The sequence below is a fragment of the Telmatherina bonti genome (genome assembly GCF_933228915.1).
Source record: "Telmatherina bonti genome assembly, chromosome: 2".
NCBI classification, from domain to species: Eukaryota; Metazoa; Chordata; class Actinopteri; order Atheriniformes; family Telmatherinidae; genus Telmatherina; species Telmatherina bonti.
Window position 1 is genome coordinate 34,155,415 of NC_136620.1, and position 121,896 is coordinate 34,277,310.

The window sequence follows — 121,896 nt, forward strand, 5'->3', positions numbered from 1 at the left end:
ATGTGGGTCAAACTTAAAAAAAAAAAAAAAAAAATCATTATTACAGATGAGACTACATCAAATAGTTCTGTAACCTGGTGGAAGAAGTGTTAAATTAATATTAGTATGGAAAATAAATCTCAAATTTGTAGATATTATGTTTGCATAAAACACGCAAGAAATGCTCTTAAATATATAATTTATGTCCACTTTAAATCTGTATTAGTTTTGTTCCACTTATTTGATTCTGGCGTTGTAAAAACAAATGAAAGAAAAAAAAAAAAAAAAAAAAACAAGGTTAGATGCTATATCTAACAATGCAAGAAAAACTCCAGAAAACAAAATTATGTAAATAGGTTACATATATATATTTTTCTTAGAATAATGCTATATGTGTGTTTTCTCTAAGAAGCAATAGGTGAAATCACAGTCCACTGCTAAATTCAGTGCATTTCTGTTCTGCAGCAACTTAAGTCTTGTAGACTGCTTATCATATGTAAACATAGAAAGTTTCCTCTTCTGTTAAGTGTGGAAACTGCCTTTCCAAATTGTTGTAGTACAAATAAACCTTGTTTTCATTATTGCAAATAAAACTGGACTGAAAACAGCAATTGCAGGGGTAGCTGAGATAAACAAACAAACAAACAAACAAGCAAACAAAGCAGTTTAGCTGAGAACTTCTACTGAAAAAATTCAATTCTGCAGTTATTTGGCAGACACTTTAATCCAAAGTGACTTATAAGTGATATGTGATCGATTAAGCATAGCAATTAACCTAATGTCTTGTTAGGTGGGAGGAAGCCAGAGTGCCCAGAGAAATGCCACATATGTACTAGGTGAGCATGCAAACTCCACACGGAGTTATATATATATATATATATATATATATATATATATATATATATATATATATATATATATATATATATATATATATATATACATATATATATATATATATATATATATATATATATATATACATATATATATATATATATATATATATATATATATATATATATACATATATATATATATATATATATATATATATATATATATATAATTTTTTTTTTTTATACATATACATATATATATATATATATATATATATATATATATATATATATATATATATATATATATATATATATATATATATATACACATATATATACATATTGCCACCGCAGTTGCTGTCCAGTAAGTGGACAGTGGCGATGATGCAACCAGATTACTGTAGTTTAACTATTTAATTTTGTCCAACTGCTCCACATGTGTAAATATGATATCTGTTCTCTTTTAAAGAAACCTTTCTGAACCCATACTTTACCTGCATTGGTTTATTTTTAAACTGGATTTCATTATTAAAATTAGATAAACCTACTAACTGCAATGAGAAAAACATCAAACACAACAGAGTGACATTAATGCACATTTATTGACTCAACACTTACATCACAAACACATATCTAATGCATGAACTGTCAGATTTTAAGTTATTTAGTTCTAATGTAGCTGAACCAAGAGATGGTTGTAAAGCAAATTTCACTTTGCAACATCTTTGTGCAGCTGTTAAAGGAAATCTGTTCTCTTCTTGGCAACAGCTTCAAGTGTTGCGTGACCAGGTGAACATCAAGACATCTGACAGGAAGTGTACTGGAAGCCTTAGGTTTATAGTGCGATGTCCCCCGTGGTGCTGACCTCCTTCTCACACACAATCCATCAGTCTCACAAATAGAATAGCATAATTAATTTAAAAAAACCTTTATTACTCCCTCAGTGGGGAAATTGCTTTGTTGCAACAGTACAGATGCAATAAGCAGAAGCACGAAGGTGACATAAAAATAACATGCACACACACATAAATAATAAATAATGCTGCAAATACCTTTCTTGGCCTAAGAAATCAAATGAGGAGCTCAAACATCTGGTGGGACTTTGGTGACCAGAAGCCTCTGTAGCAAAAGGAACGGTGATGTGGGCATTAAATTAGGATTCTTTGATGTCACCTCCTATTGTGACTGAGAGGAGACGCTAGGGCAGACTCAGTACTCATTAGATACATTATGGATACTTTCTGGCCTGGGAACACTTTATGATCCCTTAAGAAGAGCTGGAGGGTGTTGCTGAGGAAGAGGATGTTTGGATTGCCCTACTGAACCCGTTGCCTTTGCAATCCAAGCTAAATAGCAGAAAAAATGAATAGATGGATGGAAGATAGTGTTGCAGTATTTTTCACAGTCCAATGATTAAGCTGAACATTAAAATGCTCATCAAACAGGAAAATTTTCCAAGTATTACTTAAACATGCAAAAATAATGTACAGTCATTCAGTACTCTTTCAGTCAGACAAAAAGCAATTGCGAGATAACAAATCAATCTTCAAAAACCCTGTGAGAGTCAGAAACCAACAACTACTGTATTTCTAAACACAGCTAATAACCCCTGGAAGGACAAGCTGGAAGATCCATAACCTAACTTAAATTACCAACAGATATGTGTGGCCGCTTGCCAGGTCATCATTGTAAATGAGAAATTGTTCTCAGTTGATTTTATCTGGTTAAATAAAGGTAAAACAAACAAACAAACAAACAAAACAAAAAAACTACAATGTATACTTCATTGTAAGTGTTCTGCAAGGAAATTTCTAAATAAACAATGTTAACTATATATAGGGTTAAATTATTACAGTAGAAGTCCAAATCTTTCTGACTCACATTACTATTAGAAAAGCTCTGAAGGACTAGATGTACAATAATTTGAAAAAGAAAGTGCATCACACATTTCTAATGTAAATATTAGAGAATAAAAACTACATGGACTTAAATTTAGCTCAATATAAATTAAGACCAACTTATCAAACTGTTTAATTGTTTTATAAAAAAGGGAAAATGAAAATAAAATTAAATAAATTAAGAAAATTTTTCATATTGATTATGATGACACGTCATCTATAATTTATTTCCAAATCTGTGTGTCTGTTAATGAAGTGTGTTGAGTTTGAGGACAGTCCAGCTTTGATTGAGTTGAGTTCACTGACTAAAAAGTCTCCAGGTGATCCAACATCCTGCAGTGACGGCTCTAGCAGAAGAGGTCACATTCCTCCTGATTTAGCTTCACTTCCTGTTAAATCCAGAACAGAAGTGAAATCGAATCATTTTACATTAAAAATCTCAATGAATATTAGGATGTTAGACTTCCATAATTTCCCAACAGAGCACGCTCAGACTCCAGATTTACTCAAAATTTTGTCTTTAAAAGTAGAATGGGAGGCAGAAACCTTCATCTTGAATTGACAGCTGAATTGACAGTTTAGGTAATTACAATAGATTTGTGAAATCCTATGTTATAAGCCTGAACATGACAAATGAAGCTAAATCAGTTTTTTTTTTTTTTTTGTGCCAGTGACTTTCACAGCTGGACAGACACCCAGATGTGGCAAATGTGTTAATTTAGAAACATTGCAGACCTTTTTCCCCTCTCAGATCTGAATTAAAACTGGCTAGCAGTTCTTATTTAAGGTTAAATTAACACCATGTTGTCTGCTGAGTTTTACAAAATAAAGAGCAGTGTCCAACGGTATAACTTAAGATCAAGGAAATTATGAGCATAAATGTATTTTTTTTCCACTAAGTCTAAAAAGGACAAAAACAAAAAGCCTTTCTAATATATCCACTTTACATAAAATTGATTTTTAAAGAAAAATCTGCTTTACTTAATTGACGGAAATAATATTAAACACTTTATACTGTAGTAGAACAGCTACACAAGTATATAACCCACTTTTAGTCAGCTAAGGTATGATGCATCCATTCATTTCTGCCAAGTTTTAGTTGAACTGATGTCAGAATCTTAAATTTATTGGTGGCGTTTTTCTCTTGAGAAATGCACGAACATACACGTCAGTTCCTCCATCCAAACACTAGATGGCAGCATGATCAATACAGAGGAAGAGGCTCATATTCCTTACATTCAGATTTCACTTTTTTCCTGCATGTACAGTGATACAGTTATGATTTCTGTGACTTCTTCATGCATGCAGAAAACAGTAACAATTCACAGGGGACATCTAACAGAGAACTGAGGTGAAAACTGAAACTTTATGGCCTTGTCAGCTCCTGCTTCACATCACAGCAGTTCATCTCTCTCCTCCATACAACATGAGAAGTTTAGGCATACTTTGACTCATTTCATCATCTGATTTGATATACAGTACAAAAGATAAAGAGGTGAAGCTGGATTTATGATGATGATGTTGAAGTAAAGGAGCAGCATTCATGTGGGATTAGCATCCTGCCATAACCTGAAACCGAAAGAAAACGTTTTGAAACTTTATAAGTCCGTGTTTGGAAATTGACAACCTGAAATAAAACTTTGCGAGTCAGAAATAAAGTTTTAAACCTTAAAAAGTAGCCTACCTTTTGGAATCTCATTGGTTTTGAATTGCTTGCTTTTTGTGAAAATTTTAATAAAATCATCTACTTTTATATTGAAACTTCTTAGTGGGCTATTGTGACTGCTCCCACCAAACCACAAAGTTGCAATATAAAATCCCAGTTTCATTGGGAGGTGCTCTCAGACATATTATTCATCTGTTTATCCAGTATCTTATGCCAAGTTAAGTTGTCAGGAATTTTTCATGGTGATTCAGAGCCTTTGCTATCTAGTGATTTTTCTGTGTAGTTTGGACTCGTTGACTTGTTTTCATGCCAATGGAAGTGTTGTTTGACAGTGAAATGAACTGATGGAACTCTCCAAAACTAAGAAAAACAGTGAAACGACACTCCAAACACCAAAAGAGTCAAACAAGATGCAAATATGATGCAGGACTGAAACAAGAGAGAGAGGAAAAAATGTGGAAATTCAAATATGAGATCACAAGCCAACAAACTGGACAAGATTGAGGTGTTAACAAGGAGTCAAAAAGAGCACAGGGAATGTAGCATTATGTACTTCTCTTAGGCATGACTGAATCAATACATCTTGGACTTTTGTGTGTCTGTACATTGCTTTAAGACGTGTGTGTGCAGACTGTAATAAGAAAATCAGCGGACAGCTAAAGGGAGGTGGAATTGAAATGCTTTTTAACCACTAATGGTGCTTCTCTGGACATGTCTCTGTAAAGGAGAAGAGCTGCAGAAGGGACATTGAACTGTTTTTGGCTATATTATTATTCACTCACAGAGTTTAGTGTTGTTCTGATAGTGGTTTATATCATGCTGGTCCTGCTGCAGACACAGCCTTGAAGGTCATCAGTTCTGTTGTTGCTAGGCTACAAATACAGCCTCCAAGCACATTCATTGTAATCTCTAGGGGTTTTAATATCTCCCTCTCTCTGACATTTCAACAGTTTGTTAGATGCTTCACAATTGAAAATAAGATGTTGGACTTATTTTACACAAATGCATACAGCTCCTTTGCACTGCCTCCTTTAGGAAGATGACATCTTAATCTGGTTCTTTAAAGAATTTGATTAAGATGTGATTCAAAGAATGAATTATTCTTTTTTTCCTCTGCACAACAGTGGAAAAAACAACAACTGTGTGTTGTGTTAGAGGCTTCAACAAGTCTGACACAAGACAGAAAGACCCCAGAAATCCTTTCTACCAGCAGGCATTCCTCTCAGGAATGAGGCAATGTTGTCTTGTGATTAATTGTTATTGTTTAAAAACAACAACAACAAAAAGGAAAACAAAAATATGGAGCATCAAAATAAACAGTATATCATACCATCTTCAGATTCATTTATAAAGAAGCCTTCATGACTCTCATAAATCATCATATAAGATGATTTATGAATGATTTTAAACTGAGATCGTTTAACGTCTGCCCCAAGATGTTGCATATCTTCTATAAGTCTGTTGCGGAGAGTGCAATCACCTTTGCAGCATCTGCTGGGGTAGTAGCATCAGAACCAGAGACTTGAAGAGATTCAACAAACTGATCAAGAAAGCTGGTTCTGTGCTCGGAGTAACTCTGGAGCTGCTGGAGCTGATTGTACAAAGAAGAAAGCTGCACAAGCTGATGAAGGAGGGTTCTTCACATCCTCTCCACAACACAGTGAAGAAACAACAAAGTGTGTTCAGTGAGAGGCTTCTTCAGGTCTGCTGTAAGACTGAAAGATACAGAAAATCATTCCTGCCAGCAGCCATCAGCCTCCGGAACAAGACCTCCTCAAATTAATTATATATTACAATGTTGAATTTTCCTTTGGGGATTAATAATGTGTTTTTCATTCATTTCATTTAATTCATTCAAATAGAATAGAATAGAATAGAATAGAATACAAGTACTTTATTAATCCCAATTTGGGAAATTTAGTGGTTGCAACCTCCATGTACAATTGTGTTTATCACACAAAAAGAGAACAGTGTAAAATTAAAAGTATTTGCAAAACGGTTGAGAGTTACTGAAACGTCAAGCCAACATAACACAGATAGACAAGAACAACAGAGACAGCTGGACAAGCATGAGTGCAGAAATTAATAACGTCGACTTTGTAAATAAACTATTATCTAAAATTCACACAGGGGTAATTTAGCATCCAGGAATATTTAAGTCACGTGCTCACAAACGAACAGATTTCGTGCTTCCTTGTTTACCAATTCTGTTGCTAGGCAACGCTCCACTCATGCTAGCGCAGTGACGCAATAAAATGCGAACCGTCGAATGTGACGTCGTACAAAGGATAAAAGGTACGACCATAAAGAAGGAGGTCACTTTGCTTACAGTCGTTTAAGTAGTTTTGTTTTACTAACACGCTTAGAGATATAACTGCCATTTGAGCTTTTTTTTTTTTTTTTTTTAAGACAAGAAGACAAATCCAACAGGTAGAAAACAACTTATTAACATTACAGTTGACTTGAGAAAAGTTTTTTTTATATCGTAATACAATCAATATAAAAAGAACCACCATGCCTAAAAGTGCCTTTAACACATCTCGGACTGCAATGGCAAAACAACAGGAATCTCGGAGGCTGAATGTGCCAGAGAAAAAGATACTTGGAGCAGGTAATTTTGACCAGAATAGCAGTGATCTTGTTTTTGACGAAAAACCATTAGTGGAAAAAGTCACAACAGAAGATTTGATGAGTAACAACACTGATGTGTGTCTCCGCAGAGGAAGTTACAGTTTTAATGTCACTATGAATGATGTTAAGATTCAAGATGAAGATATTAAGAACACGAATTCCCCCCTAAACGCCTCTTTTAAACAATACTCACCTATTCCCAAAAAGGTCTTAACTACTGAGGCAACAAAACACGAGGAACTACATTTTATGTTTGTGGATAGTAAATCTGAGGACTGTGTGTTGTGTGAGGAGCAGATCAGCAGTGTTTCATGTGAAGTTAAGGAAGAAGCACGTAGGCTGAGTTTGCCAGAGACGCAAATACTTGAGCCAGATAATCTTGACCAGAGATGGCGTGATGTTGTGCCTGAAGAAAAAACATTTATGGGACAAAATACAGCAAACCACATGATAAAAAATGACATTGGTGTATGCCTCCGGAGGGAAATTCAAATTTCAAGGGTCATTATGGATGATGTTATGGTTCAAATTAAAGAGATGAAGAAAATTAGTTGCCCACCAAGCGCCACTCCAAAAAACGACACAGCTGATCCCAAAGAGATCTTATCTACTGAGGATGTACAACAGGAGGACAGACATTTTATGCTTTTGGATAGTAAATCTGAGGACGGTGTCTTGTCTGGGCAGCAGATCAGCAGTGCTTCATGCGAAATTAGGGAGGAATCACATAGGCTGAATTTGCCAGAGAAACAAATACTTGAGCCAGTTCATCCTGATCAGAGAAGCAGCGATCTTGTGCCTGAAGAAATACAATTTGTGGGAAATAGTACAGCAGATAATTTCTGGACAGAAATTCAAAGTATAAAAGTGGCCCTGGGTCATTTTGGGACTCAAATTGAAGAAATTAAGAAAATTGCCTCCAAACTAAGCACTCCTGAAAAAGACACCGTTATTCCTCAAACCATCTTAACTACTGAGGCTGTGCAACAAGAAGACAGACATTTTATGTTCCTGGATAGTAAATCTGAAGACTGTGTCTTTTCTGAGCAGCAGATCAGCAGCACTTCTTTTGAAATTAATGAAGAAGCACAAAGGCTGAGTTTGCCAGAGATGCAAATACTTGAACCAGTTCATCCTAACCAGAGAAACAGTGATCTTGAGTATGAAGAGAAATCATGTCAAGAAAGATATACAATTGAACATTTAGAATCAAATCACAATGATGTTTCCACCCAGAGAGAAGCTGAACAAATAAACAAACACTGGGACATGATGACACAAAACAAGCAGAAAGCTGAATCACATTTTGAATCAATAACTATGGAGGAGCAGGAGATGGTCTTGGACGATGAAGACGATCTCTTAGATACTAAATCTGAGGACTTTGTTGCGTCTGAAGAACAGGGAAGTCCACTTCGAATCCAGTCCTTGTGTTCAAAGGATGAGAAGAGCCATCAAGATGCTGTAGAATCTGTGCATAAGGAGCAGAGCGGTGAAGAAGATTCAGAGCATGAGGAAGACTCTGCTAGTAAGACTATGCCATATAAGCGAGGACCTGAACTGTCATTGGATCCAGCATCTGACGACCTGGTTGCATCTGGAGAGCAGAGAACTACGTCCCATTTGGAATATGAAACCACAGAGTCAGGACAAGATGAGACCTTTGTCACTGAGGAAAAGCAACATGAGGACAGACATTTTATGTTCGTGGATAGTACATCTGAAGACTGTGTCTTTTCTCAGCAGCAGATCAGCAGTGCTCCTTTTGAAAATAAGGAAGACGCACGAAGGCTGAGTTTGCCAGAGATGCAAATACTTGAGCCAGATAATCTTGACCAGAGAAGCAGTGATCTTGAGTATGAAGAGAAATCATGTCAAGAAAGATATACAATTGAACATTTAGAATCAAATCACAATGATGTTTCCACCCAGAGAGAAGCTGAACAAATAAACAAACACTGGGACATGATGACACAAAACAAGCAGAAAGCTGAATCACATTTTGAATCAATAACTATGGAGGAGCAGGAGATGGTCTTGGACGATGAAGACGATCTCTTAGATACTAAATCTGAGGACTTTGTTGCGTCTGAAGAACAGGGAAGTCCACTTCGAATCCAGTCCTTGTGTTCAAAGGATGAGAAGAGCCATCAAGATGCTGTAGAATCTGTGCTTAAGGAGCAGAATGATGGAGAAGATTCAGAGCATGACGAAGACTCTGCTAGTAAGACTATGCCATATAAGCGAGGACCTGAACTGTCATTGGATCCAACATCTGACGACCTGGTTGCATCTGGAGAGCAGAGAACTATGTCCCATTTGGAATTGGAAACCACAGAGTCAGGACAAGATGAGACCTTTGTCACTGAGGAAAAGCAACACGAGGACAGTCATTTTATGTTCGTGGATAGTACATCTGAAGACTGTGTCTTTTCTCAGCAGCAGATCAGCAGTGCTCCTTTTGAAAATAAGGAGGAAGCACGAAGGCTGAGTTTGCCAGAGATGCAAATACTTGAGCCAGATAATCTTGACCAGAGAAGCAGTGATCTTGAGTATGAAGAGAAATCATGTCAAGAAAGATATACAATTGAACATTTAGAATCAAATCACAATGATGTTTCCACCCAGAGAGAAGCTGAACAAATAAACAAACACTGGGACATGATGACACAAAACAAGCAGAAAGCTGAATCACATTTTGAATCAATAACTATGGAGGAGCAGGAGATGGTCTTGGACGATGAAGACGATCTCTTAGATACTAAATCTGAGGACTTTGTTGCGTCTGAAGAACAGGGAAGTCCACTTCGAATCCAGTCCTTGTGTTCAAAGGATGAGAAGAGCCATCAAGATGCTGTAGAATCTGTGCTTAAGGAGCAGAATGATGGAGAAGATTCAGAGCATGAGGAAGACTCTGCTAGTAAGACTATGCCATATAAGCGAGGACCTGAGCTGTCATTGGATCCAGCATCTGACGACCTGGTTGCATCTGGAGAGCAGAGAACTACGTCCCATTTGGAATTGGAAACCACAGAGTCAGGACAAGATGAGACCTTTGTCACTGAGGAAAAGCAACATGAGGACAGTCATTTTATGTTCGTGGATAGTAAATCTGCAGACTGTGTCTTTTCTCAGCAGCAGATCAGCAATGCTCCTTTTGAAAATAAGGAAGAAGCACAAAGGCTGAGTTTGCCAGAGATGCAAATACTTGAGCCAGATAATCTTGACCAGAGAAGCAGTGATCTTGTGCCTGAAGAAATACTATTTGTGGGAAATAATACAGCAGATAATTTGACAAGTAATGACACTGATCTTCAGAGAGAAATTCAAAATGTACAGATTGTCATAGATAATGTTATAGTTCAATTTAAAGTTATTAAGAAAATGAACGACAAACTGAACATTACTTCTAAACACGAGACGGCTCTTAGCCAAAAGACCTTAAATACTGAGGCTGTGCAACATGAGGACAGAAATAATATTTTCTTGGATAATAAATCTAGTTACTGTGTGATGTGTAAGCAACAGATTAGCAGTGCTCCATATGAAAGTAAGGAGGAATCCCACAGACTGAATTTACCAGAGAAACAAATCTTTGAAAGTGTTCATCTTGATCAGAGAAGCAGTGATCTTGTGTCAGAAAAAACCCCATTAATGGTAAAATATAATGTGATAAGAAATGATCTCCAGAGAGAAATTCAAAATGTAAAGATTGCCATGGGTGATGTTATGGTTGAGGTTAATATTGAGAAAATTAATGACAAACTAAATACCACTTCCAAGAACGATACAGCTCTTTGTCAAAAGACCTCGAATACTGAGCCTGTGCAGCACGACAATAGTAAATCCGAGGACTGTGTCTTTTCTGAGCAGCATATCAGCAGTGCTTCATGCAAAATTAAGGACGAATCACATAAGCTGAATTTTCAAGAGAAACAAATACTTGAGCCAGGTAATCCTGATCAGAAGAGCAGCGATCTTATGTCGGAAGTGCAACATTTGGTGGGAAATTGCGCCGTTTCCATACAAAAAGAACCTGAAAGTATAAATGAATATAAGGAGATAATTCTGCATGAAAAACAGACCGATAGGAACCCTGCTGAGGTGACAGCTGCGGATTCAAAGCAAGAGAAGTTCTTTGATTGTGAGACTGAACTACATCAGCAAGAACCTGACGTATTATTGGATAGCAATGCTGAGGATCGGGTTGTGTCTCATTCGGAAGGTTTAGATACAGACTCTGAAGAAGAGGAGTTTTTTGATTGTGTATCTGATCTAGATCAGCTAGGACCTGACGTATCATTGGGTAGTAATGCTGAGGATTGGGTTGTGTCCCATTTGGAAGAATCAGATACAGAGTCTGAAGAAGAGGAGTTTTTTAGTTGTGTATCTGATCTAGATCAGCTAGGACCTGACGTATCGTTGGGTAGTAATGCTAGGGATCGGGTTGTGTCCCATTTGGAAGAATCAGATACAGAGTCTGAAGAAGAGGAGTTTTTTAGTTGTGTATCTGATCTAGATCAGCTAGGACCTGACATATCGTTGGGTAGTAATGCTAGGGATCGGGTTGTGTCCCATTTGGAAGAATCAGATACAGAGTCTGAAGAAGAGGAGTTTTTTAGTTGTGTATCTGATCTAGATCAGCTAGGACCTGACGTATCGTTGGGTAGTAATGCTAGGGATCGGGTTGTGTCCCATTTGGAAGAATCAGATACAGAGTCTGAAGAAGAGGAGTTTTTTAGTTGTGTAAGTGACCTCGATGAACGAGGACCTGATGTATCATTGGGTAGTAATGCTAGGGATCGGGAGGGAGAAGAGGAGTTTTTTGATTCTGTATCTGAACCAGCAGAGGCCCAAGCGGATCAACACACTGTTCAACAGTGTTCTTCCAGCATTTGGTCTTCATGTGGCAAACTACTATTTAACATAGCGTTAGATTGTACCCTGAGCGCAGTTTTTGGAGCCTGTTGTTCAGCTGTAATGGGTATTGCTGTGACTATTTGCTTTGATGATGATTTCGACATATGGGAGTCTGTATCCGATTTGATGGCATTTTACTGTGGCTGCAACCACCAAACATTGCGGCCCTTCTAAGCCACCACTCATCATCATCACTGTGGTTGCTTTAGTTAGTCTGACTGGGACTATGGAGTCCTGGATTTAACTCAGGGAATCTGGTGATAAAATAACCCAGAATGAAGTCAAACAAAACAAAGCAAAACAAAACAAAACACCATGTAATTGTGTGAATCTGAAAATAAAACAATTGCAGAGGTAGAAAAACAAAAACAAAACTAAAAACAAAGACAGCTGTTATTCACACAAGTTATGCAAAACTGTACAACTGCAAATGAGATGAAAAAGAAAAGGATGAAAAAGGAAATTTGACAGCCACAGTTTAATTTTAATTTACTGTTTGTGGATTTGTAATGGTTGATCGCCACCAGAGGGCACTGTGGCCCAAAGCATGCTTTAATAGGCAGAAAAAGTTAGAAGAAACCACCTCTAAAGGTGAAAGGAAGTCTGGACTCTTAGTTAAAGCCTTAAGATATAAGATAGAATAAGAAGAAATAGCTAATTCTTCACTATGTACTCAGCCAACGAGTTACGTGGTATTTATGGATAAGAAAGCAACTTGTGTCTGGTACCTGGAGGAATTATAGTGAAAACTCACAGTGCGGAGGCGTGAAGGGAGAGTTGAGGGATCAGGAACTTGTCAGTTTGACAAGCAACACTTTAAGATAGGGCTATAAGAAGCTGGGACACACAAGTCGAGAGTTTATCTGCTTACAAAGGTGACAAGATATTGACATGACTGAGCCAGGTGAGCTCCCAGCTGAAACTGAGAGTAGTGAAGACCCTCGGATCCGGCTGAAGGAACAAGTTATTGATCTTAGTGAGCAGCAGGAACTGGTACAACTAAGAGGCAGTCAGAGTGAAAACACTCATAGAAAGGAAGAGAAATGTAGGATGAAAGGATTAAAAGACTCCAGCAAAGATTAAATTACAACTACAAAAAGTGGAGAACACCTGTCAAATAGACAAAGGCTCTTGGAAAGAGAGGCAGAACAAATCAGACTAAGAATGTTCAGAAAAGCAGATGAAGCAAAGTTTACGGCTCAACAAGAAGAAGAGTATGTAGCTCTGCAAAGATCACTTGATGAAAAGAAAGATACAGCACCTGGAAAAGGTCAAAGATCTCAAGGCAGCACAAGCAAGGATGCAGATGTATGACCAAATGAGTGCAACAGAGGAGCACAAAGTTGACGGGAGAAAGATAAATACACAAGTGAAAGATGTTAAAAATGTAAGCTTCCCATCTCCGCTTGACCAGGTTGTACCCAAAGCAGCTACCACCTGGAAAAGTGATGTTACATTAGATCTTGTTAAAGTCTTAGCTAGTGCACTAAGTGCTATCCCTTACCCTGAACCTGTAGTATTTTCTGGAGATCCCTTTAGATAGAGTGACTGGAAACTTTAGTTTAAAACACTGATACATCAAAAAATATCCATGACAATATTTTACTTTCGGAGATATGTAACTGGACAAGCTAAAAGTGCACTTGGAGGATACTTCCTGCTTTGAGCTAAATCTGCATTTGCTGCTGCATGGAAGATTTTGGATTACAGACATGGTAATCCCTTTACAATTGCGAAGGCTATAGAGATAAACTACAAGCGTGACCCAACATCACCTCAAAGGACAGTTTTGGGTTAAGAGACCTTGCAGATTTTTTGTTCAGTTGTGAATATGCCATGTTTCACAACCATTCAAAGAACTGCACCAACCGCAATGTTTGTGGAAAAATGCAGTGAAAAGCATCCTACCCTTCTTCACAAAGATGGAGGTAAAGACAAAGGAGTACTAAACAAACAAGTAATAAAAAATCAAGTCAAAGCGACCAAGCTCAAGAGCAGATCATAGCTAGAACAATGGCTAATAGAGTTGCAAGTAGAGGAAATAATACACAACCTTTGTTTTCAGTAAAATTGCAGATTTAGTAGAGACAAGCTTCTCAAAGACTGACTTTTCAAAGACAGCTGTTATTAACACAGGTTATGACAAACTATAAAACTGCAAATGAGATGAAAAAGTGAATTTGACAGAAGTTTGCTGTGAAAACAACACAAATGCACCACCATGACAAAACCAACATAAAGACCACTTACACAGCACAGATGAAGATCTTAGTTTAGTTTATTAAGATCCCAGTTAGCTGCAGCAAAGCCACAGCGATTACTGGAGGTCTGACAGAATCATATGTACACTAAGAAAAACAAAACATTATTATAACAAACAAAAGATTAGTGTGCTCTATGTTTACACACATCTTACACATGTGTACAGTAAGAAAACATTAAAAACAAAACATTATTAAAACAAACAAAACCAAGTGGGCTCTGTGTTTACACACGTTACACATGTACAGTAAGAAAACAAAACATTATTAAAAGAAACATAACCAAGTGGGCTCTATGTTTACACACGTTACACATGTACAGTAAGAAAACATGAAAACAAAACATTATTAAAACAAACAAAAACCAAGTGGACTCTACGTGTACACACATCTTACACATGTGTACAGTAAGAAAACATTAAAAACAAAACATTATTAAAACAAACAAAAGCCAAGGGGGCTCTACATTTACACACATCTACATACTAGTGATCTTCTCATGGCCTCAGATAAAGGACTTCTGTCTGCACTCATTCTTTTAGATCTCAGGGCTGCATTCGACACCATTGATCACAACATTTTGCTGCAGAGGCTGGAACATGTTATTGGGATTAAAGGGACCGCATTAGGCTGGTTCCAGTAATATTTATCTGATAGATTTCAGTTTGTTAATGTAAATGATGAGTCTTCCTCACACACCATGGTAAGTCATGGAGTTCCTCAGGGTTCTGTACTTGGACCAATACTCTCACATAATACATGCTTCCCTTAGGAAATATCATCAGGCAGCATGGTATAGATTTTCATTGCTATGCGGATGACACTCAGATCTGCCTTTCCATGAAGCCAGATGAAACCAATTAATTTCTTAGATTACAAAGATGTCTTATACAGTGCTTTAAGTGGAGCAAAATAAGTGGTGGTACTCCCTTAATGACTTGCTGTCCGTTTGTCATGCAAATATGGGACAAAAACATGGCTGATACTTACATGTAGATCTATAACTTGATTTGTAGATTAATAGTTTTATAGCACAAAAATGACAAAAAATAAACACAGCAAGTTCTAAATCAAATCCACATTTGCCAAATTCAAAGTGCCATGGAGATACTTCAATGAACTTCAAGGCTCATTACATGGACATTAAAAATAACACTGAAAAGTAGATACATAAACTTAAAGTTCATTAACTCTTTCCTGCATGAATTAATAATAAAAACAATGCAACATTTTTCACATCTTTGTAAAAAAAAAAAAAAACCCACTAAAGTGGTTTATTTACAAAAATACCCTCCTCATACATGAATATGCAAGAAAAAAGCTTGTAAATAGGTGCCCACTACAGGGCCACTATGCATGAAAGGGTTAAAAACATAAAAAGTTCTACATAGAGACTTATTTAGCTTATTACCAGACTAATCTAACAGTATATTACTATTACACTTTTCCTCTGTGAAATATGTTTTTCACAGCATTAGGCCTGGTCGACGCCACTTAGCAGTATTATCTTATCTTTAATCTAGAAATAATCTTCTATAACTCAAAATACTGACCAGCCATTGCAGCATCGGACCTTCAATGTCTGGTGTAGTAAATGACTGTTAAGTAGTAGTACTGTCATCACTCAACTCTGCTCCAGTTTGTAACATTACAGCCGCGATAGTTTTTTTTCTCCGTCTTCCTCTCATTTAAATCACGTCCACTTCAATGTAAACACAGAAGCGAGTGAACAACGTGACCTGCGGCGTGACGTTGTGGGTCACAGCAAGCGTTGTGCGTCTACACCGGTCTTAACAATACTTTTCTTTGGAGGCGACTTCGTTTAAATTTAAAAAAAAAAATAAAAAAATTAACAAATATAAGTTGTAATATGTGGTGAAGTCATAGGAGGGTATACTGATTGCTGAGGAAAGCCAGTAAAAGTCCCGGTATGCTCTATATGCTGTAAAAAATAGTCCTGGTGTGCACTATACCCTGTAAAAAGTAGTACCGGTACGCACTACACTGTAAAAAAACAGTCACGGTATACAAAGGAATAAACTTTAAAGGTGCCGGTACTGCATACCACTGCGTACCAGCCCATTTAAAGCACTGGTCTTATAGACATCCAGATCTGCATGAATCTAAATTTTCTCCTTTTAAACTCAGACAAGACAGAGGTCGTTATCTTCGGGCCTGAAAAGCTTAGGACAAAATTATCCAGTTGTGAGAGCAGTTATGAGATATACAGGCAGCTCGTATACAGGCGGCTGAAATAAGTTTCCTCCGCAGGGTGGCCGGGCTCTCCCTTAGAGATAGGGTGAGGAGCTTGGTCATCCGGGAGAGGTTCAGAGTAGAGCCGCTACTCCTCCGCATCGAGAGGAACCAGTTGAGGTGGCTCGGGCATCTGGTCAGATGCCTCCTGGACGCCTCCCTGGTGAGGTGTTCCAGGTATGTCCCCCTGGGAGGAGACCCCGGGGAAGACCCAGGACATGCTGGAGGGATTCAGCTGGCCTGGGAACGCCTTGAGACACCCCCCCCCCCCCGCAGAGTTGGCAAATGTGGCTGGGGAGAGGGAAGTCTGGGCTTCCCTGCTTAGGCTGCTGCTCCCATGACCTGACCCCGCATAAGCAGCAGAAGATGGATGGATGGATGGTATTGATCTGGCCTCCAGGACCACTGTGAGAAATCTTGGAGTTATTCTCAACCACAATTTGTCCTTTAGTTCACATTCGAAACAGCTTTCTAAAACCACATTCTTCCACCTGCGTAATATTGCAAAAATTAGGGGCATCTTATCTCAGAAAGATGCAGAAAAATTAGTCCATGCCTTTATTACTTCCAGGCTGGATTACTGCAATTCTTTTATGGGTTGTCCAAAATATGCCCTGAAAAGTCTCCAGCTGATCCAAAATGCTGCAGCGGGGGTTCTGATGAGGACTAGCAGGAGAGATCATATTTCACCAGTTTTAGCCTCTCTACACTGGCTCCCTGTTAAATCCAGGATAAAGTTTAAAATTCTTCTCCTCACATATAAAGCTCTCCATGACCAAGCTCCATTGTACATAAAAGATCTCATAGTTCCAAATAGAGCACTTTGCTCTCAGACTGCAGGTTTACTTGTGGTTCCCAGAGCCTCGAAGAGTACGATGGGAGGAAGGGCCTTTAGCTATCAGGCTCCTCTCTTATGGAACCAGCTCCCACCGTGGGTTCGGGAGGCAGACTCCCTCCATACCTTTAAGATCAAGCTGAAAACCTTCCTTTTCCATGATTCTTATAGTTAGGATACGAGCATCTCCTGAGTTGGAGTCTGCATGTACGGGACCCAACTGTCCAGGTTATTCTCATTGCTCTTGTAGTTATGGGTGGTCTAGCCATCCATTACTTATGTAGCAATGGGGATGTTACCTGATGCACTGAGAAGTACCTTGCTCCATTTCTCTTATGTATTAATGTATAAATATATGACAATATTGCCGTCTCTTAACTTATTTCTCCTTTTTTTCCGCAGGTCTTCCTGAATGAGTGCAATTGTACATGTTGTTCTGTCTTTCCTGTCCCCTCCACCCCAACCAGTCGAGGCAGATGGCTGCCCTCTCTGAGCCGGGTTCTGCCGGAGGTTTTCTTCCTGTTACAGGGGAGTTTTTTCCTTCCCATGCTTCGTGCATGCTCAGGATGGGGGATTGGATCGAAGTCATGATTTGATGCAATTGGTTGGTTTCTATTATAGGATATGTCTGAACTGGCTTGAAATGGTGTGTACGTGAAGTGCCCTGTGACAACATTGTTGTGAAGTGGTGTTGTACAAATAAAGCTGAACTGAACTGAATTGAATTGAACATTTTTTACATGTGTATAGTTAGAAAGCATGAAAACAAAACATTATTAAAACAAACAAAAACCAAGTAGGCTCTACGTTTACACACATCTTACACATGTGTACAGTAAGAAAACATGAAAACAAAACATTATTAAAACAAACAAAAGATAGGTGGGCTCTATATTTACACACATCTTACACATTTACAATAAGAAAACATGAAAACAAAACATTAAAGCAAAACAAAAACCAAGTGGGCTCTACGTTTACACACATCTTACACGTGTACAGTAAGAAAACATGAAAACAAAACATTATTAAAAAGAAAAAAAGATAGGTGGGCTCTACGTTTACACACATCTTACACATTTACAATAAGAAAACATGAAAACAAAACATTAAAGCAAAACAAAAACCACATTCTACGTTTACACACACTTAATGTGGTGAGAGAACCTCTCCAGGTGTTGGCACTTGGTGATCAGGCTGTGATTTGCACCTGGCTGACTGGTATAAAGGTATAAGCACACAGCAGCGTCATTCTGAAAATACCTGAGTGCACACCTCTGCTGGCTGACATGCCGCCTGCAGATAAATCCCTGTGTGGGTTTCCTTCACCCCTGCTGATCAGTTCATTGCTGGTAGGATGTAATCAAGTCTTGTGTGTGTGTGTGTGTGTGTGTGTGTGTGTGTGTGTGTGTGTGTGTGTGTGTGTGTGTGTGTGTGTGTGTGTGTGTGTGTGTGTGTGTTTGAGTTTGAACAATTTAGTCATGAATCAATGTCAGTTCCTAAAAGCAAACGCTAGATGGCAGCATGATCCAGACAGGATAAGGGACGACTGCTTCCTCACAAACTTGCCATTCAGACGTAACTTCTGCACACAAGACACATTTTAGCTCAGAGTTGCATCTGAATTTGTAGGTTTTTTGTTTTGTTTTTTTTTTACATTCGTTGCTGCAATTACCAAAGTAAACTCCCTCATGAAACTAATATTTGCTATAATTGAGTTTTTTAGAGCCATCACTTGATTGAATAGAATACTATGAAAAATAATGCAAAATCAGTTTATGCAACTAAAGAAGAACTTGTTTCAGGTATGGGATTCCAATTTTTTATTTTTTATTATTTATTTTTCTGAATGTTTGAGATTCAGATCAGTGTATTTATGCAGGGCAGAAGCAGGCAAGGAGCAAACAAATGTGTATTTTCTGCTACAGCAGACCCCTGGGCTAACAACTCAGATTTTTTTAAAATTTAGTTTTTATTCATATTTCCCAACATGCAATGAGAAAATCCCTACAGACAAAAGAAAAAACAAATTTTAGTTCAGAGAATTATCAAATGGAGTCAAATACACACGCTGCAGTAAAATACAGCTTCATGCCAGTGGTCACTATTTCTTCATAAATGCAGAAAATGGAAAAAGTTCACATGGAAAAGCTGACAAAGCACAAGGGCGTAAACCTGGAACTCAACGGGTCTGTCTTAAGTTCCACCTGTTCCCATTTTACTTTACAGCTGTCCAGTTACTCCTGTCTCTCCTCGACGCTACATGTCAAGCTCATGCATATTTAAACACATTTTGTCTTCTGAGCTGCTATCGAATGAACCCAACTAAAAGAAGGGGTGGAGCTGGGAAGATGATGAAGAGGATGATGTGTAAAAGCGAGAGGTGGGGTTTTTGGAAAGCCTGTTACACCTGCCCCTCCTAAACAGGAATGTACGAGTTATGAGATGGAGAAGAGATCTGAGCGGCTCATTCAGTTCACCAGCAGACAGGAAGTGGATGACAATGCCTCGAGTCTGAAAACCCGGATTCTACACCACCTCCTGCTTTCTTTTTTTCATCAGTCTTGAATGGATTGGTCAGAGATTAAACCAGTTATGATTCATTGGTTGTTTGAACATTGAGGGATACTTTTAACATCACCCTCCTCTCCACTTGTTCACTGATCCAAAAGGTGGTCCTTGTTGATTCAGAGGAACATTTGGCACTGCTAAAAGGTGGAGACAATCCTCAGTGCCACAAACCCAGAAAGGATGAGGAACAGCTTTTAGTGGAATTTTTCTTACTTTTCCCAGTGCAAGGTGTCCTTGTAAGACTGTCTGGATAAAAAGGGAGGAAAAAAAACCCCAAAACAATCTGAAAAAAAATGCCTTTTGGATTAGCAAGCTTCAAAGAACAGGTGCTCAAACCTGGAAAGGAGGAGGTGAAAAACACCGTAGGGGACTCTCTAGGAAAACTGCAAAGGTGAGAGAATTTATGTGATTGGGAAGTTGTTGGAAGAAGACATGAGGACTGTGTGTACTTTTGTTGTTAATGTTGGACTGTAAGAAGAAAGTTTCTTTAAAATCATATCATGGAGATAATTTTTACAGCATCTCTGTGACAATACTCCACTGACAGAGCTGGAACTGCTCAAAGGGATGAGGAGAGCCTGTAAGAGAGCACATTGAGTCCGCTGTGTTCTCCAAGATCCCGACGATAAATATTTGATTCTGGTACTTGCCTTGAAATGCCGGTGATGTAATCATAGATTTTATTTTAAGACGAGAATACATATTTAATATCTGATACATATTTCAAATAAGTTGTGTGTGTGTGTGTGTGTGTGTTGGAGATGTTTCCCCTTGCTGAGAGCTGTATAATTTTGGAGATAAAGCTCAAAGTTGCAATTTCCTGGAAATCAGATTTTGTGTAATATTAATGTACATGTCATACAATTTCTACTTTATGAACAAAAGGAAAATGGGAATTACTCCTTTCCAGCTGTCAAATGCTAATTTAAAAGGTAAATTATAACTTCCTTCTTTTACCTCAAGTATTTAATTCACAAAAAATAACATAAAACTGGATCCTAGTAAATTACTTTAAACAGGAAAATAACTATATTTTTATATAAATAGAGATTGGGTGTCTCATTTCTCTTCTTTGAGATAAAAATGCAAATATGTAACCACTTAGGATTTTCTTTCTATTGAAATCTGTTTGATAAACAGTGGACTAAGCGAAGGAAGTGGATTCTGGGTGCTGGAACAGGGTTGGAAGTTGATGCACCTGAACAAAACCTGATAGGAGCGGTTCAAGTGACCATTTTCCAACTGTTTCCCTGAATGATGACGCTTTGCTTATGCGTGACTTTGTTTCTGTGAACTTTGATTCAATCAAGCACAACAGTGATTAAAAAAACACTTTAAAACACTTAGGAAAATAGATGGTACGAATGTGGAGGATGAAGACAACATTGAGTTGAGTGAAGATGGTCGTCCTGTGGCATCAACACCACGTCCTGCCCCCCTGCTGGACTGCAGCTGTGGTGGCCTGCCTAAACGCTACATCATCGCCATCCTCAGCGGCCTGGGCTTCTGCATCTCTTTCGGCATTCGATGCAATCTTGGTGTCGCCATTGTGGAGATGGTGAACAACAACACTGTCTATATAAACGGGACTCCAGTGCTTCAGGTTGGTCAAACTTTCAGAGAGGAACCTTGATTTCTGACGACAAGAGCATTTAGCTTTTTTCATCAAGTGTTTTAGGTGTGGGCGTAGATCACTGGGGGAGGGGAGGGGCAGGTGTTGTGGTGGATATACCCCCTTATTACCAAGTGCACAAATATTATCCACACAAAAAACATGACTGAATTAGAGGGGTGTTTAAAAGTTAGTCATAGTTGCATCAGCAGTCAATTTTTTTTTTTTTTTTTTTTTTTTTTTTTTTTTTTTTTTTTGCAATAAACATCATGCATCATGACTTTCAATGATATTCATGGTGAAACATTAAGCCTTTTATAGACTGGCGAGTGGAAAACACATTTTTATTAAGATTAAAACCTCTGCTGAGCAGATATTTACTGAAGCTCAGAGATGCTTCCACTGTTAGCCATGTCTGAACCGAATGATTGGGATTAATGAGGAAGAATACTATTTTCTGACAAGCTTGTTACTACTTTTTAAAACTTTTGTGATAAGCATTCATACTTTCAGTGGATATTGTTGAAAGCTGAATAGATGAAGACAAATGAGCTATACACTTTATACCACATGATTTCTGCCTCCATGTGAAATAACAGCTGCAATTGGAAAGAACAAACCTTGTATGTACTGAAATAAACAGTGCATTTGATTGCTAATGTTTTTGGTATTGTATTTTGGTAAATTTAGACTTGTCTGGAAATCTACTCTTCTTTTTTTTTTTTTTTTTTTTTTTTCTGCCTTTCCAGAAAGCTCAGTTTAACTGGGACCCAGAGACAGTGGGGTTGATCCATGGCTCTTTCTTCTGGGGCTACATCGTCACTCAAATCCCTGGTGGATTCATCTCCAACAAGCTGTTTGCCAACAGGTTACAAATGCTTAATAACTTTCGGATTGTGTGTCTGTGTGTTTGGAACGCTGTCATTCAGTCCAAGACAACAGATGGCTGGAAAGTCATTCTCTGTCGGAGTTCTCTCTACCTTTTTTACAGTTTTAAAGGACAATCATGACTGGAAATAACTGCTTGTTGCTGCACAGCAGGCAGTGCTGTTCATAAAATGATGCATTTTAAGTTTTTGCAGTCCTGACTATGTCTGCAAATAAAGCACCATCAGGGAAGCTAAATTACTGAAACCTTTTTTAAAAAAAAACAAAAAAAAACAAAAAAAAAAACAGCAGACCTCGTGTGCAGCCTTTGTGCTTGAAGGGTTAAGGCTGCTCGGTGTGGTGAGCAGCGGCGATGGAGCAGATAGCAGTCCTGTAATAAAAGCTTCACAGGAAAAGAGGACACGCCACTGACAGAGTTAATAATGAAAGATCCTGCCTCTGATTTCTTTCTGAAACACCAGCCACAGGAATATTACAAGTGTCACTTACACACTGTTTTGGAAAAAGAGGAGGAAGGGGTTTTGAGATGTGTGAGAAAAGAGAGGGGTGGGGGCAGCCGCGCTGTGACGTTGAGGCAGAAAGTTGTGGATTCAATGGGATGTGTTTATCTCAGTCAGTGAATGACAGAGGTGGGAGATCTGTCTCATTATAAAGCTGACAGATAGTTTGACTGTCAGATGTTTAGAGATAGTGCCCACCAATATGAGACGTCTGCAGTAGCTTTTAGAAGCTGTAAGCATGTGTTCGTTGCTGTTTTACTCACCGTAGACGGACTTGGACAGTCACTGTATGAGACAGTCATTAAAAGCATTAAATCCAAATTCTTTGGTTGATTTTCCTGAGATAAATAAGTGTGATCCAGAAACTTTTAAAGAAAACAGCAACAACAAAGAATTATGTTCAGATGAACTGATGTATGAATGTTTTTTACCAAATAGTATCTTACTTGGTCCAGAAAATTATGATTTATGTTTAAAGAGACGGATAATTTCCTTTCTAGCCAAGTTTGAGGGGACTGAAAGCAGCTAAAGATTGAATGAATGATTTAATTAAAATGATTTGCCAAAAAATTTACAAAAGCAATTTTTTTATAATGTATTGAATGAATTTTAAGTCAGTAAGGCATGCTTTTTTCTTGCATTGTTTCTTGTCTTTATGCTAAAGTTAACCAAAGCCTTAGTGACTGTCAATAAGTGTTTTTAGCTGAATGTATTAAAGTTTAATACACTAAAACTCAGGATGGACTATACACCTCTACACAGAACGATGACATTCCAGTTTTCCCGCAGGGTGTTTGGAGCTGCCATATTCCTGACATCGGTGTTGAATATGTTCATCCCATCTGCTGCGAGGGTGCACTACGGCTGCGTCATGTTTGTTCGCATCCTACAGGGCTTAGTGGAGGTAAGAAGAGAAAACTGGGAGAGACTGCTAACAGCTTGACATTAAGGCAAATATGCATATTTATTTTTTACCCGTGAAATAGATAAGATGGGCTAAGGCACAATCTACTAACAAGTAACAAGCTGCAGTTTTTGTATAATTCATCATGCTTGGAGATTTTTGGGTGTCACACTTTGATTCTCTGAAGTACTATTACTTTTAATAATATACTCCACTCTAATTCATCCCAAAGGTGTTTTATCTGATTGAGGTCAGGACCCTGTGCAGGTCAGCCAAGATCTTCCACACTAAACTGGTTCATCCATGTTTTTATGGACCTTGCTTTGTGTCCTGACGTGCAGTCATGTTGAAACATGAAGGATCCATCCCCCAAACAGTTTCCATAAAGTTAGGAACATGTATTCTCCTAAATCTCTTAGCATACTGAAGCATTTAGAGTTCCTTTCTCTGGAATTAAGGTGCAAAGTCCAGCTCCTGAAGAACAACCCCACACCATGCATCCAACACTTTGCATTGCACTCGGTGAAGATTGGTTCGTATGCAGCAGCTCAGCCATGGAAAACCCAACCACCAAGCTGTCTAGGTACTGTAGGGGAGCTAATCTGAAGACCACATGAAGTTTGGAGGTCTGTAGCGATTGAAAGTTGGTGACCTCTGTGCACTACACACCCTAGGATCTGCTAACTCTGCTCTGTCATTTTACATGTCGACAACTTTGTAGCTGAGCTGCTGTTTTTCTGAGTTGCCTCAGCTTTGTTATAATACTGCTGAGAGTTGACTGCAGAGTCATTAATAGCAAGGAAATTTCACAACTGGACTTGTTGTGCAGGTAGCATCCTATCACGGTACCGCGGTGGGATCCACTGAGCTCCTCAGAGTGACTCAGTCCTTCACAAATGTTTAAAGAGGCAGTCTGCCTGCTAGGTGCTTGATACACCTGTGGCCTTGGACTTAATCAAAACACTTAATATATGCTCCCTTTAGGCAAAATTATTAGACAGCATGGAATAAACTTTCATTGTTATGCAGATGATACTCAACTATACTTATCCTTTAAACCAGATTAAACAAATCAGCCCAATAGGCTACAAAATTGTCTCATAGACATAAAGACTTAGATGTCTAGAAATTTTCTCCTCTTAAACTCAGATAAGACTGAAGTCATTCTCGTTGGATCTGAAAAACTCAGAGCTAAATTTTCCGGTTTTGTAATGAACCTGGATGGCATTACTTTAGCTTCCAGTGCTACAGTGAGAAACCTTGGAGTAATATTTGACCCTGACCTGTCCTTTGGCCCACATATTAAGCAGGTTACTAAAACAGCCTTCTTTCATTTACGTAATATAGCCAAAATTTGGGACATTCTGTCTCGGAGTGATGCAGAAAAACTGGTTCACGCTTTTGTTACTTCGAGACTAGATTACTGTAACTCTCTATTACTGGGCTGTCCTAAATATGCCCTGAAAAGCCTTCAGCTGATCCAGAATTCTGCAGCCAGAGTCCTGACCAGAACCAGCATGAGAGATCATATTTCTCCAGTTTTAGCCTCTCTTCATTGGCTGCCTGTTGAATCTAGAATAGAATTTAAAATCCTTCTCCTTACATATAAAGCCCTCCACAACCAGGCACCACTATATATCAAAGACCTCATTGTTCCTTATATACCAAGTAGAGTACTTCGTTCGCAGACTGCAGGCTTACTTGTGGTTCCTAGAGTCTCAAAGAGCCGAGCAGGAGGCAGAGCCTTTGGTTATCAGGCCCCTCTCTTATGGAATAAGCTCCCAGTTAGTGTTAGGGAAGCAGACACCCTCCCCACCTTTAAGACTAGGCTGAAGACTTATCTTTTTGATAAGTCCTATAGCTAGGGATGGTTAGCATCCCTTAGTTATGCTGCTATAGGTTTAGACTGCTGAGGGACATTTCCTGATACACTGAGCTTCTTTCTTTTTCTCTTTATCTCTTTCTTTTACCCCCCCCCCCCCCCCCCAATAACAGTGTTGCATCATTAACATGTATGTCTCCTGTCTCAGCAGGTCTCCCTGGCTGGGAGTAGCAGTTCCTGTTGTCTTTCTGTCCTCTTCCCCCCACACAGTAGAGGCAGATGGCTGCCTGTTCTTGAGCCAGGTTCTGCCGGAGGTTTCCTTCCTGTTAAAAGGGAGTTTTTTCCTTCCCACTGTTGCCAGTGTGCTTGTTCAGGATGGGAGATTGAGTTGGACTCAACTCAATCTGTTGGTTTCCTTATATAGGCTGTTATGAATTGGCCTTCATTATGTTTTCCCCTATGTCTGTAAAGCGTCTTGAGATGGCATTGCCGTGATTTGACGCTATATAAATAAAGTTGAATTGAATTGAAACACCTGAATTCATTTATTTGGATGGGTGAGTGAATATATGTAATAACTTTTCTTCAGATGTGAATCTAAGCTGTAAAGACTTTCAGAGGCTTAATCTTCATTTTAATTTAACTGATTATTGTAAAGTATATGGCTACCACTGAGGGTCAGGATTAGTCACATACAGAGTAGGGATGCCTTTATTACACAATCATTTATGGTATGAAATGCCATGATTTTCAAAAAATTCCCCAGCATCATCTCCTTACATAAAAGATCATGTCTGAAACAAAACAGCAGATCAGTGCAAACTTGCACTATCTATATTATCATGTTATTATGTGTTATGTTAATATATTTGATATGTTTTATATGTAAAATGGGTCATCCTGCAGTCTTCCCCTTAAACATAAAGCTTGAAAACCTATCAGGGTTTTTAATGATAAGGAAGATGAAATGCTTTTTGGTGGATCATCTTAACAGCTGTGACAATGCAACACTATGCATTTTGATTGCTGTAATTAAAACTTGATCATTTGTAACTGTGATTTTATTTGTTTAAGTGTTGGAAAATTAATCAACAATTATCCTGATAAGTGTAAAATTATTTCTTTGACAAAAACTGCACCAAGAAAATCTGTAATCATGACATCTAAAGAGTTATCTTTGATATTTAGGTGTAAACTTAGAACAGAATGCATTGAGTCAGTTATAAAAATCCCTGAAATGTAAGTCAAACATAATATTCTAACACTCTAGCCCATATGATCTTCAAAATAGCAAAGAAGCCATGGAAATCCCCAGTCCAATTGATTCATAGAGCACTTTAAACACAACAACGCAGACCAAAGTGCTGAACAATAAAATAAAAAGATCATGTAAAACTAGAAAAGCACTCGGAGAGCGTAAACCTCCACCAAGGACTTTAGAAAGTTCCCGGATCGAAACGATCAGTTCTTCCTTTTCACATTTCCAACAATTCCTGAAAATTCCATGAAAATCCATCCATAACTTTGAGTTATCTTGAACACAAACAAACTCTGGTAAAAACATAACCTCTTTGGCGGAGGTAAACCTCAATATCCATATATACTAAATACATTAATAAGCCAAAGATTACAAATTGATTTCAAAGAGTTTTTACAAACAGAGTTGGATTTTTAAAGTTTGAAGGCAGCTGGATCCACAGTTTCAGTGCTGCCACAATTAAAGCCCCATCTTCTTTAATATTTATTTTAGGAATAACCGGGAGCTGCTGATCAGCAGATCTGAAAAGTCATGGAGTTTCTGAAGCAGGTCAGATAGGCAGGGTGTTGCTAAACTATTCAGAGAAAAAAAAGGTCTAAAAAAGGCAGCGAATTGAAGTCAGAACAAGACGTGTTGCCAGCAGGCAGGAAGTGAGAGTGGTTCATAAAGAGGAGACCTTGCTTCATCAGGATAACTTTGCTACGATGCCTGCGCAACTCACATTATTAGCACGTGTAACATCTGTGGGTTCATGGCACATTCTAACATGAAAAGTGTAGAATGAAGTGTGATGCCTTTACCTTTGTCATCTTCCACCTTGCACCCAACAGGGTGTCACCTATCCAGCGTGTCATGGGATGTGGTCCAAATGGGCGCCACCTCTGGAGCGGAGTCGACTTGCGACTACATCATTCTGTGGTGAGTCGGACCTCTGCTTCCTTTTTTATCTTGACGAAAGAAAAATATGTTGAAGCACTAAGAAGTCTAGAAATTCAATGAGGGAAACAACCAAGCATAATGGTGTGTGTAAAAAAAACAAAACAAAAAAAAAACAAAAAAAAAACTGATAAGTATGTGATTTTGCACTATAGAAGTGAAAACTGGCAGCATAGCTTTATGATAATGGTGATAATTAGCTCTAATCAGGAAAGTGGAAACCAGTAACAGAATCCAGATGTGAAACAAGGACAGGAAACAAAACTGAACAGAAGTAATAAAGATTAAAACAGAATAAAACTAAACCAAAAAATTGGAACCAAAAGGTCAAACTAAACCACAAAACCAAGAAAAAAAACAAAAATTTCAGAATAAGGCTGATAAATAAATGGATGTGGGGGAGCTTATTTTGCTTTGCAGATCCCAATCTCTGCTGCCTGTGCTGAAATTAAAATAACCATGTTGCACGTTAATTGGTACCATGACAACTGATTCATCAAAACCCTCTTGACATTGTCTGTAAATGAACACAGCTCACCTGCGTGAACTGAAGGAGCTTCTCCTTTTATTCATCTAAATGAAGTGTCACATTGCTTACAGTCCAAAAGCACTCGCATGCTGCTGTCCTTTTGAAACCAAAAGCGCTCATAAACAGCAGAAAAGACACTAAAACACCCTCCCTGTAATGGCAGTGCTAATGAACCATTCTGACATTGTTTATTCAATGAAACTGAATTTTTTTTTCTTTTTTTTTTGTACACATTAAGACACATTTTCCCCAACTTAAAGAAAGAACTAATTGCTGCTTATGTTTTTTAAAATTGAGAAAAGGAAAAAAAAAAAAATCAAGATTTTGCGCATATATGTGTGTGTGTGTGTGTGTTAGTTTTTTATTTTCATAAATAAAAAAAAAAAGGACATTTTCATTATATCCTCTGTTTTGTATGTTTTTTGTCAAAATTTCATTCCGTTATTGCCTCTGCTTCTGAAAGTTGTTAAGCACATTGGTCCCCTTTATTTGTCTGAATGTGATTTAGTTTGCGCTCTGATTCCAGGATCGTACGCAGGAGCAGTGATTGCCATGCCTTTGGCTGGTGTGCTCGTCCAGTACGTCGGCTGGTCATCAGTTTTCTACATTTACGGTACGGCTGATGTATGAAATGCCACGGTCAAAAAAACTCAACAAACCTTTCATTTACCTATGAACTTCCTTCAGACACCTGCAAAGATGTAATATTAATATCTGATCATTCAACATGCAGAATAAGTGATTAGCAGAAACCACTTGTTCATTATTTAACAGCTTTTATAATTATAGCACACAACAGGTAATCATAAAAGAAAAAAACATTAACCTATTAATCAGAATGGTAAATGATTAAAAACTCACCTCTGTGTCATTGAAAAGCGGTTTTCATCAAATTTGACTGACGTTTTGATCTCTGGCAGTTGTAATTTGTATGCTTTTGCACTATAAGTGTTATCTGAATTGCTGTTGTGTTAGATTAAAACGATTAACAGTCACATAAAATTCATACCTTGGCAACATGTTTTAATAAAATCCCACTCTGATTTTGCTGCGATATGATCTCATGATTTATTGATGTAAATTAGCATTTTCCTGTCGCGCCTCTGTGACTCATGCTGGTTCCATTTTTTTTAATAATGAAAATTATTGTGGTCCAGAGAAGGTCTGTGCTCAGTTTAATTAATTTGTCCCGCACTCAAGTTACTTTTTAATATTTTACAAAGCCTTCACTTTTAAGATGACACTAAGTTCACAGGTGCAAATGAATCTGTTCTGTTCTTGTTGTCTCATTTAAAGGAGTTTTTGGGATCATATGGTACATAATGTGGCTCCTGCTGGCTTATGGAAGTCCTGCTGAGCATCCTACCATCACAGACGAAGAGAGGACATACATTGAGACTGCTATTGGTGAAACAGTCCACCAGCTAAGCGTGACTGAGGTGTGTAGGTTTACTAAGCTGTAGATCTCAGGAGACCATTGTGTAATTTATGGTTTTCTCAAAACCCCATTATACACGTCTGTCCTCCAATTTCAGAAATTCAAGACTCCATGGCGTCGTTTCTTTACCTCTATGCCTGTCTATGCGATAATTGTGGCAAACTTCTGCCGCAGCTGGACCTTCTACCTGCTTCTCATCAGCCAGCCTGCTTATTTTGAAGAAGTGTTTGGCTTCCCCATCAGCAAGGTTAGTCCCACATTTTCAATTAAGTTATTTAAGTGACAGTCACTAGTATCTTTAAAGACACTCCTCAGGTTTTCAGAGAATAACATTTGCCACTTTGAATATTTTGTGTTTTGAGTTTTTGGACAATTTCCAAGAATAATTAGTTTGAATGAAATGCAAATAACTTGATTCTGTTTGTGTTTACATTTGCACAGAAACCAAAGTTTTTTTGTAAGTTTGTTTTGAGGTTTACACTTACTGGTCGCTGTATTACATGTAGCTGGTTTACTAATACAAGTAGCTAGTCAGCCAATCACATGGCAGCAACTCAAAGAGATGTAGACATGGTCGTGCTGATGGTGAATGTATCAGAATGGGGACAAAGGGAGATTTGAGTGATTTTGAATGTGGGAGGGTCGTCGGTGAGAGACAGGCTGCTCTGTGTGCTTCAGAAACTCCTGGGATTTTTGCTCACAACCATCTCTTTGAGCAGGGATCACAAACTTTCCATCAAACTTGATGTTTCCCTGCTTCAACACGACTGATAGAAGCTCTACATAATGGCCTGTTTGTTTGAACCAGGTGTGTTGGAGCAAGGGAACATATAAACATTGCAGAACAGCTGCCTTCAAGTACCAGAGTTTAAGATTTTTCAAGGAGTTTATGAAGGATGATCTGAAAAATAAATATCCAGTGAGCAGGAGTGGCAGGTGTGGTCTTATGCTGGATGTGTTGTACATACCTTCTGACAGCTGGCATCAACAAGGCCTTTTGGTCCAGGCAACTCCTACTCACTGGATATTTCAGCTTTTATATCCAGTATTTATATAAAACTAATGCAGAAAACAATTTAAAGATGAAGCAGGAAAATTTGACATGTTGTTGCAAAATGTTTTCTGGTATACATGACATCCAGCTGTTCTGGAAACTGGGTGTCATGGATGAAATATAACAAAACCGTATATATGACTTTTGATGCTGATTTCATTATCAGCTCATAAATGTGTCTTAGATATAATTTGAACAATAATACTTTCTGCTCTGTTCATATGACGTTGATTTAGATATGACATCAGCATTGCAGGGTTGTTTAACTTGTACTCAGGATAATAAAGAACCAGGTCAGTGTGCACCAGATAGCACAAGAGTCATTCTAAATTACTGATAACTGATTGCGTGTACACTGAGATCTTCATTTCTCCTTAATACAAGTGATTAAAAAAGATTTTTCCCAAGTAGTCAGATGTCAGAGGAGAAGGGATAGGGTATTTTGACATAAGAAGACAAAAGTAACTAAAATAACTTTTCATTACAACAGTAGTATGCTGAATACCATCTCTAAATGTGCAAAACATTTAATCTTGAGGCTGATGAGCTGCAATAGCAGAACACACCGGGTGCCACTCCTGTCAGCTAAGAACATGAAACTGAAGCTAAAACTCACCAAAACTGAACTATTAAACAATGGAAAAACATGGCCTGCCATTTTTAGATGGTAGGCGAGCATTTGGATCCCTCCCATGTACCAATGGTTCATACTGCTGGTGGTGGCGTAATGGTGTGAGAAATTATGTTACTGGCACACGCTGGACCTCCTTAGTACTGAGAAATGTTTAAACACAACACTTCCTCCAGCGGTTTCCACGGTCACCAGATCTTAGTCCAACAGAGCAGGTTTGGGATGTGGTGAAAAACGAGAAGTTACCCTGATGGATGTGCAGCAGAAAAGCCTGCAGCAGCTGCATGATGCTGTCATCATGCTGTAACTAATGTTCTTAACCTGAATGTGTGACGCTTTTTACATTCAGAATTTGCTTTTATTATGTGAAGCACTTTGAGATGATTTTCATGAAAAGGGTTGTTTAAATACAATTTAATTTGATTTGATCATGTCAGCATGGACCTAAATCTATTTCTAAACCACTGCTTTGAAGAAATATGCCATTACAATGAAAAGAGGATCCAAACTGGTACAGCAAGATGTACCTAATAAAGTGACCAGTATTTGCTGGTTTAGTGACCAGTGACTGTACGTTTTAAAATGTAATTCTTTAACGGAACCGTCCGTATATGATAGATAAAATCCCAGCATACACGTCACTGGTGAGAAGTGAGTCATGTGAATGCAGCCAGTCTCCTCGGACATGCTCCATTCATAACTACTTATACTGGGAGACGCGTCAAACTGGTCTTTAAGGTATTTTGTTGCACCAACCTCCCTCCCATGTGTCTTTATTTGAAACATTCCTGGCATCAAATTCAACAAAACAAAATTTTCAGGTCCATTTTAAAAAATGATTTTATATGTGAAACCTGAATCCAGGGTTTTATATTTATAGAACAAGGGTTAAGGGAAGTGTGGGTTTATGTGTTTGGGTTTGCGTGTGTGGGTGCGTATGTGTGACATTGCACCTGTATAACTAAAGTTTGATACATTTTCAATGAGATCTAAGTTTTTGACAAGTTTTTTTTATTTACAGTAGAAAACAATCTTACTTTTACACAAATCTAATGTGAAATATAATTTTATGCCAGCTTTTTATGTTTTTCTTACAAATTCCTCCTTGGATTAAAAAGTGTGTGAATGTATAACTACATACAGGTGGGGATCCTATCGGCCGTCCCGCACATGGTGATGACGATTATTGTACCTATTGGGGGACAGCTGGCCGACTTCCTTCGCAGTAACAAAATCATGTCTACTACAAATGTGAGGAAACTCATGAACTGTGGAGGTAAGTTTTAATTTTTGTCATTTTAGTATGAGATGTATGATATGTTTTCACATGACCCTGTGATGCTACTTAAAGTTAACAAGACATGAAACTAAACTATGTTTGCATTCTTTATCTAATTATGTAAAAAAAAAAAAAAAAAAAACAACCCAAATTTGTCTATTTAGTTTCTTGTTGCTAACGTTATTGATACATTTCTTCAGTAATTGATGAAAATGTTAGTTATGCACCCTCTTGCACAAGATAAGCACTGTATTTTACCTTTTTTAGGGTTTGGCATGGAGGCTACCCTGCTGTTGGTGGTTGGATTTTCTCATACCCGAGTGGTTGCTATAACCTTCCTCGTGCTAGCTGTGGGCTTCAGCGGATTTGCCATTTCAGGTACAGATAACATGTAAAAAGATTGAATATTTTAAAGTTGGCTTCATACTATTTTACATGGAACTCCATTTGAGTGGAAAGTTGGTCTGTTTGCAGAAAGTTAGCTTCTTTTCAGGTGTTTTGTTGCGCTTTTTAAATATGTTTTCCCCTCAGGTGAAATGCAGAATACATTCGGTCACCTGCCACGCTTTCATTCAGGGACATGAGTAATTTGTAGATTGTTGCCAAGGCAGCCAAAATCATAATGCGCTCATATGGATCAAAATCCTTTTTATATAAAATGTTCAAAGTACCCAGAATTCACAGGCTTGTTATGTGTTTTTTTTTTTTTTTTTAAATAATAATCATATTTCCTTATGTGCACTGTGTTGTCAGGTTTTAATGTCAACCACCTGGATATTGCTCCTTGCTATGCAAGCATCCTAATGGGGATTTCAAATGGAGTGGGAACGCTGTCAGGAATGGTGTGTCCCTTGATTGTTGGAGCTTTGACAAAACACAAGGTATGTCATTGTGGAGGAAATGATTTGTTTATTACCAAATAAATCTTTAATTCTTGAGTCTCTACCTAAAGAAATAGGTGATTAATCAGGGAGTAATTATGATGGAAAGCAGTTGCATTTCTGTTGTGTAGGCTTGTTGTTATCCCATCTAGCATTGAAAAATGAAGGTCTCGCCAAACATAAGAAGTTTTATCATATTTAGATTAATTTTTCTTCAATCTGGTGCACACTGACCTGGTTCTTTATTATTGTGAAAAAGGGCTAAACAACCCTGCAAAGCTGATGTCATATCTAAACATACGTCACATGAACAGAAGAGAAATTATCATTGTTCACATCATATCTAAGTAAAACACATTTATGAACTGATAAAAAGAATAAACCTCAACAATCATATACATGTGCATTTTAAAAATATTTGATAGATTATACGAAATTCCAGAAATGTTTGTCCCAATATATAACAAATTGCAACAAAAACATGGTAAATATTGCTCCTGAATCTTTGAATGGATTTCTGCAGTGGTATATATAATGGTATATATGGTGGTATTAATAATTAGATATAAAAAGTAGTTGTCATCACTTAATGGCTGCGTCTGAATGTCCACACTAGTTCCTAACCCCTCATTTACACTACATAGTGAACTCATTCTGTTGGAGATTTGGACACAAAGCTGGCTATTTTCTCCTTGTCACAGACCACGTGACTACCAGCTGTCACCACGGCAACTACCACACTCCGTTCCAAATCCAGTCCAAACTCATATCACCATTTCTCATTGTATTTCATTCTTTTGTTTTTGCATATTTATTCAACAAATAAGGATATAAAATGAATGATCTATAGTTGTTTTTAACCTTCTTTGACATTTGTGTCACTTGCACCACTTTGAGCTCCTGCCTTCAATGCATTGTGGTCTATATTGATCCATTTAGTGACTATAGATGCTCACTTCAAGATACATTGTGGGTAATATTAAGTGCACTACTTTTTTCTTTCTGGACACCCCTAGAAAATGGCGTGACCTCTGTATGGGGTACTATGTAGGGACAGTGTGAACATTTGGACACGGACAATGTCTCCGAAAGATGAAAAGAATCAAGAGAAACTTGTGTAGCCAAACAGAACAGATTCTGTGGCAGAACTCACTGCCAGGGATGAGGAATGCCTCTGAAAACACAGTCTGCTGATCTACAAATAAAAATAAAAAGAAGGCTTACATAAATAATATCAACAAATGCTGCTGGTGAAGTGAGAAAACTAGCATGTGACCGAAAAGTATACATACAAGACTGCAAAAGTCCTAAAACAGCCTTGATTTCTTCACATATTGACAGGAAAACAGGAAATACTTTATTAAGGAGGATTCATAACTTCATTCGACCAGTTGTTTTTCAGTCCAGTTCTGGTGTCTTATAAACATTTCTGATGAGACTTCTAGGATTATATGTGTCTCTCAGATATGCTTCAACCACAGTAGTTTTTTTTTAAGCCAGTTTCTTCTTCATTTGTTTGTTTTCTTCTTTTTTATCCAATTTCTGCTAATTCTTGTACTAAATGGCCGTAAAGAACCACTTGTCAGTGTAAAATTGCTATTTAAAGCAGGATTTGGTCTTTTTCAGAGATGCAGCCAAAGCAATGAGACTGAACCATTTGCTTTTGTGACAGGTGGCTGAAAACAACACATTCGTCTTAATTCTCAAGTAATTAACATTATATAATTACATCGGCGCTAAGTGAATGCTCTTTGCTTTGGCCTTTTGTTCATCTGATACAATAAAACCATCACAGGAAGTTGTGACAAAGCGTACTCCTCTGAAGTTGTCTAGCACGAGTTATTAAAGTAATGATTTTTTTCATGGAGAGTCGGATTGCTATATGTACCCTTCCAGCTATCACAAGCTGCTGCTTGTAATTTATCACACTGTAAAATTTATCATACTCATTGTAGCTGTAGTTTTCACTAAAACATGGTTCTATCAGGAAATTCACTGACTCTGTTCATCTCCTCACAGACTCGCCTGGAGTGGCAGCATGTCTTTGTTATTGCCTCCATGGTGCATTACTCTGGAGTCATCTTCTACGCCATCTTTGCTTCAGGAGAGCAGCAGGAATGGGCAAACCCCGAGAGCTTGAGCGAGGAAAAATGTGGCATTATCAACGAGGACGAGTTGGCTGAAGAGTCGGAGCTCAACAACGAGAATGCATTAGCTCCCAAAAAGAGTTATGGAACTACAGACAATTCATCTGGTCGAAAACAGGGCTGGAAGAAGAAGAGAGGGGTGACTATGCAAGAAGAAGAGGAACATTATGGGAATGGAGACTACCAGGACCGGTACCAGTGAGACTGTATGAGGGGGCATAAAAGACTTCATGATCAAAGTTGAAGGTCTGATTTCACTTCTGTGAAAAGGTCAGAGAAGTAGGAGGAACTACAGCATTATAAGTAACTCATGACAGCTTTTTTTCCCCCCAAGTTTTGATCAATATGTACAAAAACGTCCATCAAAAACATTTAGATTCTAAAAAAAAAAAAAAAAAAAAAGTCCAATTGTTCAAATTATACATAGTTTTCATAGATCCCATTGAAATAATATAAATCATAATGAAAAATCATCAAAAATAAAGTAGATTTATACTGACACATACTTTATGCTTCATACTCTTGAACCCACTGATCAACATTCAACCAGCACCATGTTAAAAAAAAAAACATCAACTTCCTGCAACATGTGCTGATTGTTGTTTATTCTGACTCATGTGAACGTTTCCGAAACGCTTTGTGTCCGCTATGCAACGTGAAAAGAGGCGTCCTACTGGAATGTATTGAAAGGTCCTACAGCAGGCCGCAGTGTTACTGTACTGAGTCTTTTTTTTTGTTTTTGTTTTTGTTGCTCGTACCGTATGTATTTGCTGTTGCTGAATGATTGCACTCTGCTTTGCTTGCTGTCTATGTCTGAACAGGTCTTAGTTCATCATCTGTTTGTGATGCATTTCTACATTAGCTTTTCACAGAGCTCTAGGTTGAGCTCAGTGTCAGTACATTTACTAAATCTCTCTCTTTGCAGGTGTTTGGCTTCTTTGCATTTTATTAATGAATGATATGCGGCGAGCCAGTTGCTTTCTCAAAAGAAAATATGGTTTTTGTTTTTCAATTTGATCACAAAAGAACCTGGAAAATTTGCACTCGCTGTTCATTATTACTGCTTTAGAAAAGAAAAAAAGGTTTTGTACAGTTAATTTTTTTTTGAGAGAACAGTGATTTGATTTGCACATAAACGCACAAGACATGTAATAAACTACATTTCTACTTAGTCCTTAAACTGTTTAGAAACTGAGATTACATAAATGCCTTTACAGTTCTGGATCACTGAGTGGCGTGCCTGTTTTTGTTCAACACTTCATGGTCCTTGGTGTTGGTTTTCATTTGGCTGACTCACAAAGTTTCAACAGCAATGCTGACATTTCTGGCAGGCTGTAGTTTTTTCTCTGACTGGTTTTACCAAGTCAGAGAATACAGGACCAGAGGAAGACAGATTTACTCTCTGGTGAAATTAGTTTTTGTCGTGTTTTGAAGAAGGACCCGTGCTGCAAAGATTTTAGATCTGGGGGGGGGGGAACCTTGGCCTCCGTCCTGACAGTTTTCAAAGTCTCCCTGTTCCAACACACTGGATTCAAATGAATAAATCACTACGCAGATCTTAAGAAGCTGCTGGATCCATTTGATTTGAATCGGGTGAGCTGGACCAGGAACATATGGAAAACCTGCAAGACTTCTGGTCTGGGGGTGGCCGATTTGGGGCTTGCTGTTCTGCCTGCTAGATGCGTCTCCCTGGGGGGCAAAGGGAGAACGCACTGTAAGGATGTATGTTTTTGAGCACGGGTAAGACTGAATATGGGAGGTGAGGATGGAGAGCATGGGAGTGTGCATGGAGGGAGGAGGTGGGGTATGCATATTGAGTACATGGAGGGGGGCATGAATGTTTTGTGGTTTTCTGGGGCTCGATGCACTGTGACCTGCTCGGGCTGCTCCTTCAGAAGCAGGGACTGGAGGGTGAAGAGGGAAGGGGTTGGGCTGGGGGAGGGTAAGGGTGAGTGCAGGGTTAGGGAAAGGGGGTTGGAGTGGGGGATAGCTCAGGGTGGGTATGGTAGGGGTGTGCTATGGGAGGTTGGGGGGTGGCGTGGGCTAAAGGGGAGCGCACTGGGGGGTTTTGTGGTCTCTGGTGTGACTGGTAGGGGCACTGCGGCGGACAGCTGTCTGGGTTGGCCCTGCTCTCCCTGGTGCTGGGCCGCCCAGCCTTCCCTGGGGGGCTGGGTGGCTCTTGGGCCTGCAGGGTCCTGGGCTCTGTCCCTGACTCATGCATGGGGGGCTGGCTGCTGGCCTGGGTCCCCTGGGGCCTGCGCCTTCTGGCGGGGAGGGGGCTCTGGTGTGGGCTTTCCTCTGCCTCTTCCTGCCTGGGCGGGCATGCGGATGCCCTTGCGGCGGGCGACCTCGGCTCCGTTCCCTGCGGTGGCTTCTGGATTCCTGCAGCTTGGGGCCCTCCTGATCTGTTCCTGACTCTAGGAGGGGGTGGGGATGCATTTGCACGCTCCCCTAACATAACTCATTCCTAACATATAGTAAACACGCACCCATGCACATGGGAGCACAGACACACACCCACACCTCTACACACATACATACCTAGTTACACAACTACTCCCCTACACACATATATACACGGTAACACACCCCCACATTATCCTTTTCTTTCTCTCTGTCTCCATCATTTGTCTCTTTTCCTAATCCTATCTTTCTATTGTCTCTTTTTCCGGTCCGGTCCAGCAGTCATAAGCGGAAATAACAGATTTATGAAATAAAGAATAAAATAAAGAATAAAGCTTTAATGTTTAAGAACCAATGGGAACCTCGTTATCAACAGGCTCCTCTTGGAAGAGTAAATGTGTTCAGCACAACACGGAAACCAGACCATCACTCTGCTGTCAGGATGCTGGACAGGACAAGTAAAAAAAAAAAAAAAAAAAAGATCTGGGTTCCACACCACTGTTTTAGGTGATCATAGATTAATTTGTTCCAAGAGGAGGTCTGGTTCAAATCCAGATCTGGAAATAAGAACTCCAGTTTTGACAACAGACTGGTGATTGGTCGGGTAGATACAGCAGATCAGGCTTTTATTGTGAAGGTGATGAGATACAGGTGTGTTTTAGTCCCACCGGGTGCAGCTGCAGGTGTAGAGGGAGGAAAAGCTGAGCGCAAGATCTGGGAGTGAAAGATTGTAAAATGAGAATTTTAATGTAGGATTTAAAACATAAGGAATTTTCAAAGTTCTTATCTCAAAATGTAGACACAAAAAACTGAATCTCTGTTCGTGGAGTTCATCCAGTAATTGTCAGTTTTCACCACATTGTGATCATGTGAAGGATGAGACAGAAGGGTGGAAATGACCTTCCCAAACAGGAGAGTTTATCCTTCAAAATACACATGTGAGTGTTACCTTGAGCTAGAAAATTCTTGAAATTTGTCATTCTCCTTGAGATTATAATGAGACTTAATTTAATCTTAAAACATTTTCATTCATTCATTATCCTAACCGCTTAGTCCAATAAAAGGTCACGGGAAAGCTGGAGCCTATCCGTTTTTGGATGAGAGGCAGGGTACATCCTGGACAGGTTGCCAGTCCATCGCAGGGTCATGCATGCTGAAATACTTTAAAGATATGTCTGTAGCTGTTAGGTGAATTTCTATGTTAACCATGGAAGATGAAGCGATGTGTGGCTCCTTTGAGAAACAACCAGGAAGAGAGAAAAATACCTTCATGGACAGCAGAATTCCTCCCCTGGCTGTGTTGTGGTGTTTGGTGATGCTCTGTGTTGTGCCCAGAGGTGAGAAGTACCAGAACAGGCAGTGACAACTTTAAATAGCTATTTTTTTTCACAGATAAATTTCCATAGTGGCTGTTTATGTCAGTGTAGTCACATGAGCTTTTTTTCTTTTAAAAAAAAAAAAACATTTGGCGGGTCTGTTTCCCATCACACTATAAACATCCTTTGTGCTATCTGTTTTTGTCCACCCTCTTCATAATTACTGGACAGGATGCTCTTTGCCAATTTCACACTCTTGTACAAGCCAATTCCACTTGAAAAACACTTAAACAAGCTTTGTGTGATTTGGCGAAGAGAAGTCTAACGATTTTTTCCTGTCAGATGGTGATAAGAGATTTCAAGGCTACGGACTTTGCCTAGCTGTCCTCGTAGTACTCTAAAGTTCTGCAGGATAACGTGGTCAGTTGCGTTACTCTTTTTCTTGTGTGTGTGTGTGCCTGTTTATTTCATGAGTTTGTCACGGCCCATCTGGATTTTATAACAGAACACCAAAGAAAGACACATGAACATCTGATATCTGCTGTACAGAATTCCTGCGATTACACGTACGTGTAATATGTAAGCATGTTCACATGGGTTGTGTCACATCATTCCTTACGTGCACTCAAACACAAGCCAGATAGGCCACAAACAGCAACCAATGGCAAAGGTTCTGTTTATTTCAGAGAGACTGTCTGTTGACTCAGAAGGGCCTCTTCAGATGGAGCAACAATCTGTCAATGATTAAACTATTCTTTTTTTTTTTTTTTGTAGGGCAAATTAAGGATTATAATGACAAAGGAATATGTTTCCCAGTATGTATTCCTTTTGGAATACAAAATCACAAAAACACAACAACATGGGAGGTACACCAAGGCCTGGAAGTGCCGATGTAAACAGATCGGATGCTGGCAAGTACCGCACACTGCAGAGGCATGATAATATGGCTCAGCTCAGTTCAAGGACATGTGATTGCCACACAGTCGGCTCTTTAGGGGTTTTCCTTGACAACCTAAATTTCTTCTTGAAAAGATTAGAGCTCAATACGAAAGGAAATAGTGAAAGAAACACACAAAAACCCAGTAAAAGCATCAAATTGCTGTTTTTAATTCAAAGATTAACATGTGAAGTTAACACATGTGCTTAGCATTCTTGCATTCATGACAGATGTTTGTGTTACACTAATGACTGGCGTATGATGTTCCCTGTGTGTGTGTGTGATGTTCATGTGTGTGTGTGGGTGGGAATTCTTCAAGCAGCCTGTTGTCAAGTTGAGATAAAAAAGGGAGGGGGGTAGTTTGGAGGGGTGGGTTGACATGGACAGGAATGGACAGTTTAATTAATAACCACCATCCATTTCTCCCTGACCTCAACTGGTCACACATGCTCACGCTGGAGTCCACACACAAGCAGCCAAACGTTCATCAGCTAATATTAATGGAGCTTTAACTCACACTCTGGATGACAAGAAAAAAGGCCAAAGGAGTTAAAAAGAGGAAAGGAGTTCAATATCAAGTGACCAGGAGAAGGTAAGAGCTCTGGTATCGAGCGGATGGCTTCTTATGAGCCCTCAGTGTGCTGCTGGTTTGGAAAGGTAGGTGCGCTTTTTACGTGGGCTGGAGGTTTATGAATCTTTGTGGGCTACTTTTTGATCTCAGGGGAAATTACACAGAGTTAATTAAAAAATGTGGCGGTGCAGTCGATAAAAGTGATGAGTCACATGTGACCATTTTGTGGCCTTGACAGCCAAATAAATCGAAGAGTTGGTTCGCCGAACGACACTTCTCATCTACAGTTCAGGTTTTAGGGAATATTAAACCATGAGCTCTAAATACCTACTAACTCTGAAGGCTTGCACATGTTTAGTTACATGAAGAACGACAACACAGAGCTTGTTGTACATTTAACAAATGTCCTGACAGGACAAAAAAGGACAATTTCTTTTCCATCCTCTTCTTGTGGCATTGTAGAAATCTGACCTTCATCCTCTTCCTTCTTGCAGACAGTGACTGAACATCTAACTCCTTTGCTCTAGAAGAGACCTCTCAGGTGTGTTGATGTTTTGTAAATCATTACCCAGAATCTGCATTTGGCAGATCTTCATCAAGGTCCCTAAAATCACAGCTTTCTTTTAATACAGAGACCAATTTGCTGGCCGTGCCAAGCTTGTGTTTTCTGAGTCGGTGACAGAAAACCTTCCTGAATGAATGAGTGGGTGGGCCCTGACATCAATGTGGTGGGACCGCTGCAAATCCCACCCAACGATGAATTCTCCATCTCAGAGAGCACCCACTTCTTTGGTAAGTGCTGTTTGCAGAAAAGGAAAGCAAGTTGAATCTTTAACCAAAGCAGTGATGGTGCAAATCCGATAAGTAAGTCACCCTCAGTTAATGTATAACTAATTATAGTTTAATGCAGGAAAATGTCACATTAATACGACGCATAGCTGTTACTCACCATGAGCTGTTGATCAGCTCACTGTGGATTTATGTGATTATTTCAAACTGATCAAATTATGTGTTAATTCACTTTCACTTCATATGTTAATTCATACAAAATCATTTCCCTCAAATAACATATGACCAATGACATATGACATATGAAATTTTAAAGAGAAATAAGTTTAAAATGAGGTAGAGAAGAAAATATGTAATGACGCAGAAAATGTGATCCTAATGTTTTTAATCTGGGCTTTTCGTTGCCTTTAATGGTTTAATTTGTTTACTTCAGATGATCAGTGCATCTGATAGAACAGGGGTGGGGAACCTTGACTTTGAAAGTTTTCAAAGTCTCCTTGTTGAAACACACCAGATTCAAATGAATGAATCACTGTGCAGATATTCATAAGCTTCTGGATCTATCCATCCAAGCAAGGAAGCCCAGACTTCCCTCTTCCCAGCCACATTTGCCAGCTCTGCGGGGGGATCCCAAGGCGTTCCCAGGCCAGCCGAGAGGTATAATCCCTCCAGCATGTCCTGGGTCTTCCCCGGGGTCTCCTCCCTCAGGGACATGCGGGAACACCTCACCATCCATTGGATCCATCTGATGTAAATCATTTGTGTTGGACCAGGGATACATGGAAAACCTGCAGGATTCCAGCTGTCAAGGCCAAGAGTTCCTCACCACTTCTATAGAAACATAAAATCTTTGCTCGATATTAATATGCTGATGCTTTGCAGATATATAGTCAGTAGATACTGTCATTTTCCCTCTGTGTAGCTTATAGAACATTTCCCTTTGCTGACTTGAAAAAGTAAAAAGCTAAACATTGTTTAGTGTTGCTAAACATTAAGTTCTTTTATTTAGATCTATCTAATCAATGTGCAACTAAATGTGTTCTTTATATATTTCTTTAATCCTTTCATGCATGAATAAATAAATGCAAATTTTTTTTAAATACAGTATTTTACCTGTATAGACATATGTAATGATACTTTTGTTTATTAGTAACATTTAGAATATATCATGATTTACAATTTTCTAGAATATTCTAATAAATATTTAAAAATATATATTTATATTATGTACATTTAAAAAAAAAAAAAAAATGGCTGTATCCTTTCCCTTTCCTATTTATCACAAAGGCAAACTTGCAAAATTACATTATGCTCAATTATAGCATATATTTATTTATTCTCCAGTGAGTGGAAACAAAATATCATCCTGTAACGGCACAGGAGATGGGACCCAAAGGACACAGAAGACCTCAGGACTGGTTACAGATTTTATTGACAATAACGGGGGACAAGGAAGCAGGAGGCTAGGGCAAGGACGGCTTGAAGTCCTCCTTGAGGACCCCAACTGTGTCCTGCTGGTGATGACAGGAGGGTTAGTGAAGGATGGCACACAGGGAGAATCCAACTCCAGGGAAAAATGCCCAAGAAGGAAGAAAGGGAGTTCCTCTCACCCGAGGTTACTGGGGGTTTGTCCAGAATCCAAAATCCAAGTCCAAAGTCCATTCCAAGGTCCATACAGCGAGTAGTAATGCGAGGAGAAGAGGCAAGGGGAAAAACTCTGGGCAGGCAGGTTCTCGGGAGAAGGGGAAACAGGGCAAGAATACAGGGTAATCTTGAGTTCACAGAAGGCTGGACGCGAACAGAGAGAATCTGACGATCTGGCAATCAACAATCCTGGGCCCGCTGCTTAAATAGAAGGAGGCACAGGTGGTAATCATCAGCTCATCAGCACAGGAGGGTGCCTTCAGGGACGACTGGGAAAAATCATGACACATCCTCATTCATGGATATGCAAGAAAAAAGCTTGTAAATAGGAGTCTACTACAGGGCCATGAAAAGGTTAAAGGAGACTTGTACACGTAGAAGTCGGATTTTAAACTGAGGCTATAGGTGTTTCGATGTGTAGCCCATCTCTAAACAAGTTGCCACCCACTGCTACAATGAAAAGAAACCAATAAGAAATCAAGAAAGCAACTGAAATATAAAGTTAGAAATAAGTCATTGTAAGTGGTGATTCTTCATTGACAAGTTTCATTAAGCTAGAGGAATAAAATGCTTCTTTAACATCACAACATTTGGAAGAAGATGAGAAAAAGCAATCAGGTAGTTGTCATTTGTGCTTGAGCCAGTTCACGTCATACCTTGCCACCACAGTAGCAGTCTGTTTGTACCCAAACCTGGGAATGACTTCATGCATCAGCCAGCTACCTGTAATGATGTGAAGAAATGTGGTTAATAAGTAGCCGTGGCAACCTTTGCTCCCCTTGGGATTTCTGAAGCAAGTGGGAAAGTCACGGCTGTTCTTGATTTTTTCTTTTTTTTGTGGAAAACTTTCCAATCAGAAGAAATAAATGAGAGATGATTTAGACAAAAAGGAACGACTGATCTTCAAACTGCAGGAAGACTGAGGGGATAAGAGAGTAAAGTCTCAGGATAGGCTCTGTGTCTGGTCACATGGAGATGGCAGTGCTCCAGATGCAGTCTTCAAGAGGTTAGTGTTTGTCTTGACAAGGTTTCATCAAAGCTGGTGATTTTTCAGTCAAAGTCATCCCTATGCAGAAGTTTTTAGAGGATAATTGTGTCACTCAGCCACTCTGGATAACAGTAAAGAGATTGTGAAGATGTAAACATGCTTGTGTTCAGTTTAGATTAAAATGTGTGAAGCTGTGGATTACAGTGTTTCATGTCATCTTAAACGACACAGCGCGGTTCTTAAGTCGTGGTGTTTGTTGGTCGCTGCTGAGTCTGCATTTATTTTAACAAGGTTCTGCAAAGTTAGAAGGTTTAAGGTTAAAAAAATGTCAAACAGCAAATTTGATTTGTCATTTTTGTTGTGGTGTTTTAAGACATAACCCATAAAAATAGAGAAAAAAGTCCTTTTTTTTAAAGTGTATTTATTGCTCCCTTTAACAAAATATAGAAGAATAAAGTAACAGCATTTTTAGGTATATTTACTATTTATTTCCATGTGATAAATCAAAATTCTAATAGCATAATAGGAGATGCCAAATGTCTCAGAAACTGTGTATCATATTTGTCCCACTGGGCTCTTATGCCTTAAGCTCAACCAGTTATGTTTAATTAAAAGTTCTGTATTATTAAAGCTGCATTAATTGTGATGTTAAAACCAAGAGAGCCCACTTACGTCCCCCACAAGTACAATGAAAACATGATTTATTACCAGATCCTGTAATTCTCTCATTAATATGAAAGGTTTTTGTGTTTTAGCATTTTTCTACAAACTGTTACAGTTTTACCACCACTGCCATAATTTTGCTTTGTGTGTTCATTTACAGTCAGTCGGCAGCCTCTTTCAGCTAAAAGCAGGTTCTTCTGATAAGCAATGTTCTTTGCTCCCAGACTAATAAAGTTGGATATTAGCAGTTGATTAACATGAGAGATCAAGCTGAGAAGGAAAAAGCTCTCTGTTACTGAAGATTTGTCTGATTTACCTTTAAAAATAAGAAACGTCTTGTGAGTCAGTTTATGGTATTAGTTTAAAAAACTGATCAAATGAAATTGAGGTTAGATACTAATAGTTAACACGGAGTGTGATATCAGAAGACTTTAGCATAACACTATTAGACTTGTGTAACTTGGGTGGCTGTAGCTCAGGAGGAAGAGAAGATGTCTTTCAACTGGAAAGTTGGGAGGTTGATTCCAGGCTTCCCCTGACTACATGCTGAAGTGTCCTGGGGCAAGACTGAACCACTAGCTGCCCCTGATGTGCCTATCAGGGTATGAGTTGGGGGTGAATGTGACAAGTACTGTAAAGTGCTTTGAGTTGTCTGCATGATTGGAAAAGTGCTATACAGGTACAAATCCATTTACCTTATTGTGTCATAGCAGCAACAAAGTAAACCAAGACCATGTCTGATTATTCCTGTGTGTGTGTGTGTGTGACTGTCCACATTTCTTTCCTGTAAGAAAAAAATAGAAAATTAAAAAGAAAATAATCAAACAAACAAACAAAAAAAAAACCATGAAGAACTGATTAGTTATTCATGATTTTATACTCTATCTAGGAAGAATAGATGCAATTTCTTTTTGAAAAACTGAATATCCTCAGTTTCTCCAAATGACTGAAACGTGTAATTAAACAGAAAGCTAATGTAAACAATCAAATGTGAATGGATTAAAACTCTAGATTTGTTTGTAATTTGAATTAAATTGGTCAGTAAAGCTGTTGAAAGTATCTATATTCATGTATATGAGTATGTTAAATAAAACTTACAAATCAGATGGAACTTTTGTTGCATTTTAGTAAACTTTCCAACTTTCTTTATTTTAAATTAAGTTTTTAAAAGTTTGTTGATGCTGAATCTGTGATAGTATTTTAGTTTAAAAACAATTTTTACTGTTACAATGAATCCTTGGACCAGACACTTTGAAAATACTTATAAAAGGACATGGTGTGAATTAGGGTTGCCAAAGAACCTGGTAATTTACAACAAATTTGACTTTTAGTAACACCCAGCCCAAAAAGAAAAGGTTATTAGTGTCTTTGTCCATATGTCCAAATATATAGTGGTGTCTACTGCACAAAAAGAAAAAAAAAGGATGAAGCTACTTTTTTATAGAAAGTGTTAAAAATCAAATCAAATCAAACTTTATTTGTGTAGCACTTTTCACACAGAACAGTTTCACACTTAAAAACAGACACACACACAACCCAACCTTTCCCCTGACCATTTATGCCAAAATAAAAACTACTAACTTCAGGATTCTCTCTCTGTATCTGACTTGACATTGCTGCGAGGAAACGACATCTGGGGAATCCAGATGTCAGGAGCCCCTCCAAGACATGATGTTAATCCATATTATATTGATTATTATCTAACCCAAGCAATGTTTGTTTTTGTTACCTCTAAAAGTCCATTCATGAATTTATTAAAAACTAACATTGTGGCTTTATACACCCAACCCAAATCAACCATAGCTGACAGCCTATTGAAAAGTCTTAAGGTGGAAATGTGTTCGATAGGCACAAACTGTCTGCAATCTGCAGCGTAAAACTACCTTCAGCCCCTCCTACGTCCTTATAGGCACTTTTCAACATGCTGTCGTTCTGCCATGACACATATGTTTCACATGACGTAGATATGACTTTAAAAGGTCGCCATAAGAATATAATGATCAGGAATTAGAGCACTACTGCAGGCTTTAAGCCTTTCACTGTTTAAACTATACACAGAGTGGAGTGAGACTGTGCTGCTCAGTTGGACGGGGTTATACAGATGATCAGAAGATTTTTAAGTTTGGAGCAAAAACCATCTTTATTTACAAAGAACACATAAATCTGAATCGTTTATATGTATGCTTTGATTTTAAGACATGATGTCTGTCATATTAAATGACTCTGACTGTTATTGGCTGCCATGGGGCCTCTTTTAGGGTGCAAACTGACCTTAAAATCTGAAGGATTTTAAGAAGATGAAGGAACAGTACTTTTTAAAAGAAAAAGGTTTTGTTCTGTGATAAAAAGTTGACTCGTTATATTTTAATAACAGATCATACAGGGGGAAAAGGTGCTTATATTCTTCCTACCAACACTTTTGAGGAGCCAAAGTTATTCAGGCAACAGTGGTCTCATTCCAACCCTCTGAGTGTGTCTAAGCATCCTCGAGCAAGACACTGAGTCATACATTTCCACCAATGTGCTCGTCAGTGTACAGTATGGCAGAAAAATGTGCTTCATGCAATAAAAAAGTAGCTATACAAATATGTTTATGAATGAGCAACACATTGTAAACTGCTTTGTAGAAACTGTCCAAGGTTAAAAGACTGTATAAGTGTGGCTCATTTACTGTTACTAGATGTCATTGTGAGCTTTATAGTTTTCTGCTGTTTTATAATCCTTCCCCTCGTTCTCTCGCAGATATTCTGGCAGATCAGAGAAGCCCTCTTCTGCATGACCCTGACATCTCACACTTCACTGGCTATCCCAGCATGCAGTACCCGTCCATGGAGCCAAACATGTCCTCCACTCCATACTACTCCTCTCAGAACTATTACCCTCAGTACAGTGGAGATGAATGGTACTTACACACAGGCATATACGAACTGAGGAAAGGACCTCTGGAAGGCAGCTACGAGACTGAAATGGAGGAGGGGTCCTCTGCTGTGCCGTCTGTGTGCAAGAGGGCCCGACATATGTCACAAGCCGGAAGAGTCAAAGGGGAGGAGCTGTGTGTTGTGTGTGGAGACAAGGCTTCTGGATACCACTATAACGCTCTTACCTGTGAAGGATGTAAAGGTGAGTGGGCAGAGCAGTGGACACACACACACACACACACACAGCAGCTTGTGTTCTTTCATGAGGATTTTAACGACAAGTGAAGCTGATGGGTAGACCATAAAAATCTGTCAGTCATTTTTATGGTCTACCTAACAAAGTTCAAGGCTACAAGTCCAAGTTACTTTTTATTTTCAATCAACAGACACAAAATCCAAAGATATTAAGATTTAGGGGGAAAAAAGGGAAACATTAGGAAATGAAAGCAGCAGCAGGAATGAGGCTGATTTATTTCTAGTCAGATGCTTTCAATTGATAAGTGAAGAATTTGGAAGGATTTCCAAAATAAAAGCTGCTTCAATTCAAATACTCTATTGATGATCAGCTCTTCAGACAAAATTCAAATGCTAAGTTCCTCTTGCACTGATAATGCTTTTCCTGAGTATTTATCTACACCAGATGTATGGTTTAAAGTGCATTTCCATAGTACACAGATAGTACATACTACTGGGAGATGAATAACATCTTCCCTGCATTCGCCTGAACCTTTACGTGTCAGTAATGACATGTTTATTTTTCTAACCAAAGCAGCTGATGATGATTAAGTTTGGAACATGAGGCAGCTAGAATCTACTGAGTCGTACAACATCAGAGAGTCCTTGTTCAGACAGCAGATATTCCACACAATGGAGGGGATTTTCTATGTACTCAAGCTGCACCCAATCCCTTATCTGGGTGCTGATTTTGTAACAGCAGTTTACAACTACTTGTTGAACACCATGTACAAATATCTATTGATTTTATCTCTAATTACCTGCTGAAGACTGTCAGTGAATATATGAAATATACAACATGCAGTAGGTTGAACTGTTATTTACTGTGTCTGGTGCTGATTGTAAAAAGACAAAAACTGTCAAATGAAACAATATTACCATAAGAAGGAACACTTTACTGCTTTTTCTACGTTTACAAATTATTAACTGAGTGAAAGGAAAGTTATGGCCACCTGCAGCCCCTCCCTGCGTTTTTATGACACTGTGAATTTTGTGGGATTCCTGTGAAACAGCATGGTGAATAGGTATGAAAGTAATTCCACACTACCTGGATGGACAATGCCAGGAGTGTGGCAGGTGACCTCCGCTGCCATTTGACTAAGAATAGGCTCAGGTCTACCTGGTACTGCTTCTAGATTGGTTTCCTTCTCAGCTTTCTGCTGCACAATGCACGAGCAACCTGAGCTCAGTCACACTAATGCATGTCATTGTGCTTAATGATGTCAGAATGTCTGGTAACAGGTCCAAAGTTATTCTGTATGCATGTTTGTGTGCATTGCTGTGTTTGTAGTGTTCAAGTACATTGTGTGGAACAAACTGTTCAGCTGTTTAAAAGAGGTTAGAGGTTAATGTTGGAGTGAGGGGCTTCAACATCCAAGCATCAGTTTGTCTGAGTGCATTTCCTCTGTTGGTTCATAGCTGGAGGGTACTGCTGCAACATTATTCAATCATATCTATTCCTTTATGCAAACGTCTTGCTAGTTATGCTGCACGATTTCCAATGTACTGAATTTAATCCCAAAATCTTTAATCAACATTTAATTATAATTATTTTAAAACAAACAGATGATAGTTACTGATCATTATAAAGAATTATTGCATTTAGTTGTTGTTTTTGGGGGTAAATACTCTTTTTTTTTCCTGCAGCTGAAGACAGAACACTCTCTTAACCATTACATTGTGTTGTGGTTGTGTAGGTTTGTCCTTTTATTCTTAGCTACTGTGAAACTCTACACTTTACACAATAACTTTCAGGAGCTTCAAATAAGTTGCTAGCGCAGAGTGAAACTTCTTTATCAGTTTGCCTCAAAGCAAACTGATCTGTCCATCAGACTTATACAAAATAATCTGAATGCTGGAACAAATTTTCAATAATCTACACAGAAAATTACAAGAAAAACTAAACAGTATAAGAACTCGATCAAAATTGTTAGAAGTATTGCTGATGCACATATAGGCAGCATTGTACTGCTGTACCTGGCAGATAATCTCTCTGATAAATCACCTTTTCCATTGATATAAAGTGGGATCAACATCTAAATTGTAAGTATTTCTGTATGTAGTGTTATATGTATTTAACATGAAGTGATGCACAATTCACTACCTTGTATTTTTATTACTGTCATTATCTATTAGTGTAAAACGTGTCAAAATGGGTTTATTTTAAAGCAGTGTTTTCCATATTTAGCTCATGTTTATGACATGTTCTTCCCATGTTCAGGTTTTTTTAGAAGAAGCATCACAAAAAATGCTGTCTACAAATGCAAGAGTGGTGGAAACTGTGAGATGGATATGTACATGCGCAGGAAGTGCCAGGAGTGTCGGCTGAGAAAGTGCAAGGAGATGGGAATGCTTGCAGAGTGTGAGTATTGCCACCTTGTTGATTATCATCCTGTCTCACACGACGGTGAAACAGTTAGTCATAACAGCAGGAAATTTGGAGCTTTTACACATATTTCCAGCAAATAGGCGCCATCCGCATGCAAACTGTGTCTGTAAAGTAGAATCTTAATCAGCTGTCAGAGGTAAGCCCTCATTCTCAATTCTGACAAGCTCTATTGAATCCAACTGGGAGATTGTATGTCACTTATGCCACATGATACCAAAGGCCCAGCTTTTGTTCCCTTTCCCAGAATAGAATCAATCAAACAGAAAGCTCAATTCAGAAAAAAGTTGACACTTTTTATATGGATGCTGCTGTTTAAAGGAATTTACTCGGTAGATTTGAAGATTTTAACATTAGGTTAACTAACACCACCGTCTCTTTCTGAGACACTCAGCAGACATCAGTGTGGGAACAAAGCCTGTAAATGTGATCATGTACTCTATCTGAAGATTGTTATGGGGTCTATTAAAAGCTGCTAGGATAAAAGAGCGGAGGACAAACTGCACTCCTGTTGCTCATAAATAGTGCAGGGAGCTGTGATGAATATTGCAGGGTGGAAGGCACCGGTAAAACTATCTAGTGCTGCAACAAGAGCTCAACAGGTTGGACTGTTGTAGATCATAATATGAAAAAACAGGCAATTTAACAGAGGTTGATTTCTTTTTTTTATTTTTAATAGCTTTTTACTGTTCTTTTAAGTCAAAATCTTCTATTTGCCGAATCTGTTTGTGTCAGCTGGAAAATGTAAAACAGTGTCAAAAAGAAATAATTTATTCATAGGAATTAAGTGAATAATCAAATCAATCAAAACTTCATTTGTCGAGCCCTTTCTCATACCACAAGGCAACCCAGTGCTGTACAGGTAAAATAAAATAAATCAACATTAATAGCACAAAAATATAAATGGTTGAAAGATGATAAGATAGATCAAAAGACAAAATAAGACAGAGAAGACCTTGTGGTCCTGCTCTCTGGAGTTAAAATCCAACGTGAAAAGATAAGTTTTTAAAAGAGACTTAAAACCACTTTAAGTCCTCACTGACCTCATGGAAAGAGGGAAACCGTTCCAGAGTTTGGGGTCTTCTGCAGAAAAGGCTCTGTCTCCATGAGCCGACTACGAGAGGACTACTAGAAGCATCTGGTCTTCCGATCTAAGAGCTCTAACGGGACAGTGATGCTGCAGTAGCTCAGAAAGGTACAAAGACTATTTAAACATTTAAAAGCCAAAACTAAAACTATTCTAAAAGGGAAATGTGATTAAAATGTCAGAGGATTTGTTGTTTTGTATACCGGTACTTATTGGAAAGACTAAGTCACCTATTTGACGTTGTCAGGTTTCATGTGTATGTTGTTGGAAAATATCAATCCTACAAGATAACACAGGTACAATCAAGATTTAAGGGAAGATTTTGATTTCTTGTAAAAATGTCTGCTGGATTTAAGGCCTGTGAGGTATTTAACACAGAAAATGAACCCTTCTTTGTTTCTGACAGGCCTGCTGACAGAGATCCAGTGTAAGTCCAAAAGGCTGCGCAAGAACACCAAAGCCTCCCCAGGGCGGTCGACAGGAATTGAGACGGAGGGGGCGGACAGTTCCGACAACAAACAGGTCACCTCAACTACTAAACTGTCAAAGGTTAAAAAAAACAACATTAAAGTGGAACTATTATGTGCATTTCAGGCTAATTTATTTTTATTTCTGAGACCAGAAGGGCTGGGATTGATCAAGTTATTGCCCCAAATCGCTTTATGTACTTCAGACCGACCCTCTCCGTAGGCTGTCAGATCAGCCTGTGGGCAAAACGAGTGGATTGAGACTCTTCCGCATTAAGCCCCACCTCCCACCACTGGACTACATCGGGAGCGCGCACCGCACCTGCTTTCGCCGTCATTGTAACATCTCATAAACAGAAGGATTAGGCTCATATGAACTCAATAAAAAAAACTAAATACAATGTCAACACATAGCATACAGCCCTACATGTTGGAACCTGAATCAGACCCTGAAAACGAAGTGGAAAACAGCAACCCACAGCAACGAATGCAGCAGGATGTCTCTCTTTGGTAAACTCACCAGCCATCGTTGGAAATAACTTTATCCCACGTTTTCCACCCGCCTGATGTATTTGTACATGCCCTTGTTAACCAGTAGAAGGTAACCAATCACCGAACCTTATCCCCCCGGGACGTCACAAGGATTTCCAAGTAGAAAAAACTCTCTAAAATGACGCGTTTTTCATCGCCATGGAAACCGAACGGAGAGCGTGCTGCAACTCAAACTCAAACTCAAACATGGGTTTAGGTGATAAAAAACAGTGTCGTTCACATGTCTGATGAGGATTCAACACTGTAACACTGTAGAAAGCTCAGAAAACTTGAAATACCATAATAGCACCACTTTAAGCTATGAGACACTTTGCATCAGCACTTAAATAATGTGCTGGGTTTTTTTTTTAATGTTTTTAAATCCAGGAAAAGGTCGAAATCACAGAAGAGCAGCAGACGCTCATGAGGCAAATTGCAGAAGCTTACAACAGACATCAACTTCCTCAAGATATCGCCAAAAAACTGGTATTTTATTCCTTTTTTAAAAAAAAAAAAATAGTACTGACAAATAACATTGAATGATCAAACACTTTCACCATATTAAAGCTAACATCTATTGTTTAGCTGGAATAAAGTTTTGATTATTACATGATGAGGACATTTTATTGCTTTATTTGCTTTTTAGCAGCTTGATTTGTTTTTCTGAAAGAAAATGTCTTGTTTAAATCCTTCTCGATTTGTCTTGTTGCTTGATTCTCTCCTCAGCTACAAGAGCAGTACAGCAAAGAAGAAAATTTTCTCCTCTTGACAGAAATAGCAACAAGTCAAGTTCAAGTATTGGTGGAGTTTACAAAAAATATTCCAGGTGTGACTGATCAGTTTGCATTTAGAGTTTTATCTAGAGGCATATCCCTCACTGCAAGTGGAATTAAACATGGAAGAAGCTTCGCTGTTTCTTGTTGTATTGAGAGGTGTCTTCCCTCTGCAGGCTTTTTGTCTCTGGATCACGAAGATCAGATCGCCCTGCTGAAGGGTTCTGCTGTCGAGGCCATGTTTCTCCGTTCAGCCCAGGTCTTCAGCAGAAAGATGCCCAGCGGACACACAGAAGTTTTAGAAGACAGGATACGTAAAAGTGGTGAGTCCAGCCCTCTGAACCTTGGCTGGCTGCAACTTTTAGTCATGACAACATCAACGTCTTCATGATGTTCAGCAGACTTGCTCTTCGCAGCCTCCTTTAACATTAGATCTGTGTGATGCGGCAGAGATGTGTGCTGACCTACTGATCTCTGCCTGGTGTAGGTTACACATACACACACACCTTCGCTGGGTACAGTTTCACTCTGCTTAGGTATTTGGGTGTGTGTGTCTGTATGCATGTGCATCCTGGCACATGAAGGAGAACATTCTGACCTCTATTGTGCCATTAGGATTAAATTATTAAAACTCACACAGAGCTCTGCTGACTCTCTATTTGCACATACAGAATGGTGCATATTAAACTGTTTATCTACTTGCTAGCTTAGAAATGGTTTATATGTGTGCGAGATGTCATTTTGTCAACCAGGTTGAGCGGTTAGACAGTAGAAGTGATGGAAGGAGTGTGTTTGTGTTTGTGTCACTGAGTCCCTCAGTGCTGCTGTGGTATGAATGGGGAAGGATAAAAGATATTTACAATAAAGGCCAGTCTGGGAGAATAAGGCAGCAAAGCTGTCTGAAGAGACTATTGTTTCTTATCAAAACATCAACAGTGCTATTGTGCTCTTCTCTCCCTCTGAGCCTCACTGGCATTTCTGAAAGCTTGGTGATGTGTCCAAGCAGACGGACTTCCTCAGCTAGGTTGAAGAGCATCAAAAGTAGGAGCTTCCCCAAATATGCAACAGCAAGCGGAGTATAAACTATAAATCATGTAGAGATGTTTTAAACATCCATGCTTTATTAATAGCATATTCCTGTTTTTGTTATTAGGAGAGACAGAGATGAGGTGATGTTTTTGTGGCTTTTATGAGCAGAAAGATCTTGCAGATATGTTCACTGTAAAGAGATAAATGAGGTTTATCCCCATGCAGGGCTGCAATGGTGTTTTAACCCTTTGATGGTGTCCACTACAAGTGTTTTTTCAGTATATTCATAAGTGAGGATAGTATATTTGCACTTTTATCACTTCAGTGAACATTAGGAGAGTCATCCAACACACTGCCACTCCCTGAAGAATAAACAAATGTGGTATAAAATGACAAATATATACAATTACCAACTTTACCTCTGTGATAAAGAGGACAAGAAAATTATACTAGCCAATTTTGATAAAATATTTCTATTATATAAATGTGAGAATATATTTTATCAATATTTCCATAAATAAAATGAATAAATTAAATTAAAAGTCAAATAATATGAAAGACAAAGAAATGTGTCTCTGTTAGAAGTAAAATACTGCATGAGAAAAAATGTGAAATTGTTTTTTGTTTTTTTTGGTTTTTTTAGTAATTCATGGATCAGAGGGTTAAATGAAGTAAACATTTGACAAGGAAATATAATCATGGCTCTTTTTAAACTCATGTAAATAAAACATTTCAGCTGCAGTTACTTAGAGTACTTACTTTGTTTTCCCTCATAGCTGTTTCCCCCTCTCCCTAACTGCCTCAGTAATTTACAGTTATACGGACATTAGAAATTAAATTAGTCCAAATACTAACAGAAAGTAATGTCAAACGATCCATTTCCTGCACTTGCTTGTTGGAGCTTTTCCCAGCTGCTATGAAGTGAGAGGGTTGACATGTTGCCAATCCAAAACATACATATTTAGTCAAGATCAGTGGCTGCTCAAGTCGGATCCTTGAGATCTACGATCCAGCAACGTTTAGATGCATCGCTTCTCCAACGCCTGACTCAAATGGCTGATTTGATCCCATCTGCATGTCATCCAGCTCTGCAGAGGTGCAGAAACATGCCATTCTGCAGACTACTGTCCTATGAGCTCTCTTATTGATGTTTGTCCTCATCTTTTTTTCTCTTCTGCAACTCATTTGTGATTCTCTCTCACATGAATAGCCCAGGTGGCTTGTTTGTTTGTCTGTCTGTGGGTTTCTGCAAAAAACACTCAAACTAGAGTCGAATTTCAGTATGGATCGTGATTTGCTCTCTTAAGATTTAATAAAGGGGGTATAGGCCTTGTTGTTTTACTGGTTAACTGACCTTCAGGTTTATAGGACAAGTTAATCTGAATTTATAATCAGACTTTTAAGTGATGAAATCCAGGTTGGTAAATCCACATTTACTGATGCTAACCAGAATTAAACAACATGTCATCAATATGATAATTCAAACTGATAAATGAAGACTGAATTAATGTGCTTGGGATGTAAAAAAAAAAAAAGAGAAGTCATTTTAAAAGCTAGAGCTCCTGAAGTGTGTGTTTCAATTTAATACTTTGAAGGTCTTGCAAATTTTTATGTTTAAGTTAAATGTTTCCATGTTTCTGATTTAAAAACCACAATTATTATGAAGATTTTTAAAAGTTGTAATAAATTTAATTTAATTTATTTTTTTCTTATTTTATTTTTTTCTTATTTTGTTTTATTTTCTGTAGGTATATCAGAAGAATTTATCAAACCCTTGTTCAACTTTTACAAAAGCGTCGGTGAGCTCCACATGGTGCAGGAGGAGCAGGCTCTCCTCACAGCCATCACGATCCTGACACCTGGTGAGTCTGTAAACAGCTTTGACTATATTGATCCAGCACTTCTCTGTTCAGTTATTATTTGAGGTGTGTTTCCTGAATCCATTATCTACACTCCTCAATACTTGAAGAGATTACATAATCCCAGTCTGCTTCATCCCCATCCAGATCGGCCTTATGTGAAGGATCAGCAGGCTGTTGAGAGACTGCAGGAGCCTATGGTGGATGTACTGAGGAAGCTGTGCACCCTTCAGCATCCACAGGAGCCGCAGTATTTTGCCCGTCTCCTGGGCCGTCTGACAGAGCTGAGAACACTCAACCACTACCATGCAGAAATGCTCACATCCTGGAGAGTGAACGACCACAAATTCACCCCTCTGCTGTGTGAGATCTGGGACGTGCAATGACACACGGGGAGGAGCGAAAAAGGTCAGGATGGTGCGATGAACAGTTTGCAAGACAGCATCAAGAACCAACAGCAGCTTGTGTTTATACTGGAGGATACGAGGATAATTTCATTCTTCCACATGTTTACTTCTGTAGGACCTGACTTACGTCTTAAGGCTTAAGTATAGTTGCATATATATATATATATATATATATATATATATATATATATATATATGATTAGTAGGGTTTTCATTATTTGTTCAGAAGTTAGGATTTATAGTTTTGTCTTTATTGAGGTTATATCATGCAAAACAAATAAATTAGGAATCAAGTACAAACACTGGACAAGAAGGTGATATCATGAGGTGTAAGAATTAGTTTAGAGAGCATTTGATAGTTTTAATAATATTTTTGTGTATAATTTACATTTTGGGTTTCTACCTTTACATTCAACAAGTTTTTCATGGAACAGGTTTACATGGCATTCATACCATACAGAAAATAGAAATTTGTGAAGAATAATTTACAAACATGAACCAGAAATAAATATGTGCCCAGTCAGTTTTAATGATAAGACCACTTGCCTAAAATGCAGCTGGTTTTCCATCTTTGACCCATCAGGGTGCGGCTGAAGAACATCTGGTTGTCCTACAGTATCTGGTACTGGCTCATTAACATTAGAACCTTTAGGCCGTGTTGTGATATGGGCTACATGTGATGAGTTTGCTTCCTACAGTCCCCAGTTATCTGTGGAGTGTGGAGACAAGATGAACACATCTCTTCATCGTTATTGAGCCTATCCAGTGTAGTTTGTGTGGAGCTCGCTGGTGTCCTGCAGGAAATAACTGCTACTTGCATGGGTCACAACAACATCCACATAAATGCTAGGATACAAGTTTTGCCAAGCAGAACATTAAATTATAACAAACTAAGCAGTGTTACTCACTTTCCCAACCAATGGTTTTAATTTAAGGCCAATCATATTCACTTTTTTCCCCTCTGATTATTTCAACACTTGTCTCTATTCCATGTCGACTGTTGCAAAATGCTTAACGTGTTCACCATATCAGTGAACACAACTATGTGTATTAACAATGTTGCATTGCTTTGAGATAAAATGCATTCAATTGCCGTTTCCTCCTAAATTTATTAATATCTCTCTATACAAAATGCTTTGTTCAAAACAATGGTTATTCAGACTAGAATCTAATGAAATTACATAACAGACTAAAATATACTGCAGTTTGACAGAAACACTCAGAAACACGTACCCTGACACACACACTGTGTGATTCTAGCATGCAGCATACGAGATATGGGGACCTCTGAGTGGCTCTCCTTATATTTGCAGTACAACATGAACATGCAGTGACACCTTTATGTGTAATTTGCAAGGCTTAAAGAATTATTTTCTTACTGGAAATTATGTGCCCAGGTAGTATTGAAGGCTGACAGCATTTATGTGAATTATAAAGTGTTTTGGTGGCTATAGTACAGTTTATAGCAAAGATGAACAGACATGCTGAAATGTAATTTTAAAAGCACATTAATGTTTTGCAGTAGTGAACATGGAATTGAAAAAAGTGTAAAACTATTATTAAAAAGAATTAAATAATAATCATGATGAACATGTCTGGTATATGTAATCTTACAATGTATAACTTGTAACAATAGATCATTTACTTTGTATGTCTTATTTATGCCTGCAAATAACCTTCTGTGGGAAAAAGTGCCTCAATTTAAGGACCTGGACAGTGTTTTTGCACATTTTAGCCAATTTTCTAATAGCCAATAAAGAATATTTAACATTGTTTTGCATCATTTTTAATGCAATTTATTCCTTTTTTTTCCCCTTTAAACTTATTTTCTCTTATTTCATGTTGTAGCTGACATCAGTTCAGTGAGTTTTATATGTACTTTTTGGACTTGTAAAAAGTTACAAAGTCCAACATCCACACAACGGGGAGTTATTCTCTCCCACAGTTTTCTGAACTGACTGAAACCATTTGTTTGCTGCTTATCCACATCAATATAGGTAAGCTGAGAGCGGCCGTGCTTGACTTTTATTCTTTTTTGATTGTTAAGTTGAAAAAACAACTCAACTTTCTCATTATCTTGAGATAACGCAGACATTTTCTCATGATAATGGGATCTTTTATCTTGTTATTGCAACAAAAGGAAGTTTGTTTTCTTGCAATAAAGATGATTAAGGCTCAAAAATAAGTGGTTACTGTGTTACACTTCTTTGTGAGACTTGATAGAAGCAAAATCAGATGCATTTATCGGTTATAGATGTTCCTTGAGCTGATTTCAGCTTGTGTCACTTGCTTGGCAGTACAGAACAGCACTGTACTGATACCTGTTGGACCCGCAAATTGATGTTTTGGGAGAGAAGGAAATCATTGTGCTTTCTTCGAACACTTCGAACAAGTTAACATTATACAAAATTTAAAATTGTTAATAAACAAATGTCTCTTAAATAAGTACATATAACATTGCAGTAATATTTGTAAAAAAAAAATTTATCTTAGTAAAATGGGTCTTTTGCTAGTGTTTATATATATATATATATATATATATATATATATATATACATATATATATTTCTCATGATAATGGGATCTTTTATCTTGTTATTGCGACAAAAGGAAGTTTGTTTTCTTGCAATAAAGATGATTAAGGCTCAAATATAAATATATATATATATATATATATATATATATATATATATATATATATATATATATATATATATATATATATATATTTTTTTTTTTTTTTTTTTTTTTTACATTTAATTTATTTATGTTATGTAATATAATATATGAATATGCATTGTTCCTATTTATAGTTGAGCATGTAACAAGATTGCATATTATATATATATATATATTTTTAATTCTCTTTCTCGATGATATGCTTTATTTTTATGCTTGCTTATAATGGAAAATGTTCTACATTTTTTGTGTCAGACCCCAGGAAGAATAGCTTCAGTTTTCCTGCAGCTAATGGGGATGCAATTAAAAAGAATAAAGAATAAAAAAGCACCCCACACCCCTCCCAAGCACTGACAACCTCAAATAGCTCTTTCAGACACAGACTGCTGCATCCAAATGGAGCAGGTCTACGATTCCTTCACCATTTAGACTGGAAACCAGCACCGCTCCCAGTACACCATAAACACTCGCCACAAAAGCCACTGCAAATTATGTGTGGGTTCTTTCCTGGCTTCTTCCCAAAGTCCCAAGACATGCATGTTAAACTGATTGAATGTTTGTCTGCTCTAGCCCCGTCACAGCCATGTATTTGAATGATATGTTGTTTTCTTGAGATAAAAATATAAAAAGTGATCCATTACAATGAGAAAACGGTTTTAAGAAAAAAGCACAAATGGCCTCTGTATCGAGATGTGAGACATATTTTTGTATAACAGTGTGTAAAACTGCTTTATGATGTCTCAGAGTTCATCTGTAGAGAAACATAATGTAATTCATAACACTTTGTAACATAATATATTTAATACCTGCAGTACCATTTGGAGTATTAACATTTACAGATCCATTTCAATAGGGACAAGACGTAACTTCATGATGAGTAGCGTGGCTATTTTACAAGTTGACTTTTGTTCTAATTTTAAACAGTTCATTAAAAAGAAACGTAAACCTTTTAATAAGTTTATCTCAGTGAATTTATTTTTCACAAACTTAAACTTTAAAAAGATCTTTCTACAGTAAAAAAAGGAAATGTTTCATAACTAACATTACATATATGTAAGTTATATCTTTATAATAAGCAAATTGGGACAAACTTTACATCATTTACATAGTTTCTTTCACCATGTAATAGTTATTTATGTAAAAAAGCAACATTTTAATGCTCCTAAGTACAAACAATGCAAAAATATATGTAGCTGTAAAACAAACAAACAAAAAAACATTTTCAGACACTTGTGTTTGTTTTTCTGTTTTTTTTTCCCCCAATCATGGTATTTTTTTTGAGAATGTTTTATTGCTAATTGCACTCTGAGACCAAGAGCCACCTTTCCTGCAGGTTAGGGTTTATGATTGTGTAACAGCACCATCTTATGGTGTAATCAGGCAACAAATGTAACCTCTGAAAGGACATAATACACCAACAAGATACTTAATAAGCAAAAAGAAGCAATGAAAGCACTAAAAAAAATTACTGATCACCGATCTGAAACTCTTTCTGACTCATTCACTTTTACTTTACTTGCAGCTTTCCTACAAAACCTGCTATTTTCTAAAGAGACACTGTGGTGGTTAAAGGTGTCTATAGCTGAGTTCTGTCCAGATCGTTGGGGCTTGTCTCCACACCTGGATAAACCAGGAAGCCAGAAAAGGTGGTGTACCTCCCCTGGTTACTATAAACAGCATAACGCTCATCCTGCTGACTGTACAGCCATACCCTGTCACCCCTGCGGAGTAACAGCAGCAAGCTCTGACTCTGCATCTCCCGTCTCTTTGAAGTATCCTCATCGAACACCATTGCTTGCACCTCTCCGTTCCCGGTCATCAGCTTCACTGAAACAGCCTTACGAGGGTGTTTCCCCACAGTGAAGGCAAAGAAGTATGCCCCAGGGAAGTGGCATGTGAACAAGCCGGTGGTTTTGTTGAAATGGCCCCCAATGTTGACATATTCCACATCAAAGTTCAGTGGCAGCTTGTCCTGATGCCTGCCGCTCTGACCTATGAGTGTGGATGTTCGTGCCACTGAGAAGGCCGACTGTGGCTGCTCCATCACTTGATCTTTGGCCCTGAGGTCAGCTTGGGGTGGGCAGATCGGGTAGGACAACTCTGGTGGGGAGAGGTGGTTGCTGATGTAGTTGGCTGGCTGGAGATCAGGATAAACGAGGTAACCAGAGAAGGTGATGTAAGGGCCAGCATTACTGTACAAAGCAAACTGGGGATTCTGTTGTAAAAGAAGCCACACTGTGTCCATTTCCTTCAAATTGACCATTACACTTTGGCTTTGAACTTTCCTCCCTGTCTTGCGGTGGTCATCATAAGCTATGGCCTGTACCTCCTCCCCATTCTTCACCAGTATGACAGAGAGAAGTTTTTTTGGAAATTTTCCCACAGAGAAGGAGAAATAGTAAGCCCCCGGGATGCGGCAGCGGAAGTGGCCGCTGTCTGGGCTGAAGTCCCCTCCGATGTTGACCATGAGCTTGTTGAAAGTCACTGCTTTCTGCTTGCCTCCCACCACACTGTTGGTTCGTGTGGCAGAGAAAGCAGAGCGGAGACCTGCTGTCACAGGAGGCACGTGAAGGGATGACACTGTTCCAGAGTAGAGGATGATCACCACTAAACACACCAGGTAGCAACGTGAGCTCTGGGGAGCTAGAGAAAAAGAAGAGCGAGAGAAACAAAACGTTAGTTTTGGAGAAAATAAAGAGAGTGAATGAAACACATCCTCTGCAAATGAGGGTTGAAACTATATTATTTCCTCTCTTAGAAAGAAGGTGAAAAAACAAAACAAAACCATGTTTTTATAGGTCACAAATGATCATATTAAATTTTAATTTTGGATAAGTCCAAAAAGCAAAGTGTGAAAGCTGAAATCTTGGTGTAAAAAACTGCATTCAAAATGTGTTACAGTCAAAAAGAACCAGGCAGGCTGCTTCCACCTAATACAGTAATAATCCACTACTTGTGTAATTTTATATTTGACTTCCATACCTTATCTGTCACAAGTAATCAGCACGCTATTCGAAACCAAACTGATTGGTAATGACTGCCAGTACCAACATGGAGTGAATTGTGTGTATCAGACTGAGCTTATCACACGCAGTAATTCCTCTATATGAAATGCGAGTTGATAAGGAAGTCTGGCTACACTTTGTTGACATAAAATCATGCACTCAGTGTGAGCAGCAGCCCCTGTAATGTGGCTGATGTGTCTGTTCTCCCTGTGCACTGACAGAAGGGACTACATTAGCTGCTGGTTCATCTGTTCCTCTGTGTGCTGAACAATGGAAAATTTCAGAGGGGTTGGCGAGGTGGGGCAGAACAGGACAGAGTGCCAAAAGACATTGAAAGATATCAGCGAGTCATTGTTTAAAGTGGAGCAAAATTAACAGAAATAAATTAGTCATTTTTGCTTTTTTAAGAATATTTTCAAGGCATAGTTGTTTGTATTTATTCTATCATCATAACAGCAGCACATTCAAGCATAAAACCATTGTTAAATAATCTAAATCACTATCAAACTCATACATGTGAAAATATATCAAATTAAATGTTAAAACTGTGTAAAAAATCTTCCATTATCTTTGCTAAATGAGTGGAACCTTTAGACTACAGTCAAGGTTACAGACACAAGTAATTGCAGGCTTATGTTTTACAACCTGCTGGTTTCCCCTGTAATATGGCTATTTTACAGGAGCCTAAGCACAGATATTCAGCCCTCAGCTCTACTCGAAAAGTTATGGCCAAGAGCAGAAAGAATACAATAGCAGTCCAAAACTCTCTCTCTAAGGTTGAAAACCCGTTTTACAAAGCCACATTTTAACACTTAAAATCAACTAAGAGTGATATGTCAAACTCTTTATGATGGGAAAAAAAAAAAACATTTATGCAACAGAAATGTCATACAAAGTTAAATACAATGGAAAAAAATAACACTTTTATGACTAAATATAAAAAATCTGTCAAATGAATCAAACACATAAATGTTTTTTTTAAATCCCAGTTTCTGTTTGCATATAATTTACATCTAAAAGCAAATCAGTTAAGTAGAGTTAATGAGAGGAAAAATATAAAATGATAATATAATAAATAATATAAGAACCCACCTGTTGAGCTCTGTCGGAGAAAAAACTGCATGCTGGATTGATTCTTGGTCATATCTTTGAATAAGGTTCCTGTGCGCAGGCAGCACTGCTAATGTAACAGGTCTGACACCCAAAGAAACAGCTTTTTCCGTACAGAAATGTGAAGAGGAGGGGCTCCACTCACCTCCCCACCTCCCTACCCCCTCCAAAAATCTATATCTCCTCTTCTTCTTACTAAAAAGTGAATGCACAGCTGCATGTTGAAGCCTGATTTACCCTCAGAAGCGTTTAGTCTAACTTGGACTTTGTTTTGTCTGAAACAAAAGAAAGGGTGGGGAAAAAAAACTCCAATTCTAGCAATTCAAAGAAAAATTTGCATAGAAGCAAAGAAATGATGGTGAAAGATAAATGAAAATACAAACCAACCCCCCCTCCCAAAAGAGTGTCATATTCATATTAGCTAGAAAGGTTTTGCTGTAGCTTTTACAGTAAATAACAGAAAACAAAAACAGCTCAGGAGTTACTGAATTTGTATTTGGTGGATTATTACTTTGTTGTAACAAAGCCTCTTGGTAATAAATCCTATACTTTAGGAAAACCCATCATTTACTGTTTAATTGATACCACATTTAAAAGGAAAGATTTCTGTGTTTGATTTTTTTATTGCAATAAAACCAACATACTGTATATACAATAAAGAAAATCAAACATAGGAATCTTTCCTCTTAAATGTGATATCAATTGTGGTATCAATTATAAATAATATAATAAATAATAAATACATAATAAATAATAAATAATAAATATATATAAATATAAATATAAATAAATAAAATGTGGTATCAATTATAAATATACATACATACATATATAAATATATGTATGTATGTATATGTATAATTGATACCACATTTAAAAGGAAAGATTCCTATGTTTGATTTTCTTTATATATATATATATATATATATATATATATATATATATATATATATATATATATATATATATATATATATATATAAAATATACAAAAAGCTTTAAAACATGAAAATTAAGCTTTAAAAAATGAAAATAAAGCTTTAAAACATAGGGGAAAAGCTTTAAAACATGAAAATAACGCTTTAAAACATGGGGAAAAAAGCTTTAAAACATGAAAATAACGCCTTAAAACATGGGGGGGAAAAGCTTTAAAACATGAAGCTGACTGCAGCGCTCACGCCCCTCCGTCTACATTCATGACGTACGAACCCGGAAGACGTGTGTTTGCTGTCAATGCCAGCAGCGGAGGAAAAGCATCAGCAGCTAAAATCCCGCATTTAAGACAAGATGGCAGGACTGCCCCGCAGGATCATTAAGGTAAGATTTTTTTTTTTCCATTTATAACAACAGCATAGTGTTTCAGTAACTGTTAAAAACTCTGCATTCTTTGTTTAAACTCTTCACACTTTCCCGGTGAACAGTTTTGTGCGCTAACGTTAGCATCCAGTTGGCTAACGTTAGTTTAGTCAAGTAACTTCCGCTTCTCCTCAAAGAAACGTTCAGGTAACAATACTTTACTCTTCTTTAAAGATTGCAAAAAAGTCTGCTTTTCATATTTTATATATACATTTAAATACAAAAGATTTTATAGAACATTTATATTATGAGAAAACAACTGTGCAACCCGGCTAACTATGCTAACAACGACTAGCTTCTTTTAGCTTTGATTTTGAATGATAACACAGAAATACTGACATCTACCTGGTTCTATCCCCATAACGATAGTATTCTTACTGTACATTAACTTGGAGTAAGATGCCTCACGCACACTATTTGGCAAACCACTCCGGTTTGCTGTGTATTTCTTAGCAGGTATTGAGAAGTAAACATTTTAAGAGGACGTACAAGTCGCATGTAATATTATAAATGGATAAATAATCTACAACTAATAAGAAATCACTTCTGATGCTGACCTCTGCTACAGAAGATTTGCTCAACATCCTAAAGATAATTTCCATACACATCCCTTGTCTTTAAACGACTTCATACATCTTTATTTGACGAGTTTGGTAGCTGTCTGCCATCAGTAAATCATCAATGAGAATCATATTTCTCTCATGTAACTCACATCTTAAGGGCAGATGCATATTTATATGCATGAAATATGATACACTGAAAGTCATATATAGGATTGTGTGTGTGTGTGTGTGTGTGTGTGTGTGTGTGTGTGTGTGTGTGTGTGTGTGTGTGTTTCTCAGATGACTATCCTCACTTAGCATATTGTTGTGACATGTTTAGGTAAAGTATAAGAAGTTAATCCATGTACCAAAAAGTAAAAAAAATTATAACTTTATTGTGGAAAGTACCTGCAAAAAAAATAGGTGGACAGTTAAGTCACATTTACACCAACTGGTTTGGACTGATGGAGGAATCAAGAGCCCACAGAAAGCACTCAGCTTCTAACAGAAATGTTGCAGAAAAGAGTTTCGCAAAAGTAGAATTCAGTAATCTATTATAGTAAAAGAAAGCATGGCTTAACTATCTTTGGTTAATTGATGTCATACATGCCAAACCAGGGTGAGGAGCAACTAAGTTAAGCCAGGTGAAAGTAATTTTACTAAATGCATGCTCAAGCTTGTCATTAAAGACTGAGATAGATCACAGATACTGCATAAGAATTTGCCACTTTATAAAAAAGCCCTGTCGGATACAGGCATCCATGAGCTTGTGTGGAATTTCCATGTTATCCCTGTGTATGCGTGGCTTCTCTCCAGGGACTCCGGCTTCCTTCAACCATCCAAAGACATGCATGTTAGGTTAATTGGTTACTCAAAATTGCCCCTGGGAGCGAGTATGAGCATGATTGGTTGTTTATCTCTCTGTGTTGGTCCAGGATGTACCCTGCCTCTCGATCAATGATTGCTGGGATAGGTTCCAGCTTCCTGCAACCCTTAATTGGCCTAAACCATGGGTGTCAATCTACAGTCCTCGAGGGCCAGTATCCAGCAGGGTTTTGTTGTTTCCTTCTACCAACACGGCTGATTCAAATCAAATGGATCCAGCAGCTTCTTGTCGACCTATTTATTAATTTTGGTCAGATGTGTTGGAGCATGGTGACAACAAAAACCTGCAGGATACCGGCGCTCCTGGACTGGAGTCTGACACCTGTGGCCTAAACGATTAAGAAAATGATTGAATGAAAGTTACATCTGTAGAGCCAGTTATTTAAAAAAAGTCCCAGCCCATGTAATTCAGAAGCACAGAAACAGTCATGCAGGTGGGTGAGTGTGAGCTGCCAGAAAACATCCTTTGTTTTGTAACGCCCTTCTTAGGGAAATGATCATGCTATTGTAAAGGGAAAAATGTGTGTCTCAGTATGTTAACTTTATAAATCACTGACTTGACTGACAACAGCTAAACCTGGCATTTAAGCAGGTTTGCAGAATGCAAGCTGCACAAACTGTTTGGCTCCTCATTAAATGTTAGATGTTCTACATTGTCCTCACTTAATCTTTTAGTCTTGTTCATGTCGATCAAAAACTGAAAAAAGCTTATTGTTTGTACTTGCAATTCAGTTATTGATTCCTCATTTTATTTGTTGCTGAACCTGACAGTTTTTTTTTTAGCAAACTTGTCAGGTTTAAGGTTGAATGTCTTCAGCAGTATGACCTGGTTCACTTATGCCCCTATCTTAGAGAAGTTTCATGAGAAAATAGCTGGAGTAGGTTGCAGTGAGTACCAAAAGTTTTACAGGTGTTTGAGGAAGCAGACCAAAGCCTGGAGTCGGTGGGAAAAGGTGGGAGGACTGGGAATAACAGTACTTAGTGGGCCGAGCCCTTGAGCCCTCAGAGCGTGTGACTGAGACCGGGAGCCCCTCTCCTGTCTGTGTTTTCACTGCACGGTTTTGTCTGTGGGTTATCTGAAACATTTCAGGAATCTCACTCCCAGTCGCATTGAGGAAGCGAGTATCAAAAACAAGAATGGTTTGTGTTTGCCAACTTTACTTGTTATTCTGTACACATAGCTTTTCTTGTTTCAATGTCAGGGGCCCACTTCAAACATTGAAACTGGAATTTAAGGTTTTTAAATCATAAACATGATCAAAATGATCTTATAAAATTGGAGAATGAGAGTTGGTGCGACTCAGAAACCATGAATAGACAATACTGTTTAATTGCTTTAGTGAGTTATAATTTAGTTTCTGCTGTTTCATTCAGTGTTGCTGTAAACTGAGAGCTGCAAGTTAGCATGTGTCTGCACTCATGGCATGGAGGCGAAGTCAGTGTCGCCTCTAAAAGCTGGTTGCTTAGTGCACAGGGTTCTGACTTGCAGCGCTGAGCCACCGTTGCAAGGAAAACCACCCTCCACTGTGTGTCAAATGACAAGTCAAGTTTGCCTTGTGGTTAACATCTGTTGTTAGAATGATGCTTCTTATTGTTGTAGTCCATTTAATACATTTATTAAGAGGTCATTTACAGCTAATCATTTGTCACTGCTGCTGTGTGTGTTTCCAGCAGTTTCCATTTATATTGCATTGAAAGTGCACGTTACAACCTAGAGAGAAAGCACTAGGAAGATGATTCACACAAGACTCTGTTATCACTAGATAAATGGAAAGTTGTGAATGAGTGAAGGGGTCTAATGGTAGTTAATATTTCTATAACAGGAATTTAATTAATAGATTTTTACATTGAAAGAGTCAGATTTACATGTCACAAAAGAATATTTTAATGTCATGTCAGTTTGCGGCTGACTGTAAAACTTTGCACGTTTGTTTGCAGCCCTGAGCTGGGTGTCTGCCGTCGCAGATGGAGATCAATGTTCAACATAATTCAAAGTTTAAAAACAGAATTTATATTTCTGCATGTCTTAGTAGCACTTGAGTTTATATTCTCTCTTAGCCTGCATCACCAGATCTTGAAAATCTTGCTTGTAGGGTTTTGCTTGTCAAAGGTTGGAAATACTTCATAATTGTGCAAATTTCTAAGTTAAATCAACTTAGTTCATTTTAGAAATGCACACAAGGTATTCAGTTGCAGCCTTGAAAGAAAAGGTGCACTGAAATGCAACATTTTAGCTGACAAAATGCTTACAAAGGTGCTAATATTTCTGTAATAAAGGTGGGTTTCCTTGGCTCTCTGAATGCTGGTTCAAATACGTCTTTTGACAGGTGATCTGAATTTATTTTAAAAAAAATAAAAAAAACGGGGGGATTTAAGGTTTTGTCAACATGTGCTGACTTGACGGTCTCTGAACTGCTCCCATTAATAATGTTAAAAGCTCAGATTAAAGGTTTTCAGGTACAACATGTAAGCTTGTAAATAAATATATTTATTTTATTTTTTTTAAACCAGGAAACCCAGCGCTTGCTTGCAGAACCTGTGCCAGGCATCAAGGCTGAACCAGATGAAGGCAATGCCCGCTACTTTCATGTGGTCATTGCTGGACCTCAGGACTCACCTTTTGAAGGAGGCACATTTAAACTTGAACTCTTTTTACCGGAGGAATATCCCATGGCAGCTCCTAAAGTACGTTTCATGACCAAAATATATCATCCCAATGTGGACAAGCTGGGAAGAATATGTCTGGATATTTTGAAAGGTAATCCAGGTCTTGTTGGGCAAACCGATTATGAGTGTTTTGATTTTGTTTAATCTAAAAGGCATTTTATCTTATTTTGAGGTCCTAAAAATAACATCTGAGAGAATTTTTCAGTTTATGAAGTCATTTAGCACAAGTTCTGTCTATGGTGAGCTTCGTGGGGCTTGTACAAATAGCTTTGATGTTTGGTCGGTGAGCATAGAAAGATTTTTTTTTCCGCCCTGGAAGATAAACCTCTTCTATTATATTTGTCTCTTCATGGATCCCTCACACTGTTAAATGTCCCACATTCTGTTGTCTTTTGTTTTTCTTTTTCCCGTTTGATCTTATTTAAAATCTATTTTACAGACAAATGGTCACCAGCTCTACAGATCCGTACAGTGCTGCTCTCTATCCAGGCTTTACTAAGTGCTCCCAATCCTGACGATCCCCTAGCGAATGATGTTGCAGAGAAGTGGAAGTCCAGTGAAGCTGAAGCCATAGAAACAGGTGAGAGTTGCAACCTCGCCCAACGTGGTGATCAATTTGATTTCTTCAGTGAGTTATCAACCTACAAAGGTGTGCGTATTTAAGAGAAAACGTTTATCAATTTTGAGGGCTGATCATCAGTTACCTGAAGAAGGAATGTCCAATACCAGTATACCAGTAACTTACTATTAAGCAGCGTTTATATCGTATCACACTTGACTCTCTGGGAGCCGCAGAACCACCAAAAGTTAGATTGCTTTACCCATATGGATGAAATATGCGCTGAAGGAAAAGATTAAGTATCTGAAGTGCCTAAATGGGCAGGATCACATCAGTCATCTCTGATTAAGGCAGATATGTCTAATTGGATGTGTTTGATGCCTCGGAAGCCTGCCTGTCATATTTTCCACCATTGTTGGACTCCTCCTGCCTCTTTTTCTCTTTTTGGCTGATTGAATGTGTAGAATTGGCGTCCCATCTGTCTCAGATTCCTCAGTCTGCTCATGGAAGCAGAAAGAAGCAAGTGTCAGTAACAGTCCTTAGCAACAGCTGGAAGTGGTCTTTGCAGTGTGTTACACGCCGGTTTGCTTGGTTCAATTCAAGTATGTTTTTTCTCTTTGTCCAGGTGGTATTTTTAGAGACAATTTCTTTGATTTTAGCTTTTTAATAATGGCATTCAAGTTGTTTTGGATTACTGGGACCAATGAAACTGAGAACTGCCAGTATCGTCATAATGGGAGGAGAAAATGCTTGAAGCAGTTTGTGATGTGATGTATCATCACTGACTGAGACTGAGGGAATGTAGACTGGAGAAGAAGCTGATGGGGATAAAACTGGAAAAGCTCTGCTAGAGCGCCACCATCAGGGTTGCATCAGTTTCACAAAAAGTTAAACCTGTAACCCCACATTTCTCCTGCTTTTTAAACAATAAATATTACATGGATTAATTCTAATTAATACAAACTTTGTTCTTTAGTTAGGGCATTGTTTTATTGATAAATGTAAACATTGCATTTTCCTTTAAATGTTTGTAATCCCACAAGATGATCTATGGAATGAAATGGTATATGTATAGAAGCTGAGCTGTACTGAACTGATGTTGATATTTACGTCTTTTTTTTTTTTTTTGTCTCTACAGCCAAGAAATGGACCAGGCTCTATGCTGGAAACAAAAATGAGGTGTAAAGCACCTTAACAGGTGGAGACACAAGTGAAAGTCAAGTGTGTGAACACAAGTCATATGCTGCCAAGACCTCCTCCTTCATTTGCATTTTAAGGACACAGTCTTTTATTTTCTATATGACTCGTCTTTGTCCTAACTCACTACTATTCAAATGCATGGACAGAGGTTTATATCTACTCACCTTGCTTTCTTTGTCTGACGGGGGAAAAGGGTCTTGCATCCCAGATATTTTGGGGAATGTGAGGTTTGTGGGGAGTTGGAGCAGTGGATGAGTAGAGGTTTGGATGAAAGATTGGCTAAATGTGGTTGATGATAAACTTTTTAATTTCTTTTAACTTGTTTGTTTGTGTTGCTGTTTGATTAATGAAAGCAGCTAACAACTACTAGCCTACTCTATGTAAACGTTCGCCGGATGGTTTCATCCTGTGTGTTTGTCTCAACAGGACTTGCTGAAGCTGATGCATCATTGCTCGGCTTGTATTTAAAGTTATGTCCGGCTTCATTTTATACAAACAACAAAACAAACAAAAAAAGTACAACAAAGCAAACTGAGCCTGTCTTTCAATATCCATTCACTGTAATCTTGTGTATATATGTTGACCTTTGGATGCAAGTGTGTGTGATGGGTACCATTGGCCTTTTTTTTTTCTTTTTTTTTTTTTTCCCCCATTTTCCCTCACACATTATGTATTATGACAATATCCAGGTTTTTTTTTTTGGTTTTTTTTTTGTACTTGCACTTGCTTTACTAACTATTCTTGCTTTCCCCCCTTCACGTCTTCTCTTTCTTACTCAACAATACTCAGTAGTTTACCCGCTCCCAGTGGGATTTATTTCACAAAGCAGTATTCACATTTGAGCTATCAGTTGTCTGGCAATGTGAGAGGACATATGTTCTGAGTTCTGGGTCATGTTAAAGATATGCTGGATTGTTAAAGGATCAAACCCCACAGATCGGTGAAGGCTTTGACTCTGCACTGTTGCAATTTGGTGTACATTCAATTTACTGTAATTTCTCTAGGAATCTGAAGACATGTTTTGCTGTCAGAACACTATAAAACAGTTCACTTGCATACTTGTATGTTCTGTAAATAAATTCTGTTGATTAATAGTCACGTGTTTTTCTTGAAGGGATGTAAGTATGATGTGAGAGATGTTTGGTAAATACTACACTGTTAAAGTCTTGGTGGGGTTGTGGATGCAAATCAGGCTCAGAAATTCATTCATTCATTATCCTAACTGCTTAGTCCGATGAAGGGTTGCGGGGAAGCTGGAGCCTATCCCAGCTGACTTTGGGCGAAAGGCAGGGTGCACCCTGGACAGCTCACCAGTCCATCACAGGGCCACATAGAGACAAACAACCACTTAGGCTCACACTCACTCCAAGGGGCAATTTAGAGTAACCAATCAACCTAACATGACTTTGGACGGTGGGAGAAAGCCGGAGCATGCTCAGAAATTATCTATTTACAATAATATCTGAAAGCTTTACCTGTTGAATCTTTGACATTTCTGGGTTTGTTTGCTGCATAATAAACTTGCCATCAGCTTTAAAAACTGGGGTTCTGACATTGTAACATACCTGTAGTGTTCATTGGTAGATGCTGCCATGTGCCCCAAGAGGGAGTCCTCGAGCTTTCTGCTTGATCCAAAGCAACAGCTTTTCATAGTTCAGAAGGCATGATCGAAGGTTTTTATGGTTATTATAATCATTATTCTTGAAAATAATGTAGTTTATATTATTATAAAGGTAGTGGGAAGAATATTACATGTTCTATTGGTTGATCTGTTTATGGAGCCTTTGCCAGAAGTTTAGCTATATAGCCATATTTTTTGTGCCATCACTCTCATTTTATATATTTGTTGCAACTTCGGAACAGAATGTGGGGAAAATCAAGGATGCTGAGGAAAAAAATTAAATTAGTGACACTGATCTCTGTTTGTTTTTATTTTAACTCTTTAAGACTGGAACTCACTCTGTACTTGAAGACAAACAAGTTTTGCTTTTAAAAGTGTTTTCTACATTTATTGTATTTATTAATTTGACTTTTGAACTGCTTATGTATTTATTCCTGTCAGTTTTAAAGTACCGAGTAGCCAGCAGTGGTCTCGCGCAGCTGGCGGCTGCAACGCGCGCGCAGGTTCGTGTGGATGAAACGGGACGCAACGTGTTGCGCAGCTTCCAGGTCAGCTGGTCGCGGCTCTCAGACAGAGCACAGATGTGACGGAGGCAGCAAACCACTACGACACGCACCATCAGCTACCAGATGCAGTCTGACGTTGTCTGAAAGGGTCGAGATGAATGAACTGACGGCGCGTTTTGATTTGGGGACAATTTAAAGAAGCTCTCGCGCTACCTGACGCACGCCGTCGTCACCGCGGAGTAAAATTAGACATTTCTTCTTTAAACCCAGGTTTGTTTAACTTCCCAGCACTTGGAAGAATAAGAGAGTAGGCTTATATATGATGGAATTTAAGCCCAACCAGACCAGGACGTACGACGGCGAAGGGTTCAAGCGAAGAGCAGCGTGTTTGTGTTTCAGAAATGAGAAAGAGGACGAGGTAAGCTGTGTGCGTCGACAGCTGAAGTTTATGTCTTCTGTTTGCATGAAGGACATGGCATTTATTTACATGCTCTGCTTCTGACTGTCCCAAATTGACCAAAGAAGAACTCTTACTAAAGAAAAACATTACTTATACAGTACAGATTTGTCTGAGATTACAGAAGATGGGAGATGATTGCTGGGTTTAATTATGGTGCTGGGCAGAGATGAACAGTAATTGGCTGAAGGATCAAATATTTGACCTATTAAACAGCAGGGGGCATGTGCACAGCCAGCTGGAGTACCTATTTTGTATTTCCTGTCCAGGAGGAAATTAACATAACTCATAAGTTATAAGGAGAAGAGATCCTCACAACTATTGTTAGTGACACTCAAGAATTTATTTGACATATCTGTTTGACCCCAGTTGCATTTCACAACTCTAATATTGCATGTGAATAAACTTCGCTGCCATCTACTTTATACAGCTTATAAATACCTGCTGTCATTATAAAAACAAAATCTAGCATGCAGTTAGTGACAGAGTTTAAGACGGACCTTGTCATTCACAGGACACCATGCAGCTTTTAACACCTGCTGCATGTGCAAATGGCTTTTGCTTGTTGGATGCCACCTTTTTAAAATATGATTTTATTGAGATAAACATAGTTTTGCTTTAGATTAAAGCAAATAATTGTATAAAATGCTTCCTAATGTTCTGTTAATAAACAAAGCATGAAGCTGTGGGAAACTTCCTGAGAAAGGAAACAACATTTTGCATACAATCTTGTTAATTCTGTCAAGAATTATTTGGAAGTTATTTAGTTAATTGAAGTTATTTGGAAAAACAAGACTTTCCCAGTTAATATTCAAAGTAGTACAGTCAGGGGGTGGAGGTGGTGGTGGTGGTGGTGGGGGCGGGGGGGGGGCTTGGGCTCCTTAGCAAGCTAAGGAGCCCATGTGATAGGAGGAGTGGGGGGGCTGAGTGCCTGTTACACCCTGTGCTAAACACCAAGTGTCCCATTGGCTGCAATTTATAGAAACAAGGTACAGTCACTTGCCATCCACTGACAGATTTGTTTTCCAGCTCCTTGGGCTTGTACCCTCGTCCCCCTCTGTGCCGCTCTTCTTCTGTGACATATGCGCTGACACACGATAAAAGTCTTTCAGTTTACTGCTGAGGGCACTGCAGGAGGATGAGATGGGCTCATGTCTCGTCCGTCTTTGCTTTTCATCTCTTGTGTCACTCTTGACGTTGTAAACTATCCATCCAGGCTGCATGCCTGGTTTACAGTCACTTCCTCGACATGTCAGCTGGAGACCAGAAGAACAGCAGCAGGTCTGCATAGAAAGACCAGAAAGGGTGACTTGACAGTCTGCAGTTGTTTTAAGAGACATTAAGAGATGGTTAAGCTTTCTCGCTTTATATAATACTTTAGCTTGTCAGTGTCACATTATTAGAAAGAATACCGTGCATCAATACACCAACATGTCTTAACTCCTGATGAAGCTATTTGTACTGAAAACAAGAGAACCTAACAAGACGATGAAATTTCATTTTATTTGGGAGCCAACTGAATAAAAGTAAAATTCAGAAGAGTCTAATTTCCTAAAGCAGATATAAAAAAATGGAGTATTATATGAACATAGATGGGGTATTTAATCCTTTTGCATGTCTTTTCTATTTTATAAAGTTTGTTTTATTTTTAAGCTTTATGTAGCTTTATTTTATATGGCACCAGTTCACAACTTCTTCTCAGGACACTTGACAGACTAATAAAGTTTAGCAAAATTATTGTCATCCAACCTGCATGCATACAGGTTATGAAAGAATAGGCTTGCTTTTTAAAAAGGGACCTTGCATATTAATGAATATAAAGAATAAATATGAATTTTTTAGGTTATAACAAAGCTAATTTCCATCATTAGTCCCATGAAAGGCCAACACAATCCAATGAAATAAGAATAGTAATAGAAGGAGATTTTAAATGCACAAAATTACAATAATAAAGAAATATATATAGATAGGGTTAAAAAAAAATCTGAAATCCAATAGTATTATTTGGTGCTAAACTGATTTCTTGGTCTTTCTAATGTGTTTTCAACAAAAATCATTGTTCCATAAAAGAACGGATAATCAGCTGTTCTTGCCCAAATCAAGCAAACAGGGCCCAAACCATGACACTACCACTACTATGTTTCATAGACGGGACAAGATTCCATCCATCCATCCATCCATCCATTTTCCAAGAGGCAGGGTACACCATGGATATGTCACCGGTCCATCACAGGGCCAACACACACTGAAACACACGCACACAAACTCTTCAGGATGATTTAGAGTAGTCAATTAGCCTAACAAGCATGTGTTTGGATGGTGGGAGGAGTACCTAGAGAGAACCCACGCGTACAGGGAGTGAACATGCAAACTCCACACAGAAAGACAACCGTTTGAACCTCCACCAACCGAGGCTCGAGCCAGCCCACATATGCTTATTTGCATTTAAATCAAACAGTTTTATTTTCACTTCATCTGTCCATAAATGCGTTTCCCTTCTGGCTTTTTCATGCAAACATCAGCTGGTGGTTAACAGTGGCTCACTTTGAGGATTAGATGTTTTTTGTCTTGCAGCCCTGCCATGCCTTCCATGTTTGCTAGTTTTTCAGATGTTGAACTCATTAAGATGATCAGCCACTGATGAGATGCATGTTGTTGGGTAGAAGTTACTCTGGTTCATTTTGTGAGCTCACTGATTGATCTTTGTTGCTCAACGCTGCCAGCTGTGTTAAATGGATTCTTCCTTTTTTTTTCTTTTTTTTTTTTTGCACAGATTAAAACTTGCACAAACCTTTTAGGGGGTGACTTTTGTAGCATTTTCCATCCTGATCATTTTGAGATCCTCAGATAGCTCATTAAACTGCGCCATTACACACTTCCACAGTGTCGTGTGAACATGTATGTTTCTGCAGAGCAGGTTTTGCTGAGTCAGGCCAGATTGCTTTTAATCCTGTCCTGCATAAAATAAATAGACTGAATGAAATGAATGAGGTAATACAGAGATTTTGCTCCTCAATACTGTTTAAATTAAACAGCCTACATACAGTAAATTAATGAATAAAGTAGTTCTCCAACTCACAACTGATGATCATCCTACTGACTGAAACAGTGATTTTATTTTTTAAAGATTTTCTTGAAAATCCATCCGACATTTTAGTTTGTTTGTGCAAAATTGGAAACTATTTTAAAAGAATCAGATCTGAAAAGTTCTTCTTCAGTCTGAACCCTCACTGAGATGTGTGATGCTTGTTGGGGTCATTAACCTCCCTCTGCTAAGCTATCCCTTGTTTTCATACAGAAGAGCAACTGCTGATCCAGTGGTTTTTGCAAAGCTTTGTGGCTGTTCATGAGCACGAGTGCCTTTGTGTTTCCTGCAGTGTTTGTGTGAAATTGCGCATCCATGTGTGGGTTATGTCTGTTTGTTAGAGAGACGACTGGCAGTGTTGCTACTGTCCCCCGTGCCCTGCACAGAGAGATTTAATGGACAATGATTCAGATGAGACTGTTTTCATCCTCTTCAGCTTTTAATTTGCTGCGTCATAATTGTTCATCATGCTGCAGACTCTGTACATTGTGTTAATATTACGCAATGTGTTTTTTCTGATTATCAGTAAATTAACGCAGTCCTTGTATCTGCTAAGATCTGTTGCCTCAATTTGTTGAAATAACCACTTAAAGTCTACTTTTACTCAGGGTAGTGAGATAATAGGACATGAAAAGATGCTGTTAAACGTGTCATGGTCACTGTGTATCTGTGTTTGTCCTTGGGTTTTTTTTCTGCATGAATTTATTTGTCCTAATGTATTTAGATAAAGTTTCTGAGTAAAAAAGGAGAAACCAGGAGTACTGAGGTGGGAATATTTCTTTTTCCTGAAGCTTTATTGAGTGATTATTGAAGAATCGAGTCATTGAATGAGAAATAGCACAACAATCACTTCTCTCCTCGAAACTCAGCTTTCTTTTTTTTCCAACATGAATGTTGACTATTTTGTGGTTTTAGAACAAAGCCATGTGGTCCCTGGAGAGTATGTTAATGCATGAACAGAGATCGAGTCCACCCACATGTACTTAAGCCTGTACATAAATCATTCAAAGCCTGTAAACACCCAAACAGGACCTCTTTTGTGAGGTTTAAAGTTGTGTGGTAATTCCTGATTTACAAAAAAAAAGATTGGTGGAAAAAGTTCTGCAAATAGTTTGACTGTGGGGAAAAAAATGGATAAAATTCTCTGACTCCTGAAATATTCTTTTGTTTTTATTTAACTAGGTTTATGGAAAATGGTCACACAGCGTTAAATTTGACTCATCACAGTAATTTATGTGCATCAGAGACCAATTTTGGTTTAAATGATGTCTGTTATTTTTGCTTTTGACAAATCTGCTATGCTCCAATTATCTGGTCTCTGAAAGAATGCAGACATAACTTAACCTCATCTGGGTGGCTTCTGTATTACTGGGATGTTGAACCGCCCAGTTTAGGTGCTGCTTAAAATGTGTCTCTGCTCTCAAGGGATGCATAACGTGTTATCTGTTGCTGGTGGATGAGTTGGCAGCACGTGTCTGGTTAGCTTAAGGCAGGATTCACAGTGTACTCACATGTGAATTTAATGTGGGTCAGAGTGTGAAATGTAAAGCAGCTTAAGCCAGTTTTATGTTGTATTAAGTAAATGAAGTGAATGACCTGCAAGAAATTTGAGAGATGTTCAGTATATGTTCCGCTGAATGAAGAGCATTTCACTTGGCAGGCACCAGGCCACTTTAGCCGTTATGGACTCTGAACTTGGACATGCCGCTGCCATGCTGTTTGCACCTGAATGCTGCTGCACAGACCTGACAGAGGCCTCTCTCCTTGGCAGGTCCTGCTGGTGAGCAGCAGTCGACATCCAGACCAATGGATTGTGCCGGGAGGAGGAATGGAGCCTAATGAGGAGCCCTGTGGAGCTGCTGTGAGGGAGGTGTATGAAGAGGTGACAGACACACAAAGATGACCCATTTGTGTTGCCTGTTGTTTAAAAAAAAGCTCCATAATAGTGATTTCTGATTTTTTACTGTAGGTCTGAAACTTTATGCCATTATTTCTTCATGTTTTCCAAAGAGTAGTGGCAGCTTCCAGAACAGTTTATCTTCTCTGAATAAGTCACTGTGAAAGCAACTTTTAGAGAGTTTATGCTTATTTAAGATGACTAATGGTGGCAGTGGTGGTAGAGCTGCTTGTCTTGGGACCTAACAGTCAGTGGTTCAAGTCCTGCAGACCTGAAAGGGGGCATGATTGTTCTCTTAGGGCCGGTCCTAAACCAGGATAAATGCAGATGGTTGTATCGGGAAGGGCATCCGGTATAAAACATGTGCCACTTCAACCGTGCGATGATTCGCTGTGGTGACCCCTTCAGAGGGACAGGCCGAAAGGGAACAACGACGTGCTCATTTGAGCTGACTCGTTTTGTGTTTGTAAAATCAGTCACAGTCCTCAGAGAACAACTGGAAAAAGCAAAGGGTTTCCCCAAAACTGCTGGTAATGAGTCTGAGTTGCTCTCCTGTCCTCTAAACTCCCCTCATTTGACTCTGATGAAGGTGTGTGGGATGTGTGGGAAGTGCAAGAAAGATCCCAAACCAAGACCCTCAGCCTGTACGATATATACTCCAGAGTCCCCCAGATGCTCCACCTGATGTCCACACCCTGACTGGTCAAAGCTGCCCGTACAAAATGACGAAGCCCTTCTCAATCTGGGATGGATGGATATAATGTCACGGATGACTTGTGCGCATGTTTTATTTGTGAAGTTTGTTGGAAAATACCTTCACAGGTCTGGCTAATGAATCCAGATATGCAATGAAGACCAGTCACCACTCAAAGACTGCTGGGGTCAAGTGGCAAAAAAAGAAAAGCTCTTTTAGTTGACAAACTTGGAACATACCAGGTTAAAGAGATGGTAGGAGAATTTTTCAGTTAAATAAAAGATATGATTTCCTTTTAAGGTTGGTCATTTTAAAAATGAATATTTACAAGCATAATATTCTCACATTGTGGTTATACTCATTCCTCTGTCATTTTTATTGACAGAAATCAACGTTATAAAAACTGAATGACCAGTAAATGAGTGTAACTTCAGAAGTTGTGGCAGCAGTGAAGCATGGTGGAAAAGAATTATCTTTTTTTTTTTTTTTTATGAATGATGACCCTGAAGTTCCTTCGCTCAAGGAAGTACCGTAACATCTTTCTTTAAAATGAATTCCAACAGCTCATATCCTGGTTGTTACTTAGATGCTTCCATGTCATTTTATGCAGTTAGGAACTCTCCCCTTCAAAACAAACTATTTGGCTGAACCTCGGCTGCGAGGACAGTGAGGACCTCAAAGATAACAGAGATATGATCAATAACACTGCTGACTGGTGATGCCATAGATCTCAGTTGGAAAAACAACAACAATAAGCATGAATGTGTTGTGGGAAGTAGACTGACATGTGAAGGTTTCTTGTTAAAGAATCTGATGTGGGAAATTCCCAAATGCAAACTTGTCAACGTCATGTTTGAAAAAAGCACACTAAGAGTTCAGATTCATTAAAAGCAGAGAGAGGAAGAAGTAAACTTTAACATTTCCAAACACTAGCAAAAGTTGCACCATCATCCAGAAGTCAGACTCAGATGAATTAGAAAGAAATATTTGCAATCTTGCATGAATGGCCATTTAATTAGCTTTGTGGTTTAGTACAGCAGGCTGCTGGTTGTTGGCCAGATTCTTTTACCACAGATCGAGCTGTGAACTTCTGCTGTGGATCATATGGTGTGTTTGCAGACTTGAAGAATGACAGTGACATTTAGGGAGGGTTTCCAGTTACCCACATCCTGCAAATCAGACTTGTACCTGTTATAGACGGCCTGCTCACACTCTCAGGGGGCAAACTAACTATTTAAACCATCATTTTGAATATCACAATGTAATACAGTCAACACGCCAACCGATGTCACGCCTTGAAGGAGTAATCAGTCAGTTTTTGATTGACAGCTGTAAAGGATTTATTGTAAATGTTTATAACAAATGAGATGGAAAACATTTTCTTATTTATAATCCGGCATTATTCTGATTTGCAACAACCTGGAGATTAGTCAAGACCTTTTAAACATTTGAGATTAGGTTGATCTCTGTCGTATACTGTATTTTATAGACTGCATGAACTGTGTGCGCTTAATGTTGGTGAAACTGGGACATGGGACTAAGTTGTCTCGGTCTGTTGTGGTATTTCAGACGTCCTGAATGATCCTGATGGTTTTAAAATGAGAGGACAGGTCTGAAATATGTCACACAGTAAGAGTCAGGAGTCCTAAACAGAGTCAGTATCTCCTGGTATGCGCCACCTTTCCGCCTGGCCAGCAACAGGGAGACCCTACTTTTAGATGGTAAAAAATTTGAACATGCACGTATTAGTACCTACAGCAGAGCTGTTCTTATTTCTTCATGGTCTTCACACTGTAATCTCACTTTTTCTGTCAAGCTCATTGACCATGGAGATGCAAGGAAAAGGTCAATCAGTATTACATTTAACCCTTTCAGGCATGAATTAATAAATAGCAATGCAACATTTTTTTTAATACAGTATTTTACCTCTACAGACATATGCAATGATACTTTTTGTTTATTAGTGATATTTAGAATTTATCATAATTTATTTTAATGTATTTGATAAAATATTTATAAAATAATATAAAATCATAATTATATTATGTAAATCTTTCTATAAAATATAGCATAATTTTCTTTTCCTATTTATCACAAAGGCAAACTTGTGTAATTGTATTGTGTTCAGTTATATCATATATTTATTTATTCTTGTATTGGAGGACTCACTAACATCCACTGAAGTAGTGTATTTACAAAAATACCATCCTTATAAATGAATATGCAAGAAACAAGCTTGTAAATAGGTGTTTACAATATGACCATTGTGCATGAAAGGGTTAAATGTGCAGACTAATTGACTGTAGCATAAATAAAAGACTCAGGACTTTCTACAGTGTCATTTCTCAGGCCAAGGTTGAGTAGAGTTGGTTAAAAATGATGGGGAATGGTTTCAGACCCCGGATATCCCAGCTATAAATCTCAGGCTTGATTTTCCTGCCACTTATTTTTGACCAGTCAGTTGTTTAAAGTTCAGTTTGTAGTAATACATTTTATTTTAAAAGCTTTGCTTTTCACTCAAGTGAAGTTTCCATTAAGAACTGCTTGTTCTGGTTAAGTGAATGACTGCGGTCGGAAGGTGTCACTGCCAAATATTTTACAAGAAAACCACAAACAAGACTTAAACTTTTGTGTTTTTTTTTTTTTTACCTAATGGGCTAACCTTCCTATCAAGCCAAACATTTAGGTTATAAATCAAACTCTTGAGTTGATTAAGACTGTGCAGCTAAGCTCAGTTGTTGCCCTTCCCCAAAGTAAATCAAACTGCGCACAAGCAGAAATGGATCCGGACTCGTGTGCTGTGCTCGTGTTAAGCCGCCGTTCTTGTCATCCTGTCATTCAGACTATGTTTAGGCCTACCTGGTCATCTTTGCTATGTTGTCACACAGGCACGTGGCAATGCTGGGGTGTCATCGGGTGGCTGGGGTCTGTCCCAAATTAGAAGAATGTCAAATCAAAAAATATGTGCACGCCTCTAAACAAAGTCAAGCTTTTCTTTTAATGAATTTTAATTAAAAAGTTGAAGGAATTATGTGGAAAATTGATGATGATGACATTACCGTTTCAAAATACAAACATTCTAATTAATTAGATAATTAATCTAATGTAAATGCATTGATTTGTTTCATGTTTTTTGCAGGCTGGCGTGAAAGGAAAAGTTGGTAGACTACTGGGGATATTTGAGGTAAATTTATCAAATGATGCTGTAAAAACTAATTTAAATGCTGCTTCAGCGCTCTGTGGTCTGCTTAATGTTGAAGCTTTCTAATGTTTTCATCATGTTTTTTATACCTACAACAGAATTAAGTAGCTTTTTTTTTTTTTTGCAGGCTTTGCAGACAGACATTAAAATAGCCTTCTCTTTATCTGAAATTTTCTCAGCACAATCAAGACAGAAAGCACAGGACTTATGTCTATACCCTGATTGTGACGGAAATGCTTGAAGACTGGGAGGACTCCGTTAACATTGGTATGCTTTTATTTATCTGTTTTATTCTGTCTAATAAGGTTAAGGATTGTGCTGGGAAAGCACACATGATGACACACACATACACATACGCACACAATAAAAGGAGCTTTAAACCATTGCAAAATGTATTCCTGAAGGACAAAAACAATGAAGGAAAACTAAACATTTACAGGACTCTGTCAGTCTGCTGGGGCCATCTGATATGTGTCTATAAAGAGTTAAAACTGCAAAGTAAATTGATTGACTGCAGAAAAAGAAAATTTGATCTCAAGACTTTAGCTAACATCAGACATCCTGAGAGGAAGTCGTTGTTTGGGGAAGAAGAGTCCCAAATTTTCATCTGAATGTTGTGCAGGTCTTTACTTCTATTGGAAATTTCCATTTGAGGTGCCAGAGGAGATTTGGCTCAGTTGTTAAATCCAAAGATTTGCTTGCAACCTCTCCAACATGTTAGATATTAAATTGATGTCACATTGATATTTGTTCACGAACAGTACAGGCTTTACATTGTATTACTTTCCCTCAGTACATGTCAATGCTTACCTTTTTTTTTTAAGATTACAAAGAGCCTTTGGTCTTAGTCCCATGTGATGAGGTGCACGATTTTCTCGATTTAATTAAGACCCTTCAGCCTGCATTCAGTTTTCCAGCGCTGAAGAAAATTACAGGATCTTGCCGTGTTTATTTCTTGCACACAAAGTTTGCGTTTACTTTCACTGTTTCTAACTAAACACATGTGTCCCTGTGTCATATAATAGTATAAAAACATCTATAACTCTTATAAAATCTGTTTTCTTAAAACAAAAATATAGCATACACTGCAAACTGGTTTATGTAAGACTTTTGATGTTACAAATGTTCCTCCTTTCTCTAGTTGGTACATTTTAACCTGCTGCAGCAGCTTTCAGTCAGCAGAAAAACATGTAAGATGCTGGAGAAATTAATCCACCCTGGTAGTTTTAATGTCCTGCTAGATTTCTGATCCAACTGAAAGAGGCTCACTGTTGTATGGAAACTCCATGCTTGGCTCATATTATGACTATATTCTTACTGACCTGTGTATTAGGGTTTAACAGACTGGCTTCAAGAGAGTTTGTGTAATTTAGGTTTTGATTTCTATGAGATGAGTCATGATTATTGCTCTGCTTCTAATATCTGCAGGTTTTAAGATCATTTATAACTGAGTCCATTTATCCATTTCTATATGTTTTTCATGCATATTGCCATATCATTTTTAGGCCAGCTGGTAACATATATGTAGAAAACAGCAGAAAGCCAATATCGGAACCTTGAGGGATGTGTGAACTGAGGAAAAAGTCATTCAAAGTGACAGAAAAGGGTTTTTTTTAATAGAGGTCTGAGCATAACAATCAAGACGTGCAGAGAAATAAGCTAACAAAGAGTAATAAATAGTGATTGATGAAACAGAATATTGATTTACAGCATTCAAGTTAAAGCCAAGCCTGCAAACCAGTAATAAAAAAATGTACCAAAGTAAAAGTTATAAAAAAAAAAATAAAAAAAAAGTTAAGGGACACCAGTGAAAGACTGTTGTGGCCTTCAGTTATTACTTTGTAAGCTAACTGGGAAACATGCAAATATGAGGGCAGAGACTGTTCTTCACCTGAAATAGTCCTGAAATACTGACAATGAAAATGTAGCACCAGTTTGTTCCCTCTCTGAAACGTAAGTTACTTCAATTTTTAGACTGACTTATTAGATTAACTTTCACAGAATGTGTTTAACTTAACATACAAGACATTTTGTCTCATTTCATTGACCTTGCTTTCTAAAATCTCAGGAGGTGCAGATGAGTACTTGGTGGATAGTTCCACCACCTCGTGTGATGTGGATTACATAAAAATGTATCCTAATTTGGTTTAAATGTGTTTAATATTCACCATCTTATACTCCATTACAAATGGGCTGAGTCATTACAAATATGGCGCACTGGTCTGGAAAATGTTGTGGTCTTTTACTTCCCATCACCCACAGAAATAAAGTTCAGCCTACTCACAAGGGGGAGGAATGTTTACAGCTCCCAGTTGTTTTACAGTTATCATCAGTCACTACAGCCCCCTCCGTACTTGTCCTCTGCTGCGCTGCATGATGGGTGTTACTGAGCAGAAAAGGTTCTCGTCTAACTTGTTCTCCCCTCTGGCTAAAAGCTGCTGGTGGTAAACATCAGGATGGCTTATTAAAGTGGGTGAATTCCTTCCCTTCCATACATCTTACATCCCAAGCCCTGTTGGATTGATAAATAACTTGTTGTTGAATTGTGCTATACACATAAAAATAAAAATAAAGACCTCCTACCAAACATGATGGTTTTCCGTCCTTCCTATTACAGAAAAACTGCATGTGATGCAAACTTAACATTTCTAATTACTTCAAACATCATCTCTAATGTAAAATACGGTGGCGGTAGTGTCATGCTGTGGGGGTGTTTGTGACTCACAGGGCTTGAGAAAAGTGAAGGAATGGAGCCATCTGCTAAAGCATATATATATAATATTATATATATATATATATATATATATATATATATATTATTATATAAAAAAAAGAAGTCTAACCTTAAGTTACAGGGGTAGAAGGAGGGAAAATATCTACACGACCCCAGCTAATCCTCTTATTTAAAAGGTTAATGCAAAGTTCACCACAGGATTGTACCTACAGCTGACCACAAAATCTTTTACTTGTTGTCTAGAGTTTTGAAATAAGACCATGTTATCCTCTGGAATTTTCTATTTTGTGCTGGTTTTCTGCTTTAATCACACATAACAATCCATATCAGTGAGTATTGATAAGATCCAGAATTTTACAATTACGCATTATGCAGTTTTTAAATTGATGCATGCAAGAAAATTGCAAACACCAAATGAAAAATGATGTACGATTTTTTTCATTGGCCTATGAAGTACTTTAGAATTTATTAAGTATATGTCAGCAGGATGCTGGAGAAATTAGAGCGATAGACTCAAAGACACAAGGTCACAGGCGCATTGTCAGCAGCGGCTGCCACGTCTATCATGTATCTTATTGAAATGTTACTCAGTACAACAATGGATTCCATCTGTTGATCACTGTAAGCTGCTTTCAAACCTCTTACCTTTGTCCTTGTCTTGGAATATTATTATAGGAAGGAAGAGGAAGTGGTTCAAGGTTGATGAAGCTATCAAGGTACTGCAGAGCCACAAGCCTGTCCATGCAGAGTACCTACGCAGACTCACAGACACCTGTAATGCCAGCTGTAGTCCTGTGTGTAGTTCGACTCACAGCAACGCCCAGCGCGCTCGAGTGATGGACAACAACGTACCTCACTACGTTGTGTGCTCCACGCAGGAGTCAGATCTGTTTAACAGATAGAATCCACAGCAGGCAGGTCTTCTGAGTGGACCGCAGGATGGACTTATGATTGTAAAGACTGGAGCATTCATTGCATTGCTAAACACCTTTGTAAATGTACAAGATGAACTTTTTAGATATAATTTGAAATCCATGTCTTTTGGATTTGAAAATACTTTTAAACTGTGTTTAATGTTTTCTATGGATTTTTTTTTAACAACTATCACAGCTAATTCAGCACTGCACACAGGTTGATGGTTTCCGGAAAGTGTTTGCACTTAGAGGAGTGCCCTGTTCCCACGGTGACTTGTGCCAAATAATGCTTCCTGCAAGATACCTTGTAGAAAAATATATACAACGATTGAATCTTGTGCAATTTTGTGTTTTTTAGGTGTGGGATAATATTATCTTCGTTAAGGTCAGTATTTGCCTAAAGGCAGGTGATTTACAGTATACTTGGATGCAACAAATGAGAGCAGTGTTCTGTCTGTAATTGCAACCTTACATGTACACACAATATCATCTATAATCACTAGTGACACTGAACACTGTAATAAAGATGAGATTATCTGTGCAATTCCCACCACACTGACATGAAGCCTTAACTGGTGCTTTCCCAGGCTTCATTAAATACATGTGTGGTTGCATAGATTAAATGTTGTCAGAGCAAATTATAAAATATTATCAGTTCTTGCATAGTTGGACAGAGCAGCAGTCTGGCAAAGAGGGAGCTATGAACACCGCAAACACACTGAGCTTTTCACTACAAATGTTATTTATTACTTATAAATGCCATCAGAAGAAACAATTAAGTGCATTTGACAAATTTATATTTTAAGTTTATAAGAAATTAATCAAGAATCATTTTGTTTGTGCTGTTTCTTTAAGTGCCTTTCCATACAACAACAACTTGTATCTGTTAAATGAACACTTATAACAACATCAGCTGCTTTACACTTGTTGAAACATGTTCTTTATTTGGTGGTGTAGGTGTTAAGGGAAATATGGCATTTGTTATTGCAGCTTTTCTTTGTGCATTAGGTCAGTATATGTTTACTGGAAACCCTCACCCCACTTTATGGTCCGAAAGCCTGGAAAGGAACATGTAAACCAGCCATTGGTTCCTGTTTTACAATGATGCATATTTTTTATTTTTGCATGCGAGACTGACATTTTCTCTGCTGTGCTTCATAGTGTATAAAAACACAAAAATAAACATTAACTATCGTTCATTTTCGTTGCTGCTTGTTTTCTTCTTACACACACACACACTATAAATATATATATATATATATATATATATATATATATATATATATATATATATATATATACGTATATATATATATATATATGTATATATACATACATATATATATATATATATATGTATATATACATACATACATATATATATATATATATATATATATATATATATATATATATATATATATATATATATATATATAAATAAATAAACGGAATAAAAAATGTGTTGTACAATCTACAAATCGACATATTATGCGAGTCCCTGTTTAACCATCCCCTCCACAACCCGCCCATCCGCCGCTTCTTCCTGAGCCTCCTGGTCAGGTGTTCGGTGCTCTCAGACGTGAACTTTGCATTTGAATAACTGAGCAAGTTTTGTGTGGGGACAAATACTACCGAGGCCATGCTCAGGCGGATACTTCAAATGGTAAGCGTTTGAGACATTAAATCCTAGAGGGGTCGATGTTTTTTGGTTAAAGCGACTCGTTTTCCTTTGGAGACACAGGCCTATGCATGTCTGCTTTTATGATGGGTGTGCATGTTTTTAACCTTTGGTTATGATGAAGGGCGGGGATTGGATGTTTAGCTAATGAAAATTCGTCGTTTGGAGGAGTTCCGTCGCTGCGTTAGGTTATGGTGCCTATATCAAGCGCTCCTTGCTTTTGGTTACCACAGCTAGCTAGCAAAAGCTAACTTGGTCCATTTGATTGATTGAACTCTTGACAGGCATAAAACTGGAGCTTTTAAATATGACGAAGCTCATGTGCACCACATTGGAGGGTTTGACGAGTGAATAACTATTTATGAAGCTAACATATCGGGTCATTGAGGCAGTTTATTGTCAGGGTTTCCGTTAGCTAGTCATGCAGTCAACAGCGCTGAGTTAATTCATCGTTTAGTCATCTCATGCTAACGCTAGCCTCGCTAGTCACAAGCTGTAAATGGAAAAAAATCCCTCCGTCAATTTAGTGTCCATAATACACAAAGACACATGATGTCCGGTCAACAGGGTTTATCAATACATTGATAAATATATTATCGGACAAACTACTGATCTGTGTTTTAAGTTATCAGAGGAAGTAAAGAATAGAAGTAAGCTAGGACCGCGTAGGACTACATTTCCAATAATGCATTGCCAACCGCATTGTGTACTCTTGGAAGTCATGGCTTATTAAAACATCCTCGTGAAACAGGCGGATGATCTTGACATAAACATGATTTTGTTTAGATCAGCGATCAGAAGTGTAACTGTGGTCCTGAAGTTTGAGACACAAAAACAATGAAATAAAGCATTTAATTTAACAACAAAAATAAAATTGTAATGTAATGTCATATTTCCAGTCAAAGTGGGATTTTAGTTTTTTCCACTGTTGTAATACCATTTTTGTTACATTTTGTGTTGAATGTCTGTTTAAATCTCCCTCTTGAGTTAGTAATTATTAACAATGATACCACAGACACTGATATTATAAGGAACCACAAGTTTGATTCAGTCTGATTTTTGAAGAACAATTTAATTCACGCTGTTTGTCCTTTAAAAGAAATTTTGAAGTTTCACATATTTTAAGACGTATCATTTCAATGATAAGTACAATCAATCAGTAGGCCATGCAGAAATGATTACACTGCATTTTATTGCCACTTTATAAAAGAGCTCTACTACCTTTCACAATGATTTCTTTTGTTTTTCTTTTTTGGCACATGGGACAATATTTCAATAGGTTTTAGAATCTATACATAAGGGTTAAGCAACAAAAACAAATGCCATCTGCTGTTTCAAGAGATGGTAAATCATTTATGGAACGTTTTTTTTTTAAGTTAATGTTTTGATTTTACTACAAACCGTGTGGTGCTGGTTTACGCATGTTTTTCTTTGACCTGGTCAAAGGTTGTTCCATGATGGAAACTTCAGACTGCTTTTAAAGTTTATCTGCCCTCCAACAGGCTGTCTGTGGACTCAGTTCAAAGTGCCCAGACTGTCACAAACTCATATATTGACCTCATTCATTCATACAAACCATCACTAGTTCAAAAACATCATTTTTTCTGAATGGACCACCTGTGGCACTCCCACCTACTTTATTTGGCCAATGAACGCAGCTGAAGCCTGTTGTCAATCCATATATCTTATTAAACATTTTTACAACTTTTCTCTTAATTTATCACTGATTAATATGAACTGTCTCACTGCCTTCCCCATTGACATGCAATCTTTGGAGGGTTGCAGTTATGTAAGTATAAATTTATTAAGCAAATTAAATTAATGAAAATGAATTGCAGCATATTTTTTTCTTTATAAGATTCACCAAATTTTCTAAATTTGACGTGGACCTGTGAGCCTTATATTCAACTTACTTCTCGTTATCCTGTCACAAAAGCAAATAAAAGGTTCACACATATGAACAACATGGGCATTAAACAGACATTGAGGTGGTTCTAATGATAGCCAAAGAAATCGAAGAGTTGTTGATGTGAAGTCAGCTTCAAGATTAAATAAACTTTGTCAGGCAGTTATCTGTAATAACAGATGGGCAGATGTTGGTTCAGTTGAAGCTGCAGATTGTACAAAAAAAAACAACTTCTGGCATCTGGACTGTCAGATCCACCACACCATCACCGCCACAAAGAACAGTAGTCTCAGCATCATCATGTGATGAAGCTTTAATTATTTTTAGGAATTTTGTAGTTTCTGATTAATCACATTTTAGAGAAAAATAAAACAAACAAACAAAAAAAAAAAATCCAGAAAGATCCTAAATATGAAGCCACAATTACCCTTAGATGGCTTCAGGGTAGAAAGGTTAGTAGGGTTGTGGTGTGGAAAAGTCAGCATCCAGACCTCACCTTGTGGTTGGACCTGAAAACTCTTCATTTATCTTTTCTCTGCAGCTTGAGCACTTTTGCAGTGAAGAACGCCAAAGTTGCAAATGTACGCATGCTTTCTGTCCTCTGAAGTGTAATTACATGTGTAAAAGTCTGAGCATAGGCTCTCTGTCACAAAATAAAAGTTTAATTTTTGTTTTACATGTGAAAACTTGCTTAAAAGAGAAAACAACACAACTTTCGCAACATTACAGTCCGAAGCTTGTCATTTCAAATGAGGCAAATAAATCACATCCACTGGAGCTTTGTTGTTGACATGAGGAAGGCCTTGGGCTGATTTTCTTGGAGGCCAAACTTGTCTTAAGTCTCCTGATTCAACTTTTACCCACAAACAAACAACATATGTGACCCAAAGCAAACACACGCACAACCATCTGAGAAATGGGTGCATATATACACACTGCTGTAGATGTAACCTCTGATTGTTGCTGGATTGTTATTTGAGATAACCAACACCCCACAGTTGCTCATCTGTTTCTCCCAGTGATCCAGATCATCAAACAAGTAAATGTACTGTGTTGATTTAGGCTTATTGAAGCCAAACACACTTTGTATTTTTTTCTCCAGACTCCTGGGAAGGGAGCCTCCCAGAATGCAGAGTCAGAGCAGCCCAGCACAGACCTCAACCACGATCAGACATCAGAGGTACCACAGATGCTTGGTTTTTCTTAATTGCACAAATGAAATAGTTTTATCAGCTGGTGTCATTTTTGCTTCTCATGTCGGTTTCTCTGTGCAGGGCTTCATTTGTCCTCAGTGCATGAAGTCTCACAACTCTGCAGAGGAGCTCTTCAAGCACTATGAGCTGTTCCATGATACAGGAGACCTCCCTGCTCATGTGGCTCCCACTCGGTGAGTCTGATCAGAGACTGACGTTACATTGCTTGTGAAAACATACTGTTACATGAATGCTCTTTTCTTCTTGCAGTGAAGACCTTACGATGCTTCGGCAGGAGGTTCAGGACCTGCACACGTCTCTCAAGGTGAGTTAAGTATCTAAACTGTTGTTGATGTAGAGACGTCTAAATGTTACTTAGATTTCACCATGTGTCTCTAGGAGGAAAGATGGTTCTCTGGAGAACTAAAGAAGGAATTAGACAAAGTACAAGGACAACTGAAGCAAGTAAATCCTTTAATATATCTAACATGTATTCTATTGAAAAGGTGGATTTCTGAATGCAAATCTGTGTAATAGAAAACTAAGCTTACCTTTACTGTACATGCATCTCTCTAACTCTCTTCTTTACAGAACGATGGACAGATGAGCTCAGATGATTCAGGTGGGGAGCATTACATTTAAAAAGACATGTCAAAGAGGATCACAAGCCCTAAGCTGCTAATACATGATTTTTTTCCCCTTAGCCCTTGAAAAGAAGTTGAATGAAGCTGAGACAGAGAAGTTCAACATAAAACAGATGAAAGACCTGTTTGAGCAGAAAGCTGCGCAGCTGGCCACAGAGATAGTAGGTTAGTGTGAGAAACTGGAAGGCCTGTGTCTGTGGGTCCCTCAGCAAACTGAAGTGCTATTCTACTACATCACTGTTACTCTCAATCCATCTATTGTGTTCTTTTCAGTCTTTAAACGAGTCATTTAACACTGTCATAATGCTTCTCTTGAATCACTGAGTGAGTTTTCTAAATCATGCAGATTTGACTATTATGAACTTTTTCTGTGTTATGTTTTTATTTTAATCACTCATATCCAGACTTAAAGTCCCGTTATGATGAAGAGAAAAGCCTGAGGGAGGCTGCTGACCAGAGGCTCGCCAAGTTGACCGAACAACTGCAGAATGAGAAGCAGGAGAACGAGAGACTCCAAACAGAGCTGGTACAACAACACATAGTCTCTATCAACATTTTTTTATTTTTTTTATCTTATGAGTGTAATATATTGAGGTAAAAACAACAACATTCAAACCTATTGAAGTGTGTATGATCAGTGACATCCAGTTGCTCCTCAACAACTCGGTTACTTTTAACTTATCAGAATAACAGAGCATCAGCTTTGTGCCGCCTGATCTCGGTGCCTCTGCTCTGCCCCCTAGCTGCAGCGACCGGGAGTGGAGGACGTGGAGGTTCTCCAGAAGGAACTGGTGCAGGTGCAGACGCTGATGGACTCTATGACCCGAGAGAGGGAAGAGGAGTCTGAACGCCTCAAAAACCATTATGAGGAGCTGCAGGCAAATTACACTACCTCAGAGGTTAGCATGCTAAAAAAAAAAAAAAATTCCTCTGTGAGCAGATTTTTTTTTTTTTATCACATGCACAAATGTGCACAGTTTTTATTTTACACGTTTGTCATTGAGCTCATTATTGTTTTAGTCTACTAACTTTACTCTTAAAGCTGGGGTAAGTAATGTTGGGGAGCTCGCAAGATGTGAAAGTGGCTCCTGTCTTGGTTCCTCCCCCTCTGGTTTTGCTCCCTGCGTGATCCAAGGCTATTTTATAAGAAATGAACAACTTCTTTTCAGTCTGAACATTTGGATTGGTCAGAGGTTTTACAGATTTACAGTAACCTGAGGGGTCTAATGATAGTTTTTATTGTTCATGATTACAAAAATGTATAGACTACTATCAGGACAAGGAACCAGTTCACCCAGAGTTAAAAAGTCAGAGCAAGATTACCAACCCCACCTTTAAAGGCTGATATTCCGGCTTAGAAACAGCTGTGAAATAGCCAGGATGTTCAATGGTTATGCCATATTAAATGGCTCTGTGCATTATCTGGCCATTAATGAAAGACTGGTGAATAATTTAGCCTTATTTCTGGAGCTGCAGAGTATTAATAGGGCCCCATCAGGCAGCTTCGGGGCCTGAACCTCTCTTTGTGCAAATGAACCTAAAAATATAGCTTCCTATTTTTACACGCTGAGGAGACACGTTCTGAATATATTTGAATGGCTGGCTGGTTTTGGATTACATAACGGCTCTCATTTATAATCAGCACCTTGTTTGCTATAATTGACGAGAAGCTCTACAGTAAGCAGTTTCTCAAAACTGGTAAATTAAATGCTGAAATTTACACCCAACAAAGAAAACACAAATTAAGGAAAAATTTGGTTTGTTTTTCATGGTGCCCAAATTTCTTTTTATAATTGGGTGCAAAATATTGATAGATGCAGAGATTTGCTATCTAAAATTTATTGAAAGAGAAAGTGATGACTTAAAAGTGCTGATATTTCCAATAATTAGGTTCAGAAATCAATTTGCAACAAAACAAAGCAAAAACACATCAAGTTCTCTTTTTTTTTTTTTTTTTTTTTTTTAAAGTCCTCTTCACAGCGAAGATTGTGTTTTTTGGTGAAGCTCAGTTAGATTCTTTTTCCATTTATTTTCTCCCAGCCTCCCTGCTCTGTTTCAGATTGTAACCTGTTGTTTTTTCATGACTTACCTGTGTCCTTGTCTTTTCCCCTTCCCTTCTGTATCCCTCTGCAACACACACAAAACTCAAGATTCAAAAACTGGAGGTAAAACTTTGATTCCAGTTGGACCTCAAACTTAATTCATCCTTTGAATTTTTTTTTTTTTTTTTAAATTTTTTTTTTTTTAATTGTCAGACATCTGTTCTTTTTGTTACGTGTGTAACCTCTTTTTTTCTTGTGCAGCCTGCTTGGTACTAATCATTGCTGTTTTTGTTTCTATTCGTTCATCACAGTGGTGCTTCACTTTCTGGCCTACACAACACAGGTTTTTAGAAAGAGCTTTAACATGCGATTCCTTTGCATTTCAGATGACTATATCCCAACTCAAAGCAGAGCTGGAGAAGGGTCCACAGGAAGCGGCCGTCTACACGCAGCAGATCCACCTGCTGCAGAGCAATCTGAATAATCTGCAGCAGCAATGCCAGGTGACACACACACAGACCATCACGGCAGAGCTATTATAGCCAAGTGACAGTTTACTGATCTTGAACAAATAGCTACTGGTGCAAACATGTCTGCTATGACATCTGTTGCTCTGTAAGAACACGTAAGATTTACTTTTACTGCCGTCATTTTAACAAACGCCACCAGCTGCCTCTCATGTGCCGAAGGCGGCATCACAGTGCCTGTAAACCTGCCTTTGTTGCTTTGCATCAAAACGCCCTGCTGTCGCCAGCCATCTTTGGCAACCAAGACTTGTTGACAAATATTATGGTCAGCACTATTATTATAGCAGTGGGCGGTGACTCTGCTCTGCCAGCTCTATCACAGGGAGTGAAATACAATCATTGGTAATGTCAATGGTTCAACTGGCGTAAGGGAATGTAGAACAGAGATTAAAACCTCCCTCATCAGCACTAGTTCAGCCTCCCAGCCAAGTGGGTCTCTGTGTATGGGGGTGATTACAATACTGGATCCCTAGTGATTCTCCTGAGGCTTTATACAGATTATTTTACTCATAAGAATAGAAACAGAAACTTAAAAATAAACAGTAAATAACCGTCTGAGCTGACAGTAGTTTGTAGACTTTGTAGACTAGATGTCTGTGAAGTGCAGAGCACCCGTCACTCTCCATAGTTAGCGGCTCGCTTTGTTATTAACAACATTTTGTTCTTTATCACCCTGTTGCTAAGCTTGCTGCCAGAACTTAAACGAGGACAAGTGCTGTGCCGTAAACCTTCCTGTAGAAATGGCATGCCACACTTTATTCTTGACTCTTGACAAGTGCCTGTTCTTTTCCACTACTCGCATCACATGGGATGGTGGGAGTTCATGACTTGTTGCAGCTTGTATCATGCTAGCTGTTTTAATTTGGAAAAGACTAATGCTTCATATTCCACTGAGGCTTAATTAATCACCCAAACAATTTCTCTTCCTCAAAAATAAAGAGCCAGAAGATTGTGATTTTCCTTCCTTCCTTCCTTCCTTCCTTCCTTCCTTACTTTACTTACTTTACCTTACTTACTTACTTTACTTTTTTGGTTTGGTTGTTTTTCTTTCTTAACAAATTTATTCCCTGCCTTTCAATTTGTCATGGACAACTTCCATCCTCATAATCCCCAAACCTCGTGGCATCTGCCTCATGTTTTCCTCTGCTACCTTTCTCAGAGCCTGTCTGAAAAGCTTGTACGTAAGGAGAAGGAGTATCAAGAACTGGAGGAACATTTGGGCGCTGAGAAAACTGCCAAGAAGGGAGTCCAAGACAGCTTGAGGGAGAGAGATTTGGAGGTACAGGAGCTCCAGGCTCGGGCCACAGGGGCTGAAGCATCCCTGCAGAAGGCCCAGTCAGAGCTGACAGAAAGAGCTGAGGAGGTGACTAAGCTGAAGAGTGAGATTGCAGAGCTGGAGGTGAAGTATGCGGAACTGAAGGTGGAACGAAAGCAGCTGGAGCAACAGAGGGAAGAAAAGGAAAGCCAAGGTGCTCAACAGCAGACTGAGATCAGTCAGGTGAGTACAGCAGAGGAAACTCACAAGCGGCCTGGTGAAGACAGGGAAAAACAGCTGTTATGCAGAGAGATTAAAAAGAGAAAGTAGGGCCCCAGAAAGATATGGGGCCCAAGCAAGAAAAGCTTCAGTTCAGTCCAGTTCTGCAGCCATCGGATTTATTTAGCATCAGACTTTGTGACTATAAGGGACTTTTCCCAGGATTTTTATTCTTTTCATACTTTGCAAACTACATAGTGACTTTTTAAGGTCCATAGATGGGGACCCATTTAGCAGGAGATCAATATGATCCAGTAAACATAATGATGATCATTGTTGCTCATAATATTGTCAAATTAAGCATAAACATCAGCCTCATACATCAGAATGGTTTTATCCTATACTGTTTAAATTATTCTGGAGTTCAACAAAATTTAGTTTGAAATTGTATTGAAAATTATCAACAAAGTTATAACCCTTCATTTTTGTTAATTCTGATATTACATGTATTTGTAAACTTTATAGTTGTTAATACACTGAAGGACATCTTTTGTCTTCAAAAACTAGGATTGGATTATTCAATGAATATATTTAAGGATTCCAATATATATTTTTTTGTTTAAAAAATGCATTTTTGGATTTTTGTAGGCTTTTATTTATTATATATGACCATAGCTAGATGGGGTCAGCGAGATGAGAAAATGATATGCAGCAGTAAAAGGCCCCAAGCCTGGACTTGTACCTGGAGCTTTAGCCTCTGCACATGGGGCGGTTCAGCTAGTTGCTCAACACACCGTCCACACTGATGATGTTTGAACTGTAACAGTAAACGCTGCATTAAAAGGTCATTAAATCCAGAATCATGTTCACTGAACACAATGCAATAATCTTGTGACTGCATGAACTCAGTTTGTCTCCTAATTGGTTTAAGAATATAACATTAAATTAAAGCTGAAGATAACTGAAGTGATTTATATGCTAAATAAACTTTTTCCTTCATTTAATTATGTTGTATTTCTCTTTAACATCTGTGGTTTTTTCACTTTCTTCCCTTTGCCTGTGCTTCTATAGCTGCACAGCAAACTGCTGGAGACGGAGAGGCAGCTGGGTGAGGTGCAGGGTCGGCTGAAGGAGCAGAGACAGCTGTCAGGGGAGAAGCTAAAGGACCGTGAGCAGCAAGCAGCCGACCTGCAGCTCAAACTTTCTCGTGCAGAGGAACAGGTGGGTAGGAAGCAGCTCCAACCTTACTGATCACAAGAGAAATGGATTTAGTGGAATAAAACAGAAGTTGGAACAAGGAATAAATAATGACTGTGACGTTAATGAGTATAGGTGTGATGGGGAGTTAAAATTAAATAGTAGCTTCTGTGTTTTGGCTCAGCTGAAGGAAAGCAGTAGTAAGAACACAGACCTGCAGCACCAGCTGGACAAAGCCAAGCAGCAGCACCAGGAGCTGCAGGCGCTGCAGCAAAACACCAATGGCAAACTCCGCGAGGCACAGGTACTACTTGCCACTAATGCCCCTCATGTGGGTCTTTCATAACAGTATTAAAAGGCATAAAGCCAAAGTTGTTTTGTTTGCCTTGAGAAAGATCTACACACCTTGTGAATTGAGCCATTTCTAATCTGTTTAAGTCCATTTTACATCTATCCAACACACAGTAACTCCAGCATTGTAATGCTTTCATTAAAAAAATGCATTCTTGCTTTGGTGTTGTAGAATGACTTGGAGCAGGTGTTGCGTCAGATTGGGGATAAAGACCAGAAGATTCAGAACCTGGAAGCTCTGCTTCAGAAGAGTAAAGACATTGTGAGCCAGCTGGAAGCTGAAAGAGAGGACTTGTGTGCCAAGATCCAGGCTGGGGAGGGAGAGACGGCGGTCCTTAACCAGCTTAAAGAGAAAAACCACGCACTGCAACAACAGGTTGGTACATGTGCTTTATTACTTTGCTTCTTTAGTCCTTCTTACTTAAGGAGTAAAAGAATAAAAGACAAACTCATCTATGTATGTATATATTTATGTGCGTTGTGTATCTATCTTAGTGTGTGTTTGTGCACAATTTATTGCATAGCATCAAAAAGAAAAAACAGGAAACTGCAATTATTATAGGCAACATTTATTCACAGTTTGAGCTTCATGCTTTTCTTTTTCTTGCTTTTAAAGGTGACACAGTTGACCGACAAGCTTAAAAACCAGTCAGAAAGCAACAAGCAAGCCCAGGACAACCTGCATAAGCAGGTTCAAGAGCAGAAGACGCTTCTGCGTTCTGCTCAGGACCGAGCCCACACCCTGGAGACCTCAGTCAGTGAACTCACCACGCAGCTCACAGACAGCAAGGAGAAAGTGTCACAGCTGGACGCTCAGGTAAACCTGGATATAAACATGTGGGGATGCACACTTCTTCCCTACAGTGGCAGCACTGATAACGTGTCATGGACTGATACAAATACATCATGTTGTTCTGCAGATTGTCTTTTCTGTTATTAAACCTAAAGGTTTTTTTTTTTGTCTGTTTCCTTTCAGCTGAAGGCGAAAACAGAGCTGTTGCTGTCTGCTGAGGCAGCCAAGGCTGCACTGAAGGCCACCCTGGAGAACAACCTGGAGACCACTCAACATGCACTGCAGGACAAGCAGCAGGTTGGTTTCCTCTTTGTGCCACTGACCTCGATTCATTTTCCTTCCTGTTACACTTGTAGTGTAAATAATCAACATGAAAGAAGGAAAAACTGTCCTCTGAGTCCTCTGTGACCCCTGTCTTATTATTCTGCTAAATTCCCTGATGTGTTTTGTAGGAACTGAATAAAGTTCAGAAGAAGGTGGAGGAGCAGGTGCAAAGGCTCAAAGAGAGACAGGAGCTTAGCACTCAGTTGGAAACCAATCTAAAGGAGTGTAAAGACAAACTACTTGCATCAGAACAGCGTGTTGAGCAGCTGGAAGGGCTCAATAAGGTTTGTGAATAATTTTTTTTTACTGCTTCTGAAATCTCTAACATACTTATTTTTGTTCTGATAAGTGGACATCATGTTTCCATCGGACAGAAACTAGAGTCGCAGGTTTTGGAGGTGCAGACCAGTCGAGATCAAGTGCAGCAGGAGGTGCAGAAGCTGCAGAAAGAGAATTCAGAGGTTAAACGTAAAGCAAAAGAGCTGCAGCGCTCTCTGGAAGCTGAGAAGGAAGGGTGAGACAAAGCGCTGCATGAGTTCTGATGAATATATTTAAAGCTTTGTTGATGATCCAGACCTGCGTGAAGATTGCTGTTTGCCCAAAACAGAACATGCATCTGCTTTTCTTTCTAAGAGCTACAACTCTGCAAGAGGAATTGAAGAAAAAGGCAGCTGCTTTGAGTGACGTCCAGCAGCAGCTGGGGCGCAGTGAGCAGGAGGTGGTTGCTCTGAAGGTGAATCTGGACAAAGTGACCCAGGAAGGAAAGTGTCAGCAAACAGAGCTGGAGAAGAAAGCCCAGAATCTGGCAGCAGACCTGCAGAAGGCCCAACAAGAGAGAGAGGCTCAGAGGAAGGAGCTTGCCTCTACTCAAGAAAGCTTAGGAAAGGCTAAAAAGGCCTTGAAAGAGAGTCAGAGTCAACTGGACACTGAGAAGAAGAGCCATAAATCAGCTGTGGAGGAGAAGGTAAGCTTCCCCTGAAGCCTGAATCTAATGCAGCATTACTTTCTCCTTTTCACTACGCTGAAGACTTGCCTCACAAGAAGGACTGAGAAATTAACGGCTAGTTGTTTACAACAGCAGGTGTCACTGACAGCATTAATCTGTCTTAATCCCCAGGAGAAGTCCAATGAAAAGGCAAGACAGGAGCTTCTCCGAAGCAATGAGGCGATCACCAAGGCAGCGAAAGAAACTAAAGAGCAGCTAGAACAGATAAGAGAGGTAAGGCGGTGAAACAAGCCAACAGATTTGACAAACCTTCGAGTTTCAAAGGCAACACACGAGTGTTTGTGGTGTGTTTTTTAAATGTCAGACAGAAAAAACGTTGAGGGTGCAGTTGACCTCATTAGAGCAGCAGCACTCAAAGACTCAGGGGACACTGAAGGAAAAGGAGAGCGAGTTGGAGAAGCTGCGGCTGCAACTCAAGACGATGCAGGAATCGTTGGAGTCGGAGGTGAAGAAGCTTAAGGGCCGAGTGACGGAGTTACAGGAAGCTGGTGCCCAGAAAGTAAGTACAATGGCATGAATTTATTCCTTTTGAAAGTGTGTTACTGTCTTTTCAGTCTGCTATGGATCTAGTTGAAAATCATCTTAACATTGCAAATATATAAACAGTTCCTAGTGATTTTGCATGTTTCATTCTTATATCCAGGCAGAAGAGGAGAGCAAGCTGAAGGCCAGATTGTCAGGGCTCGACCAGGAGCTGGCCTCTGAGAAGAGTCGGACAGCAGAGCTGCAGAAGACCTTGGAGGAAAGTCAGACAAACCTCACCAAGCTTCAGTCTGACCTCTACGGCAAAGAATCTGAAGTTTCTGCCCTCCGTCAGGATCTGAAGGTACACAACTGCAGCAGATCCAATCCACTTTATTATAAAGCACATTTTATAAAACGCAACATCTCCAAAGTGCTACACAGAGTCAAATATCACAAAATAAAAATAAAATAATAATGTCATTAAAATAACAGGTAAAACAGTTTAAAATAAATAAATACCCAATAAAAAAAATAAAAAGAGCAAATAAAACAAATACAAGATATAGAGGACCACACAACTCATGCAGTATTAAAAGCCAAAGAATAAAAGTGGGACTTCAGAAGAGGTTGGAGGATTAGCAACTGATGATAAATAACATTAAGAAACTGCATCCGAGTCTTAAAACTTCCAGTCATGGATGAGGATTTCAAAGCGATATTGACATTGATTGATTGTAATGGTTGCTCTCATGAACCTCCAAAGTACACTAATGGACTGTGCCTGCCTGCAGGACTCACAAGAGAAGCAGAGCGTGACTCAGGAGGAGCTGGCTGCTAATCGAACCCATCAGACAGGTTTAGAAGCTACGCTACAAGACCTGAAAAGAGAGCGGGCCTCGTTGGAACAGGAACTTGCAAAACGAGACCAGAAGCTGCAACAGCAGGAACAAATCCTGAAGGAGCTGAAGCAGCAAGAGGTTGTGTGTGGGGAGGAGGAGGGAGCATTTACACACAAACATTCACAAGTGTTTTACTTTATGTTTCTGCATGAATTTATTCTAACCTGTGCATACTTACTCAGGGTCAAGCTAAGGAGGAACTGCAGAGGGAGAGGAACAAGGTGGAAGAGCTGAACAAAGCCAAGAGTGTTCTGGAAAAAAATAACACAAAATTAACCACAGAGTTAAAAACTGTAGCAGAGAAAGGCGAGAAGGTCAGTGTCATTCTGCGTAACAAGCAACAGTTCAAATATAATCTGTCTTGTGATTTTAAGGAGGAAGACAGAGGCTGGATTACCTCAGATTTTAAATCTCATACTTATTTATGTCATTTTATGTCTCATATTTGCTGTTTTTAGCTGCTTTCTGTGCTGGACTTTATGTAAATAGTTAAACTAAGAGACATGGCCACAGTTTTCAGTCATAACATAATGACATTTTAGCCCGAGTGTTCACCTGAAGCTCATTCAGAAATAATTCCTTTTGTTTGAGATTATCAGTGTTCAGTGAACACATCTAAACATCGAGTGACAAACTTTCTGCTCTTTAGGAGCTGGGTGAGTTGCAAGAGGCCAAAAAGCTGTTAATCCAGCAGAAACTGGAGCTGCAGGGTCAGGTGGAGGCGGCACAAGGTGCCCTCAAGCAGGAGCAGAAAGAGCATCAGGCCACCAGGGACAGCAGGAGCAAGAGAGAGGAGCAGCTCCTCGCCCAAACCAAGGATTTCCAGGATAAACTGGTAAGCTCATTCCAAACAAAAAAAACTATAACTCTTAGTGGCTCACTTCTTTTTTCTGACACTCTTCATACTTCCCTCCAAAAGGCGGCAGAGAAGCGAGCCAGAGAAGAGCAGGTGAAGCGTGGGGAAGAGGCTGAGGCAAAGCTCGGCGTACAGGTGACTGCTCTGAACGAGAACGTGGCTACGCTGAAGAGGGAATGGCAGGCCAGCCAGCGGAGAGTTAGTGAACTTGAGAAGCAGACTGATGAGCTGAGGGGAGAGATTGCTGTGCTGGAGGCCACCGTCCAGAACAACCAGGATGAGCGACGGGCTCTTTTGGAAAGGTTGGTGGATGTTGCTTTAATAATGCGAAGCATTTAATGAGCTCAGGTTGCAGAAATACTCTGTTATCCTTAAAGATTCCTCTTCCTCTGCCTCTCTTCTTTATGACCTAATATTCCCAAGCATCGGGTCATGGCTTGGTGGATATTTTGAATTTAATTTATTTTGCATAACAAATGTTCTTTAAATATGAAATTCTTTATATTAAGCGGCTTGGAAAAAAGGAAAATCTATGGTCACTTCACATGCAGGACTAAGAGATGATGACAAGTCCAAGGACTGCCTTTTCCCTGCTGCTCTCCCAATGTAGGCAAATGTTCTCACTATGGAGGACTTGCTGTACATAAAGCTGGCATACGGGGGCACAGGCCTCTGCTAACCAACATGAGGAGAAATATGAGCTTGTCATGTTTACTCTCCTGTTACTGACAGCTGCTGGTGCAATAGCAACTAGTTGTAAAAATGAAACCATATCAGTACAGATGTTTAAGAAGTCTGTTTCAACACTTTATTTAGGAATAAAGCCTTCTGCAAACAACAGCCCAACCATGTATTTTGTGACAGGTAAATCATTAGATATACATTAGTGTACAAGCCCCCCTAACTTCTTCAAATGATGCCTCCGACAATCCAAACTTTGTTCAAAACGGTCCACAGAATTAGTTTTCCAGACTTTCTGAAGGTCTTTCCAAGATTTTCTCTCAAGATTGGCTGTTTTTTCTTCGCTTATTCCAGTCCTGTCTCCACATATGACCATGTTCAGAAGAAAGTTATTTTTATTTCTTTCTCTTATTAAGCCACACCACACTGACCTATGAATTATCTGAGCATAAGTGGGATGCCTAATTCAAGGGGTTTTGTGCAGCCTTTGTCAAATAAACCCACTTATTTCCAAACTTGAACTTAAAAAATGCCAGGGATAACATAGTTTGACTGGTAAACAATAACTGGAAGTCCAAACAAACTGTGTCCAAAAACCGTGGCATATCTCATCATGGTCTGCAGCGTGTCCTTAAAAGTTTTGAGACAAGTGGCAGCCCTAAGAGTCAGTCCACAGCAGAAAAACATGATGATCTTAAATAAGACAAAGAAATCTAGCAGAGACTTGACATAGGACCTGAGAGATGATGCATTTGGAGCTCCAGTAGATCACTGAAGCCTCGTCAGAAATGGGTTCTCATAGAAATATAACTATCAAGAAGCCATGTTTAAAGAGCAGAAACAAGAGAAAAAGGTTGAGGTATGCCAAATGACACAAGAACTAGACTGAAAACCAGTGGCAACAGGTCTAATCCAATGGAGTGATGAATCCTTTTAGAGCCTGAACCTCAATAAACAACAGAACAAAAGAAGAGCTAGAAAAGGTCCCTTAAGAAGCCTTTAGAATTGTTCCTGAAGATTGTTTAGAGAAATTACAGGAAAACTTGTCTGAGGGTCTATTCTCATTGAAGCAGATAAGAACAAGAAGACAGAAATGAACTCTGCTGTTTTTGTTCCAGGTGTGTAAAGGGCGAAGGCGAGATCGAGAAACTGCAGACCAAAGTGGTGGAGCTCCGGCGGAAGCTGGACGACACAACAGCAGCCATGCAGGAGCTCGGCAGAGAAAACCAGTCGCTCCAGGTCGGTCGCTAAACGTCCTGATGTGCAGCGAAGACAACATGCTTTTAGAACATGACTATACAGACCGGAACGGCATGTTGTTCCTGGAACATAACTCTTCCTGTTGATTTGTGCAGATAAAACAGTCCCAAAGTCTGACCAGAAAGTGGGCCGAGGATCATGAAGTACAGAACTGCATGGCCTGCGGGAAAGGCTTTACCGTCACTGTCAGGAAGGTGGGTGATTTGTAGATTCATAAAAAAGTGGACACATAGTTGGTCTTCTCCTAGATGTGTTTTAAGCGCTTGTTTTGCACCTTTTGTTCCATGTAAAAATCCAGCACCACTGCCGACACTGTGGGAACATTTTCTGCGCCGAATGTTCAGCAAAGAGCGCCCTCACGCCGTCCTCAAAGAAGCCAGTGCGGGTGTGTGAGACGTGTTTTGAAGAGCTCCAAGGCTGATTTTTTTTTTTCTTTTCTTTTTTTCCCCCTCTTTACCCCCCTCCCCTTCCTCTATTTACCCTTTCTATTCCAATGGGCAGAAGAGGGCATGTCTGTCATTCTTATTGTGCACTATAATGGACAGACCCAGTACAAAGACTTCCATCAGCACTTGACTTCTGGTTCCAGTGTTGAATGAAATGATTAAAGGGATTCCAGGAGAAAACACCAGAATCGTGTGGCGGGATGGGGTTGGTTGGGGTTGTCTGTATCTGTTTTTGTGCCTTTGCTACTCCTGTGGACTGCCAGAGAGCAGAGACAGTGATGACGAGACACCACTCACCTGTTTTTACGTTCATATTCGCGGCTCCATCGCTCTTTGGCATCATTAGCAGTTGTGAGGTGGTTGCTTTGTACCTTGTGAAACGTTTGGTTAGGCGTTTGGTCGGTGTGACACTGCACGAGTGAATATTGTAACAGTGACTTTAAGAGTAGCTTCTGCCCTACAAAGGTAAATGCAGTTAACAAAGTATTTTATTATTGTGTAAATAACTCCATGTCAGTCTGATCAGAAACACTTTAAATTATCTTTTTTTTTTTTAATGCTAAAAACTTGGTGTAATTTTCAGTGAATTAATTTAATGTAAATAATGCAGATTTAACATGTAAACTCAAATATGTGTCGTTTAGTGTTTATTTGACTACAAGGCTGCAAAAGCTTTTAGTTTATCAGCTGAGGATTCCTTTGCATCGTGTTGCAAAATGCGTCATGTTTATTGATCTCTGGAGGTGAACTGCTGTCGAATGTTGTCAGCAAACACTGTCGTGTTCAGGGAAGTCATTACTACTCAAGGTTTTGGTGTCAAACATTCTGCAAGAGGAAAAAAACTGCCCGACCGAAAGCAGTTCATTAATCAACTTGTGCACCAGCTGGAATCTCTATCTGAACACAATTTGTTAAATCAGTTACTGCATGTTCCCTTTGTGTGGCAGAGTGTTTGTGAATCTGTAGTAATTCATGTATTCAGCCTATTTCATGACCAAAGAATGTCTACAGCAGGACTACAGCCAAGGTGTAAGCCCCGCGGTCGTTTCACGTCAGTATTTTTCTGCAAAAGCTTTTGTTTTAATCACCAAGACATTTTTAACCTCAAATGTTTCTATGTGCTGCCATTTGGGTTGCTTGTTTTTTTCCCAGTGCCACTTTTCTCTGTTATTTTCAACAAATCACGGTGCTTTCTGCAGACTGGTAATCGAAGGTGCCTACATGTTTTGTTTTTATTTGTCTCTCTGCTTGTCGCCACTCAGCAGCACTGACTTCAAGCTGGAGCTGCAGAGTGTGTGTTTCTGTTTTGCTTTGAAGCAATAACTTGAGCTGTGTGTGTGTGTGTGAGGTTTCTGTAACAGAGTGTGTGTGTGTTAGTGTTTAGACCTGCTGCGTACGCTGAGATGCAACGTATAAACATTGGCTGCTCACTTCAGTATCTCTCTGGCATGCCGTTTGAGAGCTTTGTTGCTGCTTTCAGGTACAGCGGTTACTGTCTGTTCACCGTAAAAGTAATTTCATTTTTGGGTTTTCATAGATACTGGTGCAGTTGTTTGTAGACTGGGGGAAGTGGTGACACTAAACCAGACTATGCACAACCTGCAGCAAACAGCTTGTTTCAGACTTACCAGATGATTTATTTCTGCTTGTCGTCTTATTTGTTACGGAGGAATGTCTATTTCAGCTGTCATCTCTCAAAAACATCATGTTTTTTGTGTTGAATTGGTTTGATGTCTACCTCAGATTGGCACAGGTAAAGCACCATTTCCCAACGATGGACATCACAAATGTATCAGGATTTGTGACTGCCACATTATGATGTTGTCTCTGGCTTGAAGAGACATGATTTTGCACCTTATAGTATTCTGGGCTCATCTGAGAGGGACCCCAGCCACAAACATAGGACCACCTACTTTATACAGACGTCAGCATTTCTAGCCCCAGCAACTGCTCATTAATACTAAGGCTGTCATAATTATATTTGTAAATGTTTGTAATGAAAGAGAGAAAAATGACATGTGGGTATAGAAACATGGTAACAGTGAAACTGTGTTTGAACTCATCAGTGTCTTAATTATTTTTTACAAAATGGCACCATACACCTGTGCACACTAAATTGTGGCTTGCTTCGTGTTACTCTCGGTTATCATGCATGATGACTTAACAGGCCGGTGGCTCACACATAATTTTGCCCTTGTTTAGTCATCATACTCGATGGTTGTGAAGGCGTGCCTTAGGCCGAGCTTACCGTTAGCAGAGACCATGTATCACCAGTCTGCACCACTTCAGATCACCTGAAGGGTTGAGGGAAGTAATGTAATTTATGTTAACATGCACCTGTTGATTTTCTTACTCGTTGTCATGAAACTTAAATAAAAACCTGCAGTATGTTTCTATATTCTTGGATTTTTTTGTTTCACTTCTCTAACAGCTGATTTCTCGTTTTTTTTCCCAACTTGCATAATTTAAAAAAAAAAAAAAAATCAAATATTAAAACCAAAATAAATTTGCCACTCAAATGCTGTTCTGTAAAACTTAAAGAAAAACACAAAAGTTTTGACAGCAATGTTTACCAGTACCTGCTTGATTTGAAGCCTTCTTGCTGTAATTTTGTTTTTATATTGTCCAAATTTTCTGAGGTTTGGACCACTGGCAGGTTAGTTTACAACCATCATTTCTCCATAGATCCAAGATGTTTGTGGTAATTTAGCATTGTTAATACCAGACTGACCATTTAAAAAAAAAAAAAAAGAGGACACTGAATGGCAACATGTAACTCCATCATTCAGCATTAATGGAGGCTTAGCGATTCCTTTTTTAAATCCACAGCTGATGGGTTTTAAACCAAGTGGTTTTATGTTAAAAAAAAAAGACCAGGGAACAGCTTTCCGCTTTATTGTGGCCTCTAGATTTAAATCGTTCTTAGTTGCTGATCTAAAGCTTTAAATGTCACATGACCTTGCAGATTGAGTTAAATTTCAGCCATTTCAATCTTACATTAAACTCCATTTTGCTAATGGAAACCTTGTAATAGCAACCAGTAAATGCAACTTAAAGTCCACGTGAAATCTTGGACGCCAGAGAAAATGGGAAAAGAAAAACGGCACTTTTACTACATAATCAGATTTATTGTAGACTACTGCAGAAACTGCCTTTAAAGGCACATTTACAAAATAATCCTGGCGCAGGAACAGTCATTTACAAGATTTCAGGCAACAGTGAAGTGCACATTGACAGTCAAAATGTTTCTGATGGCTTTCGGTGCCATTCAGATCTGAGAAGACTCCAGCCACAGCGAGGTGCTCTTGAGTCTCGGCTGCTGAGAGTCCAGCTTCAGCAGAGCCGTCACTGCGCCCTCTATCTTTGACATCCACTCTCGCTGAAAAAAAAAAAAAAGTCACATGAAATGTATCAGGAACAGAAAAATCAGGTTTGCTAGTCAACAGTGGATTGAAAAGACTGGAGAGATGTGTGTTAAAGTGGCTTCATATAATCAGAGTAATACCTTGTAACAGCTGCAAACTCTTAGGATATTTTACTGAAATACTAAACCGATATGACAAAGCTCATAAAATCCATGCATATGAACTTTGTCAATCTTTTTTCTTTTTACTAAAAGTTTACAAGGAAAGCAAGAGATTCTGTCATTCAGTTTTAATCTAAAGTGAAAATTACCAACATTGTTATATATATAAAAAAAGTATGGCCAGAATACAATGCTTTGTCAGTCAACTTTAACCACTTAGTCCAATTAAGAGCAGCGAGTAGCTGAAGCCTATCCCAGCAATCATTGGGCGAGAGGCAGAGTACACCCTGGACAGGTCTCCAGTCCACCGTAGAGCACAGTGCTTTGTGTAATCTATTTTTACAGAGATAAACTAAATTCCTTTTAAATCTTGTCAAACAGTCATGGCTGAATTGATGTACCTTGGCACATTCTGACGCAGCTTGCAGGATGAATGCACCGATGCATTGCTGGTAGCGGTTGTGGTGCATTATAATGAAAGAATGAGGCAGCCCCGATGCTGTGCAGAAAGCAGAGGATTCTTTTATTAAATCCTGTGTAAACAAAGTCCTGTGACACAGCTTGTTTTTCACATAAAAACACTCTCAAACAAAATGTGGTACTGATAAAAAAACAATATGAAACCAGGCAAAGACTGTTCTTACTGGAGGCATTTAGCTGATCGATGTTCTTGACCTGGAGTCGGTCCAGAGAAACAGGCTGGTCAAGAACTGTGAAAGTGCATCCCTCCTTCAGTAGCTGATCCAGCTCCAGGTTCTGTTGCAGCCTCAGAGGGTTCTGCTCAGGACCGATGGGCTTCTACAATGTCAGTCAGAAAACACAGTGAATGATGGAGATAAAAGAGCCTTTGACTGAATTGCCACCATTGTTCCTGATCAGAGCGTGAGTGACGTACCTTTTTGTTCCTTTTCATCTTTGTGATCAGCAGGAATTCGTCAAACAGGAACAGATAGACATCTATCAGCTTTGTGTTCTCTGTTAATAAGCCAAACAAAGACGGTCTAAGATTTTATTCAAACCGAAGCACTGAACACGTGAAATGTGCTGAATATATGCCAGCTTACACACCTGTCAGCACTAGCTTCCCTTCATGCAGCAGACTTCTGTGGGAGATCAGATTATCCAGAGTGACAGCTTTCAGGAGATGTTTGAGAGTCTGAAAGAGAAGTAGCTCATCAGTTAAATCTTTTCACAAGTAAATCAAAGATCTGACTTGTTGATATCAGAAAGGAAAAGCTGATGTGTGCTTCGTGCTATCTGATTTTGCATTAAGATATATAGAAAGATAAACTGTTGGCATGTATCTGACTTCATGCTTTGCTCTTTCAACACATGCAAATATATGCTATTTATAAACAAGTGCACTGATACCAGACAGACCTCAGGGATGAAGGCACGCTTGTCTCTCTCCCACACAGGCAGCCACACCAGAGCATCTCTCAACTGCTTCACCTTCTGGTAGTTATCCAGCCATTTGACTTTTCCCTCTAGATCACCTAGAAAAGGAGGAGAGGGGAAAGTGAGTGTCCAAAACTTCATTAGGATGGATGCAAACAAAACCAGACTCAAAAACATGATACACTTCATGGATTAATCTACCAACAAATCTTTAAATCATTTAAGCCCTGTATTCATGATAAAACTATATGAAAAAAGACTTTTTTTTTTTTTTTTTTTAAATTCCAGTTTGAGGTTATGCAGTAAAAAACACAGTTTGGTTTAAGAAACAATTCCAGATACCAGCATCAGTAAACAGTTTGTGCCTGCATAGCAACACTTTTCTATGAAGACAGAAAACAGAGATCGAGGAACAACTGTCTTTTCCCAGTCAGACCTGAAGCAGCATGTGTTCATCTTCTATTCACACCTAAAACAATGTTCATATATTTCATTTCCAAACCTAAATTTGATGCAAGTGTCCCAACATCATTTAAGGCACGACAAGATAATTTCTTAGTCATGGCAACGAAGCACCTGCATGTGGAAAGAAGGCAAGAACATACCGTCGTCTACACTATTTCCTGAGACTAAAAAATCATTTTTATCATGAGAATTCTGATGCCAACTGGCTGCATTATTTTCATATACACACACAAGTAGTTTAACAAGTTAAATCACTGTTAAATCAGTCCGTTACGGGCTTCACCATAGCAATATGTTCAAATCAGCTGGCTTTTGGCAGGTGAAAGAGAAATGCGCTGTAGCTTGACATCAATTGTTTAACATAAAAGTACACCAAGGCAAACATAAAATAATTCATATACTTTATCATATTAACAAGTTTTGTAAAAGAAAACTGTGTGGGGCCATAAGTGGTTTAAACAACACTGATCCGTCCAATAGACGGTGATAGGGCTGCGCGTCGTGCATTATAACTGTCTAACGCACGGCTCCTTGTTGTTTAATCCTTACAGAAGTCACAGCCGGGACAGATCAGGTCTCTTCACCAACCACATGGTGTTGAATCCCATGCTGCAGATGTCAGAGGTGTTTTCCCAGTTTGTGCTGCAGCCCACTTCCAAACATCATAGAATAAAACCGTTTCTAACACATTGGAGTTCTTACTGTAGTGAAACTCTTATTTAACTTTATGGATCAGTGGAAGGTTGCTCGTCTGCCTACTCGCTGATCACGGATCAGCTGCTGAGTGAAACCATTCCACTAGCAGAGATCTGAAAACGCAGGTGGCTTACAAGATTATATTTCTTCAAATATAACATCCTGCAGTGAACTCAAAACCAGGGATCCTCAATCCTGGTCCTCGAGGGTCTTGCAGGTCTCACTTGCAGGTTTCCTCAGTGTCTCTGCTAGAACACACCTAATTCAGACTCAGACAAGCTCTGCACGTCTGCTAAATGGACATGGATTTGACTCAGGTGTTTTGCAGTAGGGACACTTGGAAAGCCTGCAGGACACCGGCCCTTTAGGACCAGGACTGAGGGTCCCTGATGTAAACAGGGACCTGAGGTGAAAGTTAGAACTAAAGAGGACAGTAGTTTTCTCAGGGAAACATTAATGGCACTAATTTACATGGAACCACTAACCGATGAGGTGTAGAGTGGTCTGGGGGAACTTCAGCCTTATGAACACTTCAGTAACACTTCTGTCCTTCATAATCGGTGGGTGTCTGATATTTACTTTTAAACACAATATCAGCCAATACCAACACCATACTGATAATGTTGAGCATCTCAAACGGGCAGTTTTTACTTTTCCTAAAATTCTCTTCAGAACTTGCTAGAATGTTTTCACAATCTGCTTAGATAATAAATAAACAAAAAGCAGTAAAGAAAAACAGAAAATAATGAGACTTATCAATAATATTAAAACTTATTGCAGCTCACAGTGTAAACAGAAGAACTGGAGGTTCACCGTTAAACAAAGCAGGAGAAACTCGCACACTTGTGAAGTCACCATTTTTCCTGAATGACTTGTAGTTTGAAGTTTTGGTGCAACTCATCCTCGTTTTCCAGAAAAGTATACTAATATTAGTATTAATATTAGTATTAAACACAGCATCAACTTTTCCAGAAGAATTGACTTTAATTTTATGCATCTTAAATGTCTTTAGTATGACACCACAGCTGATAAACGTTAGCATCACCATGCAAGTAATAAAAGCAAATAGATGATAAATACAGCCAAGCCCACTTCATGAGAGATTACAGCTCTGTCAGATTTTTACACCCCCCCACCCAGAGAGGACTTTAGTCTGCACATCTCAGCTGTGACTACTAGACTCCGTCAGCTGTGGATTGCAAAATCAAAACCATTAAAAAGGTGTGGTACGACACACCTCGTGGAACAGGACACACTTTAAACCAGAGGTGTCCAGCTCCGGTCCTCGAGGGCCAGAATCCTGCAGGTTTTCTATGTATCCCTGCTCAGACACACCTGATTCAAATTAATTAGTAGTAGAGCTTAATCAGTTGTGCACGTCATTGGCTTTTTGATCCATTTAGTGGAAGCTAGATGTGTTGGAACAGGAATACATGGGAAACCTGCAGGACAGCGGCCCTCGAGGACCGACTTTGGACACCCCTGCTTTAAACAGTGGGAAAGTGTTTCATTTCAGATTTGTCAGGAAGGTTGCGTGAGGTTAATTAGTTCAATTCAACAAAATGACACGGTGCACTGCTGCGGCACATTTCCCACAGCCTTTCCTCCCAGTAAACCGCCACAACAGGTCTGCAGTTGGACACATGATGAGAAGAGTAAATGGTCAGGGAATGCTGGCTACAGTCCAAAGCATGCAAGCCATTGGCTATAAAAGACACAAACTGCGCCGCTTGTGTTGACACATAACTACACTTGCACCTACTTCACACACCTTCTGTCGCTTAATTTGACAACCACCTGCTAGGAAACCACCAGCACCTGACAAGATCTATGTGAATTCATACAAATATTACTACTAACTCTGCAACAAAACACTTAGTTCAATCAGGAAGTCAACCAGCATGTTGATGCAATTTACAGATAAACTGGGAGTCATGGTGAAAAGGGCATGCTGCTCACAGATAGATGTGTCCACTTGCTCTGCTATAACTTGAAGTTGGGCCTCCTCATCCTTCTCACATCTTTTTGCAATGTTTCGCAACAACAGGGGGTATCGGGTTAGTCTCTGCAGTGGCGCCACCAACAGGTCATGTAGTTGTAGCCTTCTGCAGCGTTCGTTCCTCTCACACCACTGATGAGAAAAATGGGAGAAGACAGAAAGAAGAGAGGAGATCAGAGGGTCAAAAGAGCTGGCCATGTTGGTGGGACCTATAAAAAAAAGGGTAGTGAAGCCAATTATTAGATGCGATTGGTAAATGTGTGATAAACTATGTAGGATTTTGCTCTTGTACTGGAATTAAGAGGGTAAAGCAGCAGCCAGATGATTAACTCTTCATGGAAAGGGAAATCACCTCCGTACAAATAGAAGCTAGATGATCTGGACAGTTAAGGTGTGTATTAATAAAATGTCAAGGAAGGCAAACATCAGCCATTACTGCTGCGAGTCAGTCTGGAAAGGGTTAAAAGGTATTTTCCAAACAATTTGCTGGCCACTGATCTAAAGCAAGAAAGATTATGCACAGGAGGAAAATCATTAGCGACAGTTATCAGCACAGCTTAGGCTTACAAAGCTGCATCTGTACCAGACAACAACACGTGCTTTACAATGTGCTACACACAAATGAGGTTAAATTGGAGATGCTTGGCTATAATGCAGAGCATCATGTTTGGTGAAAACCAAGGAAAGCGTGTCAGCATAAACACATAGCTGTTCAGCAGAGGTGATGATTTGAGCTGTTTCACAGCCACATGATGGGAACTTTTTGCAGTCATTTAGGCACATTCACATCAGCCTTTTAGATCTGAATACGAGTCAGTTTTCCACTTCTTTCTTTGGGGGGAACTTTGAATGCGTAAACAAATGATGATGATGATGATCACAGAAGCATAATTGATCCGCCTACAAATGCAGGTTTCTGTCCATTTCAAGTGGATAGGGTGCAGACTGCAAAACAAATGGAATAGTGGGTTCAGCACACAGCACTACAGGTAAACACAACCAAAACAAACATGTGTGTGGGATGATAGAAGGCTCTGGAAGGGAGAAATAGCTCACAGGAAGACGTGGAAGAATTTGGTAAAAGTTCTGATAGAAATCTGATTAACCCAGACCACTTAGATCTGATGAGGCTACATATTTTCTTGTCCCTGGCAAAGAGTGAAACACGTTTTTTTTAAAAAGGACGGACTCATTTGAGAAGCGCAGTATGAAGCCAATCTGGGTTTGGAATGACCCCGCCCTCCCACAACCTTGAACCAAGTCGCCAATCAGACCAAGTCTAGTGGACTATCCTGATGTGAATCAGCCAAACAATGTTGTCCTCTGTAAAACCAAAGTATTCTGGGTTCAAATGTAAAAAAAAAAAAAAAAAAAAAAAAAAAAAAAATCCAACCTAAAAACAATCTTAAGCACCAGCATACGTACAACAAACTGAAAACAAAAAAAATCAAGGTATGACAAGGACACAGAGTTCAGGCCTCAACTTAATGTATCAGGGCCCTCAGGGAGCAGTGCACGAGCTAACACGTGCAAACCTGAACTAACTACAGCAGTATTTCAAGGATGAGTGGCCCTCACTTTTTCACAATGATGTACGATACCAATAACTGCAATTAAAATATTTGAATTAGGATTTGTGAAATGTATTGATGTCAATCTGGTTGTGTTTATTGGAGTTAAAGAACTCCAAAAAAAAAGTTAAAGAACTCACAGGAGTTGAATAGTTTTTTCACGTGACTGTAAATGTAACACGCAACTCTCAGCCACTGACAAATGTTGACATTCCTTTCATCAGCAGGTCTCTGTGACACTGAACTGACTGTTGAAGCAGCAACATTGCTGCGTGCGCTCTCTCATATTTCTCACATGACACCAGAAGCCTTTTCAAGGAACAGCGTGTCTTCACTTTTGTGGCTGACAAAATATTTGGCTGCCTGAAACGATTTTTGTCCTGTACCTTTAAATATGATTGAAAGTCCTCTCGGGGCTTCAGGTTGTGCAGATAGAGCAGAGCAGTGGAGTAGTTGAGGCAGTACTTCTGCAGGCAGTGGCATATGCTCTCCCGGAAAGTCTGGTAGCAAAAGATAGCAGTTAGACAAACACTGGGCAACAGACTGCAGGGTCACATCACCTGTGGAGCTACAGATAAACAAATCATAAAAAGGCAAGATGATGCAGACCTGGATCCAAGGTGGAAAGTATAAAAACCGAACCCATTTCTAATATATACTTTGCTGTATAAATTAGTACCAGAAGAAAAATTCAATTTCCCGCTGATTTACATTTAAAATGTAGAAACTTAAAAATGTTCTAGTATCTGTTTTAGTACTTTGAGGTCACAGTTCCTCATCATTATTTAGATCTATTCATGTCCATAATGTTGCAACAAGTACATATATGAATTTAACACTTAAATGTCAACAAGACTGATTCTAAATACCAATTCAACAAATGTAACCTGCTTTCTGATGTAAATACATTTACATAATAGCAGAAAAATGATATTTGGGAGGAAAAGCAACTTGCAGCTTAGATTTAGTTAAAGAAAAAAATCTAAAATAATCAATATTTACAATTATAAGTAAAATGACCTGAATGAGTATGCATGATCATGTCCTCCTATCACTCTCTCTTGTTTACACATCTTATCAGTGGACTTTAACAAGTGACAAGATAACTGGAAGTCCGTGTGTGTCCACCTGGGAGTGAGACTTGCCTTGCCCAGCAGCTCCAGTAAGGTGGTCCCGCCACCCTCAGCAATCTCCAACGTGTCCTTAATGACACGCAGAAGGTTGTTTAGGAAACCAAAGCTCACCTGCAGCAAAAAAAACAAAACAAACAAAAACAGTGTGTCAAGTGTCACCATATAGGCAGCAAGATGCCCTGTTCTTTCAGTTTGATCACTGTGATATAAATCCATTGTTTCACTGTAGTTAAGACTCCTTTCAAATAATACATTACGTCTTATGTGACAATATTTTGTTTGTATTTTTTACAAAAACTGGCCTGTAAATATTGCTACACGATAACTACTTTATTCATGTTAAAAGATGGTCATATGTGGGACAAATGGAACATTTTGAAACACATTCACAAAAAATAAAATGTAATATGCAGATCAAGCCAAAACAACAATGTACATAGTTTTTCAGTTTTATCAATTCAGGATGAATCCTAAAAACCTGACAAGACGACAACATTTTGCTGCGCCATTTTATTACCAAATCAAATATGGTCACGTTCTGCTTATGAAGGCTGTCGTTGTTAACATCATTTACATGGCAAATGTAAAACTAGAAGCTTCGGGCAACTTATTTGCATCGTGTCTCACCAGGCAAAGTTCATTGAGGTTTGCAAACAGCCTCCATGAGTCAACATCAGTAAGGCAACTCCTGAGCTGCAGGTTAGTTAGCGTCACTAAAAACACCTGCAAGAAACAAAGAGATCAGATGGAGAATAGGATGTCAAATCTGACATTAAATTTCAACTCGACTTTATAAAGTCCTTTAAAACAACCAGAGTTGAAACAAAGTGCAGTACACAATCGGCAAAAATAAAAACAGAATAAAACAGTTCAAATGCAAATAAATAACATAAAAACAAGAGGTCATACAAGGAACATGGAATTAAAACAATAAAACAAACTAAATAAACAGTAAGTAAAAACCAATAATAAAAATAAGGCACACTGACCGGAAATTGTCTTATGTTGGGTTAAAGGCCAAGGAATGAAAATGGGTTTTAAGATGAGTTTTAAAAATGGACAGAGAGGAGGCTTGTCTAATGTGGAGGGGAAGCTCATTCCACAATTTTGGACCGTTTGGACCTCGGTACGTCCAGGAGCAGCAGGTCAGCTGACCTGAGGCACCGGGCAGTGTGGGTGTGGGAGTAGAGGAGCTCAGAGAGGTAAGGAGGGGCCAGACCATTTAAAGATTTAAAAACAAATAAAAGAATCTTAAAATGAATCCTGTAGGTCACTGGCAGCCAGTGGAGGAAGGCCAGAATAGGTGTTATGTGCTCCCTCTTACATACTCCAGTTCGGAGGCGTGCAGCTGCATTTTGCACCAACTGGAGACGTGCGAGGGAGGACTGGCTCACCCCAAAATAAAAATTATTATATTCAAATATATACATATATTATATATATTATAAATATTCAAATTAACTGTAAGAAAGCGAGACCCGTAAGAGACTTTTCCACAAACACCAAACACAGGATGACAAAGAGATGAGGAAAATCCCGAAACAGCAGGTGCTGGGTTTCATTTAGGTTTGGTCTGTTTGCTTTTGGTCCTGTGTGTTTGCATAGTTTTAAATGGAGAAAGTTACCTCTTTGAGAACCATGAGCTGATCCAGGAAGTAAACGCACTCGCTGGTGAAGAGTTCCCAGATGGCCTCTTGTCTTTTGTGGCTCTGAGGATCAGAGTCAATGCTCACCTGGGAAGACTGGTCCTGCAGGAACTCAGCCAAAGCGAAGCCCTGCATGGATTGATAGAAGGAAGGCCCATCACAAAAACAGCTAGGCAACAAATCTGCATGCTCCACAATGTGTGTTTGTATGAAAACTATACCACTGTATAACTGCAAATTTTGCACAACCAACACGACTCAGCTCTGCATGTGAGTATTTGCTTATACACACGTGTAGGGTCAACCCAGCTAGTTTCCAACAAGAAATTCTGGTTCTTGCACAGCTTGTGTCATTTCAAGCTTGCGTCAATAGCTGCTGTCATGTCATTTCTGAGTCATTTAGTAAACACTGAATTGTGTTTGGATTGGAAATCTGAATATCTTTGCAATTCAAACTTTGCCAGGATTAGAAATAACTGCAGACAGAACCAACTCTGTGATTTACATAACAAACAGACACACTCTGCAGCTGATTTCTCACCTTATATTTCTGAAATTCAGCATTTCTCCAGTCTTGAATGTGCACTGTTGAAAGGTATTTTTCAATATCTGACACTGTACCCATCTGCAACTTTGCTTTAGTCTGAAAAAGAAAAGACAAACACAAAGTAGTTCTCAGTTATAGTTCTTGGTTGGCCATGGATGAGAAAAAAATATGTCTGCTTATTTTCTGCTTTGCTCATTATCTGCACACATAACAGGCTTAAAAGCTGAATTAACAAGTCTGGCTCAAGTTCTGCATTTCAAGTGTTGACCAATTACAAAAAACTCTGTGCTCCAAAAGGGATAAGAGGAAACACTAATCTGCTTTGAGAAGTGGGTCAGAGAACAATGTCCAAAGCAACTGCCCAAAGCTAAAACAAAAGTACATCAAAACAAACCACAAACACACCAGTGGCACCAGTCACACACATCCACCACTGACAAACACCACACCTACCGTACTACGCCTTGAAAAAGGCCACTTTGACTTCTTTGTATCTGCAGAGGTTGGATACGAAAACAGGTTAAACTGATTAACGATCGAGGCATAGCTGTGTTGCATACAAGAGATTACATTAAAATCAAGTCACTAAACTGCAAAACCTGCTGTTAACTTAAAATAAAAGTTACTATTCTTGTCCATTCCTGAAAGCCCTATGGTACATTCATTATCTGCCTGAGCGCTCTCACACCCCAGACAAACGCTGCACTTCGGTTCAAGGTCTGCTCCAAATCACAAACTATTGGTGATGTAAAGTGCCAACGTAAAACTGTGTGTGTACCATTTCTGCTTTAGCACGAAGGTTAAAAATTTACCATTTCTGGAGGCAAGTATGAAACAGTAATTCCGTTTTTTGTAAGTTCATTATGTTTGCAATAACTTGAGTAAAGAAGCAAGAATGAACTTTTACTTCAAGTAACTAGTAATAAGCTTTCTCAAGGCAAACTTAATAACCTTTTTTTACTCTTAATAAAGCACTAAAACCTAAACATTATGGGATCCTTTTCCTCATTATACAAAGTAAACAGTTAAACACAAACGGCTCACAATAAAAGGCAAACAAAGTTAGGAAACCATTATTTGCTTTTAAGGACTCGAATGAGTGATTTGTTGACTCATAAGCCATATTTAAACAGAGGCTAAATCAGAGTGACGGAGTTAAATGACAGAACAAGTCCAGAGAATGAGAAGAAGCGAGATTCGACAGAATTTCGAACTTTACCAGAGAAGTTTGAGCCATTTATCATGTCTGCTGCTCCATTGGAGACAAAAAGGTCTCCTGGTGAAACATCCAATCCAGGCAGACTGACCACCACGGAGCTCCGCCTCCTCTCATGAAGCCTGAAACAGACATATGATCAACTTAAGATGTTCTCCATTTTAAAACTAAGTTGTCCAACATGCAAGGTTTTGAAACAGGAGGCAGATTTTTATGGCATGAATAGAACAGCTCATTTCACATCCAACACCGTGATAATCTGTTATAAATGTACTGGGATGTAAAGAGAATGGACTCAGTGCAAGCCACAGGAAATAACAGAATTCCTTTTGTCATATTACGTAGTTGAAATACCACTGAAATACCATCTGCATTGTGCAGCAAACTGGTGATTAGCATGAGCAGCAGATATTGTGAAGGATAAGCGTTGTGTCTGGCTCATACATGGATTGCTGCTGATTAATGGATCACCCTATTCTTGTGGAAGGAGGCAAGCTGTCAATGTGTGCCAGTTATAATCCTCTTGGTCTCCTTTTCATAGTTTGTAACCGAGGCATGGCTTTGGCTGGAAAAACATGGGTCTACCTATTGGCCTCAGGCAAAGCTCACACAACCACTGTTCTCAAGTGTTTTGACTTATCTTCTGTTGCTGTACAGTCGGGATTACCGAAGAACATTCACTTGATGAAATTAACCAAAGACCCGCACAGATATGAAAATATTAAAAGAGGAAAGCATTAAACTGGCAGCCAACCTACTAGACAGGTTTTCATTTGTTTTAAAAGGGATTTAAAATCTACACCTAGAAAAACTTGATCACTAATAGCATCTCCAATGGTGACAATGTCAAGCGGCAGCCAAACTAAGCAGACGAGCAGCCGTTAATGGGACTGACTGTTAATGTAAGGTGCTTGGCAACCAGGCAGGCTGGTTTTTCAGAGGCTAAGGTTCACTTTCAGCGTGAAACTAAACGACAGCTGGTCAGTGACCCACAACAACTCTCAGTGGTTTCACTTTTAAATATTTAAAGGTCATGACTTCAAAGGAAGAGGTTAAAGTTCACAAGTATGTGAGTGTGAATGTGGGGAGGACTGAACCAATGAAACAATCAAGACAAAAAAAAAAAAAAAAAAAGAAACTGGGAATGTGGTTTTAAAATTAATTTCACAGCACTGCAAACATCCTCATTCGAACCAACAAACAACCTGACAAAGGTTATCTTGACATAATCAATCAGGACACATGGCTTACAAATGAAGGCTGAAGTCTTAACAAGAACAAAGCTGGAGCAGAAGTTAAAGTAAGAGGAACAATGTTGGTGCTTTTTTTTTCCATTTCAGCTACTGTATGTAAAAATAAAATACTTAATTTGCCTGAACAAAACAGCCTTTCTTCCTCTTACAACCTATAAACACGAACAGTAGCTGGTCTTTTGCTGAAGTACATGCAGTTGCATAAGAGGCATGCAAGATTAACTTAAACTGCACGTCAACTACATGGCTGCAGGGACAAGTTGTACACTTGACAGATGTGTGTGTCTACGGCTAAACAGGAGTAACCTGGTTCGTTTTCCCTTCAAGATGCTTTTGTTCAACCGTGAAAGCATCAGTTGTTCCTTGCTCTTACTGGCAGGGTGGTGCTCTTACTGGTAAACTGACACCACACCCCCCCCTTACCTCCAACCTTAAGCTCACAGCATTGACAGCAAATAGACAGAATGAAATAGTCAGCATCAGCTGAAGCCGACAGGGCAATCTGAAAGGCCCGATTACTCCTCCAAATCAGGTCAGTTCATCCTGCAGCATCACCACAATGACATCCTGTTTGTTGCTTTGTGATGGCGCAGAAAAGCATCCTCTGTGTTCGCCTCTCAACTACCAGGAGAACTTATAAAAAGAAAAAAAAAAAAAAAGGGTGTTTTGTTCATACAAAAGAGAAATAATGATGCCTCAAAACAAAACTGTCCCAACTGATGGCTCACTGGGGCCTGGACACAGTAACCGGCACAGTGCCAGGGTGTAATTACGGGGACAAAAGCTGCCTAATTATCTAGTGTGGGGAAGAGCCTCACCGCCCATTAGGAGGGGCGTGGGTAGCAGTAAGGGAAAACAGCCTTAATGAGGGTTTGTCTAGCTACTATATAACCATGGGACTCTAAAAACTTAGTCCACCATGATTATGAGGCATTAACAAAGACGTGAATGACAATGAAAGTACAAAGGGGGCTTCTTAAGCTGAAAGCTCAGTCAGAATCCAGACAGCAAGTCAAAAGTACTTAGTTTTTTTTTTAATGATTATTGTTTGACCAAGAACCAGCAGCGCTTCGTCATGGAAACAGGGATGAATCAGATGGCCAGCAAAAAAAAAACAAATGCCAGCACTGTGTTCCCCACAGGAAATTTGACTAATTCCTGATAAGAAAATATGTTCTCCAACACTCTGACATCTTTTGCTGCCATGCTGAGAGGACAGAAAAAGCATCCAAATCTCCACAAGTCCACAGGTACAGAGCACCTACCTACTATGGCAGCGATCCTTCTCCTGCAGGAAAAGAAAAAGCAAAACTTTGTTAGTGCTCAACATCTTTAAAAGGGAGTAACGACACAGTTTCAATGCCATATTAATGTGGCTCCAGTGTACAGTCAGGATCAAACTGAGGGTGCAAAGCCCTCCTTCTGCTAACAACGCCACTATATCACTTTCAAAGACATTCAAATTGGAATCAGTGTTTTAAGTGGTCGCTTGCATTCAAAAGCCTCTGATATTGGAGGAGAATGTCAGCACTCTATTGAGAATGCGCTTGCTTGAATACCACGAGCTGATGAATAGATCTCCCCATTATCTTTTCCCATCGCTCACTGACCCCTCCATTATTGGGTGACTGCTGACTGTGGTGAATAGGGGCCCAAGGAGAGCACTTCCCAGGGCTCTCCAGGCAGTGGGTTTGGTCAGAGCTGTCAGTGCATGTAACTGCTGATTCATTTGCTGTCAAAAGCTTGCATTGTGAGTGACCACTGCAGGAGGCAAGGCAGAATGAGGGAGAGAAAGCTTCCGCAAGGAAGGAATGTCCATCCATTTAATTTATTATAAGCTATGGATTTAAAAAAAAAAAAAAAAAATCCATGGCACACATCAAGCAAAAGGATTTGTGACGATGCTTTAAATGACAATACATTTAATAGGGTTTTATTAAACTTACACAGAAACCTGCTAAAAGCTCACCTGTGCCTCGACAGGATATCCAGAATCTTTAATGAGAGCAGGATCAGCACTGAGACATTGGTGTGCAGGAGAAGTGACACCATTGTCGAACGTCTCTGATCTGTACGATCTCGTTGTCAGTTGGCGGGAAGATGAAACCGGCGGATGGTTGTGACAGATCTCTCCATCGGATGGGGGGTTCACTGCGAGGGGAGACTTTACTCTGTGAACAGGAGGCAAGGAGCTCGTAGGGGAGGTTGAGCTTGCAGATGATGGCTCCTCCTTTGTAATCCCCATTCTGCCGGAATCACGGGAATCTACCAGAGGTCGCCGGGTGCTCCTCATCCTCCTCAAGGTGGGAGATGTGGAGATGCGCCCAGGAGCTTGGCGATCAAATTGGAAGAAAGGTGCTACACAGTTGTCAGGGTCCACCAGAGACAAATGTCTCAGCTTCGAGTGTGTCCGTTTGAGATCTATGTGCATGATGACCGGGTTGCTGGTTTGGCTCCCCTTGTGCTCACAGGGCTGCAGGTCTGTTTGTGTTTGGGCGTTCGCCACACCTGTCGTGACCTGTTCATTCTCAACCCATTCAATGTAGCTCCAGTCCAGCTTCTTCTCATTGTCCTGGGCTTCCTGTAGAATAACGTGCTTCAGCGTAGACATTGTAACCTCACAGGCATTATTACAGCGCAGCAGTAATCAGAAAATCTTACAGTCCGATTGCATTGCCTCCTTCAGGTTAACATCAGATGGTATTCCATTTTCATACCATTTACTTCTCAGGGATCTGGGGGAAAAGTAGAAAACGTGTCAATACCCACAAGCAGCTGAAGCCAGGCACAAACTCCCCTCTTAATCTTCTATAAGGGGATTTGATCAGGGTTAAAATGGTGAGTTGGCAGA

The 121,896-nt window shown here is 38.9% G+C and overlaps 7 protein-coding genes across 8 annotated transcripts; 5 read left to right on the forward strand and 2 right to left on the reverse strand.

The window, feature by feature from the left end:
- Positions 1-20,149: 20,149 nt before the first annotated feature.
- slc17a8 (solute carrier family 17 member 8) lies at positions 20,150-35,937 on the forward strand (the record flags this gene model as incomplete). Its single annotated transcript, XM_079256009.1, has 12 exons — positions 20,150-20,247; positions 21,204-21,459; positions 22,218-22,336; positions 23,646-23,760; positions 27,671-27,758; positions 28,832-28,918; positions 29,602-29,744; positions 29,841-29,990; positions 32,572-32,704; positions 32,975-33,085; positions 33,461-33,588; positions 35,608-35,937. The coding sequence occupies 12 exons, from the start codon at positions 20,150-20,152 to the stop codon at positions 35,935-35,937; spliced, it is 1,758 nt and encodes a 585-aa protein (XP_079112135.1).
- Positions 35,938-41,657: 5,720 nt separating this feature from the next.
- On the forward strand, positions 41,658-56,716 carry nr1h4 (nuclear receptor subfamily 1, group H, member 4; the record flags this gene model as incomplete). Its single annotated transcript, XM_079260452.1, has 9 exons — positions 41,658-41,754; positions 47,789-48,166; positions 50,420-50,560; positions 52,078-52,220; positions 53,057-53,155; positions 53,396-53,495; positions 53,619-53,765; positions 56,220-56,333; positions 56,478-56,716. The coding sequence occupies 9 exons, from the start codon at positions 41,658-41,660 to the stop codon at positions 56,714-56,716; spliced, it is 1,458 nt and encodes a 485-aa protein (XP_079116578.1).
- A 4,276-nt stretch (positions 56,717-60,992) lies between these two features.
- Positions 60,993-63,565, reverse strand: c1qtnf13 (C1q and TNF related 13; the record flags this gene model as incomplete). The annotated part of the gene is made up of 2 exons (XM_079258019.1): positions 60,993-62,059; positions 63,514-63,565. The coding sequence occupies 2 exons, from the start codon at positions 63,563-63,565 to the stop codon at positions 60,993-60,995; spliced, it is 1,119 nt and encodes a 372-aa protein (XP_079114145.1).
- A 1,202-nt stretch (positions 63,566-64,767) lies between these two features.
- On the forward strand, positions 64,768-71,726 carry ube2na (ubiquitin-conjugating enzyme E2Na). Its single transcript, XM_079259977.1, has 4 exons — positions 64,768-64,848; positions 68,826-69,072; positions 69,421-69,561; positions 70,679-71,726. Exons 1-4 carry the CDS (start codon positions 64,819-64,821, stop codon positions 70,723-70,725), a joined length of 465 nt encoding a protein of 154 aa, XP_079116103.1. The 5' UTR covers positions 64,768-64,818; the 3' UTR covers positions 70,726-71,726.
- A 1,216-nt stretch (positions 71,727-72,942) lies between these two features.
- nudt4a (nudix (nucleoside diphosphate linked moiety X)-type motif 4a) lies at positions 72,943-87,049 on the forward strand. 2 transcript variants are annotated; one of them, XM_079248524.1, is made up of 5 exons: positions 72,943-73,285; positions 78,181-78,291; positions 82,140-82,184; positions 82,382-82,469; positions 85,612-87,049. In XM_079248524.1, the coding sequence occupies exons 1-5, from the start codon at positions 73,187-73,189 to the stop codon at positions 85,836-85,838; spliced, it is 570 nt and encodes a 189-aa protein (XP_079104650.1). In that variant the 5' UTR covers positions 72,943-73,186; the 3' UTR covers positions 85,839-87,049. The 2 variants fall into 2 exon arrangements, with proteins under 2 accessions (XP_079104650.1, XP_079104651.1); XM_079248525.1 differs by lacking the exon at positions 78,181-78,291.
- A 355-nt stretch (positions 87,050-87,404) lies between these two features.
- On the forward strand, positions 87,405-105,983 carry eea1 (early endosome antigen 1). The gene is made up of 29 exons (XM_079255331.1): positions 87,405-87,516; positions 90,540-90,617; positions 90,712-90,824; positions 90,901-90,955; positions 91,030-91,095; positions 91,222-91,252; positions 91,335-91,439; positions 91,679-91,800; positions 92,018-92,173; positions 93,703-93,819; positions 95,003-95,341; positions 96,389-96,538; positions 96,699-96,818; positions 97,038-97,241; positions 97,482-97,682; positions 97,842-97,955; positions 98,111-98,266; positions 98,357-98,496; positions 98,616-98,946; positions 99,100-99,201; positions 99,293-99,487; positions 99,632-99,814; positions 100,245-100,430; positions 100,535-100,666; positions 101,002-101,187; positions 101,272-101,510; positions 103,008-103,128; positions 103,245-103,343; positions 103,448-105,983. Exons 1-29 carry the CDS (start codon positions 87,493-87,495, stop codon positions 103,568-103,570), a joined length of 4,188 nt encoding a protein of 1,395 aa, XP_079111457.1. The 5' UTR covers positions 87,405-87,492; the 3' UTR covers positions 103,571-105,983.
- An 880-nt stretch (positions 105,984-106,863) lies between these two features.
- Positions 106,864-121,656, reverse strand: plekhg7 (pleckstrin homology domain containing, family G (with RhoGef domain) member 7; the record flags this gene model as incomplete). Its single annotated transcript, XM_079249643.1, has 16 exons — positions 106,864-106,974; positions 107,523-107,620; positions 107,766-107,919; positions 108,017-108,096; positions 108,190-108,277; positions 108,502-108,617; positions 111,640-111,811; positions 113,637-113,750; positions 114,396-114,494; positions 115,011-115,106; positions 116,009-116,158; positions 116,571-116,672; positions 117,030-117,070; positions 117,796-117,914; positions 120,311-120,333; positions 121,015-121,656. 16 exons carry the CDS (start codon positions 121,654-121,656, stop codon positions 106,864-106,866), a joined length of 2,205 nt encoding a protein of 734 aa, XP_079105769.1.
- Positions 121,657-121,896: the final 240 nt, after the last annotated feature.

Bases quoted from the DNA above. Each gene is read 5' to 3' on its own strand.
- ube2na (XM_079259977.1), top strand. From the start codon at position 64,819: ATGGCAGGACTGCCCCGCAGGATCATTAAG. The intron at 64,849-68,825 runs GTAAGATTTTTT...TTTTTAAACCAG, and splicing joins TGCCCCGCAGGATCATTAAG to GAAACCCAGCGCTTGCTTGC. The intron at 69,562-70,678 runs GTGAGAGTTGCA...TTGTCTCTACAG, and splicing joins AGCTGAAGCCATAGAAACAG to CCAAGAAATGGACCAGGCTC.
- nudt4a (XM_079248524.1), top strand. From the start codon at position 73,187: ATGATGGAATTTAAGCCCAACCAGACCAGGACGTACGACGGCGAAGGG. The intron at 73,286-78,180 runs GTAAGCTGTGTG...TCTCCTTGGCAG, and splicing joins GAAATGAGAAAGAGGACGAG to GTCCTGCTGGTGAGCAGCAG. The intron at 82,185-82,381 runs GTAAATTTATCA...AAATTTTCTCAG, and splicing joins GACTACTGGGGATATTTGAG to CACAATCAAGACAGAAAGCA.
- eea1 (XM_079255331.1), top strand. From the start codon at position 87,493: ATGCTCAGGCGGATACTTCAAATG. The intron at 98,497-98,615 runs GTGAGACAAAGC...TTTCTTTCTAAG, and splicing joins CTGGAAGCTGAGAAGGAAGG to AGCTACAACTCTGCAAGAGG. The intron at 101,188-101,271 runs GTAAGCTCATTC...TCCCTCCAAAAG, and splicing joins AGGATTTCCAGGATAAACTG to GCGGCAGAGAAGCGAGCCAG.